At 41.7% G+C, this 144179-nt stretch overlaps 1 protein-coding gene and 1 long non-coding RNA gene across 8 annotated transcripts; one reads left to right on the top strand and one right to left on the bottom strand.

Moving 5' to 3' along the window:
- The first annotated feature begins 19457 nt into the window (after positions 1 to 19457).
- Positions 19458 to 117603, top strand: LOC144373819 (uncharacterized). Of its 7 annotated transcripts, XR_013433367.1 has the most exons (19): positions 19458 to 20103; positions 40140 to 40295; positions 40730 to 40804; positions 42426 to 42736; positions 42996 to 43329; positions 43803 to 43896; positions 55600 to 55721; positions 56231 to 56370; positions 56823 to 56992; positions 57427 to 57532; positions 67532 to 67769; positions 69453 to 69484; positions 69968 to 70072; positions 72463 to 72700; positions 74385 to 74416; positions 74900 to 75004; positions 78834 to 78924; positions 79096 to 79133; positions 117422 to 117603. XR_013433367.1 is itself a non-coding variant. In XM_078036794.1 (18 exons), the coding sequence occupies exons 6-17, from the start codon at positions 43314 to 43316 to the stop codon at positions 74984 to 74986; spliced, it is 1380 nt and encodes a 459-aa protein (XP_077892920.1). In that variant the 5' UTR covers positions 19458 to 19662; positions 19961 to 20103; positions 40140 to 40295; positions 40730 to 40804; positions 42426 to 42736; positions 42996 to 43313; the 3' UTR covers positions 74987 to 75004; positions 78834 to 78998. The 7 variants fall into 7 exon arrangements, 5 of the variants coding, with proteins under 5 accessions (XP_077892920.1, XP_077892921.1, XP_077892922.1 ...); XR_013433366.1 differs by lacking the exon at positions 117422 to 117603 and having other exon boundaries at positions 79096 to 84417; XM_078036794.1 differs by lacking the exons at positions 79096 to 79133; positions 117422 to 117603 and having other exon boundaries at positions 19458 to 19662; positions 19961 to 20103; positions 78834 to 78998.
- A 19711-nt stretch (positions 117604 to 137314) lies between these two features.
- Positions 137315 to 139611, bottom strand: LOC144373806 (uncharacterized). The gene is made up of 2 exons (XR_013433359.1): positions 139523 to 139611; positions 137315 to 137840 (listed from the first exon to the last, which is right to left on the bottom strand). It is a non-coding gene; the product is annotated as an uncharacterized LOC144373806 (long non-coding RNA).
- Positions 139612 to 144179: the final 4568 nt, after the last annotated feature.

A 144179-nucleotide genomic window follows, 5' to 3' on the forward strand; every position in this document is an offset into this window, starting at 1 on the left:
GCCACTGCAAAGTATTACATTCATATGGAAATTGGGCTCCTACTGTTCACTTAGGCCCATTTGGGGACTCAAGTTACAAGACTCCTGGAGAGTTCCCATTGGTTGGGGAAGGATGGTAGGAGGGTGTTCCGGGGGAAGTGGAGCCCCCCGGGTCCGGTAGGGACACACGTGTGTGGGTGTGTGGACCGGCTTGTTAGGGGGACGCACACGGCCTCTCACAAAATAAAACTTTGTTTCAGTTCCATCTGGCTTGTGTTTTTGTGCTCAGCCGGATTGCAGCATCGCAAGCCGGCGTGCACTGACAGCGACCCGCGAAAGCGCCCAGCAGGAAGGCAGCAGGTGAAAACAGCAGCGGGCAGAAGCGGAGCCAAGGCTCACGCGGGCCCCGCCGTCCAGCCTGCAGCATTATATAAAAGTTTACTGTGGCCCAGATAATGCAGCAATCGCTGTGGAGGCAACAGTGGCTCAGACCTGGGCCCTGTCCTTGAAGCACTTTGCAGTCAGTAGGCAAATAAGGACAGGCATTGTGCAGTTGCCCTCTCTGTGGTCCAGTAGGCACCAGAGGAGGGGTCAGAGAGGGTTATTCTAAGGCACCTGCAGAGGAGATGATACTTATGTGAGGTGTGGAGTAACAGAATTTTAATGACAGATGCAGAGGTCAGGCAAGTGGGTGAATAATGCGAGATGATAATGAGACAAGGTTATGTGTGTGCATGTCTCTGTGCGTGAACACAGAAGCACACACACGTGAATGTGCACATGAACACACATCCACGTCCTCAAGAGTGTGGCACGTTTGCAAGCACCAGTGAGTACACTGGCAGAGATGTCCCCACTAGGTCCTGAGGTCAGGTTCCTGGCTGGCCTGGTCAGCAGCAGGGCCTGGCTGTGCTGGGGTGGAGAGGAGAATGGGGCTATGGGCTGAGTGGTGGGAATATCCTGAGTGGTGGGAATATTCTGAGTGGCAGGAGCTGGGGCATGGTACATGACCACCCTGAGCCCTGGCCTTTGGGGCCAGGAGGGGTAATGGGGCCCAGGACCCTTGGTGCTGCACTCTGACCTGAGCCTCCCATCATTTCCCCAGAAGGCAGAGAGGAGAGGTCTACTTTTCCCCTAGGGTGTGTGGGGCTGCATCTGGCTCCCAGGATGCTATTCTGGGGGGCAGGTCTTCAGGCTGGATCAGAGATGTGGGTTTTCAGGTTTTGATGATAAAAGGTATTCCTTAGTAATCCAGTGCTTCTCGACGTCAAGCTCCTGCACAGGTATTGTCTCTAGTTTTCAAAAACGGCTTGTGAGATTGACTTAAAATTTTAATGATACAGTGGAAGAAATGTAGGCACAGAGATCTTTCTTTGCCCAGAGTGACCAAGTGACAAGGGCTTGCCTAGGAACACAGCCCTTGTCACACTGCTACGTTTCCAAACTCAAATCCCAGGCTTCTCAAGACCCTCTTGCGTGAGTTGGCCTGTTCCACTCCTGATCCTTGCCGGGCACAGCACAGAAGGCCCAGTGACACAGGAGGTCAGTGACACAGGAGGCCAGTGAGGTGCACCCTGCCTGGTGGCCCTGGCCCTGTTGCTCTCCAGCCCTCTTGAGGCTCAGCCAGGAGGCAGGTTGTGCAGTCTCTATGACAAGATTTCACACTCTGTCCAGCGGCTCTCAGAGCGGCCCCTTGGACGGGAAGCTGCCCTGCCTTGCTAGGGGAAAGGGGCCGTTCACTCCCTTCCACTCCATGTTGTGGCACACTCTGGACTGTGGCCATCGTCCCTGGTCACACTCTGGACTGTGGCCCTCACCTCCCACTCACTGAGAACCACTGAGAGCCTTCTCCTGAGTCTGCCGCTGGGGGTCATGTCCACAGCCCTTCCCTGGCCTGGAGGCTGAACCCAAACCCCCACTCAGAGGGTCAGGTTTCCCTCTCCACCCTGTACATGAGGCCTCAGGGCATGCACATAGTGGCCTTCACACAACCCAGGGAGAAGGAAGCATTGCCCACTTCACAGGTGCCCAGCGGTGGCGGGGGGGGGGGGGGGGGGGGGCACGTCTCACCTTCCTGGAGGAGCTGGAGGCAGGCCTCAGACTTGGCAGGAGCAGACCACCACTCTAGGTGGGTTCCTCTCAGAAAGAAAACAGTTTATTCCAGGTCAGCTTCACCTTTAATCTGTGTCCATTGATTAACTTTAATGTGTGTATCCACTGTGGGAAAATGATCAGATCTCTCAAAAGATTGAAAATCCAATCAGAGACTAGACTACACTAGACTACGGGTCTGGAATTGGGACCAAGGAACCTCATCTGCAGTGGACTAAATCCTGGAAAGACTAATGAGGTCTCCCTGGAATCCGATGCCATCTCGGCCTCTGGTCTGGAAAGCCACCGGCCCGCTCTGCCCCTTTAGCAGCACACAGCTGGGAGCTCGGGGGGCCACGCAGACCTCCTCGGTCCTCAGCATCTCGGTTTCAGCAGAAAGGTCAGGCAGCACACTGACCTCAGGGTGAAGGGCAGGGATCCCAGGGCAGGGCTCCCAGGGCAGGGCTGGGGCAGACTTCGGAGACCAGAGGGGACTCTGGCCTTGCAGGGCCCACCAGCCCCTTACCAGGCCTGGGGTCCCCTCTTGGCCTGCACCTGTGAGTTCAGCACCCTCTTCCTCCAGTTCTGGTGCACAGTCAGTGTGGACCAAGAAAGGACTAAAACTGAAGGGACCTGAAGAGACCCCCTGGGCCCAGTATCTCCCCATACTGCTGCCAGAGAGAGCACGGCCTGAGGGTCCCAGAGGAGAGCCCTGGGGTTCTTCAACCAAACCTGTCCAGACCTGAACTACCTGGCATTGGTGAGGTCAGGTTGAAAGGCAAATGCACTAACCTAAACAAAAGAGTGTCCACCTTGAGAGGGCCCCACACCTGGTGACCAGGCACTTGCTGCCAGAACGGGGTCTTTTTATTCTTCTTTCCTCTCTTTCTTACTTTCTGCATTCTTTGGGAAACCATATCTGGTTTTTATCAAATTTCAAGGAAAATACCAAAATTTTGCTTTAATTGTCTTTGTCCAACTTCCTGGGAGTCTGCGAGTGTGTGCTACCCTACTTTCATATCCCCTGCATCTCCTGTGTGGAGTCCTTCCGTGGGGACTTCCCAATTGTCAGAGCTGAGCAGCTACAGGCCCACTGCTCAGACGACCAGCAACTTACCAAAGTGTCTGCATGTAGCTGTGGGGACAAGAGCCCCCACCCTTGTCAGGGCCACCCTCCTCTCAGCCCAACACTCTTAACTCAACAAATAGCCATGTTCCATGAAATAAAATGTGAAGCTCTTGTGTGACTTAAAGTGCTCATAGGGAGTTGAGTTTGCACTGGAAGCACTGGACCACAGCCACCTGGGGGGAGGGGGGGCAAGGCCTCTTTCCTCTTCTCCTCTGAGCCCTGCTGAGACCCCTGGGCTCACCTGGTAGCCCAACCAGCAAACAAGGGTCTCAGGGAGGAGCCTGCCTCTCGGGATCAGGGCCTGAGCTCACCCTTGCCCTCCTCCTGGCCACACTTGGCTTGTTTGGATGCTGCCCCCCACTGTCTGACCAGCCACCACCCAGGGCTGTAGCTGGAGAGATGCTGGTGTTGGTGCCCTGGGAAGCAGCCCACAAGTGACTAGGTGTTCAGGCAGCCCTGGCGCTGCCCACATCCAGGGCTCCTGCAGAGAAAAGTGGTAGGGCCATGAGAGAGGCCATGGCTTTGCCAGGCCCAGTGGAATCAAGGGCCAAGGCTGAGACAGGGCAGAGACCTGACCTAATAACCTGGCAATGCCCCGAGGGCCTCACATCCCAAATACAGGGAAGTCGAAGAAATCCCACTTCCTATGGCCCGCACAGGCCAGGGGTGAGGTGGGACCCTGTACTTCTAATGAGGGAGACTCTTGGTAAATCGGCTGAGAGGCAGCGCTGTGTGCTCCAGGTCCTAACTGGCCTCCAGCTCAGTCTCTGCAGTGCCCCTGAGAGGAGCCCTGCTCATTGTGTTGTGCTCCGCTGAGAAGGGCCCCGCAGAGCCTCTGAGTTGTCCAGAAAGGAGGTTCTCAGTGCTGCATCGCCGGGGCCTGTGCCCCAGAGCCGCAGATTTCTATGCCAGCTCCACCGCCTGAGGCTGGGCTACATCTTCCAGAAGAGCAAGGCATCCAGAGATTCTCAGAGATCCACTGCTGGGTGGGCACATGCTCAGGAAGCAGAAGGAGCGCTGAGCACTCAGAGGACCTCCAGAGAGGCCACCCCATGCTGCTGAGTGTGGGGAACATGAAAGGAGAAAGGGTTGGAGAGACACAGGAAGCAGGTGCAGATCTCCCCAGTTCCCCTCAACCTGCCTCTGTGAAGGGACTCTGCAGCATCCCTGGACCCCTCCCTGTGGCTCGGAGGTCAGACGTCACTCTGTGTCCCAGTGGGCAGCATGAGAAGCTCACTCCATCTCCTCGTGCCACGTCCAGAGGACGCGATCCCTGGGTCCCTGGGGCCTGATTTCCTGCCGGAGACCTACAGGCCCTGGCTCCCCACCTGCCCCGGCCCTGTTGGAGGGAGGTCTCCTTCATCGTCATCTGCTCTGACCTTACACAGAGGAAAAGGAAAGGGTCTCCCCAGGCCAGAGGCCAGCTGTGCATCTGCTGCAGGGCGGATCAGGCCCGGGAAGGCCTGGTGCTCTCCTGGAAGAGGCGGGAGGCCTCTGCTTTGCTGTTCCAGGAATCCACTGCAGGAAAGAGCCATCCTCTGCCAGCGCGAGCTCATTAAATGGCTTCTGCCGTATTAATCTTTTGTTTCTGCTTAATGGAGGTTACGGTGCATGGGAGAAGGTAAGTGTGGAGGGCAAGGGCTCAGTGCAGAATCTCCATGGGAATGGCAGCTGGGTCTCCAATTGGTGGCTAGCTCCCTGGCACCCACCCCCGCACCCTCTTTATGAGACTCGGGTGGGCAGCACCCCACTCAGCAGCCCGCAGGTCGCAGCCCGGGATGTCGCCAGCTGCGGAGCCTGGCCCACCAGCCTGCCCAGGGCCTGCCCTCCACATCTCCAGGGGTTTCACCAAGTCAGCAGGAAAGCACTGAGTTGAGAGATTTCCTGTGAGCAGAGAGCATGTCTGCTCAGCGACTTTTTCAAAGAGGGGAAAGAGGACTTCTGCCAGGTAGCAGCAGGCTCTGCAGGGCCCACCAGGCCAGGGCAGGACTCCGTGAGGAGCAGGAGCATCCCTGGGAGCTCCCGGGAGGCTGACCACGGCCTGGGAATCAGGACTTCTCGCGGTGCTGCTGGGGTCCAACAACCCCCGGATGAAGGGGCTCCAGGCCACCTGGTCCTGAGTGGCCTTCCCAGAGGAAGCCAGCGAGCAGGACCCAGAGCAGACCGGGAGGCCAGGGAAGGCCAGAGGCTGAGAGGAAAATCTGGTGGTTCTGGCCAGGGGGACACATCTTCCCCCCAGAATATTTCAGCTTCATAGCCTCTATAAATGTTCTCTTTTCACATTCTGGGGTGCTGGGGCTGCTGCTTCAACATATGATCTGGGGGAGACACAACTCAGCCCAGCACTGTCAGGCTCCTTTGTGAGACTTGCTTCCCTGCCTGGTGGCACTCTGGGTCCCATCCCGGCTCTCCTCTCTGCCCACTTGTGCCCTCTCCAGACCTCTCAGCCACCTACTCAAGCATGTGGTCAGGGTTGTCGGGAGACTTCTCAAGCTCCATGCCTTCAACACCAAAGTGAACCCTGGTCCTGAAAGCTGTGCGTCGGCTCCTGAGTCTGTGTTCTGCCTCTCCGTGGATTCAGTTAAGAGTTCACCCACCCTCCATCTACCCACCCCAGCAGTATTTACCAAGCGCTGGGTCTGGACTGCCTTTACACACAGAGCTCCCAGCAGAAGGGGAATGTCAGGTTTGAATTAAATAATCTCATGGACCAAGGGGAAATGTCACCAGCAGCACCACCAAGAGACAGAGAACAGACCCACAGGGCACAAGTCTGGGGAGCCTGGTCAGGACACTTTCCAAGGGACTGGGGATAGTGTGGGAAGGACTGGGGAGCCACAGGAGCACGAGGGAGGGTGTCTGCTGAGGACGTGGCTGGCTTTGTCTGCTGAGGACTAGGGTTCTCCACTGTGGTGAGTACCCAAGAGCCATCCTTCAGTTTGGAAGAGTGGTGACTGGGTCAAGGGGACAGAGACCAGCCTGGAACAAACCCAGGGGAGTGGGAAGAGCTCTCCCAGGAGGCACACCTTCGTGGGGCGGGGCAGAGGGGCAGCCAGGTGGAGCTGAGGTCAGGATGCTCCTGAACTGCACTCACCTGTCCTTAACAGGTGAAGAGAGGCCGTGTCTGGGAGCCGCCCACCCCTCCACCCAGCCACCTGTTGCTGCAGCCTGAGTCCCTCCTGGGCAGTGCCCTGGTTGCAGAGAGCTCTTTCCCGCCTCACTGCCCTTCATGGGACATCCTCAGCAATAGCTGACCACTGCAGGGCTATTAGGGCCCAGCTCCCTTGCCTCCAGAGCAATCCAGGACATCTGCTGTCCGGTCTGGAGCTTTGTTGGCCACTGACTGCACTCCTCACAGTGCTGACCCTGATACCACTGCTCCCAGGCCACCCTCCCCATGTCACTAGGCCAGGGGCTCCTCTGCAAAGGACACTCTGGTCCTCTGTTCTCTTTGGTACACAGGGCCTTCCTTGCCTTGAGGAACAACAGGAAGGCTGGACTCAGTGCTCCCTGGACCCCCTTCCCCTCCTCATAGCGACTCCCTGTGCAGCTCATGGGCAGCTTGCCGAGGGACCACAGCCCTGCAGATCTCTGAACCTGCACACGGTGGCTAGAGGTGCCAACAGTGCTCGGCCTGCCTTCTGACCCTTGGGCCTGCTGTAGTCGAGTGCATCCTGCAGCCACAGCCCTCCTCCACTTCTGCCATTCCCTCTGCCTATGACAGGCAGTTTTGATGCATGAGGGCTGAAAAAAATGATTCTCTTGAATGTGCCAAAATGAAATGAAGAAAGATTATTAACCTGCATGAGAAAATTCAAGCTTCACAAGTTGAGGTGGCTTCAAGGAAACAACCTAAGAGTGAAGGATAGGGCAATCAGTCAGCAATTAGGATTTGGAGCAAGCCTTCAATAATGAGAAGTATATCATCCACACCTCTCATCCTGGGAGAACTGAACAGCCATCACATGCCCAAGACCACCTAGGTAAGAACGTGGCTCAGAAACGTTGGTTTTATTGGGAATTCAAAACTTATTGCTGCTGGGCATGGTGGCACACGCCTGTAATCCCAGCAACTCAGGAGGCTGAGGCAGGAGGATCACAAGTTCAAATCAGCCTCAGCAACTTAATGAGATCCTGTCTAAAATAAAAAAAAAATTAAAAAGGGGTTGGGGATGTGATTCAGTGGTTAAACACTCCTGGTTTCAATCCTTGGTACACACACAAAATAGTTATTGTTATCCTGAGGGTAGATTGTCAGACCCACTCTTTGTAGGTACTTATTTCCTTGTTGACAGATTCTATGTGTGCTTGATTGTTGTAATTGTTTTTTGACATCTGCCTATTTGATTACAAGGGGAATTGTACAGGGTCATGACTGTTCATGCCTAATATCTACCTTGGCATAGGTAGGTGCTTAATAAACATTGGGCTGGGTGAATTGGTTGGATGAGTGTATGCATGGATAGAAGGGTACATGAATGAGAGGGTATACCGATGGATTAGTGGATGAATGTAAGATGGATGGAAGAATGATGGAAAAAAATGGTTGGTGGGATAGATGGATGGATGGATAGATGGATGGATGGATGGATGATATGTAGATAGGTAAATGAAAACATAGCTGGGTTGATGGATAGAAGAATACATGTATGTAGATGCCCTCTTAACTTTTGAAAAGTGACTAGTGAGACAAACTGTCAGCATGCGCACACATGAATTATCCACACTCTGGGGATTAGGGGCACTAAGCTTCTATATACTGGATATGATCACTGCTATAATCTAACACCTAACTAAAGACAGTCTTACTTTTGGATGGTCTCCTATCCAAAATAAACCCATTTGCCATAACTATGGATTATTTCTTTCTCATTCCTTCAGGGGACCAACATGATATCTGTTTGATGAGTTTGACAACCTGGGCTTTGCTCTGATGACTTTGGCCATGGTTGGAAGATGGTCTTACATATCAGTCCCCCCATCACTGGATTCCTTTTCTGTTTAGACATGGTTACTCTCCTTCAGGTGCCAACTGTGAGCTCTACCAAGCTGACCTCCTGAACACTCAGGCTGGGAAGCACATTACTTTATACTAGTATTTTGTCTGTCCTTACCAAGAACTGACTTTGCCAGACACCCTACTAGATGTTTCATCCCGAAGGAGTCCTTGTCTCCAAGTCACAATGGCCTGTGCATGTCAGTTGTGAAAACTGTGGCCTGCATAGATCAAACCTTCTTGAATAGATGTAGACAGATAAATGGAGAGTTGGAATCCTCATCAGTCTGATGCCAAGCCAGTTCACTAGGCTTAATTAATCTACCACCAGCCAAGGGAAATGGATGCTAATTCACTGGGCAGTTGCTTTGTTAAGTCTAAGCACTAGAAAGAAAAGAAAGACTCGCTTTGTGAAACTAGTTTCGGGACACAGTGGTGTACGTGACCTGTGCAAGCTATACAAGACACAGCTAGTGATTCTACTCCAACACACAGAGGAGAGGTCACACTCCTATCCACCAGGGTGTGGGTCTACTGCAGGGTCTGACCAAGGGCTTGCTCCTGCCCCACTTCACATTGCTCTTGGAACACACTTAGCTCTGCTGACAATGCCAGGTGCTAGCTCCCCAGGTCCCTCTCCAGTCAGACAGCCTCAGGGACAGGAGAGTGGCATGTTCACTTCTTTTCTACCACCTGTGGACTCCCCAAGGGCACACCCTGGCTCTTGGGGAGACCAGGGGGAGAGAACACCCAGAACCTGTCATTTCAGTTCATCCACCATCAGCAGTTTGGGGAAACTGAGTCATCTCCTATTACATCAGTTCCACTTGAAAGAAGACGGAATACCAACCTGGAGAGGTCACTGCCACTGTGACATGAAATACCATATTAGAAATCACAGTATAAGCCAGATGTGAGGGCACTTCCTGTAAGCCCAGCAACTCAGGATGCTGAGGCCCAGGGCTGCAAGTTGAAGGCCAGCCTCAGCAACTTAGCAAGACCCTGCTTCAAAATAAAAAAATTAAAAGGGTGGTGATGTGGCTCAGTGGTCCAGCACTCCTGGATTCAATTCTCAGTACCAAAAAACATACTGCGTTATGAGTTCTGGAGTAAAAAGTGGTGCATTATTGTGAACTTGGCTTAGCGGTGTGTCACATCACAACTTCTACTCTCCCTCACCAGGAGCACAACCTGTTAACTCCAGGGGTTACAGAGAGAAGAAGCAGAGACGTGCCGCCTGTCCAGAGCTCCACATATTTTCAGGCCCAGTGTCTACATACACTCCCTTTAAACCAGGTGGTCCTGGCACCGGAGAGCAGCCTGCTGCCCAGCATCAGGTTCAGTCCCTGCTCCATGGGCCTCCTCCTTTGAAACTGGTGCTGGGGGCTCTGCTGAGGTCCACAACCCAGATCCCACAGTCAGCATATAGATAAGGACTCTGGACATTGTTACTCACAATTCACGTTCAAGCACAGCACAGTGAGCAGCACTTCCACCCAGCAGGATGGCTAGACCTGAAGGGCTGGATGAACTGTCGGTTCCTGGAAGGTCAGGAACCTCATGTGCGGGAGGGAGTGCACAGGGTACAGCTGCTTTGGAACACACCTGTGCATTTCCTCACCTATGAACACGGAGTTAGCTACTGTGTGACCCAGCAGTTCTCCCAGACATGTTCCATGAGGAGTGAAAACACATGCACACACACTGCCACACGGATGTTTATAGCACCATTATTCCAAAAGGTGGAAACGACCAAAAGTTTGTTATTTGACAGGTGAATAAAGAATGTGTCAGACCAGGCAGTGGGATCTCATTTGGCCACAAAATGAAATGAAGAACTGACATCTGCCTCGATGTGGATGAGCTCTGAGAACACGTTAAGCAGGAGAAGCCGGTTATAAGAGCCTGTAGCACAGTATGCTGTGGTTCAGAGAAACCCCTGGAGCAGGTGTTATAGAGACATGAAGCACTGTGGTGGCCACCGGAGCGGGGTGCGGGCACTCTGCCCCACTGGAAGTGATGACAAAGTGGATGGGATTTCTTCCTGAGGAAATTAGATTCTAAAACTGGCAGTGCTGTGGGTTGTGCATCACCATGGAATGCCAAAGCCCACTGAACTGCACTCTATATGGGTCAACGACATGTTGTTTTGGGACTTGAATCTCGACTATGCTGCTTTTGCAAAACCCCACTCGCCCAAAGCCGCACACACCAGAGTTCTTGTCTCAAGCCTCATGAGGGTTTTCAACCCCCACCCCAGCTTGTCAGAAGTAATGGTTGAGAGGAGAGCCATTAAGATGATGATAATTATGTTAAGCTGTCTATAATTGCTGTGACTGGATGATGCTAGATTGAAACAGGCTGTGTATTCAATTGTATATAGACCCCTGCTGTCTGCCTGGGCGCCAGGTGGGTCTGGGTCTTCTGTGAGCCTGATAAAGGTCTGTAGGACAGACATGTCCTGGCCAGGTCAGTCACTGTGTGACCCTCCCCAAACTCAGGCTCTGGATTAGAGGGGAGCTGAGCCTTTAGAGTGCACTTACTGTAGAACCCTCACCCCCAAGCCAGGGTGGGCGTGTGGGGCCACCAACAGCCACCAGGACCCTCTGCCCCACATGCTGTTATCAAGAGCAGCAGCATACAAGGGAGGATTAAGCTAGGTCCAAAGTCCTGGGGAAACCAGTCAGCACACTCCAGGCTGACCGCTTCCCTTCTGTGTGATGGATTGTGTTCACTGACGCAGGGAGCCCCCAAGGAGGGAGCAGATAAACGGAGTCCTAAGGAGCCCTGGAAAACACCACAGTACTGAAGACACGCGGCACGACCACAGGCCACTGATTCTTTTGAGGACAGGAATGGAGTCAAAGCTGAAGTCTCTGGGAACACCTGGCTGAGCAGGGCTGGCCTTGGCCGGACATCAAAGCCAGCATCCGATGAAGGGTGCTCAGGACCACCCTCAGATGAGGCCCCACGCTCCTGTAAAAGGGTGCTCTGGGTGGTCCTGCGCTCCTGTGGAAAGGTGCTCAGGACCACCCTCGGGCACCGCCCCACACTCCTGTGGAAGGGTGCTCTGGATGGTCCTGCACTCCTGTAAAAGGGTGCTTAGTACCAACCTAGGACGCCACTCCATGCTCCTGTGGAAGGGTGCTCCGGGACCTCCCTTGAATGCCGCCCCACACGTGCCTTTTGCAGGAGGGCAAGGAAAAAGACTGGGAGTTGAGGACAGGGTTAGCGCTGTCAGCAGCTCAACTGCACTGGGGAGGGCGCAGGTGGCATCGGAGGCAGACGGGCATCCTGGGTGTCGCTGGAGCACCCTTTCCTTAAGGAGGAGCACACTTTCTGATAATTATTTCCTTTCTATCCACGATGCAGTGATGGCCTGTGGTGAGCTAGGGTCTGTACACCGTGAAACTCTGGGTTCTACTCTCCTGGGAGGAGCCGGCTCCACGCAGGAGTCTCCCTGTCTGATGTGCTTCGCCCTTGCCTACCTGGGTGGGGGCTGCGGTCTTCTTGGAGGGACTCGGGACTTGTATTTCTGAACCTTCACTAGTTTCTTTCTCTTTTTCCAACTCATCTTTCCTTAAATTAGCGTTTCTCTGTTGGTTTGAACAATCACAGCAGATGTTCATTGAACGCTGATAAACGCTCAGGTCTGGTGCCGTCTTTCAGGGTTCTTGGTCAGGTTCCTCCTGAAGCCCGTCCTGTTCTCGCCCCCTCCGGCTCATGTGCTAATCACTTTTCTGTCTCCTCTGTGCCTCTTCGAAGGTAGGTAGGTTGGGAGCCTGGGAATCCTGCTGCACAGGACAGCTGCTGACCTCAGGTTTCCATCCTGTTCTGCAGGGATTACAAGCTAAGGCACCAGAGTATCTGACGGATTTAATTCTGGCATGTGCTGAGGGCCATTACCAAGTAGGAATGACACATCGAAATTTCCTTGCCAAGCGTACCCCATGCTGCTTAGAGGACATTCGATGGGACATTGCATGCATGCTTTAATAAGGTGACCTTGCTCAAGGACCAAGGCAGATCCGGGTTTAGAGCTGATCAGGTTTGAGGAAGTAACTGGCTCCTTGAGTTTAAGGCGTTGCCAGTTTAAGATAATGGGTTTTAGGGAAGTTGGCAGTTGAAGATTATTGCTGGGATTAGGGTGTTCCTGCTGATTGTTCCCGTTGAGTTCTTGTGAGATTGAAATGGGATTTGGAGATAGCCTCGTGGAGTAGGTGAATTGTGCAGGGAGACGGCAGAGCGTGATTGTCCCTGGACCTGTGTGGAGGCGGTGTGAGAGGGGGAATAAAGAATTGCTGTTTGAACCTATGAAGCTGTGTGGTGGCTCGTGATTCTGGTGCCAAGCATTGACCTTGGCAGGCATGAAAACAGTTCATGGTAGAAAACTGACATTTCAGATCTGCAAGTGATTTTGAGACTCATTTAAGACAGGTGTGTCATTTTTAAAGGGAAAGCATGACTTTGGACAGTTAGGAACAGGATGTGGCCCAGTTCCTGCTCTTGGAATAAAGGCCAGGGAGTGGGTGGGGGGCTTGAAGGGCCCCTCCCACCCCAGCCCCTCCTCCTCAGGATGTGACCCTGTTGGGAAAAGAGGCAGCGCAGCTGGAGTCATTTTTTTTTTTTTGGAGTCATTTTGAACCGAGGCCATCCTGGAATAGGGGCCTCTGGTGCACACTCCTGAGGGCCAGTCCTGGGGAACAGTGAGGACCGTGCCCTCCCCCTGAATACTGAGCCCAGTCTGTCTCCCTCCTCCTGCCCTCCAGAGCTACTAGGAAGAGCTTTCTCCCTTCCCTCACTAGGACAAACCTTTGGCCTCTATTTTTCCGCAGAAGGACTTCTTTCTCTCTGCAGTCCTCCAACACTGAATCTCCCCCTCCCCCTCCCACCACACTGCAGCTCAGGGTGTCTGTCTGACCTAAATCGCCCTCTTCCCATGTCTCCGAGGTGACAGTTGCTACAGCCTTGACACGGGATAGGTTAAGATGACTCACACAGTTTTTCATTTAACCAGAAAATATCGAGCAAATAAATCACATAAAATGGGTCCGGAGTGGCTGTCCCAGGCTGCTCCCACTCTGGACTGGCTGTGGCCACAGTGGGATGCCAGCGACTGTGAACCTTTTATGAGTAACACTTAATATTTGTATTTTTCTTTCTATTTTACTTCCCTTTTTATTAGTGTCTCTATTTTCCAGCTGACTCAGTTATTAGTCTTAATTACTTAGCATATAGCATATTTTGGAATGATAAACATGAGTCCTTAAAGTTTGTTTTTATTTATTTATTCATTTTTTTACAGAGGATTGAACCAGGGGTGCTTAACTACTGAGCCACATTCCCAACCATTTTTACTTTTTGAGACAGAGTCTCACTATGTTTCTTAAGGTCTTTACGGCCTCAAAGTAGCAATCCTCCTGCCTCAGGATTATAGGCATGTGCCAATGCATCTGGCTTGTTTTGTTTTTCTTTAAAGGCTGCCTTAAATATTTTGTATTCCTTGAATTTTCATGCAAATTTTAGAATCATTTTGGCAATTTCTGCAAAAAGTGGGATCTGGGATATTAATAGGTATTGTGTTGACTATGCGGGTCCATTTTGGACATATTGTCATCTTAACGATGCTGAGTCTTCTGATCTACGATCAAATGACATTTTCATTCATAAAGGCTTCCTCAAATTAATTCAACAGTTATAATCTTCAGAGTATATGTTTTATAATTATTTTGTTAAGTTTATTTTTAATGATTTTGTTCTTTTCAATAGTATTGTGAATAGAATTGTTTTCTTAATTTCTTGATTTTTGTTGATGTGTGTAGAAATATAATTGATTTTGTATGTTGATTTCATCAAACATCTTTATTCTGATGAATTTTTAGCTGTTTTCTTGGGATTACATACATATAATTAAGCACAGTGTGCGCTGTCACTGTGCTTGGTGCTGGCTCTCTTCTCTGTGAACCTGGAATGCAATGGTGTCACCCATGGCAGAGTTGGGCCGACAGAGCCCTGAAGGGAGAGCCTGGGCCTCCTGAGCTGGGAGAGTGCAGCTGGACAAGGGACTAATGGGCACTGAACACACCCAGGCACCCTTTGCGCTACCTGGAGAGAGCCCAGCTGACCTCACACACAAGTGGATGACCCTGTGCGAGAGGACAGCATGGCAGGGAGAGGTGGCCGAGTACCCAGATTCCTGCTGGTGGTGGGACGGGCACTCGAGTGGGGCAGTCTGGCCAGGTCTACCCGGTTTGCCCCTTTGTGTTGAAGAGCGTGCCAGTGTGCACACTGTAACCCACTTTGCCTGCACACCTGTCACAGCCACCTGCCTCTAGCAGACCCGCACTCCTACTCATTCTGGAAACTGTCGCTCTTTGCAACATGACTGGTCAGCTCCCGTCCAGACTCTCCAGCTGATTTTAGCAAGATGGTCTCCCCTCAGCATGTCCGCCTGATGAGTGGCGCTCATGGCCGCCTGTCATTAGCAGGAGCTTCCTGACTCTGGTGTCCCTGGCACGATGCAGAGGGAGTGGGCACTTCAGATCCACATGACAGACGACCTGCTCGCTCAGGTGCGCCTGTGTTTCCTCCGCTGACAGCAATGTCACAATTCCTGCTTCTTGTCTGAATATTAATTAGTATTTAAGACTCATTAAGCTGGTTTTAGTGATTTATTTCATCCTGTAATTAGATATTATAATTAGATTATATCTATCAGATTTTCAACTTTCCTTTAATAAGAAATTGTTCAATATGTACAGATAAAAATTTATCAAATTATAACACATCATTTGAGCTAGATATAAATCCGGTTTTGCAATAGTTGAATAATAGCATAATGACAGTGTGGAGTTTTGTTTTTATGGGAATGTGTATTTTCTAGGTGGTGAGTTGTCCCAGGCATTGTGGAACCTTTCCAAGTGACAACTGTCCCTGGAACTAAGCCTGACCTTCAGAAGCGGGAGGACTCTGGTGCCATACCCAGCAGCACCTCTTAACTCTCCCGTCCTGAGACTCCCCGTGGGAACTGGCCTAAAGGGTATGTGTGGCAAGTGGGAATGAGGACCAATGGCAGTCCCAGGTCCTGTGTTGCAGTGCAGCGGTGTCCACACACTGGTCAACCAGTTCCAAAGGCAGATGCAAAGAGCAGTTACTCTCTCTTACTAGGTACTTTAAAGTTTTAAATAATTTTTACAAGGAAACCACCCATGTGTAATCAACAAAACTGTAATCCTTGGCATAAATATGGAATATCATTAGTTTTAATTTAAGCATGGCAGATTTGAAAAACAAATAGAAGTGTAAAATGGAAGGATAAGCCAAGAGAAAATACTTAAAACGGGAAAAATTTTAATAACTCCACAAAAGATTATCCAAATGGCCAGTGAACATATATTCAAGCTCATTATTACTACTCAAGGAAATACAAATTAAAACCACAAGATACCATTACATACACACATATGACAGAACTTAATAATTGAAAATATGTATAAAGAGCAACATGATCTTTTATGTATTCTAGTAGCAGTGAAATCTGTACTAGTTTGGAAAACTGCTTAGTATTATTTCTTAAACTTGAAGATATACATACTTGATGACAAAACATTTTTATCCCTGAATATGTACTACAGAGTAATTAACTGCATAAGTATACCAAGAGACATGCACAAGAATAAAATTATGTCATTTGCAAGTGTAATGGTGGAACTAGAAAATATCATGCTAAATGATATAAACCAATTCCAAGAAACCAAAGGCTGAATGTATTCTCTGATAAATGGATGCTGATCCATAGTGGGAGTGGGGGTAGGGAAGAATGAAGGGCCTTTGGATAGTGCAAAGGAGAGTGAGGGGAGGGTGAGGCATTGAGGATGGGAAGGACATTACAATTAAACAGATACTATTACCTTATATACATGTATAATTACAGTACTGGTGTGACTCAGCACCATGTACAACCAGAGGAATGAGAATGTATGCTCCATTTGTGTACATTGTGTCAAAATGAATTCTGCTTTACTGTCATGTAAAACCAGTTAGGACAAAAAAAAACCCCCACAGTACCTGGCACATAGTAGGTGTTCAATAAATATTGTTAAAATAATTTACACAAAAGAATGTTCATAATAGCAAGTTTTATCAGTAATAGAAAAACATTGTTGGGCTGGAGTTGTGGCTCACTTGTAGAGTTCTCACCTAGCAAGTGTGAGGCTCTGGGTTTGATCCTCAGCACCACATAAAAATAAAATATAATAAAAGCAAAAAAAAATTCAACCATAAAAAAATAAATTACATCTTATGCAGAAAACTGGAAGAAAATTTAGTACAACAAACTCCATTATCAGTGATGCTTACATACATAACTTTGAGAGATGACAATATTCTTTTTTATATATGTACCACATTTTGTTTATCTGCTCATCTATTGACTAATTCTTGGGATTCCTTCCACCTTTTGGCTACCTTGCACATCTCATTCCCTAAGGATTAGTGGTGTTGAGTACCTTTTTTGGCCCTTTTTTTTGAAAAAATATCTATGTAAGTCCTGTGCCCATTCTCTAACCAGAATTTTTAAATAATTTATAAATAGAAATTCTTTATACATTCAGGACATGTATTGGAGACATGATTTCCATGATACTATTTAGTATTTTAATACTAATTAGTACTCATTCAAAATAAGTTCAGTTTCCTGATACTTTGGAATGAGAATCATAAGAAATAAGGCTGGACTAGTGTGACTTAAGGTTATCACTTTCTTTGGGAATATAAAACAAAATATCAGAGTAGATTTAAGCCGCTGTTTTAATTTAAAGTGGCTATCTACTTCAGTGACAAGAAAAATCTATTTGTGAACTTAGTATTTAAATAGTTTTTGAATTTTGTTTCCCCAAAGCACATACATTATATGGTCAGATGGAAAAACATTTATATAATGAGAAATTGTTAGATATCATACATACACAGTTGCCTAAAATTTATTTTCAAATATATTGCTGAATTGCTGTTAGTGATAGCAGTATTTTAAAGTTCTTTTTGTAGAAAACATTTTTCTTTTTTGCTCTTTACAAATCGGTCCCCTCACATGGTTGATTATAAATCTTGTTTTTCATTTTTTCCTCATATTAATTCATATGAACTACTCTTTATAAAGATGAATTTTAGTTTTTAAAACATTCTTCAATCATTAATAGGAAGAAGAAAATAATCTCATTTCCCAATTCACAAATTCTTTATGATATAATTTTACATTCACATGAAAATATCATTCTGTCCTTCATTGCTAAAGACATATGTACTCTCTGACTTCAGCAAATTTAGAGAAAGTATTGTTTCCTTTTTTTAGGAGGTCTCTAGTTTAAAGCTTCAGGGGAAGGTGTATTGTTACACCTCCTAAACCTTTTAGGCACATTCTTCACTTCTCTGTGCTTTACTTTCTTTATTTGTGCCATGTTTATGATAAAAAGGCTTATCTTACAGGGATGTCATAAAGATTAATAAGATAATACATGAGAGAACATGGACAGAGAAATACAAAATAGTAATCTTTCTTTGGTTTAATATCTAATTTTTAAGTGTTTATAAAATATGTCATTTATTTTAGTAAATTCTGCCAGGTTTTTTTTTTGGGGGGGTACTTCCCATGTGTAGGAACTCTAGTAGAAATCAATAGAAAAACTATATTTTAAGGTGTTTACATTTTAATGAAGAACACTGAATTACAATATAAGTGGTTAATACAAGTAATATTATGAGACCACCATGGTAGATCTCACTAAATCTGCATAGAGCAATCAGATAAAAATTCATGTGAATTTGTTGGATGAATAATGATTTACCTAGTTAAGTGTGTTTGACCTTAGTTATTTGAATAAGTCATGAAAGATAAATACTGAAGAACTATTTATATTGCAAATTGAAATGGGAGAATGTAGTAAAATTCTGACTAGATCTTATAATGGGGAAAAATATCCTAAAAATGTTACTGGGAATACTGACAGAACTGGAATATGAAATGTAGATTAGGTAATAGATTTTATCAATATCTAATTTCCTGAAATGTATCACTGTACTGAGCTTCTGAAAAAAAAAAAAAAAAGATAAAAGAAAGTAAGGAAGGAAGAAAAGAAAGAAAGAAAATACTTATTCTAAAATATACCACTGAAATATTAAAGGAGTCAATATCAAATATCAAATATTTGAAAATTTGTGATACATTTGGTTTTTTCATGTATTCCAAAAATGATCTCAAAAGCAATCAGAAATATTTCCTGTTCTTCTCCAAGGAACTGGAAAGTGTCAAAAACTACTCTTAAAAGGAGTAAAATGGTGCACAAGAATGATGAAGTTTGTGGCAAAATGTTAAAAACAAATTACTGACCAAATATATAGGAGTTTATGTGTTATTTATGCAACTTTTCTGTGAATGTGCTGTCGCTTCAAAAGAAAAAAAATAGAGAAAAGGCTTACTTGGAATACAAGTTCATTAAGAGCCATTGTAAATATCCTAAAGGCTAAGTTCATTGGGTATTTAGCAAAGCCAACACTTAGAAAGCATCTGGAGCCCATGAAAGAGTATGATTAATTTGTAAGTGGAGGCTCGGCCTCGCTCAGTGGCGCCATGAGAGGAAAAGTTTGCAGGAGCGCTGCCGGGCCTCGCGCGACCTGACGCCCGCTCCCTCTGCGGCGCCTGGTCATGCCCAGGCCAGAGCGCCCGGCGGCGTCCTGGCCCGGAGCCTCCTCCTCCTCCGACCCCAAAGGGTCGCCTGGGGGAAACACCTTGGGGCTCCTCAGGCGGGTGGAGGAGCAAGGGTCCCAGGAAGACCCACGGTTAGTGCGGAGGGTCGGGGCGCATGGCGGGGCGCTCCGGAGGGCAGGCCCCGCGTGGCCCTGGCCCCCGCCCCCTCACCCCCCCCCTCCGCGCGGCCCTCGCCCCTCCCCCGCCCCCCCCCCCCCGCGCGGCCCTCGCCCCCCCGCCCCCCCCCCGCGCGGCCCTCGCCCCCCCCGCCCCCCCCCCCGCGCGGCCCTCGCCCCTCGCCCCTCGCTCCCCCCGCCCCCCCCACGCGCGGCCCTCGCCCCCCGCTCCCCCCGCCCCCCCCCCGCTCCCCCCGCCCCCCCCCCCGCGCGGCTCTCGCCCCCCCCGCTCCCCCCGCCCCCCCCCCCGCGCGGCCCCCGCCCCCCCCCCCCCCCGCGGGGCGCCCCGCTACCCCCATTGCGCAGGCCCAGCCGCCCCAGCGCGCATGCCCTGGGCTTGGGAGCGCTGCTGGCCCCCAGCCGCCCCTGTGATCCTGTTGGCTGCTGTCAGGTCCCAGCCGCCACTGGCTTTGCCGCTTGGACCTCTTGCGGCCGGGCGGTGAGTTTCCTGCGTGAGCAGCGGCGGGGGCGTTCTCCCGCGCAGGGGCGGGCGACGTTCCGCGCCCCCACTTTGCTGCGACCTTTGCGGGCTCGCCGGCGGGTGCGGTCGGTAAGCGTCTGCGCGGGGCGGAGGGACGCCGTGCTGCGGGAGGGAGAGCTCCGTGTCAATTTTTTTCTGACACCAAACGCGGCCGGAGTCTGTGGCGCGTGGGCGGTGAGCGCGGGGACCCCAGCGTGGCAGAGCCATGGATGGACCGGATCGGGGCCTTGGACTCTGCAAAAAGCTGTGGTCACAGTCGCAGCGAGACCGGGAGATGCGCTCCTGGGTCCGTCTGGGGGTTGGCTCGTCGGGCGGTGGGGCCGGCTGGACTCCGGCGCCCTCGCTGGCTTTGTCGTCGGGCTCCTAGGAGGAAGACAATGGGAAGCCCCTGTCCTCCGCCTGGTCCTGCCCAGACCCCCGCGGAGGAAGCGGAGCGAGTCCACCTTGGCCAAAGAGGACATCATCGATGGGTTTGCCAGGACCAGCTTTGTCCCTTTTGAAGGGCTGGAGGTAAGTGCCCCCTCCCCCACGTCTGCCTTTACGCACAAAAATTGGAAAAAAATGGTTTCTGTGTTCCTTCCAGAAACAGCACTGTTACTTGCACTTGGCTTCTGCTCCTAACTTTGCTACTCTGTATGTATTTAACCCTAAGCAAACTTCATAATCTTTTGTACCTCATTTTATTTTATTTTTTTTAAAGAGAGAGTGAGAGAGGGGGACAGAGAGAGAGAGAGAGAATTTTAACATTTATTTATTTTTTTCTTAGTTCTTGGCGGACACAACATCTTTGTTGGTATGTGGTGCTGCTGAGGATCGAACCCCGGGCCGCACGCATGCTAGGCGAGCGCACTACCGCTTGAGCCACATCCCCAGCCCCTGTACCTCATTTTAAAGGTGTTGAATGTATAGATTGCTACTACACCTTCCAGCAGTGGAAGTATGTGATTTTACAGATGACTGAATGCTCTGAATAAGATTAAGAAAGCTTTTTTTTTTTTTTTTTTTTTTACAGTGTCTACAGGTCAATCCAAAGTGCTGTAAGTGTCCTCAGCTCTTAGGTTGTTTGGTATCATTGAAAACTATAGTATGGAGTTGTTTTTTAAAATAGGCTCAAATTTTCACTTGTCTTAGTGTTTCACTTTGACTTGTAGTGATACCTACTTAGAACTTTAGGGAAGATGGGTTAACTAGTGCAGAGGATGACAAGATGTCTGGAAAAATCATTATTTGAAATACTCTCCAGATAAATAAATAAATATTCTCCCAGTATTAGGGATTGAACTTAAGGGTGCTCTTCACTGAGCTACATCCCCAGCCCTTGTAAGAATTGCTTTATTTTGAGGCATGGTCTTGCTACATTGCCCAAGTTGGCCTTGAATTTGTGATCCTCCTGCCTCAGCCTCCTCCATAGCTAGGATTGCAGGCATGTGCCACCATGCTTGGCACTCTGGTTATATTATTTATTGTGCTGCCATATGAATTTTCCACCTGTTCTTCTAACTAAACTTAATTGTGTGTATGTTTATATATTTATCTATTAGGGGATTCTATCTTAAAATGAAATAGCGGCATAAAAAGGAAAAACCACAAGTATTACAGAAAGTCTTTAAATAGATATTGGTTTTAGTTTTACCATGTATAACCTGTGTATCTTTGTGCAATTTATTCAAATCTCTGATCACCTGGCTCCTTGGATGTGAATTCGAGTGATAACATTGCTTATATTTCTTTATATCTATAGAGTAAATTCTGGCATTACTCAAATAAGAAGGGCTTAGAATTATAACTGTTGATAACTCCTTCAAAAAGATGTTCCAAGAAGTAAAATGGGCCTATGAAAAATTCTTTAAACATAAAGTCCTATCCACCTGTTCATCATTATTAATTGTTACTATTGTTAGGCTTTTCATGCAGAATGCATGCTACTTAATTAATATTTGGATTATCAGATATGAGTTTTAATTTGTGGAATATAGTTTTTCTTTAATGCTATCAAGACATATTGCATTAATATTTATTGGTACTATCTTTCCCTTCCTAGAGAAGTCCCTACATTATCATGATTTATTCAATTTATTGAACATTTATTTTAAATAAACATTTAAGAATGTATATTTGCTATGCTCTGCTTTAGCTATATCAAATTTTGACACACAGTGCTTTGTTTTCAATGTCATTGAAATTACATTGTGATTTTCTATAAAACCCTTGTTTTTTGTAAAAGAATGCTTTTGAAATTTATTCCTGTCCTAATTTTTTTTTATTTGCAATTGGTTTGTTGACAAAACCAGGTCATTTGTTTTATAGTTTGTCTTACTCAAAATTTTGGTAATGTATCCTTGTCACATGTTTCTTTGTCCCCTCTATTTCCTGAAATTTGACTATTAAATCTAGAGCCTTAATCAGGTTTTAGTGACACATCTCTGGCAAGAATATAGTAGCCAGGCATGGTGTAACTTGCCTGTAGTTTCAGCTATGCTGGACGCTGAGGTACGAGGATTGGTTGAGCCCAGGAGTCAGCCTGTACAATACAGGGAGACTCTGCCTCCAAAAAAATAGAGAAAAAAGAAAGAAAACTTCATAGGTATTATTTTTGTGTTACCATTAACTGACAGTAACATGTTATCATCTTTTCTAATGTTAGCCATCAACAATTATTGTCTGCATCTTAAACAGTAATTGATAAAGGACAAGAGTGTATGTAAACATTACTTTTAACTGTTTGTTGAGATATTTCTATAAAACAAACGCACTCATATCAGCAATTTGACTCCCCAGATCAAATTCAGTCAGAAGAGGTCATATGAAAATGGGATAATTTCTTTCTCTTTACTGGATGTTTTTTTTTTTAAATAATGGACTTGTTCTCTAGCATGAACATGATGAAGCGTTCTTTTCTTAGTATCATTATGAAAGCACAGAATGAAACTTATGTGATTGTTTCAATTATGGAATCATGACACCAAATTTGTTCAGATTTTTGCATTAGAAACCATCCTGAGTCCTTCTAACATAAACTCCAATATATTTTCATAGTTTTCTTAATTGTTTCAAGATCATCTTGTGCATTTTTATTACTATTATTATTATCAATATATATTATAAAAAGTATTGGGTTTTACTCTGACATTTCCATATATACATGTATCATATTTTGATCATGTCTACCCTCCATTCTACTTTCTCTTGCTCTTTGCCCACCCCCCAGTATCCTTCCCCCTTCCCAATAATTTTTTTTCTACTTCAATTCATCTCCTTCCCACTTTTTACCCTTTGAAAAAACACTAAGGAATGGTCTATTTGGATTTTTTTTTTTTGGTGGTGGTGGTGGGGAGGGGGGAACTAGGGATTGAAGCCAGGGGTACTTAGCCATTGACATCCCCTATTTATTTTTACTTTGAGACAGGGTCTCACTCAGTTGATAGGGCCTTGCTTAGTTGCTGAGGCTGGCCTTGAACTTTTGGTGCTCCTACTTCAGCCTCCCAAACTGCTGGGATTACAGGTATGCACCACTATGCCCAGCTCTAGTTGGATTTTATGGTAAATCTATTTTTAGTTTTTTGAAGAATCTGTAAACGGTTTTCCATACCAGCTATACTAATTTACATTTTCATCAGCAGTTTATACAGATTCATATTTTTTCCACATTTCAACTAGCATTTGTTATTTTATTTTTTGCTTTTGCTTTGGTTTGTTTATTTATATGACAAGAGCCATTCTGAATAGGGTGACAGGAATCTCCATGTAGTTTTTTGTGATTTATTAAGGCTAAAGATATTATTTTTACATATATTTGTTGTCTTGTATTTGTATTCTTTTTTTTTTTTTTTTTTTTTTTTTTGTTTTTTTTTTGTTTTTTTTTTTTTTTTTTTTTAAAGAGAGAGTGAGAGAGAGAGGGGGACAGAGAGAGAGAGAGAGAGAATTTTAACATTTATTTATTTTTTCTTAGTTCTTGGCGGACACAACATCTTTGTTGGTATGTGGTGCTGCTGAGGATTGAACCCGGGCCGCACGCATGCTAGGCGAGCGCGCTACCGCTTGAGCCACATCCCCAGCCCGTATTTGTATTCTTTTGAGAAATGTCTGTTCAGATCATTGGTCCAGTTACTGATTGGAATATTTGTTCTTTCTGAAGATTAATTCTCTGTCAGATGAATAGCTGGCAAAGATTTTTCCCCATTCTATAGATTTTCTCTTCACTCTCTTGGTGGTTTCCTTTGCTGTGCAGCAGAGTTTTGATTTATTGTAATCCTATTTGTCAATTGTTGCTTTTGTTTCCTGAGATATCAAAGTACTATTCAGGAAATCATTGCATGTTCCAGTATTTTGAAGTGTTTCCTATATGTTTTCTTCCAGTAGTTTCAAAGTCTTAAATTAAGATTTTGATCCATTTTGAGTTGATTTTTCTTCAGGGTGATTGAAATCTAGTTTCAGTCATCTGCATGTGGATATCCAGTTGTCTTAGTACCATTTGTTGAAAATGCTTTTCTCCAGTATATGACTTTTGGAACTTTATTGAGATCAGCTGTCTGAAGATACATGGGTTTATTTCTGGGTCCTCAATTCATTTATATATATATATATATATATATATATATATATATATATATATATATATAGAGAGAGAGAGAGAGAGAGAGAGAGAGAGAGAGAGAGATTGTAATGAAAATTGTATTATCTGTAAATAGGGAGATATATCTTATTTATGTTTATATTCTTTTTTTAATATTTATTTTTTTAGTTGTAGTTTTACATAATACCTTTATTTTAATGTGGTAGTGAGGATCAAACCCAGGGCCTCACATTTGGGCTAGGCAAGTACTTTGCTGCTAAGCCATAACTCCAGCCCCTTTATATTCTTTTTTTTTGTATCCATGGATATCTGTTTTTATGTCTATACCAGGTTTTTTTTAATTAAATAGCTCTGTAGTATACTTTATTTATTTGCTTGTTTAGTCATTTGTTTATTTAATTTTAGCATTACAATTCTTAATACACCTTTATACCATAATTTATCATATTTTTGATTGTATATAAGGTATGTTGACACCAAATTCACATCTCATATTTTGTATACTGATGAGGGTCTCTATAGTATATTTTAAAATAAAGGATTACAATGCCTACATCCTTAGTCCTTTTGCTCAGAATGATTTTGATTATTTGTGGTCTTTGTTCATTCCAGATGAATTTTAGGATTTGTTTTCTATTTCTGTGAAGAACTGTGAAAGATGTCATTGGTATTTTGATTGTGATTGCATTGAATCCATAGATCACTTTCAGTACTATGGCTGTCTTAACAATATTAATTCTTCCAATCCATGAACATGGAGGATCTTTACATCTTCTACTCTCTAATCTCTTTCTTCACTACTTTCCAATTTTCACTGTAGTAATCTTTCGACTCCTTGTTCAAGAAACACTGATTTCTTTCTCAGTCCATTCATTACTGATATATAGAAAAGCTATTGATTTTTGTATATTGATATTGTATCCCTACTACTTTGCTGAATTTATTTATCAGTTTTGAGTCCTTTGGTGGAATCTTCAGGATTTTCTCAGAATATAATTGTATTATCTGCAAATAGGGATAATTCAACTTCCTCCTCTCATATTTATGTCACTTTAAATATTTTTCTTACCTAATTGCTCTGGCTAAAATTTCAAGCAATGTACTGAATGAAAAGGTTGAGAATAGATACTCTATTTCCTGATTTTAGAGGAAATGCTTTCAGTTTTTCCCCATTCAGAATGATGATGGATATAGTTTTATCATATATAGCTTTTATCATAATAAGGTATCTTCTTTCTATATCTAATTATTCAGAACTTAATCATGAAGGACTGTTGAATTTTACCAAGGACTTTTTCTGCATCTATTGAGATGATCATGTGATGTTTATTCTTGATTCTATTTATGTGCTGTATGCTGTATTACATTTATTGATTCATATATATTGAGCCATCATTGCATCCTAGGAATGAAACCAACTTGATCATGATATATGCTCTTTTTAATGTGCTGTTGAATTCCATTTGAAAGTATTTTATTGAGGACATATATTATCTATGTTCATCAGGGACATTGGTCTATAGTTTTTTGTTGTTGTTGTTGTATCCTCATCAAGTTTTGGTAACTGGGTGATATATTGCAGAATGAGTTTGAAAGGGTTTCTTTCCATTTTAATTCATGGAATAGTTTGAGGAGCATTGGTGGTCGTTCTTTAAAAATCTGGTAAAAATTCATCAATGAATCTGTCTGGTTCTTATACTTTTTTGTTGGGAAACTATTTATTACTGCTTCAATCTCATTGCTTATTATTGATCTATTTAGATTTTTTTATGTCCTATTGGTTCGATTATGGTGGGTCATCTGGGCCCAGAAATTTGTTAATTTTTTCTAGAATTTCCAGTGTATTGGTATATAGTTTTACTCAATATTGCTAATGATCCTATGAATTTCAGTGATATGTGTCATATTATCCTTTTTTCATCTCTTTATTTGTTTGGTTTTTTTTTTTTTGGTTTTTTAGTAGCTAAGTATTTGTCAATTTTGTTTATCTTTTCAAAGAACCACCTTTTAGTTTAATTGATCCTTTCTATTCTTGTATAAAATAAGTGGTTTTTATTTTGAAATTGCATATAGACACTGTCTTTTTCTTATAAGACTGCAAGTGCTCCTGCAACCCCTCTAATAAATAAGCACCACCCAACTTTTTTGAGGTCCAATGCTATTTCCAAACCACATGTTTCAAACATCCTGCCATCGGATGCACCCAAGAGGAGGTGTGCTCCATTGCCTCCAATGGCAGCATCTCAGAGTGCCCCTCAGGATCTTACAAACATACAGGAGAGGCCAGCTTCTTGTGTGCTGAAATCCACAAGTGTGGAGGAGACTGATAAGGTGGGTAGATTTGTTTTGTTTTACAGGATGAGACAAGGTTACATAACTTAGACCCCCAAGAAAGTTAGTAACAGTTATTAATATGTAATAACATGAATAAGTACTTAACTAAAATTGGTACTGGGAAAAGATTATATGTAGTTTGATGCAATGAAGAATAAGTTTGTATTTTAAGGAGCTTTTTTTTTCAAGCAAATAGCTGGTCTATAAACATTAAGTCTTACTTAATGCATATATTACAGATGAAAATGCTAATTTTCAAATGAAAATGTTTTTAAACAACAGTCTTTGTGCTAATTCATGGGCTTCTAATTTGTATGTCTTCTTTACCTAATTTTGAGATTCTGCAGAGGAAATACTGGTGTGTACCTAAAATCAATACTCTATTTTCTAAAATGAGCCTTTTAATAGAACATATTGTGATTACCTTTATGTGTTCTTATGTTCAAAGCATTGTTCTATGTGTACCTTTTCCTTTAAATTTTATTTTTATTCTTTTTCTTTATTGTCTTATTTTTACTCCCCCAATTATTATTGGTTCCCTTTAATCCTAAATTTGGGAATCTATTAGCAAACAGCTTTTTATGACTAAGCAATCTGAACATTCTTGCTTTATTCATGTGGAAGGTAGATGATTTTTCAAGTAAATGTGATTGAACATAAGATGATGTATTATGTTGCTTGTAATCACACAATGATTTTAATGACTTTGAGAGCAATTTTTATTTTGAAGTATTCAATACAACAGGTGGTCTTCTCATATATGGTTGAAGGATTTTATTTCCTCCTCAGAAATTTAGTAAATTCTAGCCTCAAGAAATGAACTCTTCCCATCACCTAATATGCATTTGGGTACTTTCTTAATTTAAAAAAAAAACCCAGCAACTTGATTATAGTTTTTTTTGTAAACTATCATGTGTGTCTTTAGAACATAGCAATTTGAATAGAAACACATCTTTAAAGAAATGCTTAATGAAGTTGTTACTTAGAAAATCAACTCTCTTATTTCTATTAAGACGTCTAATTTAATGTTTGTGGTGTAAAATCTCATAAGTCAAGAATTTTTTTCTGTGATGGAGTCATTTTTCTGACAAACTTTTCCAGAGTTACTGCTTGGTAGTTGAGTGAAGCTTTGCAAAAAAGGTGATCATTGAGTTCAGTCTTGAAATGAGTGTGGGAGTCCATCGGTCAGGTGGAGGACCCTGTCCAGAGATTCAGTTCCTGAATACAATAGCTTGCCTGGGTGTGTGCAAGGATCAGATTGAACCAGCAAGGAAATCTAGAACCAAGTTAGGGTCAGAGACTTCATTTTGTGCTTGTAGCTTCTTTGCATTTCTTCATAGCAAAAGCATTTTCAGGGTTTTTTTATACTTGTATTTACCCTGAAATTACATCCTAAGTGTATAAGTTATTATACTCTCAAGTAGTTACCAAAGCATCTTTTTCTGTATATAGAAATCATCATAGCCCCTGCTTATAAATCTTTCTTCTGGATTTCCTCATTTAATCCATTCCAGTGAAGTTCCTTTGTACTTGGATCCCCAGGAGGTCTAGGTTGTCTCTTAAAATTCTGGACTGTGCTACCAGTGACCTTACTGAAAGCTATTTCTTTTGATTCTCGCCCTCTGCTCTATGACCACTTGGTGCCCTCTGTTAAGTAATCTTTTTTTAGTATGTTGCCTTTGGCAAACTACACATCTTTATACAATTTTTGATTATTTTTTCTTTTGATCTGGACATCTGGATAGTTCTTTGGTGTATTGTTCAGCAGAACCCAGAATTTTATTTGTTTTTCCCTAGAGAAGCTGAAGAACCATTTTTTATTTATTCATTACAAAAGTGCATGTATGCACACACGTGAATTCTTGGTTTGCCTAGGCATCTTAGTGCCTTTTCCTTACATTCCTGGCCATATTTGATGTGAATAGTCACCCTTTGGTCCTGATTTTTTATCTTCTGCTGCATCTCACTGTGTACCTCCGTACCTTGCACAGATCCAGGAGGAGTCAGTTTTTGTTGTTGTTGTTTTTTTTTAGATGGGGATTGAACCAGTGATGCTTTATCACTGAGCAACATCAAAAGGTCTTTTATTTTTAATTTTGAGACAGAGTCTCGCTAAGTTGTTGAGGCTGGCTTTGGACTTGCAGTCTTCCTGCCTGAGTCCCTGGGATTACAGGTGTATACCATGGTACCCTGCTAGGAACCAACTTCTTATACTTTAACCACATCCTGTTTTTATTTTCCTTGTTGTCACTCTTTTACCCATTGTCTGAATTGGAGATACCTGAATTCATGATTCACTATGTTCACTCTACTCTTTAAGAGGCAGCACATCTGTTCTTTTGTTAAATCCATGGGCTGATAATTTTCACTATGTGATTTTAATAGTGTCCCCCTAGGTCCAGGTCTTAAATAAATGAAGTCATATTTAAAACTAGTGTTTTGTGGATGTACTTATGGGTGTAGAGATGAGAGCATCTTAATTTTAAGTTAGACCCAAATCCACAGGTGAGTATGCCAATGATGAGTCCACAGAGAGGGCACATAAGGTGAAGACAAAGCAAAGGTGATGTCATGCTGCTGCATGCAGCTAAGGAGCACCAGCAGCCAGCAGAAGCCATGGGATCATGGCCTTTCCAACACCTTGATTTCCTTGATTTCAGATTTCTGGCCTTAGAAACCATGAAAGAAGAACTTTGGGTTGATCTAAGCTACTCAGTCATGGTAATTTGTTATAGCAGTTATAGGAAACCAATATATCAGTAACTCCAATTGTAACTCCAATCCTGGTATTCTTCTGGTTGTACCTTGACCTCACTGTTACTTAGTGACTCATTACACGAATAAATCAACATATTTAAAACCAAAATCATTTTTTCCCTCCTAGACTGAAAAGCTAAAGATCATTTTTTAGTTTTTTCCTTATTCTTTCACATCTACTTAGAAACCAATTCTTCACATAGTCACCCTTCATAATGTCCTCCATTTCCTTTGCTGAAGTCATTCCTAGGAAAATACAGGCAGAGTAAGGTGAGAAATAGTATTGAACTTATCCTCAGGATGCTCTAAATGGAGCAAGCTGCCACATTTCTATTTGTTAATTATCATTTCCCAGTTCAGAAACCTCAGTTTGCTGTGATTGATTTTCTGGGTCTCAAGTTTCTTTACAGACTGATCATAACTTTTAAACTTTTAATCCTCATCATTTTCAGGATGCTTTTAACTCTGACCACAAGATTTGACTTACTGTCTCTCATGTGAAATCCTGCTTCCTTTCCTTTCATAATTGAATGGCCCGATTGCAGGTACAAAAGTGCATGTATGCACACACATGAATTCTTGGTTGCCTAGGCATCTTAGTGTCTTTTCCTTACATTCATTCCTACTATCCCATTCAGTGGATCCTGTTTTTTTTTTTTAACTTAATGAAGAATTTTTTTTTCAGATTTTATCATAGAATACTTTTTACTTTCTCTTAACATGTCTCCCTGTGCCTTTTTATTTTTTTATGTATATGTTTAGGTAGCATGTTCATATATTACATAATGCTAAAGATAAAAAGGGGAATACAGTGAGAATCATCATTTTCTGCTTTGTCCTCAACTAAATTCTTCTGCCCAAGGCAACCAATATTGACAGTTCAAGTCCCTTTCAAGAGCTAATGAATGTATGCAAATTCAAGTCAATACTCATACTACCTATTGTTCTTTTCCCATGGTCATGTGCTACCTATACCATGTTATTCCTCACTTTTGGTACTTAATGATTCATTTTGGATATCCTTATTAGAACATAGAGGGCTTCCCTTGTTTAAAGATTGAATAATATTACATTGATGGATATAACAGGATTTACTTACCCTGTCATCTAAAGATAAATATTAGGGTTAAATTGTTATTGTTTAAAGCGTAAAGCTCTGTTAAATTTTCCTTTTGTCCTCTTCCAGCTATAGGGCAGGAATTGTATTCTCCAGCAAAATCCTATAACACTGTAGGTATTCAAGAGAATTGGTGGTATAGTACAGAGAATTGACAAACATTAATAAGTAGAGCTTCCACATATCCAAGTATATTATATACAATGAGAATTTGTCATATCACAAAATTTTAGTATATATTTCAGTTTTGTATTTGTTGAATTTTCTGAAACACTTGGATAACATAGGTTGCTTATATTTAGTTTTATGGTAACTGGACCACGTGGCTTTTAGAAATGTTTTCTTAGGCTTTTATAGAAAATCCAGAATTTTGACAACCTTATATTTAAAAATCAAGGATGAACACCTAAAACATTATATTATGTATTACACTGTGCATATAAATATAATTAACCATTGGATTGACATTACTTATATACAGACATTCAGAAAATTCAGCAAAGCATATCAATTACTTAGTTTACTGATTACTTGCTGAGGCTGGTCTTAAACTTGCAATTCTCCTGCCTCAGCCCCCTGAGTTACTAGGATTACAGATGCCACCACTCCTGGCTGAACTTTGAATTTTAAAAAGTCACTATTTTATGTGATTGAAAGTACAGGCATGTTGGGGAAAATGTAACTGGAAGAAAAAATATTTGTACAAATCTGTTCTTAAGTATGCAGAGAATTTTAGATACACTTATGTCCTATGATTTTCATTGTCTGTGATGCAAAATAAGCTACAAGGGTGCACTGTTTAACAGAAGTACAGTGTTGCAATATTTTCCATTTTTTTTTCTTCCAAACTATACTAAAGCAGAAAGCAAATATTGGAAATATTTATGTGATATTAGAAATACAAATGCTTACTTTGTATGAGTAAAGTGACAGAAAATAAGTAAGAGAGATAAATACCAGTAATGTCTGACAGTGATTTATAATTAGCAGTTTTATCCATTTTGAGCTTTGAGTTCATTTTAGTGTTCTTTTAAAGTCACTAATACTATGTTTCCCACAATCAAGGCTTACCAATAAGTTAGTTCAACTGTATCTTGAAAAAAATTGTCAAACATATCTCTTATATATTTTTTTGGCTGCCCGTATTTAATAATTTGCCTAATTCCTCTAAGACATTTCTCAATATCGACAAATTAAGATATTTGGATTGTGTTTTTAGAAATTGTACTGAAATTATTCACATTACAGGCTGTTGATTTTCTGAGCTGATTTTGGAAACTGATTGTGCAGTTTCCAAAAAGAATTCATAAAAGTTTAAAATTAGTAAAATAGTCTAAATTTTTCTTGGAATAGGTCTGTACCTAAAATTTTCCCCATTTAAGACTGTATTTTATAGAATATATATTTCACTGTCAATTTCATGTCCTTAAATTTTTCTGTACTTTTTTCCCATTATTTCAGGCTTCATGTCATTTTCCCTATAAAGGTGGAGATATTCCTATCTACAAAAATGTTCATTTGAAAAGAAAAACTTTCCAATTAGAATTTTTCTGGCAGTTTTTAATGGAACTTTTGGAGCATTTTGTGCTTCTAATGATTCAAAATGTCAATTCTGTGACAAAATATAAAATATTTGACTCATTCTCTTATTTATGCAAACCATATCCCATGCATTAGTATAGAAAATATATACAGTTGTATATAGTAAGACCAACATGTGTGAAACAGGAAGTCAGAAATGCAGTGACTTGACTTAAATTGAAAGTGACTTATAATTCTGGAACTAAAACTAAGTTCAGAAATCTAGTTTCTGCACTGTATGTGCAGAAACTAGATTTATTACATTAGAAGAAGAGGTAAAAAAGTTGAATTTGTGGATAATCTTGACTCAGAATTCATAGAACCTTTGGGAGAATTTTTCATTTGACATATTTGGTGTGTCTTTGCGGCTTAGAGCTATGTGTACACAACACCCAACAGCTTTTCCACTGACCACTAACATGATATGCCATTTTCTTGGGATATTGAGTTGTGACTGAAAACACAGTTGGAATAATCTCTAGTGGATATTTCATTTTGTCTCCTTTTGCATTCTGCTACAAACACTCAAAGATTGAGCAGTTGAGACTTTTGACATCTAGTATTATGCAAGTGAAATTTAATACCTAGAGTATTCATTTTTAATAAGTAACTTAATTTTTTCAAAATATGTGCTGTCTTCATCTTTTACTCACTTTTATATCAATGGCTTACAAGCAGATGATGTATCTGCTTGTATGAGTAGGTATATATTTGTTTTCATTTTACTTAATTGATTTTAATCCTACTTTTCAACAGAGTAATTAAGGTTGTACTCTTCTATATATAAAGTTTGTATTTGTAGTCTTTAAGAAATATACTGTTTTTTAATCCAGATCATCGGGTAACATTTTATTTTCCCCTCCACTCTCCTCTTATCATATGGAAAGTGGACCACACACATCATTCTACAATTGCCTGGGAACAGTGGTTACCATGGCATTTGCAGTTTGATACATCAAATACAGCTGTCTGTACTTCCAAAAATATGGCTGGTTTCAGTAGAGAAATGCACTGGCACAATATATTTAATCTTTCCCAGATATAAAGCATATTTTGTTATTGTGGTTTTCATAAGGTTCATTTCAAGGGTCAGAATAACAAAAGCAATGGTGAATGCTTATATTATTGACTATTAATATTACATATCAAGTTTAAAGAATATTACCCAGTTAATGTCCACAATAACCCTCTGTATCACTACTTTTTAGTTTTCTGCCCAGTTTACTTCTGACCGAAATGTAAAAAAAAAACTATGCTTATTATAAATTTAAATTTTAAATAAAAATATTATTCAAAGAACAATGGGTTGTGGGATTAATGTGGATTTCTCTTCCTTATCTATTAATATGCAAAAAAGTTGTTTCTCTCTAAAATTGCACAAGATATTCATAAAACCATATTGAAAACCATCAGTGTTAGGAGGCTTTCTTGACCAATCCTTGTGGTTCAAAGTTCGCTTAGCCTGTCTGCCATGGGAGAGATTCACCTTTCAGTGGTAATTGGTTTGTGATAACAGAGGCCAGGGCAGAGAGAAGTGGGCATCTTTCCTAGAATGATGGTGATAAGCTTATAGAGGTGGGGCACTGTCTGGAATGAAGCCAGCTATACATCTTTGGTGCATTTTTTGGAATCAACTGAATTGGCCCCAGTTTGTTTACCTGTTGGTGTTGCATATTCCCCTACCCTGTCCCTAGAAAGACTTCTGCTAAAATGATAACAGAAGACTAGAGTTAACACCATTCCCTATCTTTAAGCTTGATCATGGGTTCTGCGCTCTTCTGGTTCATCCTGTCTTTTCCCCACAAGATATACTATTGAGAGAGGCCCTCATCTTTGGTCTTTAACAAAATGTAATAAGCAAAGTTTTCTCAATAACAAGAATTGGTTGTATGCTATCACACAAAATTGTAGGGCTTATGAAATGAAAGTGCATGTTGCTTCAAGAGAAGTGTAAAAACATTTTCAGGTCATAACACAAGTTGAAAAATTTGTAATTTATTTCTTCTTTGCATAGAGAAGGGCTGGAAAAAAGAAGTATATTGTGGCAGAACAGGAATTGTCGTGGTTTGGAGTATGGTTACATTCTATTCTTGGGCCTATGATTTTTTTTTGTCCTTGTCATTTTCTTTTCCATCATCATCTTCATTGAATTTCTCTGTGGCTTGGTTTTCTTCTCTGTAGAATAAGGTTTTGTAACTGTGTTCATCAAAGTGTCTTCCAGCTCTAGTATTGTAAAATTATTTTGATCCTTTTATTGTCTTTTAAAATTGGATGAAAGGGCTTTGTTGTGGGAAGCTTTGATCAGTGGTAATGAGATGGTGATGCCTACTTCAACTCTGTGAGGATTTATGAAACCTAAACTACAGAAACAACTTAAGACATTGAATAATGGACATCTTTCTCCCTGGACTCCTGAAGGACCACGTGGGTATCACTAAAAAGTGCTCAAAGACTTAGTTTCATGAAGATGTGTTCAAGTTAATGAAGTTGCTTAGATATTCAAGTTAATGAACTTTAATATTTCATACTATCTCATAGTATTTACAAGGAATATATAGCTGGCAAAGAATAATGTTGATCTGTACCTTAAAATATATATATATATATATATATATATATATATATATATAATTTATAATAATTTTACAGGATTTCTTAGGTTCTCTCTATTTACCCCGATCCTCCCCACATGTGAAAATAATATTGTAAACAGATAATTTAAAAAACTCCTAATAGATACATTAAATAACATTATTAAAATTAGGCTACTGTTTATATGCCTTAATTGATTTTTTTCTTTTTGTGTTCTTTTCTAGAATGCATTGATTCCAGTGACCCACATCTTATGATTCACCTAATGATTAATAAGTGACCTAGTAACTAGTGCAAAGCTAGTCCTCAGCTAGTCATCAGTCTTTTGAACATTATTTAATTCTGTTTTCAACTTTTATTTAGTTTCATTTGAACCAGTGAATTTTGATTTGGATGAGAATTGTGGGACATTAACGATCTGGCCTGGTTTTCAACCTGACGTTGCCCTTTTTGCTAGAGGATTCTGTTTTTTCCTTGTAGTGTTTCCCTTTTCACAGAGCACACGGTTTGGTGATGTGTGTTTCTATTACAGGTGCAGTGGTCACTAATGGCAGACAGACTTATCAGTAGCTTTAACTAAATTAAATAATTGAATATCTCTAATGATTAACCATAACAGTTTCTCCTGGTAAATAGAAACCTATTTTCTCATATTGTAAACCCTTTAGACTTAAAATAATTAAATTTTAACCACTGTTAAATATATATGTATGTATGTATGTGTGTGTATATATATACACACACATATATAATTTGACCAAAGGAAATGTATCCTGGTTATAAAAGGTAAACATTTATAAATTATTCTTTATTTAATTCTTCATGTAAACTTCACCTGTTAGATTGTTCAGATTTATATACTCTAATGCATATTCACGTACTCATCACCAGCATTTAACAAACTAGTGTTAATTATTTAACTTTTATTAAAGTCCTTCATGGTATGATGAAATAACTTGAGGTGATTAAAGGTGGAGAATTTTAGAACAGCGAATTCGGCTTATGCAGCAGACTAAGCACAGGTTCCTGAATATTGAACACTGTTGGGTTTTAAAGTTGATCATAACTGAGATTGATTCCAATAGGACCCCCAATTTCACTTTCACCAAAGAGAAAGGCAGTCATAAATATTTCCTTTTTTAAATATCCATACTTTTCACTTTAACCTTAATAACTATCATGTTTTTACTTTGTTTACGGAATACCTTCACATGTCATGTAATAACAGCTGATAAATATGGAACATGTACTGTGTACTAGGCACCATTTTATATATGCTGAGATCATTTAAGGATCACAGCACCTTTTAACATAGATATGGTTACTTTTTATAGATGAGGAGACTGAAGGTCACAGAGACAGTAAATGACACATTTCTTGGTTCTCCCCCTAGTGTTGACCCCATAGTCCATTTTGGGGATCACCATTATGGTGAGCTATTTTCCAACATAAAAAAAAACTTCTATGAACCTCCCTCTGGTTCACACTAGGTGATTGAATTCTGATCAGTGCAAAAGTACAGTTACTTGGAGACTATTGGGAGCACATCCTGAAGGACACAGGAGAATATATTCTAAATGGAAACTTGTGTATTACTTAAAGAACTGTCGTAATTTAGGAAGTCTGCTTTCTTGGCTACAATCTAACCAAGAAGTACTAAAGGGTTTTAATGTAAATACTCCATTTTTCCTGCAGACTTTCACCCAAGAAGAGGATATGTTCAGTAGATACAGACCATCTTTTCCTCAAGACCAAGTACTCCTCTAGGTTTTCTTAGTAGTGATATTTTAGTCAACCTCAAAAAACTTCAAATTTGACTTTTAGTAACTTTGTTTGGCTGTTACCTTGGCTGACTGAAGCTCTTTTCTGAGAGTCTCTTTTTATAAAAACAACTAACCTCTTCTGTATCCCATAGGACGACTGAAAATATAAAGCTATTTTTTAAATGCTATTACTGGTGTTACATCTCAAAATTTACATTTCTATTATTAATCTTGTGTTGATTAACTAATCTCACAATTCTTATTAATTCAGAACTCCTGCTTTTGGATCATCTTATACTAATTGTTACATTTATATTTTGTCTCTTTATTTAGCAAGTTTTCACTATTAATTATAAGATGGAATCTAGTTATGACAGGCACAAGTTCTACCTCATATCAATTAGTAAGAATCATGTCTCTCCTAATGTCCTTGTTCTGAGGGTCTGTGGTTCAAACTGCAACTCTAGAAATGTACGCCCATTTGTACCAGTGTTTTGTAGAATGACTATACCATATATGCTTCCCAAGGTATCCATAGCTTTGCATTCCATCAATTGTCTTCATAAATGCTATTTATTTATTCTGACAAGTTTTAAATTCCTTGTTCATAGAAATATACATATTCTGTACAAAAATGCTAGCTTATTTTAGGATCTCCAGACTGATAAATATATGAATATGTGGGTATTCTGTATTTGAGTTATGGATATGTTTACATGAATTTGTGAGTATAAAAATTCCTCTATTTTTAAAATTTCTATGCTGTCTGCTTTACTGTATTATGAAAGTCTTTAGCTCTTAAACACTATTGTCTGTGAAGTTCATATCATGACTGCTTTTAGCATGTAATAGGTGAGATTCATAAGTGACAGTGATTGAGAATATGGCCTAAGGTGGAAGTATTTTTATTATATACCTCATGAAAGCAATCAGTCAAAACATGAGAAAGATGAAACTAAGGAGGAAGATCAAAGATGTCATTCCTTGGTGTGCTTTTACTGCATTGTTACTAATAAACCAGGTCTGCAGTGATAGTGATGCTTGAATAAGGCTAAACTGAAGTCAGTTTCTCAAGAAATAACATCTTTAGATTTTTAGAGAAATATTTTAAAATGTTCTTTTAGCATTTAACCACTCCTTGAGTTTCTCTGAATTTGCTAATACTATGAGAGATCAAGTGAAAGTTTCAGACCACAGAGGCATTATAATCTACTCAAATCAGTATTTACTGCTAATTCCTCACTATGTTCTATATCATCTCTTTATTACTGAGGATCCTTCTCTTGAATTATTTTAGAGGTCTGTTGGGGATCCATCCCATGACCTCCCAGTGGGGGATGATCACGATAGTTAATTAGAATTGACTTTAGTGGTTCAGAATCAAAATATGAGTTTGAGTGGCAGGTTTTCTTTTCTTGTTAGATTATTAGAGGTTTGAGTTCTGAAAGAAGGAACAGCGTAATATGATGGCAAGGGCTAGCTATAACTATATATCAACTGATATGGTAGAAGTTTAATATTTGGGGGGATGATGAGATCACCAGCCACCTTATCTCTCCTTCCTTAAGAGGAATTATGAATGAGGGGTTTGTATAGTATAGAATCTGCCATGTAGGCTTGTGTTTCTGTCTCTGTAGTGATCCATCGTTGTCTTTAGTATCTCACACAGTTGGCAATGATGATAGTTTTTAAATCATTTTTTTTTCTTTTGGGGCAGGTTTTTTTCCTCTGGCAGAAGTATTAGAAAGTTATGAAATAGTAAATTCGTCACTTTTTTCTGGATGTGTAGCAAAGCACAAAGACAGGGAACTTCTTATGTATTGGACTATTTTGCTTGGATGTACTTACATGGTCCTGTAAGAGTGGAATGACCCAAATTTACACAAACATCTAGTCCACGTTTATCAAGACTTCTTACCCATGAAGAAGAAAATACAGAATTCATTTTCCACTCACTTAAATATTTATTGAGAAACTTCTGTATGCCAAACAATTGTTCCAGAATTACAGCAATGAGCAAAATAGAAAAACAAGTTCCTGCCCTTATAGCCAATTTCAGTGGAAGCAGATAATAAACCAGTAAATAAGCCAAAAGCTGTTAAAGGCTTATAGTAAAAAAGTAAAGCTTGGAAATGGGATAGAAAATTTTGGAGTCAGGGAGGAAGGCATTGAAAGTGACATGTGAGAAATAACCAGAAGGAAATGAGGGAGAGAAACATTAAGCTATCAGAAGGAAGAATGTTCTAGGTATAGGAACAGCCAGGGTAGCCATCCCAGGAACTCTCCAGGCACCATGAGAGGCAGCAAAAAAGCCATTGTGACTGGAGTGAGCTATTCTGTCCTTGCAGATGGTCAGAGACATATAGGAACCAGGACATCAATTAAAAGGACTTAGATTTTCTGTGCCAATTGGGAAAATACTAGAAGGTTTTGAACAAAACATCCTAAAGTAACTTACACACTTTAACAGGATCTTTTCTTCCTGCTATGTTGAGGAAAGACAGTAGGCATTCAGTGTACAAGCAGAGCCCTGTTAGAGTGTTGTCAATGATTCAGACTCTATGGTAGAAGTCAAGCTGATGCTCAGTGTCTTTTAAGGGAGGAGCCAACAGGGTAGATTTGTTATGGATGATGAGAGAGGAAATGACAGCAAATAGAAAAATGACTTGCTCTTTGCTGAGATAAAGACCATGAGAAGTACAGGGTTTGGGTAGAAGGAAGAAAAGGAATGACTGCTAAGATTTCAGGTTTAGACGTGCTAAGTTGAAGTGTCCTTGCCATGGAGACCAAAACAGGTCATCAGATGGAGTAGACATGAGTTTACAATCATCAGCATGTATATAAAACTTACAGGTAACAAATCATCAAGAAAGTGTGAGTATAGATATTAACAAGAATATGGCCAGAGTTCTGGTGACACCAATGTTGGTCAGAAGATGAAAACTAATGCACCAAAAAAGCAGAGCAACCAGAGTATGGATCTGTTGAGAGTGAGAAATGTGGTGTTCTGGGTAAGAAAAAGCACTGCAGAAGGGAGGTCATGTGTGTTTATTGCTGCTAACAGGTCCAAAAAAAAAGAGTTCTGAGAGAAATGACCACTGATTTATTTGTGGTCAAGGTCATTGGTGATTTTGATAGGAAAAGTGTTAATGGGTCAAGGGTTGGTAAAAGTTTAATTGGGAAACTCAAGTGGGAAAAGAGAAATTGCAGAAATAAAGTATGAACAATTCTAAGTTTTGTTATAAGTCAAAGAGCAAAGATGGTGTGGCAGTTGGCCAGGAGGCATCAATCTGCCTGAGGAGGCAGGATAGTCCTAGGTTCTGCAGACATTCACCTGCCAGGAATGTGAGCAGTAGCCACTTGTAGTCTGTGACCTCAAGGACCTTATCTTGGGCAAATATAAATTCTTGAAACATTTTCCACTGATACACTGGTGCTAAAAAGAGATAGATTAACTAAGACAGCTATTAGTGTACCAGTACTCTTCTCCTTTTAAAACCTTACTTTACATTCAATAATTTCTCTGATTCTTCTGTAAAAGTTAGTTTTTAACTGTATTTCTCAAAAGCCTTTTACATTTCAATTTGTTATTTTCATATTTGTCCCCTGTCCTAGTCTAAGTTAATTGGGGAGGGATATATTTTATTTTTCCTTATATTTTACCTTACTTCTGCACAGATTTTCTTTGTTCCATAACTATTTTTTTAATAAATTACTATTGTGCTTCATTTTGGTAGATGATGGATTTGTTTTAAAGATCAGTGTCTTCATAAGGTTTGCAATTAATTTCTATTCATAGGATTGTGTTTGGTGGTTTTGTTTTTTACAGAGTCCCTGTGAAGCAAGCATAGTGAGAACAGGCTCTCTGCGGCTCAGTAGCTCCTCCATTGGGGAACTTCATCTTTGAGGAGAACAAAGTGAAAAGCACCTTCCCCACCCTCCAAAGCAGCTCAGCATTCAAGTGATGGAAATGGCCGAGTGACTGGTAATGTTACTTTTCCCATTAACACTTTCATTTGTATTATGTTCTGCTTAATACAAACAGAAATGATATGTTTGTCTTTTTATTAAATAATGATATTTAGGATTTATAAATAGTCCCTGATTATTCTCACTTGACTACTTTCTATGAATCTGCAACACAAAATAAAATGACAAAATTATATGGCTTCATTATCCGAAAATGAGCAGATTGTAATTTGTAAACTTATTTAGAAAACATTGCCACTCCAGGATTGACTTATATAGTGAGAGAAATGAATCTAAGTGGAATTTTGTCATTTCACAGTTGGGTAGTAAAATGACTTTTAGCAAGGTCAAGGCTCAATTCTTTCTGGATTATATATAAAAAAGCTACAGTGAAGCTGTAAAGGTGCTTTATGTATGAGGCTTGTTTATAAATCGTGTTGTTCCTTTCAGCCCTGCAGTTAGTAGATGGGATTCCTCCAGACAGTGCTTTGGAAACAAGCTCTCCTGAGGGGCCATCCAGCCCAGGTATGACACCTTGACTCCACTCTGTGTCAGTACTGAAAAAGAATTTCCATGACAGTTGAGGAATAGATTTAATTAGAATGCTCTATGAAAGAGATCAGATTCTTTGACCTCATTTCCCAAATTTATTTCATGAAATGAATTCTCCTTCCCTTACTCCCCCCAGGAGTAGGGATTAGAGTCTAAAACTGGCACAAAATCAACATTTCAGTTCTGGAATTATACCTGGAGGACTTTCCCTGTTTGGTCTCTTGTTTTTCCTTATTCAATGTCAGGTTGACATTTGTTAACCTCCTTCCCAAGAGTACTGACACATCATAGTTAGAAACGTTTAGTATGTTTTGGGAAAAAAATTTACATTAAAATATAAGCATAGTTTTTTAAGCAATGCTTCTAGGTATGGATTCAATGACCAGGTATCCTACTGTCATGGTAAAAATTTGTTACCCTGAAAATACTTTCTATTATATAACTTGCATTATCAGTTCTCCTCAAATAAGTAACTGAACTAAATTTTATTAAAAGCATGTGCACTATGATAAAATTTTATGTGCATTTTGACTTATATGTTCAATTATCAATATTAAATTTGCATATATACTGGTATATATTGTTTATAGGATATATTCTTCATCCCCATGTTTACCAAATTTGTAATCACATGACTCACATTTTACTTATGCCTGTATCAACATGTGGTTTTATATATGCTTTCATACATAATTTCACAGTATATTCTTATGAATATTGATATTTCCCAATTCACATATTCATTCTTACACTAAAACCCTAACACAATCCAAAATTTTATATTGACCTTTATGTTACTTCTATAAGAAAGGCAAATTTTACTTCAATCCTTGTACACCAATAAGAATTTTAAAGTGTATTTTGACTTTTATTTTCAATGATCAATATTAAATTCACATACATATCACTGTATATAATTTATAGGGTATATCCTTGAAACTCCCTATTTACAAAATGTCTCATCATATGATTCATATAACAGTCTCCCTAATGTCATACCATGCATGTTTTTTATGTATTTTTAACATATTTTCACACATTCATCTTATGAATACAGATATTTCCCAGTATACATGTCCATTCTTTAACCCTAATCCTAACTCAAACCAAATTTTTTATTATCTTTACATTACCTTTCTATCTAAATCCAGTTTGACTTGAATCCATGTAGTCCAATAAATTTTAAATTGTATTTTGACTTCTATTTTAATTGTTTAATGATAAATCTGCATCTGTACTAATATATGTAATTTATAGGTTATATCCTCACCTCCACTTATATACAACATGTATAATCACATTACTCATATTGTATTCTTCTCTGTGTTATAACATGTATGTTTATATATGTTTCAGTACATTTTTAATGTAAATACTTAGGACTGTTCATATTTTCACATACACATGTTAATCTTTAACCCTACCACTAACTCAAACCAAAATTTCATATTAACCCTAACCTTACCTCTACATATTAACCAATTTTACATAAATCCATGTGATCAGGTGTATATGTACCTGTGAGTGCTAGCTGTGCTTACTGGTTCAGATATGTACGTGTGTGTATGTATATATACATATATATATATGACAGGAGACCTCAGCAGTCTTGTGCAGCCAAGCAATTGCATCATCACTACCAGGTCCCTGGATTGGCACCGGCAGGTTTCCATGTTTGGCCAGAGTTATTTAGTGCTGAGCACCGCATTGGCCAGAACTCCAGTCCTCCCAGAAGTTGAAGCCAGGAGGGCTGTGAGAACTACCTTGGCTCCAAACAGCAAAAGTTGTGCATGGACCCCAACCTTAAGCGCTACTGCAGGGGAGCGGAGGTACGACACAACATTCCTGCACTGCCTCCTATACTGTGGCCCAGACAAGGAACCGGCACCCTACGCCACCTCCTGGGCAAGTTCTGCAGCGCCCCCTCCTGCAACACAAGCCATCCTCCCCATCTTCCCGGGAACTCTACTTCCCGCTCGCCCTCCCTGCACATCATGTGGCCCCACCCCTATATTGTTGGGCACAGCCCTGCCCTCAACTCATAATTGAATGCATGATGCGCACACGAACGAATGCAAGACGCGGTCATGCTCCACGCGCACATGCATGCACACACACACGCACGCACGTATGCACAGACGCACTGCTAACTACTTCTGTGCAGTGGGTTTCCTGCGGCCTAGAAGTTTCAGGCAGATGGTGGAGAAGCGCGTGTCTTCAAGTAGCTGAGGACCTACCTTTGCAAGGCTGCCTGGCCTGCTCTGCTCCTGGCCAAGAAGCTTTGTCGCCCTCTGGGATGAAGTCCCTTCTAGCTTTCAACTTTGCGGTTCCTGGTGAGGATGTGAGGCTTCCCACAAAGGCAGCCTGGCACTCACCACTGTGCTCCTGTTGGACATTGTGCATCCCAGTGGAGAGCCTCAGGTAGAGAGGGCACCAGTGTGTCCAGCAGTTTGTGGGGTGCAGCACTGGCTGGAGCGGCGTCATGGGACCAGAGCTGGGTAAGTAATGCATGAGGAGGAGGCAGTGTGTGTCTCTCTCCCTGTAAGGTGGTTCATGGATGTGTGGACCCTGCTGAGTCCTATTTGGGATAGGAACCTTGCTGGATAGTTCTTAGGGAACCAGAAGCAGGGTGGGGTACGAGGTGGGAGGGGTAGAGGTGGGTGAGGTAGGAGCTCCGTGGGGTAGGAGCTGGGTGGGATAGTGCAGGGGAGGGTGTGCTCTGTGCTATCCATGGGAGGCAGTGACTGAAGGGGTGACCATGCTGAGGCTTGTGGGGGAAGGGTCCTGGCTGGAGATCTTAGGGGACCCGAGCTGGGTGGGGTAGTGTCTGGGGAGAAGGCGCACTGTGCCTGTTGTTGCTAGACATTACCTTGTAACATTCCTGGGCAAAGTCCCACCCTCAACACACAGGCGAGTGCGTGAGGCACACAAGCTTGGGCGGGCATATTGCAAGCTGTTTCTGTGCTCTGAGTTTCCAGGCATCCAGAAGTGGCCAGTAGACAGTGGAGAAGCATGTTCCTCAAGTACCTGAGATCCTTCCTGCTGAAACTGGGAGCAGAGCCAAGGTAGGGAGACCTCCAGTGTCCTCAGCAATGTGTTGTGTATGGCCCTGGCTGGAGAGGTGTTGGGGGACCAGACTGGATGGGGTAGGTGCTAGGTGTGGTAGTGTGTGACGAGGGGGCACACTGTTTCTGTAAAGTGTTGCCTGGAGAGGAAGCTCATGCTGAGGCCTTTGGGGGCACCGCCCTGGCTGAAGAGGCTTCAGGGGAACGGAGCTGGGTGAGGTAGTTGGTGGGGAGGGGCACACTGTGTTTGTACCTGTGAGGAGATGCCTGGAGGGGGCGCTCTTGCTGAGGCCTGTGGGTACAAGGCCCTCACTGGGGAGGTGTTAGGGCACCAGGAACTGGATGGGGTAGTACATGGGGAGGGTACTTGCTGAGCCTGTCACTGCAATGCAATGCCTACAGTGGGTGCTTGTGCTGAGGCTTGTGGGGGTGCAGTCCTGGCTGGAGAGTTATTGGGAGACCAGAGTGAATGGGGTGGAGCTTGGTGGGGTAGGAACTTTTGTGGGGAGAGGTGCACTGTGCCTGTTCTTGCTAGGGGTTAGCTGGAGGGGGCAGTTTTCCTGAGGTTTGTAGGGGCACAACCCTGGCTGGAGAGGTCTTAGGGGACCAGAGCTGGGTGAGGTAGTACCTTGGGAGGGCTGAACTGTTTTTATAACTGTGAGGTAGGGCCTGGGAACATCCCAGCACATACCCCCGCCCTTGACACACATGTGCATGCAGTTTGCACACATTCACTGATTCATGCAGGAACTTATTCCAAACTGCATCTGCACAGTGGATTTCTGGGCAGCCTAAAAGTATACTGCAGATTGTGGAGAAGCTAGGGCCTTCAAATCACAGAGATCCTTTCTACTGATGGCTGCCTGGGCTGCTCCAGTCTTGCCCCTAGACTATGTCACCCTCTGGGAAGGTGTCCTTGCTGTCCTTTCTCATTTATGGTTCCTGGTGAGGATGTTGGGCCTCCCACAGGGGCAGCATGGCCCTCACCACCACCTCCTGTTGGTCCTTGTGGACTTATGAGGACAGTCTCAGGTAGGGAGGACTCCAGTGTCCCCAGTGGTATGTGGCATATGGCCCTGGGTGGAGAGGTTTTAGGGGACCGGAGCTGGGTGGTGAAGGAGTTTGGTGGGTAATGTGTGGTGATGGGGCACACTGTGCCTGTCTCTGCGAGGCAGTTACTTGAGGGGGCGCTCATGCTGAGGTCTGGAGGGGGCGCGCAGCCCTGGCTGGAGAGGCATTGGGGATTGGAGCTAGATGAGTTAGAGCTGGGTGGGGTAGTGTGTGTGGAGGGGGCATGCTGTGCTGGCCCCTTGAGAGGGGCCTCTTTCTGAGGCCTGTGGGGGTTGGACCCTTGCAGGAGAGGTGTCCTGGGACCAGAGGCTAGGTGGGGTAGGGTGTGGGGAGGGGGCACTCAGTGCCTGTGGCTGCAAGGTGATGACTGGAGCAGACACACGTCGTGAGGCCTCTGGGGGCACCACCCTGGCTGGAGAGGTGCAGAGAGACTGGCAGCTATGTGGGGTAGTGGCTGCCTGCTCTGAGTGAGTGCCTGGAGGGGGCATTAGTGCTAAGGCCTGTTGAGGTGGGGAAGTGTGGCATAGGAGTTAGTGTGCTGTTCCTGGGTGCTCTTGACATGAGCTGAGTGGGTGTGGCAGAGGTTGCAGGGCAGTGGGGCAGAGGCACTTGGGTGCTGTTCCTGGGTGCTCCTGGAGGCAGCTGAGTTTGTGTGGTAGAGGTTTTAGGGCTGGTACCTGGCTTCAATAGTGGGGCCTTGTTGGGGGAGTAAGTGTGAAGGGAAACTTTGGTTGGGGGCTAACCTGAATGGGGGGATGTTGAAGGGAGAAAGAGGAACACCTGGTTTAAATGGGAGTATGCATGTATCATTTTTAAAGTTGTGCATATGGTGTATCATTTTAAAAGCTGTGTTCTAAACTTTATCTGCCAGTGTTTTCTTTTGTTTGTCCCCCCAAAAGAGTAAATTACAAGTTTTCAGTGTAAGTCTATTCTCTACATTCTGTACATATAATTTATGTGTTTTTCTTGTACCTTTTATTTTATTACAATTAGGTGATTTGTAATGATTCATTGTTTATATATCAATGACTTTCATATTTTAAATCAATCATTTTTATGGAAACCATTTTTGTAAGTCCTCATTTACTTTGCTTTTTAGTTCACTATTTCCCAGTAAGTACAATTACTCATCCATTGGCATTTCCCTTTTTGCTGTGCAAAGAATTTCATTCTGAAATACTTTGATGTGTATTTTGTCCAGTGTGTCTTACTCAAGCTTCATGGAAATTTAATTATCAGTTGTTTTTGTCTGATATTCTTAACTTCCACTCATTTACTGGCATATGTCATCACTTTGTTCTTCTTTAAAACTGAGTAATATTCCATTGTGCATATTGACCACATTTTCTTTATCTGTTCGTCTGTTGAAGGACACCTAGGTTGGTTCCATAGTAAAACTCTTTTGTGAGTTGAGCTACTTTATAGCATTGATGTGGCTGCATCACTGTAGTTTGCTGATTTTAAGTCTATTGGAAATAGACTGAGAAGTGGGATAGCTGGGTCAAATGATGGTTTCATTCCAAGTTTTCTGAGGAATCTCCATACTGCTTTCCATGATGATTACATCAATTTGCAGTCCAACCAGCAATCTATGAGTGTGTCTTTTCCCCCACATCCTCACCAACATTTATTTTTGCATATGCAGTAAGTTAGGAGAAACCAGAATGACAACACTTTACCTTCTCAATCAAACAGCATCATGCTGAATGATCAAAGTTCAACATTAACTGTACTTGACAACAGATGTTAAGTTTCCCACCCCCTACTTCATGAAATAAGTATCATCTGTCCAATTCTTGTAGAAATGTTTTGCCTAAAACAGATCATGAGGAGGCAATCAGAAACATTCAAATTCTGCAGAACAACTGTTCAGGACACTTCCACAATGTCAGTGCTGTATAAAAAATGTCAGAAAACCATTATAGATTACAGGATTCTAAAGAAAAATGACAACAAAATGCAACATGTGATCCTTGATCATATCCTGTATATTTAAAAAATCCAGCTATAATGGATTTAGGAAAATTTGAATATGGAATATATACCTTGATAGTAGTTTCATATCAATATCAAATTTCCTCAAAGTGATATTAGTATGGTGGTACAAGAAAATTTTCCTATACATACCAAAATATTAAAATTGATGAATTTAGCTGAATACATATTGGTGTCATGCTAATCTTCATTTTTGCTTAACCTCATTTACATATAGAAAAGTATACAGATTATGGTGCACATTATTTTACTGTTCTTGAAACTTTCCTATAGGATTAAACATTTTAAAATAGCATTTTAATGGGAAAAAAAGCAGTGTTAGACAAAGTTCTACATAGTCTGAGTTAGTTGCACCTACCTAAGCACACAGATTCTAAAACTAACTTTGCTTCTACCAGATGGCTCTTCTACTTGGGGCAGTGCTCTGAGGTCAAGGTAAATTGCTTTGCCTCTTACTAGCCCTTGCCTCAAGCCTCAAAAATCTTTGGGAAGTAAAACAGTGAAACATCACATGTCCACTATGTCTTGTGGAAGCTTTGTACCACAGACAGAATTCTCCATAGCCAAGGAGAAGAGTTATACCTAGGATTGTTTACCACATGGAGATTTTCTTAGCCAGGTGTGTGTCCCTCCTGCACCCCACTGCCCTACCTGAGGGACAGGGCTGGCAAATTTGCAGAAGTCAGGGAGGTCAAAAGCAATCCTGATTTCTTCCTTTTGAAAATTCACATGTTGGAAGTTCTCTGGTGGGCTGAGATGACCAAGTGTGGGGTCAGCTGGCAGGAAAGCACTCCAAGTAGCTCCTTCCACCTCCCTACAAGCTCCCATGGAGAGGCCAGGAGAAGCAGCATATGCAGTCAGAAAACAAAAGGACCCCAGTCTTCCCCAAGTGTGGGCTCCCTGCACTGGTTGGTGTGAAAGACTGAGGGGAAGCAGGGAGTCTCCTCAGGCAGGACCCTATGGGTTTCTTCCTTCCCCTCTTTTGCCAGCACCAAGCTCCTAAAGGCAAAGACAGCTGGAGAGAATTCTTGGGCAAACCCAGTGGGAAGTCCTGAAGGAAACAACATTTCCTGTGAACTTGCTTGTGGGGTGGCACAGTGATTAGTTAGAACTTTACAAACAGATGCGGGCATATTTGTCTTCCAAGCTGGTAAAGCAAGTTTTAGTGTAGCAGGGCTCAAAGTCATTTTCAAAGTCAAATGTTATCAGGCTATTCCCCATTTGCCAATCATACACCCATGCACTCAGAGCAAGCACATATGTTCAAATGCTCAGTTGCCTGTCTCCCCCCTCTGCCATCTCTCCATGCTTTGCCTTCCTCCCAGGTGCACAGGCTGTGGAAGTACTGACTGTGCCCAGTGAAAGACAGGAAGACGAGTCTCAAAGAACCTGGAGCTTGCTCTAATAACTTGGCTTCTCCTTCAAAGAGCCTTCTAAACTCCCTCCACTCCTTTCCTCCCACTCAATGAAGAATAGTAAAGCTCAGATTTTGCATAAAATTCTTGTTCTATTAAAAAAATCTGTCCTCTCTTATTCGTAAAGCAATCCAAGAGAAGGATTATGCATTTGATTGAATTGGTTGGTTTTGTATCAGGTCTCTGAGACAGGACAAACATTTTAAGTGAAATCACACATTCAAATTTTGTTTGTATAGTCCAGTTTCACCTGGAAAAGTCAGTATGTTACTAAGAATATTTTCTTCCATCTTCAAAGTGGTGAAGTATTTGGAGGCCAGTACCCAGGGTTGTGAATTCTTCCCTCAATTTCATTATTTCATTGTTTTCATTTGAGCTTCTTTATAGCAATGTAAATATATATATTTCAACAGTCCATCCCAGACAACATCAAATTGTATAATTTTACTCTTGACAACATCTCTGTGGCACTGACTAGAAAGGGTTTATTTACCCTGGGAAGAATATCAATTAAAAATCAAATGTTCTCAAAACTCTTTACACTTATGTTGGAGCTAAATAGCACAAGAGCTACCAGAGTTCTTCCTGCTACTAATATCATGGTTTCATGGTAAGACCAGGCACAGTATGAAGAAATAAATTTCAGTAGCAAAGGTAGGTCCCTCTCTAACAATATATATATATATATATATATATATATATATATATATATATATATTTCAACATAGAAGATAATCCTAGAAGAAGATAATGCCTGCATTCCAGCTATGGTGCTGCCCTGAGCGGCAGAGTGATAGAAGGGGATCTTGTCACTGCCCAAAACTTTTCCCATGCCAGGCTCCATCAAACAGAACCCTGAGGGCAGCATATGTGGCCTGGATGTATCGAAGGACCTTTCAAATGCCCTGGTGCCCACATTGCTCCTCCCACTGCCCACCCAAGACCTTCCACTGTCCCTGTTGTAACATCTTTGTGGACATAGTGTTCCACCTCCCTGTCCGCTCACCAACCCATCCCTGGACACCTGGTCAGGACCAGGAAACTCACAGCATAAGTGGGCCACAGGTGGGTATGAGACCATCTTCCCAGTCTGCTAAAAGTGGCTCCCTGCTACTCTTGCTCACTTCCATCTGTTATTGCCTCCAGTTCTGCACCTGTCCTGGGAGGCTGGCCTTGCTTGCACAGGTGCTGACATGCAAAGGGCATCCCCTCTGTGCTGAGCCTGGTGGAGTCAGGGGGAGGAAAGGCAGTGACTGTGCCCTCCCCTGGCTTGCTGATACTAGATTCTCAGCCTTTTTTGCTGACTGCTGCCTGGTCCTGGGGATCATTGCATGTCTTGGTCTGGGTGTCCTAGTTGTAGGGTTTCCTGGTTCTGAGTGTGTTTGTCTGATGTGCCCACCCTGCTCGGGTTCACAAGTGCAGACGGCTGGTTGGGCAAGGGTGTTTTTTTCATCCTCATCCAGTATCTGAGAAAACAGAGGCCCAGAGTTTTTATGTCCTGCTCCAAGTGACACCAGGCGGATCTTGTCTCTAAAAATCTCGCTCAGAACAGGTGACCTGATGTGCTATGGGGCTAACTGTGCCCTAACCATGGAAATGCCAGGTTGTCCTTGAGATGAAAACCTGTGTGTAGGGCCAAGAGCAGGCAGCCTAGGGGGCTGAGTTGGGGAAGACCTGAGCATTTGGGGGTGATGGAAGTCAGGTCAGATAGACCCTTGAGGTCTGCCTCCTCTCCCCTAGGAGTTGGACCACCACTGTGGGCAGGTGATCAACAGCTTGAGGTATCTGAACATCTGGCATTTCCTGCTGCTACTTGTGTCCCTTTGCCTGTACCTGGGTGCCCTTCTGGTGATGTGCATCGTCTTCCTTGTGGCCACCACGGTGATGTCATTATCCTTGGACAAAGCCATGGCTAGCCACACAGTCCCAAGGGCCCACACTGGGAATAGCATTCCTATAGAGTATTTATACATTCACCAATTGAAGGATTGTTCATTGTATCTAGTTTTTCCACAGTGTTTTAATTTTCTTTTGTTTGTACCAGGGATTGAACCCAGGGGTGCTTAACCACTGAGCTGCATCTCTGATCCATCTGCCCCCTTTATTTTTCTTAAAGGTTTTTTTTTTTCTTTTGAGTCAGGGTCTCATTGAATTGCTTAGAACCTTGCTAATTTGCTGAGGCTGGCTTTGAACTTGCAATCCTTCAGTCTTAGCCTCCCAAGTGGCTAGAACTTAGGCACACGCCACTGTGCCTAGCTAGTTTTTCACAGCTATAAAGAAAGCTGCTACAAACATTGGTGTACAGGCATGCGAACCTAAGTTTTCATTTCTGTTGGGTCAATTCTTAGGGGTGGCATTGCTGAGTCATAAGGTAACTGTAGGTGGAACTCTGTAGAAAATTGCCATTTTTCTTTCAAAATCACTGTACCATTCCTAATTTCTACCAGCAAAGTGTGAAAATTCCAGTTGCTCCACATCTTTACCAACATTTCACACTGTCATTTGTTCTTGTTTTGTTTTCTCTTTTTATTGAAGCATTTCTAATAAATGAGTAGTGACATCTCATTTAAGCTCCAGGTTATGTTTTCCTAATGAGCAATGATGTTGAGCTTATTTTTATGTCTTCTTGTCCATTGGTAGGTCTTTGGCAAAGTGTTGGCTCCAATCTACTTCTCTTTTAAAATATATTGTTTTCTTTCCTTACTAAGTTATAAGAGTTGTGTACACTGGGTTGAGATCTATGTTTTCCAAATTTTTCTTGCAATCTGTGGCTTTTCATTCAGTTTTCTTCATAGCATCTTTCGAAGAACAGAAGTTCTTAGTGGTGTTGTTTTTCCAGTTCTGGAGATTGAATCGAGGTGCTCTGCCACTGAGTGTTGTTATTTATTCTACTTGGAAAATCATGTCCTCTGTGAGGAACAGTTTTATTTTCTTCTTTCCAACATGTGTGTTTTTATTTTTTTTTCTTCTTAGTGTTGACTAGGAATGATAGGAGTGGGCATCTCTGCCATGAGATTCCTTTAGTATGGCAATCGCTTGATTAAAGGCTCTTTCAGGAAGACTGGTGGGCAGCATCAGTGGGGGGAGGTGAAGCTGCAGACTCTGAGACAACTGAAAAGACAGAGGATCCTGTCTGCTCATCACCTCCCATCCTTTTATTCAGCACCCCACCACTGCCATATGTGGTTCCCTCCCACCTGTGACTCTTGAGCTTGGCCCTTTTTCCTCAGCCCTGTGGTCTGCCTGTCTTCTCCTCTGTCTAGCTTCACTCCATCATTGAGTTTGCCTGGCAGCCTTTTCCCTTCCTCCATCCTGTGGTTCTTCCAGCCCCAGGTCAGGCCATAGGCCCTTCCTCCTCTGCTCAGAATGAGGCCCTCCATGTCCAGGATCACTATTCTCAAGGGACCTAAATGTGGTCTGCCCTCTGGGATTCCCCAGTCAGGGTTCCTTTCTATTATTGGAAGCACCCATCTCAGGCATTGATCCCATGCTCCAACTTCACTCCCTTTCTACTCTGCCCCCTGACTGCAACTCCTCCTGGAGTCCCTTGCTTGGTGGTTGGTGGCAAGGTCTCTCGAGCCAGACCTCATAAGTCCAAATCACAGCTCTAGAACTAACCAGCAGGGAGACCTTAGGTAACTACTTAGCCCCTGGTCAGTCAACTTCCCTATCTGTAAAACAGAGATTGTGGTATAATTCATGTAAACCACATAGAACAGTGGCTGTACCAGAAAGTGCCCTGTGTGTTGAATACAGACCACAATAAATGTTGGTGGATGAGGATGTGGGGGGAAAGGTACACTCATACACTGCTGGTGGGACTGCAAATTGGTGTAACCAATCTGGAAAGCAGTATGGAGATTCCTTAGAAAACTTTAAATGGAACCACCATTTGACCCAACTATCCCTCTCCTAGGTCTATTTCCAAATGACTTAAAATCAGCATATTACATAGACACAGCCACATCCATGTTTATAGAAGCTCAGTTCACAATAACTAAACTGTGGAAACAGCCTGGATGCCTGTGAATAGATGAATGGATAGAGAAACTGTGGTATATATATACCTAATGGAATATTACTACTCAGCATTAAAAGAAAATAAAATTATGTGCAGGTAAATGAATGGAGTTAGAGAATATCATGTTAATTGAAGTAAGCCAATCCTCAAAAACCAAAGGCTGAATGTTCTCTCTGATAAGAAAAAAATGGAGGAACTTTGATGAGGCAAAGGGGAGGCAGAGGTGAGGATGGGGCATGGGGATAGGAAAGATGGTGGAATGAGATGGACATCATTACCCTAAGTACATGTATGAATGCACATATGGTGTGATGCTACATCAGGTACAAGCATAGAAATGTAAAGATGCGCTACAGTTGTGTACAATGAAATAAAATGCATTGTGCTGTTATATATAACTAATTTAAAAAACCAAAAAACAAACAAAAAAAGAAAACCTAAGGCTAGCATGGTCTGCTACAAAGCTCAATAGACCTGGTATTTATGATTCTAGAACCACTCCTGACCTTTTTCCATGACCCAATGCATGTCATCCCTTCTTGTGCTAAAACAGAAATCGACATAAAATTTGAAGGTAGACTGTGACTCAAACATCATTGCATTCTCAGTAGAAACACAATTGACCAAGAGAAAGCTGAAAAAAATGTTCAACATTACTAATCCTTAGAGAAATGCAAGTTAGAATCATAATGAGATACCCTCCCACACCTATTAGAATGACTATTATCAAAAAGACCAAAGAACCAGCGGCACATGCCTTAATACCAGTAACTCAAGAGGCTGAGGTGGGAGGATTATAAATTCAAGGTAAACCTCAGCAACTTAGTGAGACCTGATCTCAGAATAAAACTTAAAAAGGTCTGCAGTTGTGTATCTGGGTAATGTACCCCTGGGTTCAACTTGAGTATAAATAAAAGAAAAAGAAAGACAAAAGATATTAAGTACTGGTCTGGATAGGGAGAAACTAGAATTCTTGTAGAATGTTTGGTGGAATTTAAATTAGTCTAGTCATTAGGAAAATCAATATGGGAAGTTTCTTTAAAAATCGAAAATAGAGCTCAGTTGGTAGAGTGCTTGCCATGCATGGACAAGGCCCTGGGTTCAATCCACCCTGGGTTCATTAGCACCAAAAAAAAAAAAATTACCCTACAGTCCAGACATCCAACTACTTGGTATATATCCAAAGGAAATGGCATCAGTGTATTAATAGATATCTGCACCCCATGTTCATTGCAGTAATATTCTCAGAACCTAGAAATGGGAAAAGCTGTGTCTATCAGTGGGTGAGTTGATATAAAAAATGTGGTTTAGTAATATAAGGGGACACTATTTAGTCTTTAAATAAAATTAGGAAGTCCTGTCACTTGTGGCATTGGATGAGGGAGGCCAAAGGACATTTTACTGGGGGAAATAAGCCAGGCATAGGACAACTATCACATGATCTCACCTACATGTGGAATCTATAAAAGTTGAACTCATAGAAACAGAGAGCAGAATGGTGACTGCCAGGGGCCCAGGAGTGGCTGGGCTGTGGATGGGGGAGATGCTGGTCCCAGGAAGCCAAATTTCACTTAGATGAGGGGGATGAGTTTAAGGGATCTATTGTACAATAAGATGACTACAGTTAATAATAACATACAACAGAATGAGTACAGTTGATAATGTTATATATACTGGAAAATGACTCAGAGAATAGATTTCAAGGGTTCTCAACACAAAAAAGAATATGAAATAATGTATATGTATACATGTTTCAAAATATGTTTTATGCCATAAATATGTACAAATTATTATCATTATGTTATCATCATCATCATCATCAGGGATTGTACGGAGGGTTGCTTAACCATTGAGTCACGTCCCCAGCCCATTTTATGTTTTATGTTGAGACAGAAGTATGTCATAAAACCCACCCTGGAAGTGAAGGAAACTGGGAAGATATTTAGTTGGTAGCTTGCTACCTCCTCCCCAAAATGGAGCTTTGTTACAACAGAAAGGAAGAAGTGGCACTAGGATAAGCAAGGAGCACTTATGCCTACTTCCATTAGCACTGGGCCTGAAAGGGGGATAACTAACCATCACCAAACTTCTCCCCATAAACCATATGACATGGTCTCTGTATTAGATGCTTTCTGTTGCTCTAACAAAATACCCAAGAATGGGTACTTTATAAAGAGATGAGGTTTATTTAGCCCAGAATGCAACATTTGGTAGCCCCTGAGACTGATCTTTGGTGAGAGTGATTACAACATGGTGAATGGCATCATGGTGGGAAGACATGCAAGGGGTCGAGACTGAATGGCCAGAAACTGGGGAGGATGAATCTTGTTCATTTTATAACACCCCCTCTCACAGGAACTAACAGGGACCCATGAGAAGTTCATTACTCCCTTCCAAGGGCCTCATCCCCAGTGGCCAAATTACCTCCCACTAGGCCTTACCTCTTGCAGGTTCTACCCCCTCAACACTGCCACACCGAGGACCTAGCCTCCAGCCTAAGAACCTTTGGGGGATAAACTACATCCATCCTCACAAGCTCCAACAAAGCCACATTGTAAGAGCAGGATGTCCCCGTCCAGAAGTGTGTATCTGAGGCCAGGGGAAGGTTGATATCAGTGGGCACAGGAAGCAGCCAGAGCCCCCATTCCGGAACCTCTCTGATGTCACATTTGTAGTCATGGTACTCTGGGTGCCAAGCCAGGAGAAGGAGCAGTTGGCTCTCATTTGTTTGAGAGCAGGCATCGCAGCATGACTGTATCAAACGATTTATTGTCCCCACCCCGACCCCCAGCCAGATCCTGGCTATTCTCAAGCCTCTGGGCTTGTTTCACTGTGGCAGCCCTGGTGTATCTAAGTGCTGTGTTCTTTATATTTCCGTGAGTCTCCGGGCCAGCTGTGGGTTCTCAAAAAGAGACAGAAGGGAAATAGACAGTGAGAGTGCAGAGGCAGGGAGGTGGAGGGAGGCCAAGAGGGGAAGGAGGATATTTAGTGGGAAGCACAGAGATGTGGGGAGCCTGAGGATTTGGGGGGACTGTTGGAGGCTGGTAATGCTGGTGACATTTGGTGGAGGGAATGGGGTCTGTCTCTAGCCTGGATATTCAGATCTGTCCTTAAGGTGTGTGGGTCTGACCTCAGGTGAGCCGGGCCTCATGGGGGCTCCGGGTTGCCCCCGACTAGAACGGAGTCTGGCTCTGATTTCAGAGGCCGAGCACTGGCGCAAAATGGAGAGTGGGCCTACCCAGTGGTCTCCGGACTTTTCTGCCTCCTGAGTTTGTATAGCCTCATTGGCATGAATTTTTCAGACCCAGGAATCTTGAACAGAGGTAAGGCCTCGGACTCCTGGGAGAGGGAGGTGGCACCCCAAGGCTGGTGCCTACAGGGGTCATTTGTAAAGGGCTGACCCCACCTGTGGCCTCAGGATCCCTTCTTACCCTGTCACTATTACTTGGGCCCTGGCACTTCATTTCCCAAGCCACTGAAGTGTGAAAAACAGAATCCTGGAGGTTTTCCAGTTGCTTTAGAAGGGAGGACGGGCCAAGAGAGGCAGCAGGCTCTTCCAACCACGCAGTTCCCCCTTCCTCCTTCCCATTTCACACCCAACTCCAAGCACTGATCACTATTCCACAGGGGGAGCTCCATGTAGAGTTCCTGTGCTGGACAGCCCTTCTCTCTGACTGCCACCCATCTGAGTGGTCAGCTTGCACAACAGGGACTGGGGTTCCCCTGCCCTCCTCCTCCCCACCTTCTTGATGCCCAGTGATGCTATGGGGCTGCCCTGAGCATCAGAGTAATACAAGGGCCTCCTCCATTCCCACACCTCTCTCCCTGCCAGGCGCCTTCAAGCAGGACCCTGAGACTGTATACATGGCACGAGTGAATGGCAGGTTGTACCACATGCCGTGGTGTCCCACGTGTTATTTTCACCGCCTGCCCCGAACCTTCCACTGCAAAAGGTGTGACATCTGTGTGGAGGTGAGTGCTCCTCCTCCCTGTCCACTCACCAACCTATCTCCTTGCACCTGGCCAGGACCAGGAACCTCACATCATGAGTAGGCCAGGTGGGGGTATCAGACCATATTCCCAGAGTGCTTCATGTGGCACTCTGGGAACATGGTTCACAAGAGCAGACAGCCGGTAGTGGAAGGGCATTTTTTTCATCCTTTTCCAGTACTTGAGGAAATGGAGGCCCAGAGTTTTCATGTCCTGGTCCACGTGACACCAGGCAGGTCTTGTCTCTAAAGACCTCACTCAGGACAGGTGACTTGATGAGCCATGGGGTCCTAACTGTGCCCTCACTGAGATGGGAACCCTTATGTAAGGTCAAGAGCAGGCGGCCTAGAGGTCTGCGTTAGGGGAGTCCCCAGGATTAGGGAGTGATGGAGGCCATTCCAGAAGGACCCTCAGACCTGTCTCCTCTCCCCTAGGAGTTCGACCACCATTGCAGGTGGGTGAATAACTGCGTGGGGCGCCGAAACATCCGGCTCTACCTGCTACTCCTCGTGTCCCTGTGCCTCTATCTGGGTACCGTGCTGGCCACCTGCGTGGTTTTCATCATATGCAGGAGGAACGTGGCGTTTTTGGACAAAATCATGACGTATCCACACACTCCCAAGGGCGCACACTGGGAAGTGCTGATGTGGTGGGGAGGGAGGGGCAAACAGCCCAGTAGGGTCAGGGTGACAGGGGAGGGGCTGACGTGGGCGGGGCTAGAGGGAGAAGTCACTTGGCAGGACCTGTGAAGGACATTTGGAAGGCCAGTGGAGTCAGGAACATGGACGAGATAGGATGCCTGTGGAGTTAAGAATCTAGGGGCCCTCAGAGTAGGGTAATGAAAGTTGAAAAGGGACAGGTGGGAGGACAGTGTGGTGGAGGGAGGTTTCCCTTGGTTGTACTGGACTAACTGTCCAGTCCATGGAGGGAGAGCCATGGGCAGTGCTACCTGGGGTGGGAGGTAAGGAGGGAGCAGTGGGGTCGAAAGCGGGCCAGGGAGGAGCTCTTCCATGGCTTCCATTCTTAGCCTGTGCACAGCATCCTAGTGGCTGTACCCACTGGGGCCCTCCTGGTCCCACTCATCCTGCAATTGTTCATCAAGGCAGTGGCGGTGGGCACCGCAAGGCGACCCTATGAGGAGAAGGTAAGTGGTGAGTGTGTGTGCCCTTGGCTGTGTGGAGGCATCTTGCACCTCTTCAATTAGACACTTTGTGCACTTTCTCCACTGCCCTTGGCCTTGATGATGCCTCATGAGTCCTTCCAGACCCACCTCTGAAGATGCAGCTCAGCTATTTCTATACCCTGGAGCTTGGGGCCATTTTGCCTCCTGGGTGCATTGCATTGAAAGCCTACTGTGTGGGCTGGGGATGTGGCTCAAGTGGTAGTGCGCTCGCCTAGCATGCGTGCGGCCAGGGTTCAATCCTCAGCACCACATACAAACAAAGATGTTGTGTCTGCCAAGAACTAAAAAGTAAATATTAAAAAATTCTTAAAAAAAAAGAAAGCCTACTGTGTGCTGGGTGTTCTAGGTGGTAGTTATTTGAGGGATGGGTGTAGGGGTGAGTAAGTACATCATGCACTTGTGTTGATAAGCAACCTGCCATCAGAATAACACTGGGAGACACCAGGAACACTCTGAGCAAGGGGTCAGTCCTGAGTGGTGTAGCCAACTGGAAGAGACTGGGAGTTTGGCGAAGCCCAGGCTGTAGAGGAGAACATGCCACTCTTTGTGTCCTAGGTGTGCTTTTGGAGAGGCAGACAGGAGGGCATTGACTGTGAGAGGTACAATTTTGTAGAAAGGCACAGAAATCTGAAAGTAGGGTGTTAACAGAATGATGAAGAAATGGATCCTAGTTCAAGGACAAGGTGACATGGGCAATGAGGTTGACCCTATGGGGGTCAAGATTAGAAAGGCCCAGAAAGCCAAGCTTGGAATTTTGTTTGGAAGAACTGGAAACCTGGGAGCCATGAAAAATTTTGTGAAAATGTCATTCATTGAGGGGTAATTAGAAACAGTAAATTCACCCTTTTTCATCTATAGTTAGGGATTTTGACAAATGACATTGTGTACTCTCCATCAAGATCAAGGTTAACCAGTTTCACTACCCCAGAAAATCCTTTCATCTCTTGTTGTCATTTTCTCTCCCTGAGTCCTTGTGGTTTTTCTCTTTCCGGAATCATGCATCAATGGTGTTTTGGGCTTTCTAGTCTGGCTTCATTCACTGAGCACGATGCATTTGAGATTCATCTATGTAGTTGCTCACATCAGTAGTTTATTTTCTTTTGTTTCTTGTAGTATTTATTTCCCTACAGACTATTTGTACATTCACCAATTGAAGTATTTTTACTTTGCATCTAGGTTTTGGCAGAATTTTTGTTTTGTTTTTGTACCAGGGATTGAACCCAGAGGTGCTTAACCACTGAGCAACAATCCCAGCCTCACCCACCCCACAACCAGCACCCTTATGTTTTCTTTTTGAAAAATTTTTAAAATTTTGAGAAAGGGTCTTACTAAGTTGCTTAAGGCCTTCCTAAGTTACTGAGGCTTTGAACTTGTCACCCACTTGCCTTAGCCTCCCAAGCCATTAAAGTCATGGGGAACTGTGCCCAGCCAGTTTCAGGCAGTTATAAATAAAGCTGCTACAACAACCATTGATGCATAGACATGTGGACATAAGTTTTCATTTCTGTTGGGTAAATTGTTAAGGGTGGCATTGCTGAGTCATGAGATAAACTTATGGGACATTTTAGAAAACAACTCTAATGTTTCTATTTTGTACCAGCAATGAATGAGAATTCCAGTTGCTCCACATCCTCACTAGCATTTGATACTGTCATTGGTTACTATTCTTTTTTGTTTTCAAATTGTAGCCTGTCTAATAAATGAGTAGTGGTATATCACTAGGGCTCCACTCTGTATTTTCCTAATGACTAATGGTGTTGAGCATATTTTTGTGTCTTATAAGCCATGGGTATATTGATGGTGAAGTGTTTGCTCCAAACTTTGCCCATTTTTAAAAAAAACTGTTGTTTTCTTATTGAGTTTCAGGAGTTCTCTATACTGGATTCAGATGTATGTGTTGCAAATCTTTTCTTGCAATTCATGTCTTGACATTTTATTTTCTTCATTGCATCTTCCAAAGAGCAGGAGTCCTTAGTGTTGATGTTTTTCCAGCACTGAGGATCGAACCAGGGGTGCTCGATCACTGAGCTTCTTCCCCAGCATTCGTTGTTGTTCACTCTAAAAGGAACCTCATGTCCTGTGGAGCAGTTTCTTTGCTTTCTTCCCCATCTGTGTCTTTATTGCTTTTTCTTTGAGCATCCACTAGGAATGATATAGTGGGCATCTTTGCCCTGGGATTCCTTTAGTATGGCAATCACTTAACTAAAGGCTCTTTCAGGAAGACTGGTGGGCGGCATCAGTGGGGGAGGGGAAGCTTCAGACCCTGAGATAGCTGAACAGACAGAGGAGCCTGTCTGCTCATCACCTCCCATCCACCACTGCCATATGTGGTTCCCTCCCAGCTGTGACTCCTGTGCTTGGCCCTTATTCCTCAGCCCTGTGGTCTGCCTGTCTTCTCCTCTCTCCAGCTTCTAGTATCATCATTGACTTTTCCTGGCAGCCTGTTCCATTCCTCCATCCTGTGGTTTTTCCTGCCCTAGGTCAGGCCTTAGTCCATTGCTCTTCCTCCTCTGCTCAGAGTGAGGCCTTCCATGTCCAGGATCCCCAAGTCTCAAGGGACCTAAATGTGGTCTGCCCTCTAAGATTCACCAGACAGGGCTCCTTTCTATTAATGGCAGCACTAATTTCAGGCACTGATTTCATGCTCCAACTTTCACTCCCAGCATACTCCATTCCCTGACTGAAACTCCTCCTAGACTCACTTGCTTGGTGGTTGGTGGCAAAGACTCTGGTGAAGACCACATAAGTTCAAATCGGAGCTCTAGAACTGAGCAGCAGGGAGACCTGGGGTATGCTACTCAGCTCCTGGTCACTCAATTTCCCTATCTGTAAAACAGGGAATTGTGGGTTAATTCATGTAAACCTCATAGAAGAGTGGATGGCACCAGAGAGTGCCCTGTGTGCTGCTGTTACATCACTACCATTCCTTCCCATGGTCATCTACACATGTTTGTGCTCATCTTAAAAGTCATACAAGTCCCAGCCTTAACATCCCAGGCCTCCACTCCACCTGTTGTACCTTCTGGGCCTTATTTCCTGAAAGAGTTGATCTTGTTCACTAGCTCCCCCTTCACTTTCTGGCCCAGCTCAGCCCAGCCCTTGCTGTCAGGATGATGCTCTCATTAATGGCCAAATTCAGCAGACATTTTCAGACTACTCTTTCTGGTCTAGACACAGCCTCTGAAACCAGAAGTCGCTGTCTCAGCACTTAACTCTCTGGGCTTCTCCTCTGCATGTACCTGGGTGGTGTGAGCTGGGTTGCCTACATGGTTCCCATGATACTCTCTCTATGCTCTACCCTTTCCACTCCCCTTGGTGCACAGGGCCTCAGGTTGCAGCTGCCCTCACCCACTGAAAGTAGGCTGGCCATGCTGTTTGAGGTGTGCTTTCCATCCCCAGTACAGAGACGGGGCTTTGTTTTTTTGCTACTCGGTATTAAACCCAGGGGCACTTTACCACTGAGCTACATTCCCAGTCCCTGCTACTTTTTATTATGAATCAGGGTCTCACTAAGTTGCTGAGGCTGGTCTCAAACCTGCCTTAGTTTCCCAAATCACTGGGATTACAGGTGTGTGCCACCCTTCCTGGTTGGACCCAAGCATTTTTGATGCCCTGAAATATTTCTGATGGGGGTGCATCTCCGTGGTAGAGTGTGTGCTTAGCATGTGCAAGGCCCTGAATTCTTCAATCCCCAGCACACAGAGAAAAGTCATCTGAATCAATGAGTGAACCATCAAACAGAAGAACCAACATTTGGGGATAGAAGGAAAGAGGAAAGGAACAGAGAGAAGAATTGTGTCCTGACCCCCCAGGATAAGGAGAAGAAGGAGAGACAACAGGAAGTTGGGCAGAAGATGGGGCAAGAAGAAGATGCTGCTGAATTTTGGTCCTGTGGAGTGTGAGGGTGTTTGAGACACAGAATTGGAACAGGAGCCCCAAGAGTGGAGCCAGTGAGAGAGGCTGGTCTGGGTGCCTCAGAGATGTTGGATTCCAGTTGTGTGTGATAGGGTCCCATGTGGGGGGAGGACGGTATTCACATTTACTGCTCAGTTCTTACAAATTTACTATCATTCCTTAAACATTTTCTATACTTTATGTACAATCAATATTTTCTACACATGATATATATCTAATCAAATATTCTTTCTCAAAGTTTAAAGATTCTGTAATTTTTTAATGCTCTGCTATTAGTTTATTTCTTCTGGTACTAGGGATTGAACCCACAGGTGCTTTACCACCAAAGCTACATCCCTAATCCTTGCTCTATTTTGTTTTGAGATAGGGTGTCACTAAATTGTTGAGGGCCTTGCTAAGTTGTTGAGGCTGGCCTTGAACTTGTGATCCTCCAGCCTCAAAATCCCAATTCCCTGGGGTTACAGGTGTGTGCCACTGTACCTGGTGGTATACTCATTTCTTATGTGCTGTGAACACCTTAAAGGAAGCAGAACCTCATAGAGGACATTGATTCGAGTTGCTTTTTTGGACATATTCCAGAGCTGTTCTGATGTGGAATCATCTTTCCTTTGGCAGAGGAGAGTGTTGAAGATGAAAGTCTTCATGTGTAGGCCATTGGAGACTTGGGGTGGATAGAGGTGCTGCTGGGCCACTTTCTACTATAACAGAGTATTTTCTACCTAAAGCTCATGAAGTTGGGGTGAAACTCAACCTGTTCTGGAAGGAGGAGTGGTCGAGGCTGATGGATGGACTCAGGGGAAAGAGAAAGTAGAATAAGGGAGAGGAGAAGCCAGTCAGAGTCCTGGGAAGGACATGACCTTTGAGCTTGGCCTTTCCTGCTTTGTGTACTGAAGGTCTTCAGCTCAGATTTTCTTGGAAAATCTGATTTTTGACTAGGGAAATATGTCTGGGCATCCCCTGCTGCCACTGGTCTCCCAGATAGTGAAACTCAATGAAGGTAGATTTTTAGAAAAATCGAGTGGTAAGACAGTCAAGTGGGAGTGGGGTGGTGACATGATCTTTGGATCAGTTGAGCAGAACACCAGGAGACAGACCTTAAAAGGTACCTGGAAGGATGAGGTGAGAGGACAGGTGAGGCCAATGGAGACAGAGCAAGGATCCTGCAAAGGGAAGCACTAGGGGTTGAGAGCCCTGAGAAGGCAGGAGAGGTGGGTGCTCAGTCAGCACTGTCTGGGGACAGCTGCTCACAAGTGGGTCGAGGGAGGTCACCCTTCCTGGGAGCCTGGGAAGACAAGAGGCCCTGGGTCACTCTTGGGCACTCCTGTACCTAGAGCCTGGCCACAGGCCCAGGTTGAGCCCTGGATTGACTGACCAACTTAGCAAGTGTCCCTGAGAGATGACCGTACCCAGTCCTGCTGATTCTGAGCTCCTCTTCCCTTCCTTATCTCCCGCCAGTATGACAAGGCATTCAATGTGGGCTGCCCAACAAACTGTTACATCGCACTCTGTGCACCCTTGGGACCTAAGTAAGTTGGTAAACCAAGGGCTCAAGTGGTGGACCCTGGGGCTGGTGGGGGGAGTGAAGCTTGGTCTAGTTCCCTGGTCCCTGTCCCCAGCTCCCAGCCTTAACACTCCTGTTCCTTTCCTTTGGGGTTTTCTCCAGGGCACTCTGGGAGTTTCTGGGAATTTCACTTCTCCTTGGTGTTGTAGGTTCTTGCCCCAAGAAATGTGCTTGAGGGGAATGGCAGCCTGGATAAGGCTCCTGGGCTCTGTGCTTTCCCAGCTGAGGGTGAGAGTGGTCAGGGAGTCCAGGCCAAGGTGGGTAGTGACTCCTTGCATTTGGCCTGTTGCTTCCCAGGTACATGTCCGAGGCGGTCTGCATTCAGGTGGACCAGGGGACCAACTGGGGGCCAAAAGAACACCTTAAAGACTTCCTTTGGCCCAGGTGCACCACTCAGGCCCCCCCAAGGAGTGACAAGGCTGCACCTGTACAGAAGGAAAGGAGTATCGGGTGTGCTTTGAATCATGAGGATCTGTGGTTGCACATGTGTTGGGGGAAGCCCGGATGTAGGGCTGGCCCTGAAGCTGAAGCACTTGGAGCATAAGGAGTGGGATTATGGACCTGGAGGGTGCAGGGTCCAGGTCACAGGGCTTCAGAGCACACCCAGGTGTCCCTGGATAGAGAAAGAGAAAAGACTGAAACACACTTTCTGGTTGGCTTGGTGCCAGTCCTTACTTTTTTGGTCCCCAGTTTCCTCATCTATTAATGAGGACTGAGACTAATCTAGTAGTTTATGTTTTAAAGAAAATTCTGTTTCTTTTATATGTGTTTGTGTATGTGTGGTGTATGTGTGCATGTGTGTATGTATGTACATGTATAAATATCAGTTGTAGATGGACACATATATTTATTTTATTTGTTTATTTTTATGTGATGCCATGGATTGAACCTAGTTCCTCATGCATGCGAGGCAAGCACTCTACCCCAGAGCCACAACCCCAGCACTCCAGATTCTTTATTTATGGAAATTTTTGACATACAATGTGAAACATTTGTGTGGAGCATTAGGTGTACAGTGGGGTGGGTAACCCACAGTGTCCCCCATGGTCTCTTGCAGTAATGTGGTGCCAGCCCTCTCCCTTGTCCTGACTCTTGGCACCAAGGGACTTGACTGTGAGTTGTGGGGTGGAGGGTAGGGAGATCCCCCATGTACTGACTCTGTGTTTACCTTCTGATCAGCCCAGTGGTGCATTGGGAGGCTTCCAAGGGAGGCTTGGCCTCCTATTCTCCCTTCATACCCAGCAATGCCAGGACAAGCACCAGAAGTTCATCTCCTGAGCCCCATGTGGGGGTCTCTTGTTCCTGAGCCCTCACTCCCCTGTTGAGAGTGCCAAGAACCCCATGTCTGTTATATACACATGTTTGGTGCTGCTTCCTATGGCAGCTGTGCCTATGTGTCCTAGGTTCAGGGAAGTGTGGGTGGAGGCTCTGAGGGGCTGGGACAGAGCCCTCCTGGAAGGGAAGATCCTTGCTCTCTGGAGACTCAAGCTCATGAACCAACACTGCCTGACTCTTGGCCGGAAAGGATTCCATATAATAGGAAGGGAACTTGTTTATTATGAGTCCTAATAGGCTATTAGATTAGTCAGAAATTACAAAGTTTCAGTTAAACATGAGTAAGTTTTGGAGATATAATGGTCAATAAGGTTGTTCCAGTTAATTTACTGCACACTTGAAAAGTGATAATACAGTTGGGCACAGGAGTGCCCATCTATAAGCTCAGCTACTCAAGAAACTGAGGCAGGAGGATCACAAGTCAAGGATCAGTAACTTAAAGAGAATTGTGTTCTTTATCAAAAAAACGTTTTGGGGATGTAGGTCAATGGTAACACACCCCTGAATTCAATCCTCAGATGCGGAAAAGGAAAGAAAAATTGACCATCAGTTTTGTGGGTTTTCTGTTTGTTTGAGGTGGAGTTCCCACTATATAGGCCAGGCCAGTCTTGAACTTCTGAGTTCAAGCAAACCTCCTATGTAAGTGTGCTGAGTCCTGGAAGGCAGGTGTGCACCACTGGACTGGCTAGAAAAGAGATTGTAAACTGGGTTTGGTGGCACATGACTGATTCCAGCAACTCAGGAACTCAGGCAGCTTTAGGCCAGCCTCTGCAATTAGCAAGACTGTATCTCAAAATAAGAACAGCTAGGGATAAAGCCAAGTGGTAGGATGTCCTTAGGCTCAACCCCCCAGTGCTGGGGGAAAGTGTACAAACACATACACACACACGCACACACACACACACATAGATATAAAGATATATATATATTTCATTATATAGGAGGATTAGGAGATTTTAGATTTCTGCTTTGGGGCTAGTATGAATAAGCATGAAAACTCATGTCCTTGAGCATGCTAGGCAAGAGCTCTACCATTGAGCCACACCAGAGACCTTACATTTAAATTTGGGTTATTTTCTCACTGTTAGTTATTAGAGTACCCCGCTTTTATCTCTTTTTTTTTTCCATTTTTTTGTGGTATGAGGTGGGGCTTCCTCTGATGCTCAGACTGGTCTCAAATTTGTGGGCTGCAGTGACTCTCCTGCTCCTGATTTCTGAGCAGGGGGGATTACAGGTGCATGCCACCACACTTGGCTGTACAATCTCATATTGATAAGACATTTTACATGGGATAGGAATCCCAGAATAAAAAAGAGCAATTTAAGATGACTGGGCATAGTGATGTCTGCCTATCATCCCAGTAGCTCAGGAGGCTTAGGGAGAAGGATCATAAGTTAGAGACCACCCTGGGCAGTTTTAGCAAGACCCTATCTCAAAGTAAAAAGGGCTGGGAATGTAGCTCAGTGGTATAATGCTCCTGGCTTCAATACCTAGTACTTCCAAAAGCAAATTAAAGAATAAAAACATTATGGCTGGGGATGTGGCTCACTGTTACAGTGCTTGCCTAGCAGGCATGAAGCCCTGGGTTAGAGCATTAGTACTACATAAAAATAAATAAAATAAAGGTATTGTGTCCATCTACAACTAATATTTTTATTAAAAATAAACATGAAAGCTTGGCTTTGTGGCACATGCCTGTATTTCCAGCTACTCTGCAGACTGATACAAAAAGATAACTTGAGTCCATGAGTTTGAGATAAGCCTGGGGAAAATGGTGAGACCGTAAATCCTGAATAATAATAGTAATAATAATCATCATAATAATAACTTGTGTAGCCAAGCACGTTGGTTGGTTCACCCTTGTAATCCCAGAGGCTCCAGGTAGTGGTAGGATGATCACAGGTTTGATGCAGGTGTTGGTGTCTTAACAAGACTCTTGTCCCAAATTTGCAAAAGGGTAGAGGGACTGGGGATGAAGCTCAGTGTTAAAACACCCCTGGATGCAGTCCCCAGTCCAGCAGATGGGGGAGAAAAAAAGCCAATTTGACTCCATAACATTAAGAACTTGGGACTACAGGTAACTTGTGGTAATGTTTAGCAGGTGCTTACCAGCTTGATGCCCTGGGTTTAATCCCAAATACCAAACAGCAAAAAAAAAAAAAAAATTAAAAATCCTTTATGTGTATATCCCAAATCACAAATGAATATCGTACTTTTTCACATACATACATTTTGACTCAGAAATGGAATGTTTAGCATGTGTGTCTTTGGGGAACCAGAGAACAGCACATATTATGGGTTTTGTCCCATTATTTAGCTAGCAAAATGTATTCAAAATCAACTCAAATATCATTAGTAGTAAATTGGTTAAAAATATGGCATGACCATGTAATGTACTACAAGATTATTTGAAATGAATTTAGGGGAAAAATTTTGTAATGTTTTCCTGGGTTCAGTAGGGCATGATTGTAATCCCAGCAGCTTGTGAGACTGATTTAGGAGGTTTGCAAGTTCAAAGCCAGACTCAGCAACTAAGCGAGGAACTAAGCAATTTACTGAGACCCTGTCTCAAAAAATAAAAAGGCTGAAGGTATGGCTGAGTGGTTGAGTGCCCCTGAATTCAATCCCTGGTACTCCTCCTCCTCCCCACCAAAAAAGATCTGAAACAGTAATCACTGTATAAAGTGGGTTCTTGGTTTCAAATCCCTACATTTGTATTCCCTGAATTGCTGAGGTTGGAATGGACATGCCGTCCTGGGTTCTCTGTCTAAGCCTAGGGAAGAACCAGACATAAGAAAGGATCCTTCTTTCTGTCTGCTGTCTCCTGACTTTTGCTCATGGCTTAAGCCTTTTCAATTAGGAGCTACTCTGGTGGGTGATGAACAAGGGGAAATACAGGTTTGACAGTTCTGTCCCTCTCCCCAAACAAACCCAGCAATCCATTCCCATTCCTCTGTTTGGACCTTTCCTGTTGATTTGCAAAATAAGTATGGAAAAGTAGAGTTTTAGAAAAGGAGACCATTTAGAATTTAGTCAAATCTAAAATTATGTGTATGGGTTTGTTTTATGTATGTTGATATTTGTGTCTGAAAATTGATGGTATTAGAGCAATTCAAACCACAACTCATGTCTGAATTTCCCTTTGTTAGGGCATGCCAGAGCAGGGGGCTCAGTTGCCACAAACCTTCAGGGTCCTCAAAGGAAAGCCAACGGAGCATCCTCTAGCTGTGCGGGGTGTCAACAAGTATTATAACGCCAGCACCTTGAAGAAGAAAAATCTCAGATGTCCTCCTACTGGTGAGACCTCAGACAGTGGTAAAAGACTGAATCCCATGGAAACTTGTGAAGCACTGATAGATAAAAAGATCATTTCTGGAAAAATAAAAGGTAAACTGTATTGTTCCTACTTTCTCCTACATAGATACTGCTTTTTGTCAACTCTCGGGAAGGCTCTTGAACATCATCTGGAGATTGAGGATTTCATTGATCTCATAATTTTGTTACAAATGGAATTGGATCTGTTACATTTTCCTCCATATTTCTTATACATTATAATTCAACATGATAGTGGGATTCACAATTGTTCCATGTTGTTACATTTACTTGGGGTTTTCTTTTCCTCCTCATGGGTTTAAATGATTTTTAGTTGAGAAAGAAAAATTGTGGATTTCTAGACATGTTTATGGTTTATGCTAGAGATATGTTTTTTGTCATTGGCCTAGAAGGAATTCTTGTTTATAAATGCATAGACCTTGAAATAAAATCATTTTCTATTCAAAAATTACATTCAAATACATAAAAATAAATACCTTACCTCAAAGAAATACTTATTCCTCAGAAATAGAATCTAAGTGGGTAAGAGTTGAAGTATACTGGATTTTTAAAAACAGTTTGTGTAAGGCAGCATCCCAATGAAGTCCACATGGTGCAGTTGGTTGACTGATCCCTGGTATGTCTTTGGAGATTGATTTAGACTCTCCTTCTCCACGCTGGTTCTCCTGCTTTCACTTCTTTGCACTATATATTAAAAGATGCAAAATCATTTCTCCAATTTCTCTCTGGGTAGATTTTGCCCATAACAACCCCAAGATTCATAATTTTTATTTAATATGTTTTCCATCTCTAAAGTCATATATATACTTTTTAAAAAATAATCTAAGTATGCAAAAATCATATGTGGTTGGATTAATTATGTTTAATGTGTTTACATCATCACAGAGATAAAGGCTATGTTTACAAAAGAAGTAGACTTCTTTTCAAGTAATACTGATCTTGACTTTTTCTATAAAAAAACTTACCTGGTATCCTTAGGAAAACATCTTACTTTTACCTAGAACTTCTGTGTCAACTAGTAAGTTGCATTTTACAAAGAAACAAACCATGTCAAATATAATTCTTTTCCCAGTTGCCATGTTTGGTGGCTTTATATCCCTTGCTCCTTCGTACTCAAGAATATTTATCAAATCACGTTTACTGCTTAAGAAAGTATCTTAAACAAGCAATGTTTTATTTTAATACAACTTGGGTGGGTATGGTTTTCATTACACTTTGGTGGGGGCAGGCTACCGGGGATTGAACCCAGGGGCACTCAATCCCTGAACCACATCCCCAGCTCTATTTTGTATCTTATGTAGAGGCAGGGTCGCATTGAGTTTCTAAGCACCTAGCTAAATTGCTGAGGCTGGCTTGGAACACAAGATCCTCCTGTCTCTGCCTCTTGAGCCCCTTGGATTATAGACTTGGAATTACCAGGCCAGGACTCATTACATTTTAATAACTTGATTGAAGTATAATTTACATACCATGAAATCCAGTTATTTGAATGATCAACTCAGGTTTTTCAAAATGTGTTTTTAAGGTTTCATTAAGATTAAAGAGTTAGTAGCTGAGTCTTATATAAATTTTATTTTTAAGTTACTATTACTATCATATTTCTAGATAAGTAATTCTGCTTAAAATGAAATTGGTTTTAACACATTTCACATGCTCCTCTTTTATATTATTTTTCTTTTTGTCATAGAAATGTTTTCTGTGGTAAATTGTTAACATTCCTTTCCCTTTCATTTTCAGAGAAGGATTGCTTCCCTTTTGGAACACCTGCAGTAAGTTGATGATGTATTTCTTATAGTTCTTGCTCTGATTAAGGTTACCAAAAGAAATCTGTTTTTCATTTTTTTAAATTTCTAAAATAAAAGGTAGGGCTGGGGTTGTGGCTCAGTGGTAGTGTGCTTGCCTGGCATGCATGAGGCACTGGGTTCGATTCTCAGCACCACATACAAATAAATAAAATAAAGGTTCATCAACAACTTTAAAAAAATGTTTAAAAAATAAAATGAAGTAAAGAAATATTTAATGTTTCTATATAGCACTCAAGAATATTTATCATATATGCTTATTTACTTTTCCATATTTCAGAAAATCATCTTTATTTTTTAATTGAAAATATTGTAACCAGTGAGGTTTAGTCATTTAAAAATTAGCTATGGAAAAAAATAACTTCTTAAAGTTTGTTTAATAAAAGGAGACCTGGTCACATGTTAATCTTTGTCTTTTCCTGGCTTGTCTTCCTTTGCTCCTGAACACAGCTGAACACCAAGGTGCCAGATACATTAGTAATAATAATGGAGAAAAATGATGGTGATGGAGAGGTGCGGCCTTTCACTGCCCCAGGACATGGCCACACAAGACCAGTGAGTGACTAATGACCTAGTGTGCACATCTGTGTTCGAAAAACAGCTGTTTGAATTTGACTTTCAGAGATAATTTCAAAAAGCTTCAAGTTTGAAATATTTTACTCTGAGAAGATTAATTTAAGATTAAAGTTTTTGCCTAAAGAATAATCATCAAAAACCACTTTTTTGAAAAATAAAAATCAATGGCTTCTTTAAAAGTTAGAATACTTAACTCACTGCTTTTTTCTTTCCATGTTTTGTCCCGTTTTCCAGAGAGATCATCTGTTGCTCTGTTTTTTCTGTGTTTCATATTGTGGGTAACTCTTCTACCTAAAATGTAGATCTTTCGTCTTCCCCAGATTATGTACTTTATTTCTCATTTCTCTCAAAGCCTTGATGGCATTTTAAAGACAGTTGAGAGTTAAATTCCTCACCTGATGAGGGAGAATTTCAGTAATAATGAGCTCAGATGGAGCCAGGGAGAGAAGTAGTAAGGGGGCTGGACTGTGATGTGGTGGCTCTGAGGACTGCCATTGGATTTCCATTTCATGACAGAAGGCTGTGTTTTCTATATTCCTTACAACTGGCTCTTTGAAGTGAAAGGGAAGGTAGGCAATATATTTGTGTAATATGTTTTGAGACTGGATTAATGATAGATTATTGTAGTGGAAACTACCACAGTGAAACATAAAGATACAATTGAAAACAACTTTTAAATGCAATAGCATCAGTGAGCTGTGAGACAGTTTCAAGGGTTTTCATGATGTGTAATGAAGTTCTGATAGAAAAAAACAACCCAAAAGTCTATCTCCCAAAAGCTATTAACAGCTTCGTCAAATAAAGTAAAGTCAAAAGCACCTCTACCAACCTGAATAAGTAAATGTCTTGTCTCTTATAAAAGTATCTTTAAAAGATAAAACCATTTAACTAAAAATAATAACAGTGAAGGCAGGAGATATGCTTGTAAAATGACAATTAGAGCTTCCAGGCCAAGAACAACAACCCTAAGATTATTGTCCTGTGTGACATGGGGTGTCACATGATGGTGGAGTGTGATCATTCAAAGATGCAAACATTCAAAAATAAGAGGGAGCGTTACCTAATCACTAAGCACCTTAAGGCCTTGGTTTAATCCCAACCACCAAACAACAAAAAAGAAAAAATAAAAAAAAAATGTGTTTAAAAATCCCTTCATGTGGGGGCTAGGGATGTGGCTCAAGCGGTAGCGTGCTCGCCTGGCATGCGTGAGGCCCGGGTTCGATCCTCAGCACCACATACCAACAAAGATGTTGTGTCCGCCGAGAACTAAAAAATAAATATTAAAAATTCTCTCTCTCTCTCTCTCTCTCTCTCTCTCTTTCTCTCTTTCTCTTTCTCTCTCTCTCCTCTCTCTCTCTCCTCTCTCACTCTCACTTTAAAAAAAATCCCTTCATGTATCTATTGCAAATCACAAATGAATATGTTACTTTCACCTACATACCTTTTGACCTAGAAATGTAATTTTTAGCATGTGTGTCCTAGGGAAACCATGGAACAGCATAGACTATGGTTTGTGTCCCATTATTTTGATGGCAAAATGTAGCAAAAAGTCAACTCAAATATCATTAGTAGTAAATTAATTAAAAATATGGCATGACCATGTAATGTACTACAAGATTATTTGAAATGAATTTAAGGGAAACAAAAATGATGTAATGTATTGCTGGGTTCAGTGGAGCATGACTGTAATCGCAGAAGCTAGTCAGGCTGATTTACGAGGTTTGCAAGTTCAAAGCCAGACTCAGCAACTAAGCCAGGAACTAAGCAATTTAGTGGGACCCTGTCTCAAAAAATAAAAAGGCTGAGGGTATGGCTGAGTGGTTGAGTGCCCCTGAATTCAATTCCTGGTACTCCTCCTCCTCCCACCTAAAAAGATCTGAAACACTAAAAACTGTATAAAGTGGGTTCTTGGTTTCAAATCCCTACATTTGTATTCCCCCAATTGCTGAAGTTGGAATGGGCCTGCCTCCCTGTGTTCTCTATCTGTGTAAAGCTAGAGCAGAACCAGACATAACCAAGCATCCTTCTTCCTGTTTTCTGTCCCCTGACTTGTACTCTTGGCTTAAGGCTTTTCAATTAGGAGCTACTCTGGTGGGTGATGAACAAGGGGAAATACAGGTTTGACAGTTCTGTCCCTCTCCCCAAACAAACCCAGCACTCCATTCCCATTCCTCTGTTTGGACCTTTCCTGTTGATTTGCAAAATAAATATGGAAAAGTAGAGTTTTAGAAAAGGAAACCATTTAGAATTTAGTCAAATCTAAAATTATGTGTATGGGTTTGTTTTATGTATGTTGATATTTGTGTCTGAAAATTGATGGTATTAGAGCAATTCAAACCACAACTCATGTCTGAATTTCTCTTTGTTAGGGCATGCCAGAGCAGGGGGCTCAGTTGCCACAAACCTTCAGGGTCCTCAAAGGAAAGCCAACGGAGCATCCTCTAGCTGTGCGGGGTGTCAACAAGTATTATAACGCCAGCACCTTGAAGAAGAAAAATCTCAGATTTCCTCCTACTGGTGAGACCTCGGACAGTGGTAAAAGACTGAATCCCATGGAAACTTGTGAAGCACTGATAGATAAAAAGATCATTTCTGGAAAAATAAAAGGTAAACTGTATTGTTCCTACTTTCTCCTACATAGATACTGCTTTTTGTCAACTCTCGGGAAGGCTCTTGAACATCATCTGGAGATTGAGGATTTCATTGATCTCATAATTTTGTTACAAATGGAATTGGATCTGTTACATTTTCCTCCATATTTCTTATACATTATAATTCAACATGATAGTGGGATTCACAATTGTTCCATGTTGTTACATTTACTTGGGGTTTTCTTTTCCTCCTCATGGGTTTAAATGATTTTTAGTTGAGAAGGAGAAATTGTGGATTTCTAGACATGTTTATGGTTTATGCTAGAGATATGTTTTTTGTCATTGGCCTAGAAGGAATTCTTGTTTATAAATGCATAGACCTTGAAATAAAATCATTTTCTATTCAAAAATTACATTCAAATACATAAAATAAATACCTTACCTCAAAGAAATACTTATTCCTCAGAAATAGAATCTAAGTGGGTAAGAGTTGAAGTATACTGGATTTTTAAAAACAGTTTGTGTAAGGCCGCATCAGAATGAAGTCTACGTGGTGCAGTTGGTTGACTGATCCCTGGAATATCTTTGGAGATTTAGTTAGACTCTCCTTCTCCACGCTGGTTCTCCTGCTTTCACTTCTTTGTACTATACATTAAAAGATGCAAAATCATTTCTCCAATTTCTCTCTGGGTAGATTTTGCCCATAACAACCCCAAGATTCATAATTTTTATTTAATATGTTTTCCGTCTCTAAAGTCATATATATATAGTTTTAAAAAATAATCTTAAGTATGCAAAAATCAAATGTGGTTGGATTAATTGTATTTAATATGTTTACATCATCACAGAGATAAAGGCTATGTTTACAAAAGAAGTAGACTTCTTTTCAAGTAATACTGATCTTGACTTTTTCTATAAAAAACTTACCTGATATCCTTAGGAAAACATCTTACTTTTACCTAGAACTTCTGTGTCAACTATTAAGTTGCATTTTACAAAGAAACAAACCATGTCAAATATAATTCTTTTCCCAGTTGCCATGTTTGGTGGCTTTATATCCCTTGCTCCTTCGTACTCAAGAATATTTATCAAATCACGTTTACTGCTTAAGAAAGTATCTTAAACAAGGAATGTTTTATTTTAATACAACTTGGGTGGGTATGGTTTTCATTACACTTTGGTGGGGGCAGGCTACCGGGGATTGAACCCAGGGGCACTCAATCCCTGAACCACATCCCCAGCTCTATTTTGTATCTTATGTAGAGGCAGGGTCGCATTGAGTTTCTAAGCACCTAGCTAAATTGCTGAGGCTGGCTTGGAACACAAGATCCTCCTGTCTCTGCCTCTTGAGCCCCTTGGATTATAGGCATGGAATTACCAGGCCAGGACTCCATTACATTTTAATAACTTGATTGAAGTATAATTTACATTCCATGAAATCCAGTCATTTGAATGATCAATTCAGGTTTTTCAAAATGTGTTTTTAAGGTTTCATTAAGATTAAAGAGTTATTAGCTGAGTCTTATATAAATTTTATTTTTAAGTTACTATTACTATCATATTTCTAAATAAGTAATTCTGCTTAAAATGAAATCGGTTTTAACACATTTCACTTGCTCCTCTTTTATATTATTTTTCTTTTTGTCATAGAAATGTTTTCTGTGGTAAATTGTTAACATTCCTTTCTCTTTCATTTTCAGAGAAGGATTGCTTCCCTTCTGGAACACCTGCAGTAAGTTGATGATGTATTTCTTATAGTTCTTGCTTTAATTAAGGTTACCAAAAGAAACCTGTTTTTAATTTTTTTTTAATTTCTAAAATAAGAGGTTGGACTGGGGTTGTGGCTTAGTCGTAGTGTGCTTGCCTGGCATGCAGGGGACTCTGGGTTCGATTCTCAGCACCACATACAAATAAATAAAATAAAGGTTCATCAACAACTTTAAAAAAATATTTAAAAAAATAAAATGAAGTAAAGAAATATTTAATGTTTCTAAATAGCACTCAAGAATATTTATCATATATGCTTATTTACTTTTCCATATTTCAGAAAATCATCTTTATTTTTTAATTGAATATATTGTAACCCGTGAGGTTTAGTCATTTAAAAATTAGCTATGGAAAAATAACTTCTTAAAGTTTGTTTAATAAAAGGAGACCTGGTCACATGTTAATCTTTGTCTTTTCCTGGCTTGTCTTCCTTTGCTCCTGAACACAGCTGAACACCAAGGTGCCGGAAACATTAGCAATAGTAATGGAGGAAGATGATGGTGATGGAGAGGTGCAGCCTTTCACTGTCCCATGACATGGCCATACAAGACAAGTGAGTGACTAATGACCCTGGTGTGCACATCTGTGCATGTGTGTTGAAAAAACTGCTGTTTGCATTTGACTTTCAGAGATAATTTCAAAAAGCTTCAAGTTTGAAATATTTTACTCTGAGAAGATTAATTTAAGATTAAATTAAAGTTTTCACCTAAAGAGTACTCATCAAAAACCACTTTTTTAAAAAATAAAAATCGATGGCTTCTTTAAAAGTTAGAATACTTAACTCACTGCTTTTTTCTTTCCATGTTTTGTCCTCTTTTCCAGAGAGGTCATCTATTGCTCTGTTTTTTCTCTGTTTCATAATGTGGGTAACTCTTCTACCTAAAACGTAGATCTTTCCTCTTCCCCAGATTATGTACTCTATTTCTCATTTTGACATTTCTCTCAAAGCCTTGATGGCATTTTAAAGACAGTTGAGAGTGAAATTCCTCCCCAGCTGAGGAGAATTTCAACAGTAATGAGCTCAGGTGGAGCCAGGGAGAGAAGTAGTAAGGGGGCTGGACTGTGATGTGGTGGCTCTGAGGACTGCCGTTGGATTCCCATCTCATGACAGAAGGCTGTGTTTTCTATATTCCTTATAACTGGCTTTTTGAAGTGAAAGGGAGGGGTAGGCATTATATTTGTTAAAATATTTTGAGACTTGATTAATGATAGATTATTTTAGTGGAAACTACCACAGTGAAACATAAAGATAGAAATGAAAACTTTTAAATGCAATAGCATCAGTAAGCTGTGAGACAGTTTCAAGGGTTTTCATCATGTGTATTGAATTTCTGATAGAAAAAACTAACCCAGAAATGTATGTCCCAAAAGCTAAATAATAGCTTCCTCAAATAAAGTAAAGTCAAAAGTACTTCTACCTACCTGAACAAATAAATGTCTGTCTGTTATAAAAGTATCTTTAAAAGATAAAACCATTTAAATAAAAATAGTAACAGTGGAGGCAGGAGGTATGCATTAGTAAAATGACAATAAGAGCATCCGGGCCAAGAACAACCACCCTAAGATTCTTGTTCTGTGTGACATGGTGTGTCATGTGATAGTCGAGTGTGATCACTGAAAGATGCAAACATTCAATAATAAGATGGAGTCTTAGCTAATCACTAAGGAAAGAAAGAATAAAAAAGTGAAAAATGAGAGATGGAGCAACAGGAATACTCCTGCATTGCTAATGGGAGGCTCCACTCCAGAAGAGGGTTTTTTCAGTTTCCCACAAAATGAAACATGACCTTACCACATAACCCAGCAATGTGTTTCTAGGTATTTACCCCCATGCATTGAGATGTGTCCACACATAAACCTGTGCAAAATTTTTATAGCATCTTTATTCATATTTGCTAAATCTGGAACAAGATGTGTTTCAAAAAGTGAATGTGAGGACTGTGTGCAGTTCAGTGGTAGAGCACATGGCTAGCCTGCTGAGGCCCTGGCTTCCATCCCCAGCACCACAATATAAACAAAAGAAATCCAATGTATGTGCTACATCCATACAGTAGAATAGTATTCATGGATTAAAACTGAGATATCATAACACCAAAAGGCATGAAAGAATTTTATCTTATCTCTTTATTTATAACAGAGAAATAACTTGGATAATTGACTACATGCCTATGGTGTGGGCATATTATTCTCTGAAAGATCTTTAAGAGCATAGTGCTTAGTGTTGCCCTTCCATCTAAAGGGGCTAGATGCTCTCCAATTCCAAGTGTAGCGTGTGGGCTAGAAGTGTTCAATCCATGGTAGGGTACTTGCCTAGCATGTAATTTAGGACATCTCAAGTATGAGGAGTTTTAAAAAATCATTGATTGCAGGGATTCAGGGGTGTAAAGAGGATGAGTAGTAGGTTTTTAGGGCAGTGAATTTATTTAGTATGATGTTATAATGGTAGATACACAGGACGATATTCATTTTTCAAATCCCATAGAATTATATAACCCAATAGAAAGAGTGAACTCTAATGTCAAGTGTTAGCTTTGGATTAATAGACGTAAGTTCGTATTTGTTCATTTGTGGTAGAGTGCTTGCCCGACATATACGAGTCCCCATGGTTCAAGCCCCAGCACCTCCAAAAATCAACAAAAGTGTATTAATATATAGATATGTATCCACAATAGGTATCATTGTAGTAAGTATACTGCACTGTAATGCAAGATATCAATAAGAAAATGAGGGGCCAACATGGGAAAATTTCAGGATCCACATTTTAAGACCCAGTATGCCTTTGGAAAAAGCATTTGCAAGGCTATCTAGTTGTCTTTTCAGTTTTGGAGAAGGTCAGCGGGATCCCTTAAGTGTCCTTCCTGTGTCAGAGGCAACTTAGCGAGGGTCCCTATTGTCTGCTCACTTTTAAACCTAAAATTTATACTAAAAAATCCATTAATTAGAAATAATTTCACTTCTAGAAACTTAAAGGTAATAATCAAAAATTAAAGAATACAAAGATTTTATAAAGGGGATTGGTTAAATTATGAAAACACCCATATTAAGGCACTATTCAATTTAGCCATTAGAATCATTTTATGGTCAGTTCTTAGGAATGATGTAACTGGCATATAGCTTTTGAAGGAACAGAGTGTCAGTATATCCAAATCATTTTGAAATGTGACTTTTAAAAAGCTTGTGAAGTTTTAACAGGATAGTCCATATTGATAGAAGGATTGTCATCATTTTTCTTAATACTTTTATGCATCCCAGGTTGATTTTGTTTTCTTTAAGCAAATGTATTGTATTTATACTTAACCCAGAAAAGATGAAGCTGCCAGGCCTTGGGGGCACACACCTGTAATCTCATCTTCTGGAGAGGCTCAGGCAGGAGGATCTCAAATTGGAGCCTGCCTGGGCCACTTAGAGATACCCTGTCTCCAAATAAAGTGAAAAGAGGGCTGGTGTATAGCTCAGTGGGAGAGCACTTATTTGCCTAGCATATTCCTGGGTTCAGTTCCTGCACCACCTCCTACAAAGAAAGGGCAGTGGTGGGGGGAGTTGGTGAAGAAAGAATTGAGGGAGGAAAGGAGGGAAGTTGAAGGAGGAGGAGGAGGGGGAGGAAGAAGAGGAGGAGGAGAAGGAAGAGGAGGAGGAGGAGGAGAAACAATAAAGGAAGGGGAAGGCGGGAGGATACAAAATTCAAGCAGGAAGAGAGAATGATAACCTCATTTTACTCACTGTAGTATTTATAGTGATTTTCTTTGTAGAATGCAGAGGGGCTAGAGATGTTGTTCAGTGGTAGAGTGCTTTGCCAGCATGCACAAGGCCCGGAGTTTGGTTCTAACACCACACACACACACACACATACACACACACACACACACACACACACACACACACACACTCAAAATAGTTCCAGTAACTTGATAAATTATATTATAACTTGTTGAGCTACCTTATAAATGTCATAAATGCTATACTCAATGGTTGTACACCTGTGATCCCAGTGACTGGGGAGCCTAAAGAGGGAGGATCACAAGTTTAAGTCCAGCCTTAAGAAGTGGGGTAGACCCTATCTGAAAAATTTAAAAGAAGGTTTAGGGATGTAGTTCACTGGTAAAGCCACCATGGGTTCAATCAAATATCGTGTCCTTTTGATACTGACATGAGTGTATTAATGGTCTGTTTAACTGTTGACTTTCAGAATTTAGAACAATTAAAAACAACTGTTTTCCAAACAGCTTATAAAAGTTATGGTTGTGACTAAGAGAGGTTTGGGGCAGGTATTAAAATATGGGTTGTTTAAGTCAACTGTATTCATAAGTAGTCTTCAGGCCTTAGTTGAAAGTACATAAAATGTTTTGCTTCTAAATTATGCACTTTTTATTTTCTCTTTGCAGTACCCACTCCTGAACATGGTGAAATGGCTCACAAGTTAATGCCTTACATCTTGGGAGCCAAGGAGGTTCTCAATAAAAAAAACTATGAATGGTATCCTACTCTTTTAATTTTCTGGAAAGGAAAATGTTAAAAATTTTAATAATTAAAGGGTTCATTGTTTTAAAGGACTGGTACCATTAAATTTGCCATTTTAGCCCTATTAAGTGGACAACTCAGAGGCATTAATTACACTCACAATATTGTACAACCTTCTGTTTCCAGCACACTTTTGTCCCTCCAAACAGAAGCTCTACCACCATGTAAGTAAGAACTCCCATTCCTCCTCCTCCACCCCTGGCTGCCACCATTCTTTTTTCTTTTCTTTTATTTGTTCTAATTAGTTATACATGGCAGTAGAAGGCACTTTCACACATCATACACAAATGGAGTATAGTTTCTCATGTTTCTGGTTGTACGTGATGTAGAATCACATCAGTCATGTGGTCACACATGCACCTAGGGCAATAATGTCTACTCTTCTTCCCACCCCATACCTGGCTCCCCTCCTTTCCCTCCCCTCTGCCTAATCCAAAGTAACTTCATTCTTCCATAGCCACGCTCCTTATTGTGAATTAGTGTCAAATATCAGAGAAAACATTTAAACTGTGGTTTTTGGAATTGGCCTATTTTGCTTACTATGATATTCTTAACTTCCACTCATTTACTGGCAGATGCCATCACTTTGTTCTTCTTTAAAACTGAATAATATTCCATTGTGCATATTGACCACATTTTCTTTATCTGTTCCTGTGTTGAAGGACACTCAGGTTGGTTCCATAGTAAAACTCTTGTGAGTTGAGCTACTTTATAGCATTGATGTGGCTGCATCACTGTAGTATGCTGATTTTAAGTCTATTGGAAATAGACTGAGAAGTGGGATAACTGGGTCAATTGGTGGTTTCATTCCAAGTTTTCTGAGGAATCTCCATACTGCTTTCCATGATGATTACATCAATTTGCAGTTCTACCAGCAATCTATGAGTGGGTCTTTTCCCCTACATCCTCACCAACATTTATTTTTGCTTGTCTTCTTGATAATTGCCATTCTGACTGAAGTGAAATGAAATCTGAGAGTAGTTTTGATTTGTATTTCTTGAATTGCTAGAGATATTGAAAATTTTTTCACATATTTGTTGATGAACATACATCTTCTGAGAATTGTCTGCTCAGTTCCTTAGACCATTTATTGATTGGGTTATTTGGTTCGGGGATGTTAAGATTTTTGAAATCTTTATATATCCTGGAAGTTAGTGCTCTATCTGATATGTGTGTAGTAAAGATGTTCTGCTACTCTGTGGGCTCTCTCTTCACATTGTTGGTCATTCCCTTTTCTGAGAAGAAGCTTCTGAGTTTGAATCCATCCCATTCATTGGTAAGGAATATCATTTTGTGGCCCAGAATATGATCTGTTTCAATTAATTTATGAAGTGCCCTTAAAGGGAACGGGAGTTCTGTAGTTGTTGGGTGTTGTATTATATAACATCAGTTAGGCTGAGGTAGTTGATACTGTTCCTCCATCCTTCTATTTACCCATTTAATGTATTTACTGAGAGGCACGTATCAAAATCTCCCGCAATGTTTGGTAACTGTTTCTCCCTTTCATTCTGTTGATTTTTGTTTTATATATTTTGAAGCTCTGTTACTTAGTGCAAGAACATTAATTATTGTCATATCTTTCTTCAGGATTTCTATTTATGCTAATACTTTTGCAGTTTATTTTATCTTATATTAATACAGCAGTTCCAACTTTTCGTTCTTTATTTTTGCATTATTATTTTCCTGACTTTTTAACTTTCAATCTATCTGTATCTTTAGATTTTAAGCACATCTCTTGTAGCCATGATTAAGTCTTGATTTTTTAACCCATTCTGATAATCTCTGCCTTTTAACTAGGTGTTTAATTCATTCTGTCCAATGTACTACTGATATATTTGGACTTAGGCCTCATATTTTGCTCTTTGTTTCCAGTTAGTACCATCTGACCTCTGCTCTTCTGTTCTTACTTTTCTGCAGTCTTAAATTTTAACCATCAACTTAGAATTAATGTCTTTATTTAAAATGTAAAAACCTTCTAAGTCCATACACTATTACTTTATATTATTTTTTTGGTACCAGGGGCGTACCTAGGGGCACTTAATCACTGAGCCACATCTCCAGCCCCCTTTTTTTTAATTTTTAGAGACTGGGTCTCAGTACAGTTTTTATGGCCTTGCTAAGTTGCTGAAGCTAGCTTTGATACTCCTGCCTCAGCCTGAGTCACTGGGATTGCAGACATGTGCCACCACACTCGCCCAGTCCATACTAATTTTAACCTCCTATTATATGCCACTGAGAAAAATTCCAGTTCCATACCTGATAAATCCCACCATACAATGCTGTCATTTTTCTTTAAACTGTAGGATATTTTTTAAATGAATTAAGAGAAAATGTGATAGTTTGAAACTATGCTCCTGCATAATTTACATAGTTACCATTTCTGGCACTCATATCTTTCTGAGGATCTGATCATCTACTGGTACCACTTTACTTTCATCCAGAGACCTTCATTTAGTGTTTCTTGGGGTACAGGTCTGCTGGTGATGGGTTCTGCCAGCTTTTCTTTATCAGAATTGTCTCCATTTTCTCTTAATACTTTATATATTGATTTCAATATACAAAGTGTATACATATATAAAGTATATACATATATACACACATTATGTGTATTCATGTTTATGAAGTTATTTGGTTTTTTTGGCTTGATATAGAATTCTAGTTTGACAATTTTTCCTTTCAGCTCTTGTTTAAAAAATTAAACTATTCTTAGAATAGTTTTTTATTTAAAGAAAAATTGCATGGATATAAAGACATAGTTCTCCTATGCTCTACACCCAGCTGTCTTTATTATTATACCTTTTGTTAATATGGCACACTTATTAGAATTGATGAACCAGTATATTCTGGAGAGATGATGGAGAAATAGTACACCACTGAGGTCATTTAGTTTTTCAAATTTTTCATAGAATTCACCAGCAAAGCCAAAGAAACCTGATGTTTTCTCTTTTAGAAGGTTGTGGGCTTTTTATTTATTTTCCTTAATGGAAACAGACCTATTCAGATTGTCTATTTCTCCCTGTGTGAGTGTGAGTAGTTTAGTTTGTCAAGGAACCCATCTATTTTAGCTGAGATATCAAAGTTGTGGACATAAAGTGGTTTGTAGTAACTTTCTATAGTTTTTAATTTTATTGATTTTTCTTTTTGCTTGCTTTAGGCTTAAATTGCTCTTTTGGCTTTGGCTTTTAAAAGCTAGATTACTGAGTTTAGCCCACTGTTCTTCTCTCATCTGTGTCTTCAGTGCTATAAATTCCACTAAGTGCACTAAATGCTTACAGAGTTCATTGGATAAATTGTTAATTTTGATAAATTGTAATTTCTTTTGTTGAATTCAAAATATTTAAAAATTTCCCTTGGGACTATTTTTACTCATTTGTTATTTACAAATGTATTATTGAATTCCCAAATATTTGTGGATTTTTCAGTTCTTTTTCTATTGGTGATTTTCAGCTTAATTTCGTTGTGATATAAGAATATATTTGATTTTTCAATCTCCTCAATTTATTGATGACTATTTTATGATACAGGACACAGTGTGCCTTTCTGAATTTTATGTAAACTTGAAAAGAATGTGTACTCTATTCTTTTGGGGGAGAGTATTTCAGAATTCCAATAAGATCAGGTTGATTGACAGTGCCATTCTGGTCAACTATATCCTTATTGATTTTCTGCCTGCTTCATCTATCAAGCCCTGACAGAAGTTTTTGGAAGTTTCCAACTATATAGTAGTAAATTTTGTCAATTTCTCCTTTAGTTATATCAGTTTTGGTGTCACATATTTAGATTTCTGTTGCTAAATTCTTACATATTTAGAATTGCTATGTCTTCTTGGAGTTTGTCCCTCTTTATTGCTGATAATTTTCCATATTCTGAAATGTACTTTATGTAAAATCAATATAGCTATTGCAGATGCCCACTGATTAGTTGGTATAGTGCATCTCTGTCCATAATTTGGCTCTAATTGTAACTGGGTCTTCCTAATCAAAGTGGCTTTTTTTACAGACAATATATGGTAGAGTCTTGTTTCTTATTCCGTTTGACACTTTGTTCTTTTAATTGGCATATTTAGAGTAGTCACATTTAGAGTGATTATTGGTAGAGTTGGAGTAGTATTTATTGTATTTATAACTTCTTTCTCTATATTGCCTTTGTTCTTTATGCATTTTCCCATTTCTCTGGTTATATGAGCATTTTATATGATTTCATTTATTCCCTCTCTTAGAATATCAACTATCCTCCTTTATCAGATGTTTAGTAGTTGCCCCAGAGTTTGCAATGTACATCATAAGAATATAAGAACATCCTCAAATAATACTCCACCCTTTCACGTGTAGGGCAGGTACTCTATGATATTGCTCTCATTAATTTCACTTTTTCCTATGCTATAATCACCCAATATATGGTTACTGTTACCGCTCTAAACACATGGTTATCTTTTATATCAGGAATAAGACAAAGAAAGATGGCATTTCACATTTATTTCTTCGCCAGTGCTCTCATTTTCTTTATGTAGATCCAGGTTACATCATTTTTCTTCTCCTTGAAGAACTTGTTTGAACGTTGGCTCAGAGCAGGTTGCTGGTGATAAATACCCTTTGTTTTTGTTTATATGAGAAACTCTATTTCTGCTTCACTTTTGAAGAATAATTTCACTGTTTTAGTCAGCTTTTGCATCACTGTGACCAAAATACCCAAAAAGAAACAATTTAGAGGAGGAAAAATTTATTTTAGCTCACATTTATAGAGGTTCAGTCCATGGTCAGCTGATTCCATAGTGCTGGGCTCAAGCTGAGTCAGAACATGAGGGCAGAAGGTGGCAGAAGAAAGAAGCTCAGAACATGACAGCCAGGAAAGAAGAGAGAGAGAGAGAGAGAGAGAGAGAGAGAGAGAGAGAGAAGCACTTCAGTTCACCAGGAACAAAAATACAAGCCCCAAGGCATGCCCCTAGTTGACCCATCTCTCTACAGATATCACTGGGTTAATTCATATCAGTGGATTCATCTACCTGAGTAGGCTACAACTCTCACAATCCAACTTTCCACATGGAGGCCTCTGGGTCCTGAGTCCTCACCCACTCCCTCATGATGTTTTCACCTTCATAAATAATATATATTATTTAACCCTGGCCTGCCTGTCTATTCTACATTCAGAGAAACCTGTTTCCTGAGGGTATGGGGAGGCTCTGAGGGGCTGGGACAGAGCCCTCCTGGAAGGGGAGATCCTAGCTCTCTGGAGACCCAAGCTCAGGAACCAACACTGTCTGGCTCTTTGACCTTGGGCAAGACACTTAACATTTCTCTCATCCTTAAAATATGGTGACAGTAATAATCACAGTGACTGACATGGCTTGCTTCCTGGCAAGGGCTGGAGATGAGAGGAGAGAAAACCAATCATCCAGGATAATACCAAATGTACCTCAAACACAGAAATAAAACTTATTATTAGTATTAATTGTGTGTATTCTTTAGGAGTGTGTGTGTGTGTGTGTGTGTGTGTGTGTGTGTGTGTGTGAGAGAGAGAGAGAGAGAGAGAGAGAGAGAGAGAGAGAGAGTGTTAAGAGTCATTATGTGCCAAAGTCTGGCTTGGCACAAATCAGGAGCCACTTGTCAAAAAGAAACTAACTTTATTTTTAGAACTACAAACGTCAAACAAAACAGCTCCTCAGGGAAAAAACCCTCAGAGCCCAACTGCCACCACCGGCTTCCACAAGCCTCTCCTCCCCCACACCAGCCTCTCAACCTCCCACAATCCTCCTGCTCTTGAGGCCGATTGGCTGGGTTGCGTGGGCAGAGCCAAAGAAGTCACCCAATGAGCAGCTCCGTGGAGGAGCCAATCAGCTAGATGTTGCTGGGGCCGCTGTGAGCCAATCATCAGCTGGCAGTCTGAAGGGCAGGGAAACAGCCCAATGAACATCACCACAGAGGAGCCAATCAGCTAGATGTTGCTGGGGCCACTGTGAGCCAATCATCAGCCGGCAACTGGAAGTTTGCTGGCAGCTGGATCATCAGCCGGCAGCTGGAAGTTTGCTGGGGCCCCTTTGGCTGTGGCTCTCAACATCTCCCCCTCTCTGTTTAAACAACAAGCATGTGGCTTATGGACCGTGCCTGCCTTAAGTTGTCCAATACTACATATGGTCCTTACCCGTCTTCGGATGAGCTGACCTCAGGGCGTCAGCCTCCTGTCTTAGGTTGGTACCATTGTAATTGGATCTTACCCGTCATTGACTACCGGTCCAGTATACAGCCACACCTGTGGAGAGGTCTCAGTGGGGGGGGGGTGAGGTTCTTTGCCTCACCTCTGTTGACCCCCAAATTTTAGCTGAATGATCATGACAAGCAGAAGGGAGGAAGATATACCAAGTCAATTGACGGCTCCTTTTGGGAAAATTGTACCACCGATGATATCATCAGCAAAAATACCCCAACACTACCACAAGTCGCTGCACCAACAGATAGTTCACAATGCATACAAGTGACACATAGTTCTGTAAGCAGTTCAGTGCAAGTTCTGTAAGCAGTTCAGTGATGGCTATTGCAGAAACTGTAGATTAGTTTTATCTTTGTCTTCACCAGCACAGGGATGAAGATAGGAATTCTGGCAATAATGACTAAAGAAAAAATTAGGTAACATTCCAGAAGACACTAAAAGAAAACAATTTTCTTAACAATTTATATTATCTTCATCGGCACTGGGATGAAGATAGAAATTCTGGCAATAATGGCTAAAGAAAAAATTAGGTAACATTCCAGAAGACACTAAAAGAAAACAATTTTCTTAACAATTTATATTATCTTCATCTGAAGATAGAAATTCTGGCAATAATGGCTAAAGAAAAAATTAGGTAACATTCCAGAAGGCACTAAAAGAAAACAATTTTCTTAACAATTTACATTATAGTGAAGAGAATTATTAAATATAATGAAAACGAAAGGTGAGAGTAAACAAACAGATCTGTTAACCTCCTTTTTTGTTTACATATTAAAACAATTCTTAACAGTTATTTACCCAATTTAAATTAAACCATTTAAATCACGTGAATAAAAAAAAATATTTGGATCCATCTTTTCATGAGCGCTCATCATATATGATATATGGAAATACGTACATTGGACATACGTACATTCAAACATATAACACAAAACACAAGTGTGCACACATAATATAATACATACAACACATAACATAATAGTAAAGGCCTTATAACTTTTTACATGTAAAATCTCTATTGCAATGTTTAAAAACTCTATAGTCAAAAAAAATTAGAACTGATCAGCAAAACATTAACCTAGGTCTGTATGAGCTCAAAAAAAATAAAATAGAACTTCATGATATGGGAAAGGGCAATAATAAAATAGATATTGAAAAAAGCATCCTGGTTCTGTCGCAGATGTAAGGATAGCCAAATTGGAGTTTTGGATATCAGCTATTATGGATTTGAGCTAAATCATCTTCTTTTTGGTCTGTAGAAATCGCTTTAGTTAATCTCTCTGGAATCCAAATCAGCTGCTGTTCTCCCTGTGGAAACACAAAAACAGACCCCCGACTCCAGACAATCACTGGGTCAGGATTTTAGTTAATCTCTCCGGAATCCAAATCAGCTGCTGTTCTCCCTGTGGAAACACACAAACAGGCCCCCGACTCCAGACAATCACTGGGTCAGAACCTTGGTTAATCTCTCTGGAATCCAAATCGGCTGCTGTTCTGGGTCAGAACCTTGGTTAATCTCTCTGGAATCCAAATCGGCTGCTGTTCTTCCTGTGGAAACACACAAACAGACCCCCGATTCCAGACAATTACTGGGTCAGGACCTTTCCATTGTCCTGTTAGAATATCTTTCCAAAGTACCTTGGGCTTATGTACATTTTTTGGACACATATGCCTTTCTGCAGCAATAAGTCCTGATGAATCCAAATTTAAAAAGTTTAGAGTAAAAAGGGTTATTTTAAGTTTATCTTTGGGGAATATATACCCCTTCCCAATTCCATCTTTTTGCTTTAATAAGTACATTTTAATAGTTTGATGAGCTCTTTCAACTATGCCTTGTCCCTGTGGATTGTATGGGATTCCTGTTATATGAGTAATGCCAAATGATGAGCAAAATTGTTTAAAAGAAGTAGACGTATAACCAGGGGCATTATCTGTTTTTAACTGTTTTGGAATGCCCACAGTGGCAAAATTTTGTAAGCAATGAGCTATAACATCTTTAGTTTTTTTGCCGGCATGAAGGGAGCCCATCAAAAATCCAGAAGAAGTATCAACTGTAACATGCAAATATTTTAATTTTCCAAATTCTGGCAAGTGTATGACGTCCATCTGCCAGATATGGTTAGGCATCAATCCTCTAGGATTGACTCCAAGATTAACTTGTGGTAAAAAGGTCACACAATTTTGACATTGTTTTATGATTTGTCTAGCTTGTTCCTTAGTTATTTTAAAACGCTTTTGTAAAGTATTAGCATTGACATGGAATCTTTCATGAAAATTTATAGCTTCTTCTAGTGTAGAGAAAATATGTATGTCATGTGTAGTTTTATCTGCTAAATCATTGCCCAAACTAAGGGCTCCAGGCAATCCTGTATGTGCCCTGATATGTCCTATAAAGAATGGATCTTTTCTGTCCCAGATTAAACTTTGTATAGTGGAAAACAAAGAGAAAACAGTAGAAGAAGGGGAAATCCTACCAGCATCTTCAAGGGATACTATAGCATTAACTATATACTGGCTATCAGAAAATAAATTAAATACAGAATCTTTAAACATCACAAAAGTTTGTAATACTGCATTAAGCTCTACCTTTTGAGCTGATTGTTTGGGTACTAAAAATGTAAAAGTTTGATCAGGTGTAACTATTGCTGTTGTACCATTATTTGACCCATCAGTGAATATATTTGGAGCATTCATGATAGGTGTTTTTCTTGTCATTTTTGGAAAAATTACAGGATGCAATGACCAAAAAGACAATAAAGGATTAGATGGTAAGTGGTTATCAAATGAAACATTAGATTTGCACATTATTATTGCCCAAGTATTTAACTCATTAGCTAATTCATCAATTTGATTCATGGTATATGGAGTAATAATTTTATGGGGAGAAATTCCAAACACTGCCTTTGCTTTTTTTATTCCTTTGAGTATTAATTGTCCTACAGCCTCAGGATACCTAGTAAGAATAGTGTTAGGAGAATAAGATAAATGTATCCATAATAATGGACCTTCTTGCCAAAATACTCCTGTAGGAATATTTTTTGTTGGTAGTACAATAAATAATAAAGGCAAACTTATATCAATTCTATCCAAATGCATATTTTCCATATATGTTTCAATGATTTTTAATGCCTTTCTTGCTTCAGGCGTTAACATTCGGGGTGAATTTGGATCTGATGGACCTTTTAGGATATCAAATAAAGGTCCCAATTCTCCTGTTGGAATACCTAGATAAGGCCTTATCCAATTTATGTCTCCTAATAACTTTTGAAAGTCATTAAGTGATTTGAGTTGATCTACTCGTATTTGAATTTTTGGTGGACGGACCATGGTTGAGGATAATAGAACTCCTAAATAATTAATTGGAAAATTTAATTGTACTTTATCTATTGCTATCTCTAGATTATAATTTTTTAATAAGTTTGTAAGTGTGACATAACATTCTAGCAATGTGTTTTTAGCTTTGTGTGCTAATAATACATCATCCATATAATGAAATATTTGTAGTTCAGGATTTTGATTTCTAAGTGGCTGGATTACTTTGTTAACATAAATTTGACACATAGTTGGGCTGTTAGCCATCCCTTGAGGGAGTACTTTCCATTCATATCTCTGATCAGGACCTTCATGATTTAGTGCAGGGATAGTAAATGCAAAACGTGGACTATCCTCAGGATGAATTGGAATTGAAAAAAAACAATCTTTAATATCTATAACTAAAACATACCAAGTTTTTGGCAAAGCAGACAATTGAGGAATCCCCGATTGAGCAGGTCCCATAATGACCATTTCATTGTTAATGGCTCTTAAATCTTGCAGTAATCTCCATTTACCAGATTTCTTTTTGATGACAAAAATGGTAGTATTATGGGGAGATACAGAAGGTTGTATATGTCCTTCCGCTAATTGTTGTTTGACCAGATCATGGGCTACTTGTGTCTTTTCTTTAGTCAAGGGCCACTGAGGAACCCATACTGGTCTTTCTGATTTCCATGTAATTTTTATTGTCTCAGTGGCCCTTTGTGAAAATCCAACCCATGTCTGTCTGTTCCTTGATCTATTTGTATTGGTGCTGCTATACATTGTTCTTGTCTTTCTAATCTTTTTCCTTTCCTAAAACCTTGTCTAGCCATAATAGTGGGTGCATTTTGATTGATATTATTTGTTAATGTCAAACCTAATTGATCTAAGACATCTCATCCCCATAAATTTACGGGAAGATGATCCAATACATATGGCTGTATAGTTCCTTCACATCCTTCAGGATCCTTCCAATCTAATAGCATTGCACTTCTATCGGGATTAGTCGCCACTCCTAGGCCTCGAAGCGATTGAGTGGCTTGTTGTAATGGCCAATGTTTTGGCCATTCTTGACGAGAGATGATGCTAAGGTCTGCACCTGTATCCAGTAGCCCATTAAATTCATGTCCTTGAATATTTAGTTTTAGCATGGGGCGAGAATCTAAATTTAAAGAAAGCATAGCCCAATCTACACCTGTGGAGCCTAATCCCTTGGAACCTCTTTCTACAGCATGATTGGAAAATTTATCATGTAGGCTTGGTATTATTAGTAACTGTGCTATTCTATCTCCTGGTGAAATTAGTGATATACCCTTTGGAGAACTGGTATAATTTTTATTTCACCTTCATAATCGGAATCAATTACCCCAAGACTTATCAAAAGTCCTTTTAGAGTAGAAGAGCTGCGTCCCAATAATAAGCCTACTGTTCCTTTGGGAAGAGGTCCTTTTACCCCTGTGGGAATGATTTGAACTCCCATCTCTGGAGTTAGTACTGATTTGGTGGAGGCGCAGATGTCCAACCCTGCGCTCCCTCTGGTTTGTCTGATGAGGGATCTGATGTGCTGGGCACTTCCTTGATGGGGTTGCTGGGGTTGCTGGGTTCCTCCAGTGCTCCGTATATTTGTGGTTTGGGGCCCCGGAGCATTGGGGCCCCCTGTTCATTTTTTGGCAACGGAGCCCGATGCCTTTGTCCACGATATTGTGGATAAACACCTTGTCCTTGTTCATTTTTTGATAATGGAGTACCCTCTATGGTGGTTTGAGGACGGCATTCATTAGCCCAATATAATGGAGTACCCTCTATGGTGGTTTGAGAACGGCATTCATTAGCCCAATGTCTCCCTCTACGGCATCGTGGGCAAATACCCGGTATTCTACTTGTTTGATACCTAGTTTTGTTAAACCCTCTTCCTATGGGGCAATTCCTTTTAAAATGTCCTGTTTGTTGACAATTGTAGCATGTTCTTGGCCTGGCATCTAAAGCCTGTTTTACTGCAGCTGCCACAATTTGCCCTTGTTCATTAATGTCTCTGGCATCTAAAACCTGTTTTACTGCAGCTGCCACAATTTGCCCTTGTTCATTAATGTCTCTGGCATCTAAAGCTTGTTTTACTGCAGCTGCCACAATTTGCCCTTGTTCATTAATGTCTCTACATAATTTAATATATGTGTTTAAATCTTCCTGTTTCCATGGTCTAATGATATCTCTACACCAACGATTCGCTTGGTCATAAGCCAGTTGTTTTATTAATGGCATTGCTTGTTCTGTATTCCCAAAAACTCTGGTAGCTGTTTGAATAAGCCTATCTACAAATTCAGCGTAAGGTTCATTAGCTCCTTGTATTATCTTAGATAATTGACCTTGTAAACCTCCATGTTCTTGTAAAGTCTTCCATGCCCTAACTGCATCTACAGCAATTTGTGAATATACACCAGGATCATATGCATTTTGTTGCTGCCGATCCTCATAAGGTCCCTTTCCTAACAACATATCTAGATTTCTCTGAGGATAACCAGCTGCTGCATTTCGACTAGCCGTCTCCTTGCAAAATTCCTCATTGGCAACCTTCCATAACAGGTATTGTCCTCCATTTAGCACAGCTTTACACATACTAGCCCAATCTGCTGGCGTCATGCTTAAGTTGGTAATGGATTCAACCAAGCTTACAGTGAAGGGTGCTTGAGGACCATAGGTTGTTACAGCCTCTTTTAGCTCCTTCACTGATTTGAAATTTAAACCCTGGTAAGTTCGCTGCCCTCCTACCTCAAATACAGGGCATACTTGAGATCCTGTCTCAGGATCCCAACTATCAACTGCGGGGGTTGGGAGTCTCCTAGCATATGGAGGTGGTGCTGTTGATTGGACACTTATGCCCTCTGGTGATAGAGTGCTGTTAGTAGCAGTCTCCAGTAGAGGTGGCGCTGTTGGTTGAACACTTACGCCCTCTGGTGATAGAATGCTGTTAGTAGCAGTCTCCTGTAGAGGTGGTGCTGTTGGTTGGACACTTACGCTCTCTAATAAAAAGGTCTTATTAGCAGTCTCCTGTTTTAACTTTTCCCCTGATAGATTTTTCTGCTCTAAACTTCCTTCCTCTGTCTCACTATCTCGAAAGACCTTCTCTTTTACTTGAATCTTTTCCTCTTTCTGACTAACTTGAGAGACTTCCTCTTCTACTTGAATCAATATGTCTTCTTCTTCCTCTACCTCTGTCTGAACTGAAGGCTTTGGACTAAGCAAACCAGATACCAACGTCCACAATGACAATGTGCCAACTGGCAGAGTCCCTGGGTTGTTCTTTTCTATTCTTTTTAAATCTTCACCATGATGGTTCCATTGTGATATATCTAACAACTCCTCCTTAAAAAGCCATGGGCTATATTCTTGTATTACATCAACGTATGCCCTGACTGCTCTTGATTTTACTGGGAAGCTTCCTTCCTCTAACAATTTACTTAACACTCTTTCGGTTTGTTTTTTACTAATTGCTGATCCCGTATTTCTACTATAATACAACCCAGCAAGATAACACCAAACCAAACCGAGACAGAACCCAATAAAAATGGAACCACACAAAATCATTATAACAGCCTTTCTATCCTCCTGACATATGCATCCGTCCTTTCTCCCTATCTGTTCCTCAGACGCAAATAGTTTTTCCTCAGATGTGAGTGGTTTTTCTTCCCTCTTACTCATCTCCAGGGACAGGAAAGTTAAAACAAAAACAAAGCAAAACAAAAGAGGACACTTAAAATGGCTACCCATCCTCTCGCCCTGCCCTCAGGGGCGAGCAGTTTACTTACCCTCAGTTGCTCCTCGTGCGAGCCACCAAATGCCGAAGTCTGGCTTGGCACAAATCAGCAACCACTTGTCAAAAAGAAACTAACTTTATTTTTAGAACTACAAACGCCAAACAAAACAGCTCCTCAGGGAAAAAACCCTCAGAGCCCAACTGCCACCACCGGCTTCCACAAGCCTCTCCTCCCCCACACCAGCCTCTCAACCTCCCACAATCCTCCTGCTCTTGAGGCCGATTGGCTGGGTTGCGTGGGCAGAGCCAAAGAAGTCACCCAATGAGCAGCTCCGTGGAGGAGCCAATCAGCTAGATGTTGCTGGGGCCGCTGTGAGCCAATCATCAGCTGGCAGTCTGAAGGGCAGGGAAACAGCCCAATGAACATCACCGCAGAGGAGCCAATCAGCTAGATGTTGCTGGGGCCACTGTGAGCCAATCATCAGCCGGCAACTGGAAGTTTGCTGGCAGCTGGATCATCAGCCGGCAGCTGGAAGTTTGCTGGGGCCCCTTTGGCTGTGGCTCTCAACAATTATGTGTGGTACTGGAGATCAAATCCAACCCAGGGTCTTTTGCATGGTAGGCATGCACTGTACCACTGAGCTACAGCAGTCCCAGCTCTTTTTTATTTTCAGACATGGTCTCACTAAATTGACCAGGCTGGCCTCCAACTTGTGGTCCTCTTTTCTTAGCCTCCCACACAGCCTCCCAAGACTTTACAGGAATTCAGTGTCATAATTGGCTTAGGATTTGCTATATGTAAGATCTTGCTATCTGCCAATAGATAATTTTTCTCCTTTTTTTTCCAATCAGATATTTAATTTTTTTCTTGCCTAATTTCTTTGGCTGTAACTTTTAATAAATATAATGTTAGGTTTTTCATAAATGCCCTTCATCATGTTGAAGAAGTTTTGTTTTGTCTTTGTTTTGTGTGTGTAATTGAAGTATGGAAAGGTATTAGATTTTTTCAAATGTTTTTCTGCATCAAATGATTATGTTGAGTTTTTCCTTCACTATTAATGTATAGTGTACTAGATAATTGGCATTATTCCAAGTTAGTGTTTAATAATAATTAAGACCAGGGTCAAGACTTTAAGATACTATATTCAAGAAACTGGGGGGAAAATCACTCCATAAACTCACTACATGGTATGTCATAAGAATGCACCTTATAATATAAAATCTTTCTACACATAGTAGTTAGCTGCAAGAAACCATTCTTAGTTTAGGAAAACAGTGTTCCAAATTTCAGGGTAAACTACTAGCAACCTTCAACTCTTCAAAGTCTTCCACCCTAGCCTAAATTATGGAGCCTGGAGTGCTTTTCTCCAACCGTGTGATTACCAATATTGTCAATTTTTGCAATGATCTGATGAGATGTAGTCTGACGTGTATCTTGCATTCATTTCCTGAGCATGTGCTCAATAAGGTGAGATCCTGCATGATGTTGGAGTCAGTCTTGGTCATCTCCCCAAATAATGCATCAGACTATCACCTATATGACATTTTTTGGGGAGGAGGTTGTGTGCTAGGGGTTTAACCTAGGGATGCTTTACCACTGAGTTTCATCCCCAGGTCTTTTTACTTTTTATTAGAGACAGGGTCTCATTTAGTTGCAGAGGACCTAAGTTACTGAGGTTGGCTTTGAACTTGTGATTCTCCTTTCTCAGCCTCCAGAGTCACTGGATTTATAGGCATGCCCCACCATGGCCAGCTACACTCCAATCTTTTTTGTACCAGGGTATTTTTTGGTACAGGAGACTGAACCCAGGGGTGCTTATCACCGAGGTACTTCTAAAGCCCTTTTTATTTTTTATTATGAGAGTTGCTGAGGCTGACATTGATATTTCCATCCTTCTGTCTCAGTCTCTCAGTCACTGGGATTACAGTTTGTGCCAGCATGTCCCAGGTGATAAGATTATGTTTTAAATGCTAAATTTTAAAGCTTTTGATGTTTTCATTTTTCATAATTATTATTGTCCTTTAATCATTTTATAGGCCCATCTTTGTCTCTATTAATAGATTTCTACTTTTAAAAGTCTGTTTATCTAATATAAGTATAGCTATTTCTACCCCCTAAATTTCTGTTTGCATGAAATAGCTTTCTTCATCCCTCAATTCACAAGTTTTTACTGCACAGTTAAAAACACATGAACTGTAGCAGCATAACAGTACATTTTGTTTTATTATTCATTCTGCCAGTCTTAATCTTTTAATTGGGTACTTTAATTTACATTCAACTTTTGTATAGTTAAGAACATATTGCTATTAAATCATTAATTTTTTCCTGGTTGCTTTCATTTTATTTCATTTGTTCCTTACTTTCTTATTTATCCTTGATTTGGTGATTTCTGTATGGATAAGGTGATTCTTTTTCTCTTTTGTATATCTGCTTTCCTAGTGAGTTTTGTAGTTTTACATGTTTTAATGACAAAGCCTTCACATCTGGAAATAGGACTCTGATAAGAATTTATTTATTTATTATTATTAGGTATATATGACAGCAGAATGCATTTTGATTCGTTGTACACAATTTCAGCACAACTTTTCATTTATCTTGTTGTACACAATGTAGCATTGTACCATATGTGTAATCATACATGTACCTAGGGTAATGATGTCCATCTCATTTCACTGTCTTTCTTGCTCCCATGTCCCCTCCCCACCACTTCCTCCCTTTTGCCCAAAGTTCTTCCATTTTCCCCATGCCCACCCCCTCTCCCATTATGGATCAGCATTCACTTATCAGAAATAATAGTTGGCCTTTGGTATTTTGGGATTGGCTGACTTCGCTTAGCAAGATATTCTTTAACTCCATCCATTTACCTGCAAATGCCATAATTTTATTCTCTTTTAATGCTGAGTAATCAATATTCCATTGTGTATATATGCCACAGTTTCTTTATCTATTCATCTATTAAAGGGCATCTAGACTGCTTCCACAATTTAGCTATTGTGAGTTGAGCTGCTATAAATAAACATTGATGTGGCCGTGTCAACAAAGTATGCTGATTTTAAGTCCTTTGGGTATAGACCAAGGAGTGGAATAGCTGGGTCAAATGGTGGTTTCATTCCAAGTTTTCAAAGGAATCTCCACATTGTGGTAAGCATTTCTTTTAAGACTGGTCTGGTGGCAAGTTTTCTCAATTTTTGCTTATCTTGGAAAAGATTTATCTTTTAATTCTAAATGTTAGTATGCCTGCCTGCCTGCCTTCTTCCCTTCCTTATGTTTTGACTTTAAATACCTTATCCCAATCTTTCCTTATCTTTACAGTTTCTTCTGAGAATACAGCTTTTCATTTATATACGTCCTGATGCTTTTCTCTTTCTGCTTTTAAAATTCTCTCCTAGACTTCTAACACTTTGACTATATTATGCCTCAAAGAAGACTTTTATTTTGGAAAATCTGTTTGGGTTTTTTGGACTACATGGGCTTAGATTTTCACATTTTTCTTAAAATTTTGATGATTTCAGTTATTATTATGTTAAGTAGGCTTTCTATAACTATTTCTTCTTCTCTTCGTCTGGAACATAATAATGCAAGTATTTGCTTAGTATTATCCCATAAGTGTCATAGTCTTTCCTTATTCCTTTTTACTTATTTTTTAAACTTGTTCATCTGAGTAAAAAAAGATATTTCAAAAGATATTTGAAGACATTTCAAAGAAGTGTCTTGAAGCTGAGAATTTGTTGTTGTTGTTATTCTGCTTGATCTAGTCTATTGTTGAGGCATTTGACTACATTTTTGAATGCAATTTCTTGACTGCTTTAGTTCTAAGATTTTTGTTTGGTTCTGACCTCTGCTGAATTTTCTTACTGAAAGCATGAGCTGATTTTCTAGTTTTGTTAAGATGTCTAGTTTGTGTTGATTCTCATTGAGTTTCCTTTAAGTCACCATTTCAAATTTTTTCAGGTAATTTATTTTTCAGGTAATTTATTAATTTCCCTTTCCCTGAGATCTGTCATTAGAATTATTTTATCCTTTAGAAGCATAACATTATGTTGGTTTTTCATATTTTTTGTCACTTTAATTCTAGGTGGGCACAGCAGTTTGGTCTCTATGTAGTGTTTCCAGCTAGAATCAGGCTAGTGATACTTGTGGATGTGTGGGTGGTTTACAGAATTGCTTTGTGATCTGGGATTCAGCTTTCTTATGAAGGGCAGGTTTTCTGGTGGCTCTGGATACAGTATCTGCAGCCGTAGGTGAAAGGTACTTGTAGTTTCTGTAGGTCATGTAGGAATGGGGCAACTCTAGTAGGCCTAGGCATGTGCCATGTGGCTGGTGTGACAACAGAAGCAAGAAATTGTCAATTACTAATAAACCCATGGGTGAGGGGCTGTTCTGGAAGGCCCAGGTGGGTTTGGCACTATGTGTATAGTAGTAGGGCATGGGGTACCCACCGATTTCTGAGGACTGCATGGAGCCAGATCACTCTCATGGCCCTGGGTAGCATGAAACAGTGCCCCCAACAGTGGGGATGGTGTATTTGTCTTTGTCAGAGGACAGTGTAGGGACCCAACCTCACCAGTGTGCTCAGAAGGAGCCTGTCAGTGTCAGAGGACTGTGTTGATTGCCTTTGTTTTTGCTGATTGCCTTTGGTTATGCCACTCACAGGTCTCTTGGTTATTCCTTCAGTTGTGAGTAGGTAATTCAGGCTGTTTTCTAGTTTTCAGGGCCTCTGTGGGCTGTGATACTCAAAGAAAGCCCCCTCAGTACATTTTAGGTCCATGTATAGGGGGGCAGGTTGGCCTGCTTCTTGGGACCATGTGTTGGTAGAATTCCAAAATTGTTCATGTAGCAGGAACTTAGTGGGAGAGGATAGGTTGACCCCTTTCTCTTGGGTAATGTAGCAGCTTGAATTCCTTAGAAGCACCCCAACTTGAACGCAGGAGCTGTGAGGACTTTAGGTCTCTCTAGCGGCAAATATGTCAGTTGCTCATTATGTTAGTGAAGGCTGCTGGGGACCTCCTGATTACGGATTCCCGTATTAAATCTCTTGTATTTGGGGGTTTATCTCAACTAGGCAGTTAAGATGGTAGATGTTCTGGGTTTGTTCCCTTCTTTACAAGGCTATCCTGGGTCTCTGTTCTCCATAGCATTTCTGTCACATTCCTAGTGTACTCTGGCACTCTCCTTCAAATGCTTCAGTGGAATATGTGTTATTTTTATTTGTGTTTTTTTCTTCTGCTTTGGAGGGAAGTGCACCAGACATCTCTAATCAGCAGTCTTGCTGATGTCACCCCTCCATATGGTTGCTCTTTTTAGTTTTGAGGAAAAGCACACCAAACCAGATTCTAGGGCTACCTTCTTTTTGTACAGTCCCCAGGGTTTCCTTCTGGATAATTTGTCCTTACATTCTCAAAGATCTTAGGCTTCCAAAGAACTTGTGCATCTTGAGAATATCTTTAGAGCAGTTTCAACCTTCAGCTTGCAGATAGGAAACACAAAATGGCTATTAATCATTCTCATGGGGAAAACAGCTTGTAACTAGAGAATTCCAAGGCCTATTTAGTCTCTATTCATGGGAACCAAAGACTGAAAAAAAAATATGATTGTCATTTTTCCTTGTTCAGACATAAGACAGACAGATAGATAGATAGATAGATAGATAAATGGAGTTCTTACATCATGTAACATTATGTTGCTAACATGAATTAAAGCCTTCCAAAATTTTACAAATAGGACTAAAAAATTAAGTTTTTGTCATTGTAGATAAAATAGCATGGTCAGAGTTTTCTGAGTATGAAATAATACATAGACTTGAAATTTTTATAGAAACAATTGACAGAAATGTTAAGCATGACTTAGGAGGGACAAAATGAAGACAGTTATTTTTGAAAAAGGGTTTGTGAATGAAAATGCAGAGAGCAGAGTTAGGGATAATTGGAACTATTTTTCTGAGTGACTGAAAGAATATTTGTGCTATTAACTGCACTAAGAAAAATGTTGTACACACTGGGCCTATTCAGAAAGTGGAGTCTGGCCTTTGGGCTGTCAATCCTGTATGTTTCTACCACTCTAAATTTGGCATGCAGATGGTACTCATCATTACAATTGTTGTTTAACATTTATTGAATATTGACAGTGTGCTAAGCCTGGTGTGGAATATTGGAAAGGCATTCATTTCTGCACATTCCCCCTCCCACCTCCATCTGGTTCCTTCATTTTAGTATTGTCATGTTTCTTGGCACTTTGAAGTTGGTCATTGGCTTGTTATTCACTTAATAATTACCAACGACATGACACATGATGAAAAAATTTGAAGCATTTTAAAAGCTCATTCATTTATCAAGCCACCATTTGTGGGAGATGGGTGCATGACATTAGTTTAAACTTTGATCGAATAAGGGTTGTAATGTTTTTAGTATGCATGCAATTTTATGAAGAGTTTTAACTTTATTAGGTTACCTTGATCTTAACAAAAATGGAAAATATTGTTTTAGTTCAAAATCTTTAAAATCACAGGTAAATGCACAGGATTATATAAGATTCTAATTTATAATGCAAATATAAATTTATAATATAAATATAATTAAAATTATAATCTATAATTGTACAATTTATAAAATTATCATCAATGCTCCCCACATATGCATAATATGGATTTTTAAAGTAAAATTAAAGATTATGGAAAAATCAGAATCCTTTCTGTTTTTACCACAGCACAATTTACCTCTTCCCTACTCTTCCAGAAGTAAACATCATCATAACTTGGCAAATTTTTCATCCTTTTAGCCAGATATACATGTTTCTTTTGAGAATATATAATATAGTTTACTCTGTTTTAAATTTTAATTATTTTGCTCTATGCATTTCCTTTTAAAAAAGGAAATTTCTATATTCAACATTATATTTACGGTATCTATAATTAAGCTTAACTATTGTTTAGCACTCTATCTCTAATTTTGGAAATAAATTATATTTTTTTCATACAGTGTTTTAAATAGACATTTTGCTTCCAATCTTTGCTATTACTTTTTAAAATTTTTATTCTTTGCTTTTATTAGTGCATTGTAGTTGTGCATAATAGTTGGGTTCATTTTGATATGATCATACATGCATGAAATTGACTTTACTCCATTTCTGTCCCCTATGCTTGCTTCTCCTTTCTATCCCCTTCTCCCTCCCCTTCCTCTATTCTACTGATCTACCTTCCACTCACTTATTTATTTTTAATGAGGCTTCATAGATATACATATAGCTGGAATTCATTGTGGTGTATTTCTGCATGCACATAGAGTTATTTTGTAAAGTACACAGAAGAAAGGATATTATAAAGATAAAAGTATAAATTGATACAATCAAATTATTTGCTATCATTTAGACAGAATATTTCAGAGAAGCAAAATAGAGGAAAATGTTTGGCTTACTTTATAAGTCTAGTATAACTTGATATTAAAAAGAAATAAGGACAATGTAAGAAAATTATAGAATAACTTTGTTTTGTCTACATAAATGTAACTATATTGAATAAGTTAAGCAAACATAATCTAGCAGTGTATGTGAATGAGTGTGTAATGTATTATCAACAAATGAGCTATCATTATGCATTTATTAAAATAGCTAAAAGTAAAATGACTGATAATATCAAGTACCTGTGAGCGTGTAGAGCAACTAGAATATGGATATGTTATTAATGGAATACAAATTGATAGACATTTAAGAAATCAGTTTGGTTATTTGCAATTTTGTTGATAATTTGATATAAGTGGAGAAATGAAGTATGTATTTATTTAAAAAAAAACTTGGGTGGCAAAGTTTATTGCAGCTTTATTTATAATGGCTAAAATCTCGAAACAACTCAAATGCCAAAAAACTGTTGACTAGATAAACTATGGAATACATGCATTGGAATGCTGTTTAGCAGTAACACAAGTAATTACTAATTCATGCAGTTTCATGGACGAACTGCACATTCATCATGCTAAGTAAAATAAGACTGATTCAAAAGGCTACAAATTGTATTATTCCATTCATGTTATGTCCTGGAAAAGTTACAACTATAAGAAAACAGTTTAGCCAAAGGACTAAATGTGAAGGAAGTAGATTGACTACAAAAGACCATGTGGTAATTTGTGGGGTGATATGAATATTCATTCTCTGTTTTCTCTCATATGCGGAAGCTAACCCACAATAAAAGTAGAGGGATAAAAAAGAATAGAATTCAGTTGAGTAGACAAAGGGGAATGAGAGAAGGGAGGGGAGATGGGAAAAGGAAAAAGTGGAATGAATCTGACATAACATTCCCATGTACATAAGTGAAAAATACCATGGTGAATCTCACTATGTATACATCCACAAGAAATTAATTTAAAAAAAAATCACTATGGGTAAGTGGCAGAAAGATCAGAAGAGGGAAGGGAACAGGGGTGGGAGGAGGGATGGGGAAGGAGAGACACTGGGGACTGAATTAGAACAAGATATATTCCATGCTTTCATAATTATGCCAAAATGGATTCATGTATAACGAAAAATATAAATTTTAAAGTTTCATTCTCTTAATTTTGACAGTTCTTGTATGGCTGTGTGCATGTCTTAAAAATTATAGAACTGAACTCAGAAAAAAAATAATTCTATCATATTTGAATTATAACCAATAAACCTGACTTTGTCGGTAGGTTTTATACACACTAATGGGAGTTTTATTCCTACATGCTTGATATCAATAATGTTATTTTAGATGAAATGCTTTCCAAAATCCAGTCTTGAACTCTTGCTAAAGCATAAAGTTTTGTTTAATTTTATTGTCTTGGATAAATCCCAATAACTTGCGGAACTTTTACATAAATTCTAATTTGTAAAAATATGTTTGGATTTTTATTTGTGCACAATTATCTCAACAGTAGCTCATAAAATTTTTGCTCATTCTTAAAAAATAATTTTAAAAACGCAGAAAATAAAGTTCACAGATATTGTCATTCACTGAAGTCTATAGGGCTTAAACATGGCAGAACTGTAACACCTATACTGATTTTTTAAATACAACCCCAGTGTTTTCTAATTAATTTTAAAATAATTTGTTTTAATTATTTCATTTAACATATTTGTATTGAAAGTGTTATGTTTGCAAGGTTGCAGTGGATACCTCTTTTCTGGGCCAGCCTAACACTTTTTTATTTTTAAATAATACATTCTCCATTTCCCTTGCCCTAATATCACACTCCATCTAGGAATTTAGGTGGGGGTAATACATGTATATCTTATCAGGGTGCCACATACTCTGTTTATAGTAAATGGATTAGGGATCATTAAATGGCACCATTATTAATATTCAATCCTAGAAATTTTACTGGATTAATTTGATAAGAGGAGCAATCTCTCTGTCAGGCCTGCAGAGCTATAGAATATAAACTCAGTGTTGCCAGAGGCTGAGGTGTGGTGAAACTTTCCTAGGGTAGAGAACCAGCACAGAAGACAACAGAGCTGCGATGAACTTCTGTTGGCATCATTCATTCAATATTCCCTGAAGCCATAGAGATCCCTGGAATTAACACTTATGTGAAATAATGAACTTCCTTTTCTTTTTGGAATGGGCTTGAATATGAAATCATCTCCTGATTTACTGAGTCACAAAATGAGACATTAGCTCACATGTAATTTATGCCCTCAAGAACTCAGGGACTTGGAAAAATAATACACATAAATTTATTATAGTAATAACGTTGCTATGTTACTTTAATTGATTACCTCACTTAACTGATTATCTCACATTCCAGAACATTAGTAAGAATAAATTGAGTTAAGTAAATAGGAACCATTTTCTCATGCAAGCCAAAAAGTTAGTAGTATTTTAAATTTAAATAGAGGGAAATTTTAAAGACGATAGTCATCCAGTAAAGAGATATAATCCAAATAAACTAAATTCAGATTTCATCTTTTACTGTTGGCAGCTTTTTGGACATATTTTATTTCAAAGACCTAGATTTCTTAATATAAATGTTGAAGGTCAGATGAAGACTAGGTCATTCCAAACATTTAAAGATAAATGCTTTTTCCATTTGTTGGAAAAAAATCGCAAGGCAATAAACTCCAGATCTACTATCAGGAGAGAAGAATGAGACAAGGACCCTTCCCAACTTACCTAGCCAAAGACCTCTCATTCATTGATCACTGCTTTCTGCCATTTGTTTGTCATATATTGTTAAATAAAAGCTGAAGAAATAAATATCAGAATCTACAACATGAAAAGTATTGTTAAATAACATTTTTAGAAATTCAATAAGTTGGAAATCAATCAAAAATGAAAAAAAAAACACTTTAACTCAAATGACGATTTATATTAAAACCTTGAATTTAAGAAAAAGTAAATTTTTTAGATATAACTTGTGTGAGATGTATAAAGAAGTTTACTAAATGGTAATAAGGCTAAACCATGAAAACTTAGGTAAGTACTTATCACTCTCTATAATGCAAGTGCAGCATATAAGCTGGTCTGTTTTATTCAGCTTTTTCATCTGTGACCAAAACACCTGATAAGAACAACTTAGAGGAGGAAAAGTTTATTTGGGACTCAGGGTTTCAGAGATCTCAGTCCATTGGTAGCTGACCATTGCTCTGGACCCAAGATGAGGCAGTACATCATGGGGGAAGACGCCCAGCAGAGAAATGCTGCTCAACACAAGGCAAGGTCAGGAAAGAGAGGTAGAGGGGTGGGGGAGGGAGAGGGGGAGAGAAAACTGGAGAGAGGGGAAGCTTGCACATGGGAAAGATGCATCATTCTAGGGCACACCCCCAGTGACTCACCTCCTCCAGCGACACCCCACTTGCCTTCAGTTATCACCCAGTCAGTCCATTCAAACTAGGATAAACTGATTAGGTTACAGCTCCCCCAATCCAATCATTTCACCTCCAAGCACTCCTGTATTAACACAGGAGCTTTGGGGAGAACACTTTATATATAAACCTTAACACTGCCTAAATGTCAAGTATATCTTCAATGCACATTTTGTTTTAAAGAGATGCATTAAACCTAGAGAACAATTCAGAGAAAAATTGACATCTTTATTATATTGAGTTCTATACCCCATAAACATTCTATGCCTCTTCCTTTATATAGGTTCTCTATTTCTTCCAATCTCATTTTGTAATTTGTAGGATGCAAATCCTCTGTTATATTAGACTTTTGCTTAATAATGTTTCCTTTTATGTTTTTTAAGCTATTGTTAATTGTGTCTCAAATTTTATTTCTAGTACATAAAAGTGTAGTTGATTTTTGTAATTTATTTGTAAACCCTGAAATTTTGTTGAACTCACTTAACAGTTTTATGATTTTTAAAAATACAATAGTAATCATGAGAGACTGGGAAGGTTGTAGGGGTAGCATAGATAAAGAAAAGTAGATTTGATCAGTTTTTCTGGTATACAGGTGTTAAAATATGACACTGAACCCCATTAAAGCATACAATTAATGCATAAACATTTTTTAAATGTGATATGTGTGTGTGTACAATGAAAACTACATAGCCTTTAAAAAGAAGGAAATTCTGTCTTTGTGAAAATAGACTCCTTAAGATTTTTCATATAGACAATTATATCATATATGTAAATGAGGATAATTTTATTTTTACTTTCCAATTGATAATGCCTTGCATTTCTTTCCCTACTTTTACTGCAAGGCCTAGAACTTCTAGGTGAACAGAGTAGTGAAAACAATACTTGAAGGGAAAGTATACAATCTCTCAGCTTTAGATAGGGTATTAGCTGGGATACTAAGTATAATTGTAGGTATGCTTTAATTAATGAACTAGCCCAATTTGTTTACATGTATGAAGAGTTTTAGTCGTGAATTATTGTTGGATTTTATCAAATTCTCCTTCTGTTTCACTTTATGTAATCACTTGATATTCATATTTAGCTTGCTTATGTGATTAAATTGATTGATTTTAAATGTCAAACTTGCCTTCCATCATAGAAAAGATTCCACTTCCCCCCTGGAGGTGGGAGTGTCCTCTACCCTGTGTGAGGTCGTGGTTTGGGGAGCTCCTCCCCGACACCCAGGTTAGAGGGGCCTCTCCCCTTTAGTGAGGAGTGGTCTCTACCCTGGGTGTGGTATTGGTACAGGGAACTCCCACTTCACAACCAGGTTAGGAGGGGCCTCCCCCGGAGGAGGGAGTGCCCTCTACCCTGGGTGCATTAGTGGTGTGGGAAGCTTCCCCTGGACACCCAGGTTAGAGGGGCTCTCTACTGGCAGGAAGACTACCCTCTACACTGGTTGTGGTAGTGATGTTGGGAGCTCCTCCCCACCCCAAGACCCAGGTTAGAGGGGTCATCTCCCTGGAGGGGGTAGTGGTGTCTACCTTGGGTGTCTTAGTGGTGTGGGGAGCTCTCTCTGGACACCCAGGTTAGAGGGGCCTACCCCTGGAGCGGGGAGTGGCCTCAACCCTGGGTGCAGTAGTGGTTGGGGGAATTCATCCTGATACTCAGGTTATAGGGGCCTCTACCCTTGGTGCAGTAGTGGTGTGGGGAGCTCCCCCACAACACCAAGGTTAGAGGGGCCTCCCACATGGACGGGAGAGTGGCCTCTATCCTGGGTGTGGTAGTTCTGTGGGGAGCTCCCCCTGGACAGCCAAGTTAGAGGGGCCTCCCCCCTGGAGGGGGGAGAGGTCTCTATCATGGGTGAGGTAGTGGTGTGGGGAGCTTCCACTCCACATCTAGGTTAGAGGGTCCTCTCTCCTTGAGGGGGAGTGGCCAAAAGCATGAGTGCTTTAGGGGTTTGGGGATCTCCCCACCAACACCCATGTTAGAGGGGCCTCAACCCTGGAGAGGAGAGTGTCCCCTACCCTGGGTGCAGTATTGGTGTGGGGAACTCCCCACTGACACCCAGTTTAGAGGGGCCTCACCCCTGGAGGGGGGAGTGGCCTCTACCCTGGTTGTGATAGTGGTGTGGGGAGCTCCCTGGACACCAAGGTTAGATGAGCCTCCCCCCAGGAGGGGGGACTCCCCCTCTGTCCTGGGTGAGGTGGAGAGCTCCCCACCAGTGCCCAGATTAGAGGGGCCTCCCCCTGTAGCGGGTAGTGGCCTCTACCCTGGGTGCAGTAGCAATATGTGAACCTCCCCCTGACACACAGGTTAGAGGGGCCTCCCTCCTGGAGCGGGGAGTGTTCTCTACCCTGGATGCAGTAGTGTTGTGGGGAGCTCCCCTACAGCACCCAGGTTAGAGGGGCCTGCGCTGTGGAAGGGGAGTGGCCTCTACCCTGGGTGCAGTAGTCGTTAGAGGGGTGCCCCCCCTGGAGGGGGGAATGTCCTCTATCCTGGGTGCAGTAGTGGAATGGGGAGCTCCCCTCCCTGGAGGGGGGAGTGGCCTCTATCCTGTGTGCACTAGTTTTGTAGGGAGCTCTCCTCCATACACCCAGGTTAGAGGGGCCTCCCCCTAATTGGGGAGTGGCCTCTAACCTCTGTGTCATAGTGGGATGGGGAGCTCCCAGCCACACCCAGGTTAGAGAGGCCTCCCCCTGGAGGAAGGAGTAGTCTCTACCATGGGTGCAGTATTAGTGTGGGTAATTCCCCCACACACACACTAGTTAGAGGGGCTCCCCACTAGACTGGCGAGTGGCCTCTACACTTGGTGCAGTATTGGTGTGTGGAGATTCCCCCAACACCAAGGTTAGAGAGACCTACCCCCTCGAGGGGGAGGGGGGAGTGTCCTCAACCCTGGGTGGGATAGTGGTGTGGGAATCTCCCCACCACACCCAGGTTAGAGGGGCCTCCCCCCCCTCAGAGGAAAGAGTAGTCTCTACCATGGGTGAGCTATTGGTGTGGGGAACTCCCCATCCACACACGGGTTAGAGGGGCCTCCCCACTAGATGGGGTAGTGGCCTCTACCCGGGGTGCCATAGTAGGGTAGGGAGCTCTCCCCTGACACCCAGGTTAGAGGAGATCCCCCCCAGCAGGGAGTGGCCTCTAGCCTGGGTGCAGTACTTGTGTGGGGAGCTCCCTCTGGACACCCAGGTTACAGGGGCCTCTGTACTGGCAAGGGACTACCCTCTACCTTCCTTGTGGTAGTGATGTGGGGAGCTCCCCCCAATACACCCATGTCAGAGGGGACCTGCCCCTGGAGGGGGGATGGTGTGGGGAGCTCCTCACCCCCGACACCCAGGTTAGATGAGCCTCCCCCAAGGAGGAGGGACTGCCCCTCTGCCCTGGGTGCTGTGGGGAGCTCCCCCTGACACCCAGGTTGGAGGTGCCTCCCACTTCGAGGGGGGAGTGCCTCTCTACCCTGGGTACAGTGGTGGTGTGGGGATCTCCCCCCAACACCCAGGTTTGATGGGTCTTCCCCCTCGAGGGGGAAGCAGGGCAGGGGGCACTCCCGCCTCCAGCGGGGAGAAGCCTCCAACCAAGGTGTCCAGAGGAGCTCCAAAAAGCACCTAAGGCAGAAGGGCACTCCCCCCTCTAGGGGGGATGCCCCTCCAACCTGGGTATAGGATGGAGCTCCCCAATGCACCCAGGGTAGAGGGGCACTCCACCCTACAGTGGTGAGGCCCCTCAAACCTGGGTGTTGGGTAGAGCTCCCCACCGGACCCAGGGCAGAGGGACACTCCCCCATCCAGAGGGGAGGCCCTTTCGAACCTGGGTGTCTGGTAGAGCTCACCGCAGCATCCAAGGCAGAGGGGCACTCGCCCCTAGGCCCCTCGTACCTGGGTGGCATGGGGAGATTCCCACCACACCCATGGTGGAGGGGCACTCTCCCCTCGAGTGGGGAGGCCCCTTTAACCTTAACCGGGTGTCCGGGGAAGCTCCCCACACCACCACTGTACCCAGGTAAGCAGCACTTTCCCTCCAGAGGGATGCCCCTCGAACCGAACCTGGGTGTGTGTGTGGGGGGAGCTCCCTGCACCACCACAGCACCCAGGAAAGAGGCACACTCCCCCCTCTATGGGGGAGGCCCCTCTCACCTGGGTGTCAAGGGGGAGCTCCCCACACCGCCATCTCACGCAGGGTAGAGGGCACTCCCTGCTGTATGAGGGAGGCCCCTCTAACCTGGATGTTGGGGGGAGCTCCCCACCTCACTTCCTCACCCAGGGTAGAGTGCACTCCCCCCTCTAGGGGGGAAGGTCCTCTAACCTGGGTGTCAGGGTGGAGCTTGAGGGGTGAGGCCCCTCTATCCTGGGTGTCTGGGGGTAGCTCCCCACACCACCATCTCACCCAGGGTAGAGGGGCACTCCCCGCTCCAGGGGGAGGCCGCTCTCACCTGAGCATGGCGGGGGGCTCTCCATACCGCCAGTACACCCAGGATCGAGGGGGACTCCCCCCTCCAGGGAGAGGCCCCTCTCACCTGGTTGTCAGGGGGGAGCTCCCCACACCGACGCCACACCCAGGGTGTGGGGAAGAGCTCCCCACAGAACTACTGCACCCAGGGTAGAGGGCACTCCCTGGTGGAGGGGGTAGGCCTCTCAAACCTGGGTGTGTGTGGGAGGCGCTCCCCACACCACCACCACACCCAGCGTAGAAGGGCACTCCCCCTTCGAGGGGGGAGGCCCCTCTAACCTGGGTGTGGAGGGGTGGAGCTCCCCACACCTCCACTGCACCCAGGGTAGAAGGGCAATCCCTCCTCCAGGGAGGAGGCCCCTCTATCCTGGGTGATGGGGGGAGCTTCCCACACTGCCACACCGCCACTGCACCCCTGGTATAGGGGCACTCCCCCCTTCAGAGTGGAAGCCCCTCTCACCTGAATATGTGGGGGGGGCTCCCCACACCGCCACCACACCCAGGGAAGAGGAACTTTCCCCCCCTCTAGGGGGAGGCCCCTCTAACCGGGGTTTGAGGGGAGGAGCTCCCCACACCGCCACAGCACCCAGGTTAAAGGAGCACTCCCCTAACTAGGGGAGAGGCCTCTCTACCCTGGGTGTTGGAGGAGCTCCCCACAGCACTCAGGGTAGGGGGCACTCCCCCCTCTAAGTGGCAGGCCCCTCTACCCTGGGTGTCTGGGGGGGGACAACTCACTGCACCCAGGGTAGGAGGGTACTCCCCTCTCTAGGGCTCAGGCCCCTCTACCCTGGGTGTCAGGGAGGACCTCCCCACCGCGATCCGGGTACAGGAGCACTCCCCCCCACTATGAGTCCAGGCACCTCTACCCTGAGTGTTTGGGGGATCTCCCCTCTGCATCCAGTGTAGGGGGCCTCTTCTCCCTCTAGGGTGGGTCCCCTCTACCCTGGGTGTGTGTGGGGAGTTCCCCACCGCACTACTGCACCCAGGGTAGAGGGCACTCCCCCATCTAGCGGGGAGGCCCCTCTAACCTGGGTGTGGTGGGGTAGAGCTCCCCACACCGCCACCGCACCAGTGTAGAGGAGCACTACCCCCTCCAGGGAAAGGTCCCTCTAACCTAGGGATGAGGGGGAGCTCCCCACACTGCCACCACATCCAGGGTAGAGGGGCACTCCCCCCTCCAGGGGGGGGCCTCTCTCACCTGGTTGTAGGTGGGGAGCTACCAACACTGCCACCACACCCAGGGTCGAGGGGCACTTCCCCCTCGCAGGGGGAGGCCCTTCTCACCTGGGTTTTGGTGGTAGCTTCCCACACCACCAGCTTACCCAGGGTAGAGGGGCACTCCCCCCTCAAGTGGCGAGGCCCCTCTCCCCTGGGTGTCTGGGGAGTTCCCCACATGGCCAAAGCACCCAGGGTAGAGGGGCACTCCCCCCTCTAGTGGGCAGGCCTCTCAAACCTGTGTGTTGCGGGGAAGCTCCCCACACAGCCACAGCACCCAGGGTATCATAAGCATAAGCAAGAACAATTTTTAGTTCCAAATGCCATTAGAGAAACACAGATTCTGTCAAAAAATCCTTACTTTGCTAAATATTTTTTAACTTAGCAAAGGACTTTAGAGATTAAGTAGAATGAATCCAAGCATAAGTGCCATTTACATCCAAAGTGTGATTTTCATGTACAAGCTGACTTCAGATGAAACCTCTCAAAATCATATTCATCTTCCAAAGGAGATGAGAGAGCTGTTCATATTTTCCAAAATCTCAATCTCTGGGTTCAAACTATTATGTTTATATTACTGGAAGATTTCTTTTTTTATAAAAGATTGCAGTGTTTCAGCCAATGGTTAGGAAATAAATTGTTCACTGTTTGGAAAACAATTGACTTTCTCAGGTAGCTAGAGGGTTTGGCATGCTTTGGGACTTTGCAGAAAACATAGAACTACATTAACATAACCCAATTTCAAACAGACATGCTTGGAACATTGGAGAGCTGAAGGGGCCTCTGAGAGTATTTAGTCAAGAGGCATGATTTTAAAGATAGGAAAACCAAGGTCTAAAAATAAAAGAAAGATATGCAGATTTATGCTGTAAGTTGAGTTGATCTCATTCTTCTGAGTTTCAGTTCTTCAGGCAATGCATTCCATTAATATATCATTTTCCATTCTTTATCAGTTAGTTTTTTAGGACATACAGTGTGCCAAGCCTACTGGAGATACAAAGAGAGATATATAAGAGAACCTTTGAACTAAAGGAGTTTAATAACATGGTGAAGAAAAAACAATAACTGCAAACCCAACAGAACATTTAAAAAGTTGCTATATTTAAGCAAATGGGATTATATCTGACGATGGTTGACATCTGCAAAGTATAAGGAATTACAAAAACTCGATGCCAAAAAAAAAAAATTTAAGTGAGCAATAAACCTAAATAGACATTTCTCAAAAGAAGATATAAAAAAGGCCATGTATATATTAAAAAAAAAAACACCTAATCATCAGGGAACTAATCATCAGGGAACTACAAATAAAAACCACAATAAGATATTACCTTACTCTGGTAAAAATGGCTTTCATCAAAAACACTAAAGATAGCAAGTAGTGATGAGAACTGGTGGAGAAAAGGGAACTCTTGTACATTGTTGGTGAGAATGTAAATTAGTACAAACCTTATCAAAGACAGCTTAGGGTGTCTCAAAAAATTGTAAGTAGAGCTATAATCCCACCACTGGGTACTTATATCAAATGAAATGAAATCTGTATGTTAAAGAGACACCTGTGCTCCCATGATTATTACAGCACTGTTTGCAATAGCCAAGAAATGAAAAAAATCTAAACATCATCTGATGAATAGATAAAGAAAAGGTGGTGTATATATACAGTGGAATAGTATTCATAAAAAGAATGAAATCCTTTTATTTGAAGCAATACAAGTGGAACTGAAGATAATCATGTTAAGTGAAATAAGCGATGCACAGAAAGCCAAGTACCACACAATCTCACTCATATGCAGACTTTTTAAAAGTTGATCTCATAGAAGTTGAGAGTAGAATGGTGGTTGTAAGAGGCTGGGGAAAGCAGAAGTTTGGGAAAGGTTGATCAATGGGTACCAAGTTGAAGTTACTTAAGGGTAAGAAATTCTAGTATGCTGTTTTTGCACAGTAGTGCAACTATAGATAACAAAAATGTACTGTATATTTCAAAAACTAGAAGAAAGACTTGAATTTTTTTACCATAAAAAAATGATGAATGAGGTGATAATATATTTAACCTGATTTGAACATTATGCAATGTTTACATTAATTGAAAGGAGATGAAGTGTAGATAGCAGTAAGATGACAAGTTTATGTATATTGTGTGATGGGTTTGAGCTTGAACTATAGATTGTAAAAAATATTCTGAAAAGTTTAAGTTGAGAGAGTGATATGATATTATTTTCAATTTAGAATTACAAGTATATCAATGTGGAGATTTTACTGTAATATAAAAAGACCAGCAGCAAAGAGAACAAATTGGAGGAAACTGCAGAAAGGAAGCGAGAAAGACAGATGTTATAAATAAAGAGTAGCAATGAGGATTCAGACAAGAGAAATGGAGGTATACATTTCATAGGTGTTCATAATTGATTAGATACAGAGAGTAAGGAAAGGAAAGCTGGGGATAACTCTAAGATTTCTGTGTCAGACTTCTGTTGGATTAACATTTATCCCAATGGGGAATTCAAAAAGATAAGCATGATTGGGAAGGGAATTTAGGGCATGCTGATTTCAAGATGCTACAGTGCATTTCACGTACAGTGGATATATATGTCAAAAATCCAGGAATTTTCTCTGGGATAGATCTACTTAAGTACATCTAGTTGCTACTTAAGGATATTATTTCCAATAATATTTTGACCTAATTGGTAAGGATGATCCCAGATTCATTATTGTGTAATTCTCCTGGACCTCTCCAGTCTAATTTAATTCTTCTCTTCCTTCTTCTATTTTCCTCTTTTAAGAAAACACATTAGGTTGGGTCTAGAGTTATAAATTTGAATTTTGAGTAACTTTTCATTTATATTCCAGTCTCATAATTTTGGTCAAGTTGTACATTGTGAAAATTGGATTCTCATATCAATAAGATATCAGTGATCTACAGCTCATTTTAGATACAATTGTAAAATGAAGTAATAAATATGAAAGAAGTTTGGAACAAAATGTAGATTGAAAGGGAGTTTATTATTGTGATGGTGGTGATGCAAAATCACACTCCAGTAATATACCATGGCCCGAGACTATAAAAATAAGTGCATGCACTTGCACACATATATGCATAAACACACTCTGCTCATTTTGGCACCCACTGTCTTTATTGGATCTTTAATATATTCTATTTGGATTATTACGTTCTCTTTTCCTTTTTCTATTTATTATTCTCTCCTAATGACCTATGTGCTACATTAACTCAAAACTGTTTTTCTTTAAACATTTTCATGTCATGGCTTACTAGCTTCCTAGGTCTTGTGCAAATCACTTCAACCAGTTCACTCTTCTATCAAATGTAGTTACTACCACTTAACATCACATGGAAGTTGTAAGAACAGAAAAAGATAATGCATAGGAAAGACCTTACAAATTAAATTATTATATAAACATATATTTTCTTAACTTTATTTTTATTGTTGTTAAACCGGTTATCATGTCATCCTTCTCAAATATATATATATTTTTAAAAAACTTCTTTTAGGGGCTGTGGCTGTGGCTCATGAGTAGAAAGCTTGCCTTGCATGTGTGAGGCACTGGGTTCAATCCTCAGAACCACATAAAAATAAATAAAGAATATAAAGATATTGTGTTCATATGCATATATATATATATTCTTGTTTTCATGTCAAGACTTGATTTATCTTCTTAGATTTCAAAGACTAGATTCTCCCTATTGCAGAATACATTCCCAACATTATGTTCATAATCCTCTTTGACTCAGCTCATATGCTCATCATCCTCTGATCATTGACCCTGTTAAGACCATATGTTATTGCTAGGACAATTTTCATCTTAAAAACATACTCCTACCTGATACTCTGTTATTTTCCCTATTTCCTTTCACTTATAGCTCCACTCCCCCAAAATTTCTATTAGCTGTCTAAACTTCCCCATCCTATATTCTTTCCACAGCATTTGACAGAATTGCTCCCAGCATTGTGATAAATCATCTTTATTTGGAATTTAGATCACCATCTTCTCTTGGTTCTTTTCACAGATTAATCACAGTTTACTCTCCATGTCTTTTGCTAGGTCCTCCTGATTTTCTTGATGTCTGAATGAGGAAGTTTCTGAACTACGTCATTGAACACATTCCCTGTCTCCAGTGCTTCCTAAGTGAGCTCGTTCTGTACTATGTCATTAATTACCACTTATACACTGCTAATGACTCTTTTTTTGATGTTGTTAATAACTCTAATCTCCACCTCCAGCCCTGAATCGTCCTTTCAATTCCAGACTCACAGTCTTCTGATTTGCTACCTTTAAATGCTGATAATAATCTTAAACATAACATGTCTAAACTATAATTTTATTTTTCTCCTCTAACGTTGTTACTGTCCCAAAGGTCTTCATCTCAGGAATTGGAAACACCATGTCTTCACTTAAACAAAATTGCCTCCAGTTTTCTCTGGCTCTTCTTTTCCTTTCACATGTGACATCAAGCCTTTGTTAGTTTTGTGAGCCTGCTGTTACCAGGTATCTCAAAAGATTACTGCCTTAAAATTTATTCTCTAACAGTTCTGGAGTCTAGAAGTCCAAAATTAGTTTAACAGACCAATTAAGGTGCCAGAGGATCTGGAGGAGAATCTGTTCCTTGTCTCTTCGGGTGAGTCCTTGCATTCCTTGACTTCTGACTTAGAATCAACTTCTACTTCGGTGGTGGCATTGCCTTCACTTTTTCTGTTTTCATGTTGAGGCTCCCTGTACCTTTCTTATCACACTGTGATGGCATTTAGGGCCCACACCAATAAAGCAAGATAATCTTTTTTTCCTCAAAATTTTCAACCAGATCTGCAAAAGATCCTTTTTTTCAAATAATATAGCATGTTTCAAGGATTAAGAGCTGATATTTTAGATAAATGTTATTCAGCCTCCTACAGTATCTATAAACACATCCTAAATTATATCCAGCACTTTCCCATGGCTTCTTCAGTGGCTTCTAAATCTGTCATCTCTTTCCTAGATTATAGCAGCACTTCTAGCTGGATCTTCCTGCTAAAGAACTTTTCCTTTTGAGGCTATTTTTTAAGACAGCAATTAGGGCAGTCATTTAAAAGGAATATTATTTAACCATAAAATAGATGAAATCTTGTCATCATGGAAACATGGATGGAACTGGAGGGTCTTTTATTAGATACAATTAGCAAGGCAAAGAAAAATATTGCAAGTTCTCATTCTTTCACAAAAGATGAAAAGTCGAATCTCATAGAAGAAGAGTGGAGTGACCACTAGAGGCTAAGAAGAAGAGGAGAGAGGGGATCAAGAGAGATTTGATAATGAGTACTACAGTACAACCACATAAGAGGAGCTAGTTTTGTATTCTATAGCACAGAAGAATTTCTGCAGTCTATAACAATTTATTATATATTTCAAAACAACCAGAGGAATCTGAATTTTCCCAATTCACAGAAATTATAAATGTTTAAGTATCTGGAAGTGCTAATTGCACTGATTTTATTATTACATATCATATGCATGGGTCAACTATGCATACAATATATGTATGTACAAATATTGTGACAATTTAAAAACCTGAGATCATGCCACTGTTCCTGCTCATAGCATTCTAAGGCCTTGTCTTCCTCAGAGCCAGATTTACAGGCTCTGCTTCACCTGTTCTCCCACCTTTGCTCTAAATCATCTTTTATTACAACTTCTTTTCTAGGCTACTCAGTGAGACCTCTGGTTTCCCTGATGCTTCTTGGACACACCAGGTCTGCTATTAGCTCATGCATTTTGTTCTTCTAGGAAGGCCTCAAGTTATCATCAGATTTTCCCCCTCACTTTACTAAAGATTTCTGTTCAAATATATTTTCAAAGTGGCTTTGACAAACCACTCAATTTAAAGAGCAAGCTCTCTCCCTATATTGTTCTTTAATCAATACTTAGGGTTCTTTTATTTTCTTTTAATTTTGGAACACTTATCACCACATATTTATGTGTTTATGCACTGTCAATCACATGCAATGCAATGTAAGCCTCCTGTCAGTTTTGTTCCTGAACATGAACATCATTTTCTTATTACCAGAGAATAAGCCTTATCTATTCAACAGAATGGTATAATGACACTCTTTGTTATAGTGTTGGTTTACACTCTAAAGACTTTTGATAAAGCCAGAAGTTCTAAGCACCCCTACATCACAGAGATAACCAACTCTACTGGTGTATCTGATTAGGAGAAAGAGAAATTATTGTATAAATAGTACATCATGGTCAAGAGAATGCCTCCATCATTTAAAAATAATTGAAATATGTTTATATTATCAAATTCAGGAATAAAAACTTAACTATAAATAATGTAAGAGCATTGTGACAATCCTAAACACACAGGTAATGAATTGTTGGAGTCTGTAAACAAGTCAGGATGGTGCCTGGCATTTTGCCAGGGGGAGTGGTTTATGAGGTGGAGCCAGCGAGCCATTAAGTGTGGAGATTTCTTATTGGTTGACTGCTGTATCTAGTTTATGTTAATTAAGATAAGCTGTGTGGAATGTATAAATACCTCTGTTGTCCTACAATAAAGGGCTCCCACTCCTGCTGTATCAATCTACACAAGTTATTCGTCACCACCCAGTTACTTTGCTGCAGCCGGACTGCAGCAATGAATAATTGCTTGACTAAGCAAGTAGACATAGGAAAGAGGGACAAGAAGAAAAAGGTGAATATTAGTTGGTTAATTGATGTAATGGGAGGGATCATGGGTCTAATTTATTTTGGTAATGTGAGAGTCTAGACCACGGTATATGCTGATGCAAAACATTTATTAGTTGAATGAACAAATGATAAGTGTGGGATATATCTTCTTGGGCAGATTAGTGATATTATAAGCTAACAGCATTTTAAATAAAAAAAATACTAACTAAAACCTATGATTACTCAATGGAAGACACTTCTATTGGCCACCCTTTCCTTGAGTCTTCATTCTCAGAATTAAACATCTATGGAATTGATACAAAAATGCATTGGAATAGCAATTTTACATTCCTATGCTGGGTAGAGTTGCAATACTTCATTTTTTTTATATCCCAATACTGGCATAATACACCCATACAATTTTCAAAACAGGCAAGAGAGAAATGGCTCTCAGAGTTATATAGATTAGAATACAAGTCTGAGCAGAGATTCTTTTCTAGTTGGGTGCCCTTGCCCAATTCAGTTAACTTATTTGAGCCTCAATTTGATAATAATCATCCTAAGAATGATAAGGTGATAAATAAAAAATATATTCATTATTTTTGGTCACTTTATGTGAAGCACTGTGCTAAGCACTTCATAAATTACATTGCATGAAATTTGCTAAACGTCTGTAAAATGGATATACTAGTAATATTTTAATGTTGACCTCATATTCTGTAATAATTGCAGTCAACTGAATGAAGAGATCTTAGGGAAATCTACAATTGGACTGAAGTTCCCTTTAATTTCTTCTCTGCATAACTCATCCTTCAGCTGAGTTTCAAATCATATACATCACTTATCGAGCCAACGGATCTCGGGTGGATACTCTCCAGTTATGACTCAGTCCTGAATCTCTAACCAATTACTTTCTACCTTCATTCTGTCTTTTTTTTAACTCACCTGGAATGCATTCTTCTGTTTTATTTCCACTTTCCAACTTGGTTTGCCTATGATTTCTGTGTCCTCTTGCCCTCCTTGCCACAGCATTCTATTTATTTTAAACCTAAAATTAAAAACTTATTTCTTTTTACAGAAAAGCATGACACAGTCAAGGGAAAAGGTTTCTGTTAGAATTTGTGCATTTCAAAAATATTATTGTGTTTCCTATCACTATTTTTTTCTTTGTAATGATATTTTTAAAAACTAGATTTTAGTTTTTGAAACGGATTTAAATTCACAGAAAAAAAAATGAGCAGAGATTACAAAGACGGCACACCTTCCCCCTGTATTTCTCATGCTTAGCCTCCCCTAGTGCCCCATTAGAATGGTGTAGTTGTTATAATCACTGAATCCATATTAACACACAGTGATCACCTAAAGTTCAAGGTTTACCTTAGCGTTTTCTATTGCTCTGTATGTGCCTTGGGTCCGGGCAAATGTGCATGACCTACACCACCACTGCAGTATCATGTAGAGAAGAATCCCTGCCCTAAAAATTCCTCTGTGCTGGTCTTTTCATATAAAAATCCTTCTGTGCTGGGCTATTCATGTAATGTCATTTAAAAATGATTGCATACTATTCCACTAATGGAACAATTATAATTTACTTTATCTGTCTCATGTTAGAATCTATTTAGAAACTATTTACAATGTTTGTTCTTACTATTAGTCCTGCTCCATTGTGGCTAAAACTTTGTGTCTGCTGAGAGTTAAAAGCCTTAGGATAAATCACTGAGATGATTGAAACTTGGATACATTACTAAAAATATTGAGATGATTAGATTTTATGTTTACACTTTCTCATATCCTAAGATTATACTAAATGTTTTGAAGAAATCTTTGCCAACTTCTTAGATGAAAAAAGCTTTAAATTAAGTAATTTGCGTTTTTTGATTAAGACTGAACATTTTAATATATCTTTATCCATTTATGGTTGTTTTTTTGTGTGTGATTTCTATTGGTATCACTCAATCCTTTCTTCATTAGAGCATTATTTTTATAAGGACTTGAAGGAGATCTTCAAAAATTAAGGATATTGATCTTTCATGAGTCATAACTTAAAAATAACTTTCCACCTTGTTATCTTTCTTTTTTTCCAGTTTTATTTGAAGATTTACTTTGGATTTATAGAAGATGGAAAAACAATCTAGAAAACTCCTGTCTACTGTATATCCAGCTTCTCATTGTGTTAACATCTTATATAACCCACAAAATAATGATGAAAACTAAAATATTAAATTTGTTGGAATTCTATTAAATAAATAGCAGTGCTTGAATTTTATTCATTTTCCATAAATGTCTCTTTTTTTTGTTTTAATACCAAATCCAGTTCAGGATAACACATGGCACTTAGACCTCATGTCTCCTTGGTCTATTAAAATCTGTGTGGTTCTCAGTCACTCCCTCTCACAAAGGTGACTTCTGACACCTTTGAAGATCATGCCTTTAACTTTTAAATGTTAGTTTTAAAGATATTTACATCATATGCATTTTTATGCTAAACACATTAGTAATCTCCTTCATGGTTTCTGCCTTTGGTACCAGATATGCAACTCTTAAAAAGTATTGTCTTGCCACAGATCACACAAATATTTAATATTATATTATGGTAGGTTTGCTGTTTCATTTATTTATAATGAATTTTAATTTCTCTGGAATTTATTTTGGAATAAGCCATGAAATAGAAATATAAGTTACTCTTTTGTCCCCAGGTGATCAAACATTTGTTCCGTTTTTTTGAATAACCTGACTTATAAAAGAACTTTCACATCCTTTGTGATTCTTATTATTCTTTTTAATCACCAATCCTATTCTGTTTTATTTATAAAACATGTTTTATTTGTAAATGTCTTATATTTATAATATGTTTTATTTATAAAATGTATTTATAGTAACATGTTTTAATATTGCTATTTTATTATTATTATTTTTTTTGGTAATTCCAAAGTTTTCTTCCCTTGAGGCACACAACACAGGTGAGGGGAGGACTCACACATTCACCCTAACAAGACACAGACCTGAGCACCACCTCTTGGATGGCAGCATCCATTCACAGCACACACAGCCATAGCCGTGGGCACCAGGAGGGGCCAGCAAGCAGGGCATGGCCCCAGTCTATGGCGGCTCTGGGTGCCTGTCAGCATAAAGCAATAAATACTAACACAGGACATGCAGAAGGGAAGCCTAGGCTATGAGGGAGACAGGGGTGGGGGTTTTCTCATACGTCCAAGCACAGTGGCGACATTTCAAATATTGCAAGGAAAACCACACGTTTTGGTGCATGTGTGAAGTTTGTTTTATACTGCTCTACCATGAAAGTTACTAGCCAACAAACAGAGCTTTCAGTCACTGTTTTATGAACTCATTTTAAATATGAATCTGTGGCCAAAAGTCAACACATCTAATGAGAATCTCTAACAGAGAAGTAAGGGAGCACAGCAAATCAAAAGAAAAAAAAAAGACACAATGAATGGGGAAAAAGATAACTTCAGAAAACCATAAATAATCTCCTGATACAGGGTAAAGATGGGAGTTCATAACCCACTTGAATCAAACTGTGAAAGATGATGTATTAAGAACTGTGTAATGTTTTGAACGACCAACAATAAAGTAAAAAAAAAATAATAATAATCTCCTGAAAGAGTTGGCAGGGTCAACATCAAAATATTATAAAAATAAAATGTAACATTTAGAAATAAGAAAGTATGAAAAAATGTTTTCCTTAACTTTTAAAGATATAATTACTGAAACAAAAATGTTACTTCAAAATGCAAACAATAAATTAAGGATATTATCCAGAAAGTAGGAGAAAAAGACAAAAAAAGTTGAAAGAGAATAAATGATAAAAAAAGATCAATTTAAAAAGCTCAACATCTGATTCATATGATTTCAAATTACAGAAGAAAAAATTGAAAGTAGGAACATACCACAGAAATAATATAAGAAAAAGAAAAATCAGGATTTGTCTCCAGATTAAAAGGTTTACATTACACAGTGCCCTGCAAAATGAATTTTTTCAAGTTCCACCCAAGACAAATGAAACTTCAGAATATCAGTAATAAAGAGATGACCCTAGAAACTTTCAGAGAGAAAACAAACAAAAATATATGTCAAAAGGGAATTCTTTAAAAACAACAGTATGTAAATAAATAACAATAAAGAAACGCCTTCAAAAAGTGAAAATGACTAAAACTATATTCAATAAGACTACTACTGAGCTGTTAGCTTTATATCAAAGCATTTTCAGGCTGGTGAAGACTCAAAAATATTTCTCATGATTCCCTAGCAAAGTACACCATTAAGAGAGAAAAAAATCATAATACCAGGAAGCAGGGTATTCAATACATTTTTTTCCAGAAAAAAGCAAAGAATTTCAAGGTGAGAACAGCAGGGTGTGGTAATCCTGAAGAGAAACCCCTCCAGACAATTTCAAGAGCAAAGCCAAGAGAGGGGAGGCACCCCCAGACTCCCCGCAGAGCTGCCACCTGGAAAGCTATATTAAGAATGTTTAACCAGTTTCTTGGGAAGGTTGTAAAGATTTGATCAAAGGATTGAAGAAAATGCAGCAAATAAAACAGGGCAAATATTAACCATATGAAAAAAATAAATCAATGTTTTTGTAGCCAAAGGGACATTAATAATATTTAGTTTGGAAAACCTACTCATTCTTTCATTCAATAAACATATTAAAATCCTAGCATACCCCGGGATCTGTGACAAGGATGAGTGAGATTCAACCCTCATTCTCAGCAGTAGGGTCCTTGACCTTCAACCCTGCCACATATATACCAAGGAGTTACAATCCATAACACCAGCCTACAACCTCACCTTTCATGATATGCACATGCTCCTATCCAACACCCTCCTCCCAGAGGAGCAAAGATGAGTCTGGAAACAAGCCCTCAACTATGCTGATTAAGTCCACCAAACTACACCTTCCCATGAGCACTGAGTAGGTCCCTAACCAAAATACCAATTGGGATTATAATTCTCCAGAGGGTCAGACAAGAAGGGACCAATTCATCACCTGCCTACTGACACGGAACTCATAAAGCAATCAGTTATGATCATCTCTAAGAGGTAATTCAAGATAAAAATGAAAACACTTCCTCCTATTTAAACCACCTGACTGAAGCCTTACTCCAATATACCAACTTAGATCCCAACTCACCTGATGGTCCAAACTTACTCATGACGTACTTCTCCTATAGCTTCCCTGACATTAAAACCAGACTTAAAAGCTGGAGCAAGATCCCCTCACCCCACAGGCTCAAGTACTTGAGGAAGCCTTCAATGGCAGAGATGGAAAGTCCCACAAAGTTGAATATCAAATGCTAACCAAAGCATTTCTGCAATCTCCTGCTGCTGATACTGCCCCTTCAACCCACAGAAAACACTCCAGAACATTCTATAGGTATGGTCAGTTGGGCAACTGGGCAAAATTTTGCTCTAATTCTCGCTAACTTCCCACTCCCTGTCCTAAATATCCCAGGTGGACCATTGTTGATTGCCCTCTTGCCCAGAGAGATAGGAGGTCACACAGCCCCACCTCACCACAGGCAGACCTTCTGGGACTGGCTACAGACAACTAACAGGGTCCAGGATCCCAGCACCCAAAGACTACCATCACAGGCACCCAGGGTAACCATTGTGGTAGCAGGTAGGCTCATCTCTTTCCTCTTGGACACCTGGGCTATATTCTCAGTACTTGTCCAATTTGGGACCCACTTCTACCTCCATAACCTCCACTGTTGGGGTAGAAGGCAAACCATATCAACTATTATTAACCCCACCTCTCACATGCTCCATTCACGAGATCCCTTTCTCCCACTTTTTCCTCATTATTCCCCAAGCACCATTCCCTTTCTAGGTTGACATCTCCTAAGTAAATTTGGATCTTCCACTTTTCCCAGGAGGGGCTCTCTCCCAGACTCTCCTCCACTCCAACTCCTCCTCCTTCTAGCACCTACCACCACCCCCTCATCAATATCCTGGCCCCCATCCTTGGTCAATCCCAGTTATGGGACATACACAGCCCCTCTGTAGCCACACACCAAGATCCCATCCTCATCACACCCCAAAACCCTTCTCTTTTCTCATCCCAATCCCAATACCCCCTACCTCTAAAGAGGCTCAGGAGACTCAGACCCATAATTTATGACCTCCTAGCCAAAGGCCTATTGCTTTCGCTTTGTACAGATGCCCCTTATAACACATCCATTCTCCATGTCAAGTAACCCTCAGGCACCTTCTGTTCGGACCAAGACCTCTGCCTCACCAACTCAGCAGTGGTCAGGTAAACCCCATTGCTCCAAGTCCATGTACTCTCTTGTCCTCCATCACCACCTGCACAGCACACTATTTAATTCTAGACCTTAAGGATGCCTCCTTCTCCATTCTCTTGCACAAAGATTCTCAAGACCCCTTTGTTCTTACCTGGCCTGACCCAGACATCCAGGTGTCCACTAAACTTGCATGGACAGTCCTTCCTCAGGGATTTAGAGATAATCCCACCTGTCTATACTTGTTACCATCATTCCTCCTCCAATATGTGGATGACCTTCTTCTCTGCAGTCCCTCCCTATATCAAAGTAAAACCCACACAGCCAAATTACTGAACTTCTTGGCCTTGCAAGGATATTGTGTCTCCGTCTCTAAGGTTCAGCTCTCTCTTACTGCAGTCATTTATTTGGGCTTCCAACTAATCCTGTCCCACAAGGCCATTACGATGGATTGAAAAAAAACTCATTTCTCACCTTCCCGTTCCCACTACCAAGGCTGAAGATCTCTCATTCCTGGAATTAACAGAAGACTTTCAGGCATGGATACCCAATAACTCTTTGATGGCTCAACCCCTTTATGTCAGCACAAAGGGCCCCCTCGTGGAGCCTCTCATCACACCCATCAACACTTCCCTCGGCCTCCAGCAAGCCTTCCTGCAGGCCTCAGGCCTTCACTTGCCTGATCCGTCTCACCCCTTTTTCTGTATGTAACAGAAAACAAGGATTCGCCCAGGAGCTCGAGGCCACCAGGTGGGACCATCCTGTGCAGCAGTAGCATTTCTCTCGGAGCGTCTTGACCCAGCAATATGGGGACGGGCACCTTACCTCTGGGTACTGGCCTCCTCAGACATCCTGATCCAGGAGTCAAAGAAACTAACATTTGGGTCACCTCTAACTGTCCTCTTCCCCACCCCTTAACTGGATTACTCTCCTGTAAGGGTCTTGAGACCCTGCCCCCTTCCCACATTCTTTCCCTTCAGATCTCAATGATTGAAGACCCTGCTCCAACCTTCAAAACTTGCCCATCCCTCAACTCTGATTCCTCCTCCTAGTGACTCCAATCCACATCAACCTCTCCATTCCTGTACAGAGACCTTAGAACAATTGCTCCCCATCCCTCCCATACTCAGGAAGGACTCTTGCCAACTCCCTCATATACCTGGTTCATGGATGGGAGTCCCTTTTTATATAAAGGCCTTAGAATAGCAGGCCTTTATGTAAAAAAAAAATAGAAGTTATAGAGGCTAACCCCCTACCCCCTAACACCACCAATCAACAAGCAGAACTAATAGCTCCAACCTAAGCCTTTATCCTAGCAAAGAGTATGTCTCTAACATTTATACAGATGCTAAATATGCCTTTCATATATTATTAGCTCACACAGCAATATGGAAAGAACGGGGGCCCATGACTACCAAAGACTCCTCTATCTCCAATGTTTCATACATCATTGTCATCCTAAAGGCTCCCTCCTTCCTCTCCTATTGGCAGAGTACACTGCAAAGCATATCAGACAGATAATTCTATTATGACAGCCGGCAACAGCCTGCCAGACCAAATGGTCCAGCAGGCAGCTCTATTCTACCTCCCCAACAAAGAATCCAACACCATTTTTCTTTCTACACCCCCAGACACTGTCCAAATGACATCTACATCCCCAAAACTACCCAAGGTACCCATTACATCCTCACTATCTACACCACTTACTTTCCCCTAACCTGTCTTTTCTAAGGGACTTTCCCATACAATCTCTAACCCTCACCCACTAACCATACCAAATTCCTCCAGGACCTCTCCCCTTCTTGTTACTATCAATTTCTTTTCATCCTATGGACAGATCTGGCCTCTGACCCAGGACTTCAAGTCCTCTCACTTCCAGCTCCTTCAGGACTTATATTTTCAGGGATCCTTCATTGACTTTATCCCAACTGAAACTAACCTCTTTCCTCACTCTCTCCTCTATGTCCTTTCCTTCTTCCATATGCCATGATCATCCTATTACACCTCCTTCTCTGCTTCCTTCTCACGGCTCCCAGAATCCTCCTGGCACTCGTTATGCTTGGCAGTTTAAGATATATGCAATGGGCAGAAAACCTCCACTTTCAATCATCACTACCTTCTGTCCCATTAAGGGCTGTCACATTCAACTTGCACAGATCTGCATCACCAAATGTTTTACTGGGCCAAATACACCCAAACAAGCTTTTCCTATCACCATTTCTATCTCTGGTTAACTTCTGATAACTCCAATACATGCAACTACATGGATTGGAAGGGATGTTCCAAATGGTCCTGCAATGACCATTATATGGATAGTAGATATGGCTCTTTCCAACAGACCTTTGCTTTTCAACAGACAAACCCCCTACTTCTCCAAACCCCTATGATAGGGTCCTGCCTTTACTTACTTTCAGGATTGATGATCCTTGAGACACAAAATGGGAAAAAGGAGTAACTGGCTCCATAGACCTTTATGTAAGAAACTCAGACCCTCATGGATCCATCCAGATAATCTGAACCTATGACCAAATACCACACACCCCATTAGATATAGGTCATTGATATTGTAAAGGACAGCTCCCATGAAATCTCCCAAAACTTACAAAAGAGACGCCCTCAAACTTCCTAGCTCTAAATCATGTATTATTCTCTCTCCGTCTTACACCATATGGTAAATCAGTCCCTTTATAAACAAGACTGCTCCATATGTGGCCCAATGGATGATCAACCTATATCAGCCATTCTTCTATCCAATGTGGCCCTACCCATCAACTCTTGTATCCCCATTTTACAAAAATTCACTGACAGCTGTCATTTCATACAGCAGGGCTAAACAGGTCTTGCTGGAACACCCCAACTAACACCCACACCAGCTCCCTTGCTCTCTACACCATATCATCATGGGGTCAGACTCTTCCATGAGCCCCCCAGGAACTCACTTCTTATGCCAAAATAGTTCCCTCACAATATGCATCAATACTTCCACCCCAGGCCTTTGCATCTTGATTGTCCTTTCTCCCAGCTCACTCTCTATACTTCAGCAGAGATGGCTGTATTCATTTTCCCCTCCATCGTGACAACACAATCTAAGTGGGCAGTCGTCCTTCCAGTCCTCATAGTCATCAGTCTAACATCCTCACTGGTAACCCTGGGGACAGAAGAGAGAGCTCTTGGACATAGCCTTAACTTGGCCTCCCAACTTGACCAACTTGGCGAGGAAGTAGTCTAATCCACGGACACTTCAACTGAGGCGATCTGCCTCCTACAGGCTCAGCTCCTCTCCCTGGCAGAAGTCACCCTACAAAACAGGAGGGCAATAGACCTAATAATAGCTGAAAATGGAGGCACTGGCCTTTTCCTTGGAGAACAATGTTGTTACTATGTCAACCAATCAGGAAAAGTGGAACAAAACATAGAAACCTTACAGAATCTAACAGCTATGCTCAAACTCACGTTCTCTGGCCACTCCCTGCTTCCTCTCTTCCCAGTCTAGGGAACCCATCCTTACTTGGGGCTTACACCTCTGGGATCTCTCTCTGCCATTTCTCTGCCTGATGTTTTTGTTATCATGTGTTTTTAAGTGTTTACAGGAAGCCATCATGAAAAGAACTAAGACCTTGACCAACCAAGTGGTCAATGAGACACTTCTGAGGGAATATACTCTCTTGACAGAAGAAACCCCTCTAGGACCTGCCTCTGCCCCATCACCCACCCCCATGCCAGCAGGAAGTAGCCAAAGAAGAAGAAACCTCCATCCATAAGCCACCCTAAACCCCAATATTAAAACCAAAAGGAAGCTGTTGGCATGACTAAAGTCATCCTCCTTTCCCCACCCCCACTTTATGAATACTGTTCTTATCCTCAAGAAATAGAAACTTGCCCATACTTGAGGTAGAAACTTGCCAGTCTTTGGTCTTGTTCTCTCATTGAGAGATAAAGACTTGCCCATCTCTGTTCCCAAGAAACAGAAACTTGCCTTCCGCAAGAAGGCATTTAAAGATATCCGTTCCTCTCTAAGCATTTTTGGCTACATCCCATAAATTTAGATACACTGCATTTTTATTCCAATTCATTTCAAAAGATTTATAACCATTCATGTGATCTATGCTTCATCTATGTATTATTTAGAGTGTATTATTTAATTCTCAAATATTTGGGATTTTTCAGTTATATTTCTGCTACTAATTTCTTAATTCCATCATGATCAAAGAACTTAATTTATATGATTTTCATCCTCTTAAACTTTTGACAGTGGTTTTATGGTCTACATTATGGTCTTTTCTAATGGCTATTCTATATTAATTTGAAAAATTATACAAACATTCTACTTTGTTAACTACTTCTCCTTTTAATTCTATCAGGTTTGCTTCATGTATTTTAAATCTCTATAATTAATTGTTAATATATTAGAATTATGTTGTCTTGATGAATTCATTTTCATGATTAGATATAATCCTTCATTATCCTTGATAATAATTCTTGCTCTGAAATCTTTTGTCTAATATTAACGTGGCCACTAAGCTTTCTTTTCATTAGTGGTTACATGATACATCTTTGTTCATCCTGTTACTTTAAACAATCATCCTATTTATATGTAAAGTGTGTAACTTGAAATCTAGCAAATAGCTCAGTCTTGCTTCCTGACCCATTGAGATGGTCTATGTCTTTTAACTGGAGTATTTAGACTACTTAAATTTAATGAAATCATCATTAAATGTCAGCTTGCTTCCTGTTTCCTGCTTTATACACTGTTCTTTATTCCTTTTCTCTTCTTCACTTGCCTTGTTTGGGGTTTGCCATATTTCTAGTATTCCATTTTATCTCAAGTTAAAATGGCTTGTTATCTGTACCTCTTTGTTTCTGTTGAAATCCTTCTCATTGTTGTTTTAGCTGTTGCTCTAAGTTTTGTAACATACATATTCAATTTATTTTAGTCAACCTACAAAAAATAAAATACCACTTCACCTATAGTGTGAAACTTTACAACAGTATATCTAAAAAAGTTATATGCATGTGTGTACAGTAGATGGAAGTTCTACATCACTGGTTGCCCATCCCATCCTTTGTGCCTTACTGTAGTTCATTTTAGTTTTATATTGTAAATCCCACAGTGAACTTTTATTAATGTTGCTTTTAACACTTAAAAATGGAAAAAAATAATTCTTATGCATTTGTATTTGTATATTTATGATTTATGATTCTCTTTAGCTTTTTGTACAAATCTAATAGCATTTTTTCTTCTGCTTAAAAAACTTTTGTCATCATTTATTTTAGTTTAGGTCTGCCGGCAGTAAATTCTCTTAGATATTGATGCCTAAAAAATATTTTTTAGAGTACTGTGGATTGAATTCTGGCTACTCTACAACTGAACTCCTTCCCCACTCCACTTTTTTTTTTTTTTTGAGAAAGAGTCAAACTAAGTTGCCCAGGTTGGCCTTGAACTTAGTACCACAACTCCAGCCTTGAAATGTCTTCACCTGCATTCTTGAAAGACATTTTTGTTGGAGATGGAGTTCAATATTGTCAGGATTTTTTTTTCAGCCCTTTAAAGATTGTGCTCTATTATTACACAGAATTTTTCAGGTTGCCATACAAAGCTCCACAGAAATTTATCTTCTCACAGTTTTGGAGACGACAAGTTCCAGATCAAGGTGTTACTAGAGTGAGTTTCTTCTGAGATCTCTCCTTGGCTTGTGAAAGGCCATCGTCTCCCAGTCTCCATGTGGTATTCCCTCTGTGTTACTGGGTTCTATTCTCTTCCTATGAGGAGACTAGTCATATGGAGTAGGACCCAACCTAATGGCTTTATTTTAACTTAATTCCCTCTAAGGTCTCTATGCTTTCTTAAGTATTTTGTGTTTAGAACTTCAACACACGAATTTGGGAGGTATATATTCAGACATGAGAATCGTTTTGCAACAAGAAATGTACTATGATTAGCTTTGAGCCTATGTGTGTAATGTTTTGTTTGTTTGTTTTGTTTTGTTTTCCTGTATTGGGAATTGAACCCAGAGCTTTGTGCATGCTGGGCAGGTACTCTACCACCAAGCTACACCACCATAGTTTCTTTGAATATTTTGTTTGCCACTGTTTTTCAAGAATTTGCTCAAGATGTTTCTTCCAGAATTTTTATTCTGTATTTTTTCTTCTTAGAGCTTGTTGAAATTTTAAATCTGATACTTTTGCACTCTAGGAAATTATAAATATATAAGCCCTTACTTCTTCAAATATTTTTCTGTCTCCTTCCATTTTTCTTTCCTCTACTTTCTTCAACACAGGACGTGTGTTTCTGGTGACTAGTTTAATGTGTGTCTACCAATTCCATTGGTTGTTTCTATGTTTGCTTCCATGGATATTATATCCTCATAAGTACATGTAATTCTATCCTGCCTCCTTGTAAATTTGATAGATTTGTATTGGATGTCAGATATTTTGAATTTCACATTGGGGCCTAGGTTTTGTTATTTTGTTTTGACTTGTTTTGTTTTGTACTGGTGAGGAGCAGGTTGTGCCCCACTCTGTGTGATTCTGTGATACATAAAACAGTAATTTTCAGGCTGTGTTTAACCCTGAGTTATTCCATGTTAGAAGCACTTTGCTATAAGTTACTCTATTTTGAGTACAAGTGCCAAGATAGAAGAAATCCACACCTTGTTTATATAAGTAAACCACTGTAGTGGAGTAGGTCGCTCAGAAAACACCAATTCCCCATTTTGTCCAAATTGAAGAGTTTTTATCCTGACCAGCTGGGACTGCTCCCTACCTGACCAAGTTGTTTCTGTGGGAAACAGCCTGGAACCTCAGTGTTTTAGGTTATTCAAAGGCAAAATCTGCAAAAACCACATCCAGGTTGAGGAAGCTGCAAGTACAGAACCTGAATTGAGACATTAGCAAAACAATGAAATGTCCTTAATCATATTTTCAGTCACATTCAGTTTTCTCATGGGATTTTCCATTATCATGATCAAAAGATAAATTGATCAAAGTGACCCTAGCCAAATACAAGTTAAAGAATGGATACTGAAATTTAATCAATTATTCCCAATAAGGTATATTGCTGAAGAAAAATGGAGACTAAAGAGAACAGATGAGATAAAGAGATAAGACCAGGCACTAACATCACATGAATTATATATATAATGTATAAGACATATATATGAAGTGTTTAAGATATTAAAAATTAAGATTGGGGTAATCCAAGATGGCAGGCCAGAGGGAGGCAACATTCTGTATCACTATGTGACCTGGGATTCAAGTAGTGAGAATACTGCTTTCTGCAAGCAATATTACTATTTCCTGTGCAGGAATCATGGCCACCCTGCCCATGCAGGGCCCCAGGCCTCAGTGTCTGAGTAGGTCTCCCAACTACTTGCTCATGCAGGACTAATGGGTGCCTGAGTGGGACCATTGGCATCAGCACCTGCCAGAACTTTTGGCCACCCACCCAAGCACAAATCCCAGATTCAGCCCCCCCTGCAGGACACCTGGCTGCTACCCATATGCAGGAACTCTGGCCTCCACTCCCATGTGGGCCCCCATATACCAACGTGGAGCCCCCCTGTCTCCTCCATCTGGGACTCTGCAGCAGTGAAGATAGTCCCCAATGTGTGGTAGCCTGCCTGTACCTGGGAACTTTATCCAGGCTCTGAAGACAGCTGATAGCCACACACTGGTATCTCTGCCCTCAGGATGGTGAAGCTAGTCTCTGAACTCATCGTTCAATGCCATCACCTGGCTCTCCCCACCCAACTGACACCCCATCACTGAAAGCAATCGCCTCCATCTTGGGTCACCTTCATCACCACCTTTAGTGGGGGCAACTCCCACATTGGAACTCAGGCTTGTCAGGTACCAGTTACTAACTCCCCCATCTCCCCAGCAGTCTCTAACCTGGCACAGTGACTGCCCAATGCAAAAAAGCTCTTAGCATGGCAGGTACGCAGCATATAAGAGCCCCATAGACAAAGGACTCTTATTATAAAGCAGTAAGGGAGATGGTGAGTGTGATACAGTTTACAGGCGAACACAGAGACCAGGAACTAGAAGGTCTTCAGATGAGATAAAGATAAGACCAGGCACTCACATCACACAAGCATGCCCAAAATGAGATCCTTGAGATGCAATCTCCCTTTGGGGACAGAGAGGTCCCATACCCCACTTCCAGGTACCCTCTACCCAGGACCAATCCTTCCTCCCTGGTTACCTTTGCCATTCTGAGGGCAGAGATACCAGCTAACAACGAGCAACCTCACCCATCGGATGAGAAGGAAAGCAGGAAAGATACTGATCTCCAACAGAAACAATCCTTGTTTCTTCCTTTGAGATTTTTTTAAAAATCCAGAATCAATAAATGGGATTGATTCAAAATAAAGAGCTTCTTTTCAGCAAATGAAACAATCTGTGAGGTGAATAGAGAGCTTATAGAATGGGAGAAAATTTTTACCACTTGCACATCAAATGGAGCTGTAGTCTCTAGGGTATATAAAGAACTCAAAAAGCCAAATGCCCCCCCCCCAAAAAAAAAAACCCCACCAATAAATGGGCCAAGGAATTGAACAGATATCTCTCAGAAGGAGATATACAATCAATCAACAAATATATGAAAAAATGCTCATCATCTCTAGCAATCAGAGAAATGTAAATCAAAACTACTCAAGATTTCATCTCACTCCTGTCAGAATGGCAGTTATTATGAAGACAAACAACAATAAGTGTTGGTGAGAATGTGGGGAAAAAGGCACACTCATACATTGCTGGTGGGATTGCAAATTGGTGCAGCTAATATGGAAGCAGTATGGAGATGCCTTGGAAAACTGGTAATGGAACCCATTTGACCCAGCTATCCCACTCCTTGGTTTATACCCAAAGGACTTAAAAACAGCATACTACAGGGACACAGCCACATTAATCATAATTAATGATTATAGCAGCACAATTCACAATAGCTAAACTGTGGAACCAACCTAGATGCCTATCAGTAGATGAATGGATAAAGAAAATGTGGCATATATACACAATGGAATATTACTCAGCATTAAAAGAGAATAACATCATGACATTTGCAGGTAAATGGATGGAGTTGGAGAATGTAATGCTAAGTGAAGTTAGCCAATCCCCTCCTAAAATAAAAAAAAAGTGCTGAATGTTTTCTCTGATATAATGAGGCTGATTCATGGTGGGTTTGGGAGGGGAGCATGGGAGAATTAGAGGAAGTCTAGATAGGCAAAGAGGTGGTAGGCAAAGAGAGAAGGTATTGGGGTAAAAAAGATGGTGGAATGTTATGGTCATCATTACCCTAAATACATGTATGAAAACATGAATGGTGTGAATATACTTTGTATACAACAAAAGATATGAAACATTGTGTTATATATGTATAATATAAGTTGTAATGCATTCTGCTGTGATATTGCAGCACAACTTTTCATTTCTCTGGTTGTACAAGACATAGCATTGCACATTATGTGCATTCACACATGTGTATCTAGGGTAATGATATCCATCTCATTTCACCATCTTTTCTTTCCTTCCCTCACTTTCCTACCCTTTGCCCAATCAAAGCTCCTCCATTTTTCCCAAGCCTTCCTCCATTATGGACCGGCATCCACTTATCAGAGAGAACATTCAGGTTTGGGGGGATTGGCTTACTTCACTTAGCATGATATTCTTTAACACCATCCATTCCATCTCAGTCAGAATGGCAGTTATCAAGAATACAAACAACATAGCTAATCCCAAAGAAACAATGCTGAATGTTTTCTCTGATATAAGGTGACTGACTCATAGTGTAATAGGGAGGGAGAGCATAGGAGGAATAGAAGAACTCTAGATAGGGGAAAGGGGTGGGAGAGGAAGGGAGAGGGCAGAGGGTTAGCAATGATGGTGGAATATGATGGACATCATTATTCAAAGTACATGTAAGAAGACACAAATTGGTGTGAATACACTTCATATACAACCAGAGATATAAAAATTGTGCTCTATATGTGTAATATGAATTATAATGCATTCCACTGTCATTTATTTTTTAAAAATCAATAAAATAAAATAATGTTTTAAAGCAAAGTTTTCATGTTCAGAAAATTTTCAAAAAAGGATATAAAATGGGTTAGTTTGAGATGTTAGTGTTTCTTCAACTGCCTAGTTTAAAATTCCTTCTCCTTTATGAAGCAACAGCTGGGAACAGTTGAAAAAAAAGAATACAAACAAAGTAAGTGTTGGTGAGGAAGTAGGGAAAAGGCACACTCATACATTGCTGGTGGGACTGCAGATTGGAGAAACCAATTTGGAAAGCAGTATGGAGATTCCTTGGAAAACTTGGAATGGAACCACAATTTAACCCAGCTATCCCACTCCTCAATCTACACTCAAGGCCATTACCCCATCATGGGAAAAACCCAGGATTAGCAGAGCTAGAAAGGCTAGGGTTGGGCACTGTTCTTATGCAGAACTAAGCTAGGTCCTGTAAGTCCTGGACTTGGATCATCCTGAACAGGTCTCTCATTTACAATTTGAGGTCAAGGGAGACTGGAGACACTGTCTGGTGCTCACATGGAATCCCAGGCCTCCACCTGCACCTTCTCCTGTCCTAACCAAAATTGCTGCCACATTTCCAACCTTCCCCTGTCAGGAGTGCTATAGCTCCATCAAAGGTCATTGATTTAGGGCAGCAGGATTTAAAACACACCTCTGCTTCAGTCCTCCCTTTCTCAGCCCCAGTTCCTCCTTCTGCTGCATCATAATGGGGACCCCAGGCACCCTTCTTGCACACACTCTTGCTGCCTGATGATGGATGGGTTCCCTTCTAGGGGGTCAGCTCCTGCCCCAGTGCCCAGCACAGCACCCACTCTGCCCCAGCCGGCCTCTTCCGCTCTGCCTATTGGAAGTGTCCTTGTGCTCCCAGGCTCCCTCTTCTCCAGGAAGGCTTCTCCCACTCCAGTTGACAGAGACCCGTCATCCTCTTACCATTGGATGCATTGCCTATGGCTTAGTTTTCTGTTGTTCAGAATGGTTCAAACTGTGACCATCACATTGTTCATGAAGAATCATATAATTTTATCTGTTAATTAAAAATAAGTAAATACTGTACTTAGCAACCAATAAGAATAGATGGCAGCTGTCAGGCTTAAGTGACAGTCTTCAGAGGCCCCCTGCAGTGCCAAAACTCTTCAGCTCCTGGACTGTGGGGAGTCCCAGAGAATCCCAGGAAAGGGGCTGTGCAGCTGGAAGGGCCCCATATGCAGCCAAACAGAGGGACACTGGCAGATGAGGACAGGTAAAAGCTGTCAACAACGAGTTTGCCCATCTTGGTGAATACCAACTTAGTATAAATCCTGCCAATTACCAGAAAAAAAAAACTTAAAATAAGATTTAATCTTACTAAACCATTTTTTAAAAGGAAAAAATTGGAAATTGATTGCTAAATTGTAGGTTCCAGGGCAGATGGAATCCTCAAAAGACCCTATTTCAATAAGCCTAGTCAATTATTTTCATTTACAAACTTAGCAAAGAAATCCACATTTTATCAAGCTCTCAGAGAGATTTTGATGTAAATTGGAAATTTAAAAACCATGGCCTTGCCACTTAGCTTCCTGCCCCATTTGTAAACACTTTTAAGGCAGGATTTGTTTCCTAATGCTTTGAAGGTGCGCCATTCAGAGCACATAATTTGAAATTTCAGGGTCAGGTGCTGGGGCTTAGTGGACATCCTGTCTCCATGCTCATTCAAAAGGGTCTGATTGCCACCCCCAATTTAAAAACATATATTTATATATGCATATATATGTGCATATATATGTATATGTTTTATGCAGCATGCTAGAAATACATACACAAAATCTAAAATTGAGATACAATTTCTGTGGAAAAAGTACTTATTACCTGGAATTCATTTTAATGTTTTCTGTTCTATTCTGAAGGAAGGAAGATTGGGTAGGGCCAATAAAGCTGAGCTCACAATCCAATGAGTCATATCTCACAGCTTCAGAAACACTGATCTAGGACTCACAGCCTAGTTTGGAAGTGTCAAGAAGCAGCACAGAAAATAGAAGGAGGCCAGTAGAGTAGAGGAAGGGGGGAGATAGGGAGGGAAAGGGTAAGGATGTTGGCCAAATTACAGTGTTATATTGTGTGCATGTATGTATATGAGAATGGATTCCAACGTTCTGTATTATTATACTGAACAAATAAAAAGTTTTTTAAAAAGAAGCAGCACAGTGAAGTGGCTAAAAATACAGACCCTGGGAGCAAGCTGCCAAATTCAAGTCGCTGTTCTCCCACTTAACTATCTTTGTGAATTTGGGCAAGAGTTATGCTTTCTATACCTCAATTTCTTTTCCTATATAATAGGATAATAAGAATAAGTTTCTCCTCCAGCTGGTGTGAGAATTAGGTGAGGTAATATATAAGTTCAGAAAATTTCCAGGCATCTAGTAAGAATGTTCAAAGCATTAGCTGCCGCCGCCTCCTTCTTCTTCATCACCACCATCAATGTTGATCCTCCAGTTATCCTTTCCTAAACCAAGGCTAAATTGCAATACCACTGGTGGAAAAAACAAAAGGCAATATCAAAGAGTTTATTTGCAAAGCTGTACAAAACTCCACAGTGTGCAGGGCAGGGTGTAGCAATTCTCTGGGCCCCTGGACAGGCAGACTGCCCTCCTGCTCCTGTTTGCAGGGGAGGAGTGGGAGGGGCTTCTGTTTCCAGCCATGGTACTGGTCCTGGAGAACATGAGTTCTGGCACTGAATGGCTCTTTCTGCCTTCCACTAGCAAACATTTTATTTTCTTGATCACAGTTTGATGCACTGAGAATCCCAAAGCTTCCAGGGTGAGAAAGGCTTCTGCCAGGGTCTGACTATTGAGGTTCCCCCCAAATTCTTATGTTGAAACCTACCCCCCATGCAATAGTGTTAAGAGGTAGGACCTTCAGGAGGTGATGAGCTCATGAGGGCTTTACCCTCATTTTACCGTTTTGCCATATGAGGACTGAGTGGAGAGCAGCTTTGACCAGATGATCTTGGACCTCCCAGACTCTAGAAGTGAGAGCAATAAATCTCTTTCCTTTATAAATGACCCAGAATAAGGTATTTTGTTATAGCAGCCTAACACATAAAGGCAACTTCTTTCTTACAATGAATCCTGGGGACCATATTAGAATGTTAGTCCATAGTAAGAAAGATTGGGTTTCTTTTCTTATCAATTCATTACACTCAATCCACTTGATTGTCCTGGGAATAAAGGGAGGGACAGGGCAGGAACAACCCACAGGGAAGGTTTAAAAGAAGGGAAAAGCAAACCTTTCAATTATTCCAAAGGCCAGCATAATTTAACCAACCTCTCCCAGCAGCACCTCAGATACATGGATGGCAAAATTAAGAGGCACCTGCTATCAGATGGGAGGCGGATACATTTCTAGAACTTTCTACCAGTCACCCAAAAAACAAATTCAGGAAAAAAAGCACTGGAGATTTGTAGTAAACGTTTCATTGGTCATGATGATCAAAAGATGATGGTTAACACACACACACACACACACACACACACACACACACACACACACACACTCATTCCTCCTGCTGCTAGGCAGAGTGACATGTCTGCCTTGCACTGCTCTGGCTGGGCTTCTTATCCTGTGGGCCCTGCAGCCATGGCTCCTCAGGACTCTGCCCATCATTCACCCTGAACTTCCACTGCCCCCTTGTTCTCATCTTCCCTCAACAGGGTGCCTGGAGGCTGCTCTTCCAGGCAGAGCCGTGAAAATTAGAGGCCTTGGTCACCTGATTCTGCAGTGGGTAGTGTCGCAATGTCCGTGACTTCTTCTCCTTTCCAAACTCTCCTTCTTTCCCCTCTCCCACCCCAGAAACAAACAGGATGGCTTCACTGGTCAATTCTTTACATGTACAAACACCAAAAGCAGAGGAAACGCCCCTAGGCCCCCCCTCCTCCCCAAACCCAGCGCTGGGAGAGCAGTCGATGGGGAGGCTGCTGGGACCGGGGCTGCGGGACTATACAGCTTTCCTGGAAACTTTTTTGGCCTCTTGGCTTTACCTGGAGGCCTCTTCCTTCAGCTCCTTGTTTTTCCACACCTCTTCCGCATGCTTGTCCTGGGAAGAAAGGGAGGGACAGGGCAGGTCACACAGGCTTCCCGGGGCCTAAAGGAAGGCAGAGGAGTGAGAGAAGGGCAGCACAGGATGGCTATCAGGAACAGCGGAGCAGTGTCGGCCAAGGCGTCCTGGGAGTGGCAGAATGCGGCAGGTGAGTGAGCCCAGGGACAGGTGGGGCCCAGCCTCCCGCAGGGCCCCCAGCCTCTTTCCCCCTTATCTGGCTACTGTGACAGCTGGACTGGCAGCTTGGCTTGACTTATTATAGGGAGCTGCTGGGGTAGCTTGTGCGGGAGGAGCCCCTAGGAGAGCAGGACCACTGCAAGCCCCGCCTACAAGTCACCAGTCTGCGACATCTGCCTGAATTCCTGGTCCATTCCCCTTATTGCTTATTGCTCACCCCCCTCCGCCTCCTTCACCTGCTTTCTTATGGTAAGAGATCCTTCATTTGTAATTCAGCCCAAAGGCAGGCCCCGCCCTCTGTGGCCCGCCAGCTGCATGGCCAGCTACATGGCCAGCTGCATGGCCTCAGCCGACTCCTCAAGGTGGGCCACGTTCTCTGATCAGGGCTGGGCCTGGAGGGCGGCTCTGGCACCTCCTGAGCTCTGTGAAGGCAGTGTCCACCTGCAGTGCTGCATCCTGCCTGCCTCATGCTACTGCTCACTGTGAAAACTTCCAGATCCTCTTGTCTTCTAGTTTGTATTTCCCACAATGGCACCTTGCATTTGGCAGGTGCTGGGTAAATGACCCGCCTTCCAGTCCCTGGTATAATCATGTTCAAATGGCAGAATTGACTTGAAGTAGACCCATTGAGACAACCCAGGCTCCCAAGCTAGACCTTAATCTAGAGCTCTGTCCCTACAGAGGACCTGGAACTTCCCATGGGTTGGAGGCAGACAACAGTGTAGATCAAGCAGTAGTTCTCAAACTCCACCATGTGTCAGCATCACCTGGGAGCCTCTATGATCCCCAGAGACCAACCCTAGAAAGCCATGGTAGTAGATGTGTGGCAGGGTCCAAGTATGTGTAGTTTTAAACTTTGTACCAAATAATTCTGGTGTAGACCACTGGTGACCCAAAGACTGGCCCAGAAGGTGTTCCCACCCCACCTGCTGTCTCCTCCAGTGAGTAAAGGTGAGTAGGATCAAGGTTCCAGAGAAAGATGCCCTCTCAAATGTCTATGCTGGCACCTTGCTGCCTGGAGTCTACCCTACCTCCACAGCTCATGTTCCCCAGTGTGAACCTTTCCAATTGCTTCTCAGGTGAGCTCCTGGGCCCTGGGTTTCCAGCCCCCCTTTCCTTGTCTCCAAAGGCCCTTTCAGTGATGAAAGCCTAGTGACACAATGGTGGGCTTTTCTCTCTAACAAAGGCAAGCAAAGAGCCACCTGGACGCAGAGCTGAAGCACTGGTTTCTAGTCCCAACTCTGCCCATGTTAGCTATGTCATCCAGCACAAGTCATCTGACTCTCTGACTGGTTTGATCATCTACATCAAGGTTAATGCCTGTTCTGCTTACCACCATGGACTTGTGAGGCAGTAGTATAATGAGACAGAAGTGTTTGCAAATAGTCTTTCAAACTCTCTATCACCAGACCAGCCTCAATTATGTGTTTTGGACTTGGCCTCTGAGCCCATGCCCCCTCCTATTGTGACTGTAGATTTTTTTTTTCAAGAGTTTGTCTCGAGTCATCCCTTATTAATTGGGGAAGCCTGAAATCAGACCCAGATTGCTTCCCGCCCACAGGGTACTTGGTAGAGGCCTTGGTGCCCCTCAAAGGATAGCATCAGAGTGAGGGGCTGGCACGTGCTGACCAGAGCCAGGGCCTGCACAACGTACAGATACCTGGAGAAGAAACCATCTTCTCTAGCTCCCTCCTGCCCATGCTAAGAGGGAGCGAAAAAAAAAAAAAAAAAGGGAAGCACTTACCTTCCTTTGTTTCTCAGCCACTTCTAGTTTCTTCTCGATCTCTTCCAGTGATGGGTCTTGCCGCCAGTGAAAATAGGCATTGAACTCGGGCATCCCATCAAAGGAAGGTGGCTTTAGGATGACTTTGAAGGACTAGCCCGAGGTGCATTTGTTCAGTTCAATGACTTCCATGTCCAAGATGACGCACCAGTTCATGTCCATTGTGTCTGCTGCATGATGAGAGCGAGGACTGCTTACCTGCTGAAGAATAGCTGGGCCTCCCTAAAACATGCACATGGGCCAGGAGAGCTGGGTCCCTGTGACAAACCAGTGGCCTTGGGCCTGGTTCTGTCCTGAGCACTGCTACCTAAGGTCAGAGGGCTGATAGAGCCCCAGGTCCATAGCCACAGTAAGGCCCCAGGCTCCTCAATTAGGGCCCTGGGGACATGTGATGTCTGACACCAGCCACAGCAACAGCAGCTGCCTTGGCTTCTGCCTCTACCACCAGCCTCCTCCGAGGATTAGCTCTTTCACCCATTGTCCTTGCTGGTGTCAGACAGTGGTGCATTTTACCCACTGCCCACCCAGGCCCCTCCTCGTCCTGCTACCCACTGACTGTGTGGCCTGTGGACACTGACTGCTCCTACCCTGTTCTCTTCTTTCTGTCCATTCAGCACTGTCTTTCATCTAGCTTTGATCTTTCCTCCTACACGGTTTCCCACACCAGCCTAAACAGAAAAGACAATCCCAGGTCATCCAAACCCACCGTCACCTACTGCCAGGACAACCACACCCCTTCTTCTCAACAGGAAATAGGAGGTGACCTGTCCCCCACACCCAGCAGGAGAACCTGGACATGCAGTGTCTAGGAACCATCTCTGACACTGGCCCCGAGCAGTACAGCCACCACAGCTCAGGCAGGAAGCCCTCTTCCCATCTCCAGACTCTTGGAGCATCTCCTCTTTCCCTAGGAGACCCCTCAACCACGCCGTGTCCCCTCTTCCTTTCTGGTTTGTTCCTGAGGGTGGACTCTCTGCCTGGGTCCCCTTGGTGTTGTTTGTTCAAGAAATGAACAAAGGTGAAGCTAAGAAAACATAAGTGACTGCAGAAATACTGCATGGGCATTTAAAAAACTTTAAAAGAAAAAATACACCAATGAGCAAAAGGAAGAAAAACTTCAGTTATAGTCCCACCCACCACCCAGGGACTGAGATGGTCAGGAGTCACCATGGTGGGACAAAGGCTGGGACAAGAATAAAAGCCCTTCCTCCTCCTGGGAGATATCTCCATGCTCTACCCCTGTGCTCTCTTCCCAGGCCTGTGGTTAGACCTGCTAAAAGCACAGAGGCAGAATGTTTGCACAAGAAGAAATTGTTACTGGGGGGAGAGAGGGTGGTCAAAAAACTCTAATTGCACTTATTTTTATTCACTTTCAAAATCATTACTTTGGGGCCAGGTGTACTGGCGCATGTTCAGTAATTCCTGCGACTTCAGAAGCTAGGGCCAGAAAATCACAAGTTCAAGGCCACCCTTGGCAAATTTGTGCGACCTTGCCTCAAAATAGAATATTAAAAAGGGGCTAGATATGTAGCAGTGACATGGCACCCTGAGTTCAATCTTCAATACTACACACACACACAAAAAAAAATTTAAAAATCACTAATTTGGGAGATGGCACTAGTTTCCCACTAGTGTGGTTGTGGGTTATCTGACAGCCAAGTTTAGATGATGATGTTGGCCTGCATTGCTTTTCCAAAATTGAAGGCCTGTTTTCATATTATGTGTGTCTCCTTTTCTGCTTAACTTTGGGGTCAGGTTCTACTTGGCCCTGCAAGTAGACATGTCTCTGTGCGTCCATAAATCATTATGTGTAGAGAAATAGCCCATGCTTCCATGCCATGTGGGGACCTACCTGCGAGGGTCATGTTTGCTGGGATCTGGTGGCTGATCTGACTGAAAGTCACAAAAGGCATCTCTCACCAGCTCAGGACATGGTCAAACTTTGAAACAAAAAAAGAAATAGTTTACCACTGATAGATTATCAGCCTAAGGAGGGTCTCTATACAACTGCAGAGGAACCTTGGGGTACTGCACTTGCCCTCACCCCTAGGTCCTCTTTCCACCAGCATTCACTACCCCAAATACTAACACCCTTCCACTTAACCGGGTCAAGTTCAGGCACTAATGCCAATGTTGCTGTTGGCTTCCTTGTCTCGAGGCCTGAATGTGAACTTGAGTTTCCCAAACCCCTATGAACAAGGGGTGTTCCTCTGTCTCCCTGGGCAGCTCAGTGGCCTTCCCAAGGCAAGGATGCTAGTGAGAGGCCAGTCTCCAGTAGGAATTGCCTAGAGATATTTTTAAAAATAACCACCCCTCTGAACTTCTGTCTCCACACCCCACGTGTCTCCAGCCAGCTCTGACATGGGGTGAGAGAGAGTTGGACAGAGATGTTAAAACTTTTTCAAGATGGCCTCTCTCTTGCCCGCCCTCCAAGAACCACTGGCCCAGGCCCTCCCTGACCCCACTAAGAACAACCCTGGACCACAAAAAGAGAAGAATCAAGGCCCAGTGTCATCACACCTGGTTGATTCATAGACACAAATGGACATATCAGGGCTTTGTGGGAGCCAGAGATGGGCTCCCTACTCAGCATGAGGCCAGGGGAGCCAGGGAGGGACCCCTGTCAGAGCATAAGAGACAGGTCAGAATCTGGTGAAAAGGTCATTCTGCCAGGGAACTGCTCAGGCCAGGGTCAGGGTGAAAAAGCTCAGTGTCCTCAGGGCTCCCTTGAGCTAGTTAGGAGGTAGGAGGAGCAGCGAAGGCACTGCCTGGAGCTCACTGAAGACAGGAAGGGCTGGCTCTGGAGAGTGCTTGTCACCCAGGCCGCTCCATCTTTGACCACTGGTCACTCTGCCAGTGGAAGGTGGTACGAGCCAGCAGGCTGCCTTCTCACATCCTCATGTGGCTGACACTGAGGCCAAACTGGAGCCCCTTTCCTCCAAGAGCCATGGTGCCTTCCCACTAGGAGCCAGGGTCCGAGCTCGTGTGAGTAGTGGGGCCAGCTCTGGGGTAAGAGCTAGACCAGTGAAGTGTGATTGTAGATGTCAACTCTTGGCTAGTCATGTCACATGTCCGAACCTTGCTTTTCTGACCTTCTGCACAGAGATGTACCAATTAGATGAGAAAAGCTTCTGCCCTGCACCAGCACAAAGAATGCGTCATGAATGTCAGGGTCCTTTCCTCTGTGTCAGTGTGGTCCTCCCCTCAGCCCTGCTAGGAGTGTCGTCTCCATTCACAAGTGAGGAGAATGAGGCTCAGAGGGTCTGTGTGACTAGAGAGCGCACAGACTTGACCTAGCTCTAGCTGCCCACACAGTCTCGGTCTCCTTTCTCCTCAATGTGCTGGGTCCAGAGGCCCCTGCCAGGCCTCTCCTGAGTCACACAATGGACCTTCTTTCTCTGGTATCAGGCTGTTCCTGATGGTGCCAGCGGGACCCGAGCAGGGAGGCAGGCCTAGTGCCTGGATGTAAAATCCCCAGTCATGAGTCTGCAGCCTGCACAATCTGCTCAGGGCCGGGCTATCTGAAGGCAATGGGCTGAGTGAGGAAGCTCTTGCCAGGAGAGGCAGCGGCCTTGGACCTTAACCTGGGTGATGGATCAGAAATGGAAGAGGAGGCAGAGAAGCCCACCTGAAAAAAGAAGGGGATCTGAGCAGGGGCAAGTACTTGGAGTCAAAGGATGTAGCCCTTGGCCAAAGCCAGAATGAGGATGAGGCTGTGCTCAAGGAGCACTTCACACCCACAGCATCCCAGCTGAGCTTCACTGAGCCAGAGCTAGGCCCACAAGAGAGACATCATCAGCTTCATTTTCAGATGAGGGACCTGGGGCTCAAAAAAGTTAAGATGCTAGACTAAGGTCACAAAGTTCTGAGGTGGCAGAGCCAAGTCAAGCATCCCCATCTTGTGACTTTTAAGTTCCTCCCTAGTGGCCAGGGGAGAAACTAGATTCTCACTACTGCTTCCTCCATGGTCCTAAGAACTCAAGCCATGGCCTAGGGCTATGGATTAATTTTAAAATGTGCCATGTATTTAAGAACATTCTACATGGAAGCTACTGTGCTAGGAGTTTGGGGAACATAGAGAATGTCAGGAGCCAGAGGAGGAAGACCAAGGAGGGAACAGGAGATGTCACAGAGCTGAGCAACAGTGTGCATGGTCAAGGAATTGGTGATGACCATGGGATCAGAATCTGCATGATAAAATTGGTACTCACAGAATATTTGCAATGTAAACACTCTTTTACTTTAGTTTTCATAACTGTGTTGTGATGTAGCAATACTATCTGCATTTCATGAATGAAGAAACTGAGGGTCAGAGAGGCCAAGTGACATTTTCATTCAGTAGAGTGAGTTGAGTAAGATTCATCCACATCTTAATTTTAATGACTGTGAATGTGGTCTTATTAGGGGAAAAAAAAGATTTCCTTGGATGTCATTAAAGATTCCAAAATGAGATCATCTCTGATTACCCAAGTGGGCCTTAAGTTCAATGGCAAGTCGCTATGAGTGACACACAGATAAGCCATACAAAAATGGAAGCAGAGATTGGAGTGAAGAAACCTCAAGCCAAGGAATGCCCAAGGTGACCAAAAGCTGGAAGAGGCAGGGAAGGATCTTTTCTGCAACTCTGGAGCAAGCATACCCTGCTGGCACCTAGAGTTTGAAATCCTCACCACTGTTTTATGGTGAGGTGCTCCAGCCCTAGGAAACCAGTACCCTCAGTAAATAACAAAACCATGAGCCAAAGTCATGATTCTTCCACCTTATCTCAGCAACCAGCATTTGTACATGGTCTGATTTGTTCCTCAAGAGCATCTGTGTACAAGAATCTCAGGGTACATGGGACCCTTAAAAACCCTCATGCTAAGTGCTACACCATTTCTGTTGCAGCCAAGATCTGAAAGATCTGCTCTGCATGGAATGCTCTGGGGAAGGACCAGAAGATACGGGGGCAGAGGGTAGGCAAGACCTCTGGAGAGATCAGCAGTGCCAAGGAGCACCCAGCCTGAGAGGAGCCTGGTGGCACCCTGGTTAGCCTCTGGCATCAGTGGTCAGTGGAGCCAGGACAGCAGCCTCCTCAGCACTCAGCCTGCTGGTGTGACCTAAGTGTCATCTTGCACAGGTGGTTCAACATTCATGCCATGTCATACCACAGCAAAACACAGCCTAGCGCATGCTCCAATGCACTTTGTAGGAACACCACTGGTCAGTCAAGTGACCCCTGTGGGCCTGGGCATACATCAGCACAGCAGGTAGGAGACGACTTCAGCTTCAGCTGGCCCAGATGCCAGTGCGACCTTACCCCAGGTGACGAGGGGCCATCATGCCATTTAGGTGAAATGCCTAGAATGGTGAAATGACTTTGCATCTTGACAGTGGAATGAGTGGTGGACTGGGTTTATTCAGAACAGAGGGGACCCACTGGGTTGATGCAGGGTACATTGGGACTGAACGCTAGAATGGGACAGGGAAATCACAGAGGCCTCCACACCAGCGAAGGAGTCTGTACCTTGTATTCAGTTAGAAAGGCTTTGGTGTTCTTTGAATGAGAGGAGAAGGGAAGTGGTGAGGCTTATGGGGACAGCAATAACAACGGCTGCCATTTCTTCAGCATCTACTTTGTACAAGGAAAAGCAAAGGCATATCTCAATTTATTTTTGATAATGAGGAAATGGAAGCTCTGCACAGTTGGGTAAAGGACACCAAGTCACACAGACAGTAAGAAGCAGAGTTGGGATTTGAGTCTGTGTGTGTTCCATCAGGAAACCTTCTCTGTGCGCAGGTTCAAGTACAAGCACAAGGAGATTCAGCAGCAGTGTCAGCTTGGGGAAAAGATTAGGAGGGGAAGGCTGGCAATGTTTTGTACAGGCAGGCTGGGGACCCACCTGGGCTGTCATTTGTGTCCCACCCAGCACTGCTTTCCCAACTACAGACTCATCCATACACTTCCCCCAGCTCAAGCTCCAGTACATAAATTGGTGAGGGATCATCCCACCAAGCAGAGAGTCAGCCACGAGGCCTCAGACACAGAGGGGTAAGTTTTGAATGGGGGAGGGCTTGGCTGCTGGGGAAGCCCTAGAATCAGGGAAGATGTTGATGAGAGGTATCTCATGGTGGGATGGTGGGGAGGAGAAGATGCCTAAAGTGAAAATATCAGTACCCGCAATTTCCCTTGAACACCACAATGTCAGAGGTGAGGAAATCACTAAACAGATGCATGATCACAAAACAGGGAACTCTCCCGGAGGAGCTGTCTCAATTCTGGGAAAAAGGAGAGACTTTGTGATGAGCACATGATGAGATACATCAGGCCCAGGTAGGCTAAATGTCCTGCATTGCACACAATTCCACGCAGGAAAAATATCCCATCAGAAATGCTAGTGACTTCCTCCTGGGGACAGAGGTCCTGAGGTCACACAGCAAGTTGCTGGCAGAGAAAGGTCAGGAGCCCAAGCATCTGGACTCCAGCGTTGGCACATTTCTCCTTCACACTGGCCCCTTCACCCATTCAA

Source organism: Ictidomys tridecemlineatus, unplaced genomic scaffold, assembly GCF_052094955.1.
Source record: "Ictidomys tridecemlineatus isolate mIctTri1 unplaced genomic scaffold, mIctTri1.hap1 Scaffold_50, whole genome shotgun sequence".
Taxonomy (NCBI): Eukaryota; Metazoa; Chordata; class Mammalia; order Rodentia; family Sciuridae; genus Ictidomys; species Ictidomys tridecemlineatus.

Bases quoted from the DNA above. Each gene is read 5' to 3' on its own strand.
- LOC144373819 (XM_078036795.1), top strand. The intron at 55,722-56,230 runs GTAAGGCCTCGG...TCTCCCTGCCAG, and splicing joins CCCAGGAATCTTGAACAGAG to GCGCCTTCAAGCAGGACCCT. The intron at 56,993-57,426 runs GTATCCACACAC...GCCTGTGCACAG, and splicing joins TTTTTGGACAAAATCATGAC to CATCCTAGTGGCTGTACCCA.